Source organism: Phaseolus vulgaris, chromosome 9, assembly GCF_000499845.2.
Source record: "Phaseolus vulgaris cultivar G19833 chromosome 9, P. vulgaris v2.0, whole genome shotgun sequence".
Classification (NCBI taxonomy): domain Eukaryota; kingdom Viridiplantae; phylum Streptophyta; class Magnoliopsida; order Fabales; family Fabaceae; genus Phaseolus; species Phaseolus vulgaris.
Window position 1 is genome coordinate 32,235,938 of NC_023751.2, and position 144,179 is coordinate 32,380,116.

Sequence of the window (144,179 nt, forward strand, 5' to 3'; positions counted from 1 at the left end):
TTTTTTACATGAGGTTGATTTTTTTATATTTTCGCTCAAGCGAGTAAATTCTTGCTCAAGCAAGCAAAAATATCTTACTACTCAACCTTGCTCTCAACTCTGTTTTCATTCAAATGTGGAAGTTTTTGCTCAAATGAAAAACAACATTGAAAATCAGCCATTTCTACCAAATTTTAGCTCAAGCGAGACCATTCTCACTCAAGTTAAAAACAATTTTTCTTTTCTTTTCTTTTCTTTTCTTCTTGTCTCTACTATGGATTAATTGTACATGAATTTTTATTTTATTTTTGAAATGAATATTAAGTTCTATATTTAATTAATTTTGTGTTTTTCTTTAAATAAGTTATATTTTATGACGATGCTTATTGAGATTGATGGGATTTGCATAAATTTGTGCACATATCTAGGATGTTATGTGAACTATTGTTTGATTTGTGTATTAAGCAAGAATACCTATGTGGTAACAAATATCCCATTGCTTTATTGATGAACTAAGTCATATAGACTAAGATATCAAGTGGTGAGAAGTTGAGGAGGGAAAGTTCTTACACACTGTGATGTATTGTGTGAACCTACATTGCAATGAACATACTCTTATCCATGATTCTTGGGTTTGCTTGTAAATCCAAGTCTTAGATTGAATCAAATGTTAGTCTCTGGTAGGATACTTAATATGAGTCTTTCGGAAAGCATCAGTCAATATTTTACTTGTTAAATATCCTTGTATAGATCTATGTGTGGTTTATATTGTTGATGTATGTTTATATTTTATAAAGATTGAATGGTTGTAACATGTTGATTAAAATATCTTCTTTTATATACTTTTCTTATGTTGATTTTTTTTTCAATAATTTACCCTTGCATGTGTTGTTTGTCTTTTAAACTCTGATGATTGTACTATATACATGAACATACTGGAGCAACGTTTGAACAAGAATTAAAAAAATTATTTTTGACCATTTCCACATTTGTTGTTACAGGTATAAGCACTATAGTATAAATGTTTTTTACTAGTAAAAGATATAATGAAATTAGTTAAAATATATTTATATTTTGAACAACCATATATGGTTTTATGACATATATTTACACGAACAATTAGATGACCTATTTGAGACACTTAGTTAATGGATTAATAATGTGACAGTTAAATCACTACTGCAAAAAAGGGTTTTACAACATGCATAGACATCGATTTGAGTGAGAGTGTCATCAACAAAAATGTGGTGGTAATTTTTTAAAATAAAATCAACATATACACTATTATTTTAATTATAATCGTCGTCTATTTTGAAAATAGAGCATATAGACTATAGCTTTTTAGGCAATCGGTCGCCTATAATGATACAATCCAAGTAGACAATAAGATGACCAAAGACTCAAGATACCATTCACATTATGAGCAGTCATCTCAACAATCAAGTCAAGACCCCACCAAAGATCTGATGGACCTCACCAGAGAAAGAACTAGGCATAGACTAGAACATCAAATGTTCTTTCTTCTGGTTTTCTTAAAAATAAAACATGTTGTAAATAATTTAGGCTCACTTTGGGGGCCCAAATACCAAGATAGGCTATAGTAGGTTCATATAGCATAAAAGGGAGTGTTCTTAGTGAAATGGGCTTGTTCCAAACCCACTTTTTCAAGACAAGACATTTAGGTTTAGGAAAGTTGACCTAGCTTCCATAAGAACAAGCCTAGGATGCGGTTTTAACTTATTCAAACCCTAAAAACTGCCCCTCACTCTTTTACAATCATACCCTTGCTCATTTTGTTTTCCAAGACACACATTCCTATAAATAGAGTGCCTTACTCCATGTATTCTCAAATAGAATTTTGATATAGAAGGAAAACTCTACACAAATTGTGAGGCTTGTGTTCTCTTAGCTTAGGTCTTATCTTGTGAAAGTTGAGAGCTCTTCAAGTGGTAGCCCTCCACACTCATCTTGGAGAATCCACACTCCAAGTGGCGTGTTCTTCTCTTGTTCATCCCCATAAGCTTTCTTTCCTTCATCTCTTCTTCCATTGTTCCATTACGCCTTTGTTCTTTATAATCGTGTTCTTGTTTTTGCTTCCTTTTTCCATTTCGGTTTCCTCCATTACATTTGTTTCCTTTCATGAGTTTAATTCTGCAATATGCATCATCCTCACCATATAATGTGTTTTTCTTTTTGCCTTTGGAAGTGAACCTTCACACTTACTTAACCACTTGGTTAAGTTCGTGTCCAGTGGGGATCTTCCCTAGGTCTCATCTTATATTTGCTAAATTCAAATCATAAAAAAAGTGTCACCCTTAAAATGGAAATCTAAAATCAACTCACATCATATAATGACCACTATAGACTATGGTTTTCTAGACAACCATCGCCTATACTTGTGTTTACCATATAGACTACGGTTATTAGGTCATAATTATAGTCTATGTGCTTTTTTTATTTCTCACTCCAGGTCTTTTCGTCTATCGCACTTTCTTCTTTGTTGCTACCGTAAATGTCTTCTTTACGACCTCTTCTTGCTGTCATTACTCTCATTCCTTGTAATGTGCCTTCTTTATTATTTTTTATGTTGTTTTTCATATTTTTTGTGTTTTCTTGATGAGTTTTTCCTCATTTTCATTTTTTGAACGAGTGGGTTCCTAAGTTCGAAACTGTTGCTCGTTTTTTACTCGTCGTTGCTGTTGTGAATCACTGTTGAATCTCTTTAGCTCCTCCACAACCTATATTCCTGCACCATCTTGAGTTTCCATAACCCGAAGTCGTTTTCTTTAAAAAAATTCTCAACATCAAATTTGGTGACCATTTCTTTATCTTCTTGACTTTCTTTTTTTGTCCCCACAGACAATATCAATTGTTAGGTTATCAATAATAACAAAACAAGAAAAATAAAAACATAATTGAAAAAAACATTTTAAGATTACCTACGTTATGGGCGACGGTTCTATACATAACTCTCGTCTATAGTGATCTAATAGACTATGGTTGTGTTATTGTCGTCTATAAATTATAAACAACATTTGCATAAAATGCGGTTCTAAAATCGTCGTCTAAACCCTTGTCTAAAAATATTTTTAGACTAGTGAATCACTAGATTTGGTATATATCAATAAAATATACATTATAGTAAAGTAATAATATATGAAATAAAAAATAAAATTTCAAATAATCATAGTTTAAATTTCAAAACATTATTTATTCCATGTATGTATGTCTTGATAACTATTTTTGATATCATACGTATAATTTACCCTTTAATAAATAAATAAATTCTTTAATAAAATAAGTCATTAAATATCTTTTTCTCTCTTAAAAAATAATTAAATAATTTTTTATATAAAATAAATAAATATTAGTTTAAAAAGTTAACCCTTTAATAAATAAATAAAATTATTTAATAAAATAAGTCATTGAATAACTTCGTTTTCTCTTAAAAAATAATTTAATAATTTTTTATATAAAAATAATCACTATATTATTTTAATATAAGTTTTATAAAACTATATATATATATATATATAGTCTATCATTTTAATTTTTTATTATTATTCTTGAAAAATTATATATTTTAAAAATTATATTATTTTAATATAATAAAAAACAGGTACATATGCATTATGACGACTGTTTTTTTTACTAGTTAATAAAGTGACCAATATTCAAAACAAATTTCTAAATGACAGCAAAAGTCCATAAAAAAATGAATAATACAACTCCATAAATTAATTAATTTAAATGAATATATATATATATATATATATATATATATATATTATAAAAAAAATTAAAAAAAGGAAAAGAATGGATCAAGTCAAACGAATTTTCAATTGGCTCACTAAATCAATTTGAATCATACCAAGTCCTTTGTATATATGATCTAATTATCAACTTAGTTGATTCATTAACAGGGTCTTACTATAATTGATCAAACTAATCAGATCCAAGTTTCGTAGTTATGGTTTCATAGGTTCTTTTGACATCAAATTATAGTCTAACACAAGTTTTTATTTTATTTTATACTTTTTAAATAAAATAGAGTTGCTAAATAGAAAACTAGCAACAAGAAAAAAAAATTATTTAATTATTAAAGCATGAACAAGTAGAAACAAGTGATAAGAAACAACTCTAAAAATAATGATAATACATTTTTATATTAGTTATTAAGAAGTAAACTTTAAGTTTAACTCAACTTTATAAGACCTGAATTATAAGGTGAGATTTGCATTCATATATATTATGAAATATTTAATAACAACTAAATAACAAATGACTTAATAAATCAAACAAACTAAGAAGTAAATTTTAAGTCTATTTCAATCTTATTAAACCGACTCATAAGGTAATGTTTATATCTACTTATATATTATGAAATATTTTTATCTATACTCGGTGTAGGTGAAATATCTGATAGAGTCACTTTCAAAAACTATATAATACTCTTTAATTTTACACTTTCCAGATTTAGAAAAACATATAAAAAAGAGCCCAACATAGGTAATGAAAGCAAACTTAGGGTGTGTTTGCTTCCATGAGGGAGGAGGGAGAGGGAGGGGGAGGAGAGAGGAGAGAGGAGGTATTTTTTGTGTTTGTTTCAAGGGTTTTGAGTGTGGGGGAGTGGATGGGGGAGAGGGTGGATGGATTTTTTCATTCTTCACAAAATGAAGAGATTTGTGGGAATGGATGTAGGATTATTGTATTTTACAAAAATATCCTTGTGCATACATTTTATTATAATATACAAAATTAAATATTATATAAATTTATTTATTATTTATAATTTAAAAAATATTTAATTATACTATTAATAACAACATATAATTATAATTAATGAAAATAAAAAAAATAAAAAATAAAATTATAATATCAACAAAATATATATATATATATATATTTATATAAAGTAACAAATGAATATAATAATAAATATTGTTTTCATAAATTTTAATGTATTTAATAATTTATTTTAATTTAACACAAAAATATTTTCTATTATATTTTTTAATTTTTTATTAATCAATATAAATAATTATGAATATTATATATTAAAAACATTAAATTAATTTAAATCTAAAAAAATCATAATTCATTATTCAAATATTTTTTAATAACAAGGATAAATTTGTAAACTTACAATAAACCATCCTCACAAATCCACTCTATCATCCCTCAATCCAAACAACCTCACATATCCTCACACATCCTCTCTAATCCTCACAAATTCACTCCCTCCCCTCCTCACAAATCCTCTCCTCAATCCAAATAGAGCCTTAAGGCAAATTTAAACGAACCATAGACAAACACATGCATGAAAAATGAAAACTTGTGTTTTGTTCCATTAGAGAAAGTAGGTCAAAGCTCATGCAGTTTTGTGAGGTGACACTAATCATAGTATTGAGAGATCATTGATCAAGAACTCCACTCTCCACAAACAGAACCAAAATGAATATGATATTCCTCCCATTTTAAACCATAATCGTTTAGTTTATTATACACCCATAAAATAAAATATGAATTATTATATTAGTTAACTAAAATACTTCTATGCAATGTAACAATTGTGTAAAATTTAATGTTTTAATAAATATAAATAAAGGTATAACTGGAAAAACATTTCAAAATTCTAGTGAGGAATAATATGGATCGTGAAGTAGGCTAGGGATATTGTGTTAGCCCATTTCAAGTTTGGATGAGGTTGTACAAGGATGTATCAAGGACAATTGTTTTTTAGGTGTTTCATCCTGCACCACATCAAATTTCTCCCTGCACCCATCAATTTCAGAAAAGACTGTTTTACTCCTATTAAAAATTACTTCTATTTTTTTTTCAGAATTCATAAAATATATTTCCAAAAAACGTTTTTTATAACAAAATTTTTGAAATAAACTTTCCATAACATATTATAAATGTTTTGGAACGTGTTTTTCAGAATAAGTTTCCCATAATATACTCTGAAAAGAGCTTTTCAAAATGATGACGAATTAGATTGGACCTTTTAATCATTTTCCCTAATTGATGAATGTAGGGAGAAATTGGACGAGGTGTAGGAAAAAACACATTTATTTTCTAACGTAACTAAGTTCTTTGATTATTCATAGATTTAAACATTCTTATTTTGTCCAATTTTTATTAAATGACAATAAAGATTATTTCGGACATAGTTACTACTAGATTTATGGTTTGTGGTTGTTGTTCTTCATCAAGGAAGTGTTGAGAGATAAGATTTTGCCTTATTATTTAGTTGAAGGGAAGATCATTTCAATGTAAAGCTTAGAAGTTGGTAGTTTGAGTTTTAGAGTTTTCATTTTTGGTTTCAAATATCTTTGGATTTCTAGTTTGAGGTCTTTATGAATTGTCTAATATGAAAGCTTCTTGGATTGTGTAATACATAAAAGAAAAGTGATGTGTTTTGGATGGTGTAAGTTCTTCATGGAGGAAGTGTTGAGATGTAGATTTTGGTATACCAATTAGCTTAAGTGAAGATCATTATAATGTGAACCTTATAGGTATGTAGGTGTTTTAGAGTTTTTTGTTTTTTCATTTCAAACACTGAGTTTTTGGGTTTGGGTTCTTTTTGGATTGACTAATCTGGAAGTTTCTTGGATTGTGTAAAAGAAAGTGTTTTGTTCGAGATTGTGTAATCCAGAATTTCAAAATAGTATTTCAAATTACAATCTAGAACAATAATATAGCGTTCAAAATTGTATTCCAAAATCACACAATCTAAAGAAGGTGTCCACTTACAATGTGCATTTTGTAAATTGTTTTGAATCCCATACAACTGTTCCTTTAGTAATTTGAAGAAAAAATTGTGCATTGCTTTGGACCTTCTTGATGATGCAACATTGAGAACTTGTATTATCGCCAACTTAAACTCACGAAGGTCTAATTAGGTATGATGCTACTGAGATATTAACATATATCCATGTATGTCAAATAATATCTTATAAGTCTTCATTTCTTTTTAATAGAATATTTGAACAGTAACCTAAGTTTAGAAGATATACACACAAAAGTTTTGACACTTCTAAACCCACTTATTGCAAGGTCTTCCACAAATCAGAATTCCAATCACTTGAACCAAATACTTTACTTTAAAGAACTTATATAATGATTCACTATAATAAAAAGTTGAAATGGTTACAACCTAACCTACAAATTTTGCAACCATAGAAGAATGGCAATCCAACACAACTGTTTTTTCGATCAATTATTTCATAACATAACGAAAGTACTACAATACGGAGACATAAACAGGTCACAAAAATCAAATATCGATGTCCGATTTGAATGGTTAATCAAAAAATCATGTCCAAAACAAAACTAACGATGGTGTTACATAACAACATAATCTCTTCACTTAAGTGTACAATGTGAAGAACCATGAAACAACATTGAACTACTATTTGTCCAAATAAAATTTTTTGGCAAGGTAACACCTACAAAAATTATTCGTTACTTACAAGTCAATATCTACATCGACCAACACGACATAAAAAAAAAATATACGCATTCATTTTATTTCAATTATATTTATGTTCATCCAATTTCATGGAATTTCTTTTCATGCACATTCAACTTTCAAGGGAATAAAATTTTAATTACTCTTAAACTAAATTTAAAATATTTCTCTAATCAATATAATTTTATATATTATTTAAATAAATAATTTTAAATATTATTTCATAAAGTTATTATTATACTTCTGTAAATATATAAAACAAATTCTATGTGAAATAACTATTTTATATCTATTCTCAATGTTTCTTATTCGTACACTCTTAAAATTTATATTTCCCATTATATTCATTAGTGATCATTTTTACTTTTACCACCAAATTTATAACATAAATTTAATTATGACCATATTTTTTTTAATAAAATTTTCATCATTTCAAAAATTAATTATCATCACACATAATTAATAAAAAAGTTATATTCTAATTTTACTTACACAATCCAAATTAAGATTTATTTAATTTAAACGACTTTATTCTATTATTTATTTAACTGTTCTCAAATCTATAATTTAAATTATATTCAACATTTTCTTTTATATATTTTAAATTAAATATTTTCTTTCCTTTTTTTGAAATAAAAAAAAATCAATTCAGAATTAAGTTATATGAGAACTGAATTAAAAAGTCACTGCTAATAAACTGTAATATCTCAATAAATATTTGGCACAGTTTGCTGTTGGGAGAACCAAAAGAAGGAATGCTGGAAAAAAAATTCTCATTGATAAAGGAGTTTCTATGTGGTTTAGCTTAATTATAAGAATGACAACAAATGTTTTAAGTTACAAGAAAAAGTTTAAGGAAAAGTAGGCTCTTCCAACTCTAATGTCAGAAGTTTCAACAAAATGTGCTGGCAAGCTTATTGACTTTGATGAATGAATGAATGATTTGTCCCTATCATGTTATCTAATCCAACAACAACCCATAATCTAGCTTTTACTTTTCCAAGTATGTAGCATTACTCTTTGAACTGATTTATGTTATTAGAATCTTCAATGCAGAAAGCATTGTGTCTGTCATCCAGATATTGAGAAGTCCTGAAGAGTGCTTGACCTGGCCTTTTACACCAACTTTGCACTGGTCATTTACCTAGCCATTTAATTAGGGAAATGTCTAAACACTCCATAAATGAAGTGTTTTCCCTTTCAACTGGATGAGATGCTGATGCAGAGTTCATGAGACCTAGGCTTCCAGCCACAGCTTGCTACGCCATATAGGTTCTTCAATATCTGACCAGAGTTGCACAACATACACAACTCAGCGTATTGATAAAATCACTCTAATAAAAGGAAACCTATTCATGTAATTGTCTTGTGAGCAAGAAAGTTAGTACTGTACCTTCTAACCTGCTCAAAACCTCCATGGTTTTAAGTAATATCAAACAATGTAGACTTCGTGAATCAATCCATACAAGCATCCAAGTCGATCATATCTTCCAAATCCTCTGGATAAGCTGCGGGTTTCATTATTGTACGAAGAAAAACACTTTTCACTTTCCTTGATTACTGGAATAAAAACTTAATCACAAAGCATATCTTGCCTCCACGACAAAGAGAATGAAACTCCACAATTTGAAATATGATGCTTGTGTATGGAAAATTTGGTCGGAAATTGATGCATAAGGAACATGGCTGCAGGTGAGTAGTGATTGAGTCTTCAGCTAGCAGCTCAACTTTGCATTTAGCAAAATTTATGAGCAAGTATCAAGCAAATATGGCCTCATAATTTGATTAGAGCACTTTAATAAAGTCTTCCAAAAAGACCAGTAATCAAGGCAGAGTATGGGTTCAAGAAATCCCTTCTTCTATCATCTTCTCTCTCAAGTTAGAGGCTTCATTAAGGTTCCCAATCCTACAGTAACCACTGATCAGTATATTATAGGTAACAGCATTTGGGGCTAAGCCCTTTTGAGGAAGTTTACGAAAAAGTCTCTGTGCTCGTTCCATATTTCCCAATTTGCATAACCCATTTATTATAGCATTATATGTAGTAATATTTGGAATAAGACCTCTCTCCAGCATCTCATTCCTTAATTTGAAAGCACCATCCACATCACCAGCTGCTGAACAGGCATGAATTAAGGCACCATATGTGAAATTATCTGGAATAAAACCTCTAGATAACAAAATTGACAGAACAGTTCCTGCTTCATCAATCTTCCCAGACTTGCCAAGACCATAGATAGCTATGTTGTACACAATATTGTTGGGAAGAGAATTACATATAGCAATTTTATCAAGAGAATCAGCAATTCTCTGAGCTTCTAGACTTGTGAAATCATTTTTAACAGACTTATCAGTACATTTATGAACTGTAAGAAGATCAAAATCCACCATCTTGTCTAGAATCACAGTTGCTTCATTGATTCTATCATTCTTATAAAGACTGCTGACTATTTTGCTACAGATAACAAAATTAGGAGAGAACCCTCTTTCGATCATCTCAAAATATAAATTAAAAGCTTTATCCAGCTTCCCTTCATTGCACCAACCGTAAATAAGGGTACCATAGGTAACAGTATTTGGTGATAGTCCTCTCCTCCGCAACTCCACAAGAAGATCAGCAACATCACTTGACTTCCTAGACTTAAAAAGTCCATAAATAAGGGAATTGTACATTTCAATGGAAGGAGAAATTGTTTGTCTTTCCATCATATCCTTAATTCTAAAAGCTTCAACCACACTCCCAGTTTTACAATATCCAGCACTCAAAGCCCTATATGTTATTTCATCTGGAGAGCATCCAAGTTCATTCATCCTATCAAAAACAACCTTTGCCTCCACCACTTTCCCCATCTTACACAGCCCACCGATCATTGTATTGAATGCAACAGTGCTATTAGTAAAACCCCGACCTAAAATCTCTTTCCAAAACATTATAGCCCCGTCAGAATCTCCCATTTTGAAAAAACAATCAAGCAGAGTACAGCAGCTGACTTCATTCGGCACCACATCTCGTTCCACCATCGAACGCCAAAGGCTCAAAGCATCGCCGTAAGACCCCACATCGACCAACCCTTTGAGAACCGTATTATAGGTGACAACAGAAGGATCAATTCCCTCCCTTAACATCTCCTCACAAAGCATCAAAGCCTCCTTCATTCTCCCTTCCCTGCAGTACCCATCCAACAGCGTATTATAGCTATAACAATCCGGTCTCACATTCCAATCCAACATCCCCCTAAACACCTCTTCGGCCCTCCCAATCCCACCCTGCTTACAATATCCATTAACCAACGCATTACAAACAAACACATTCACCCTCAACCCCACACTTGCCATCTCATCTCTAATCCTAACCGCATCATCCATCTTCCCCACCTGACAATACCCATCCACCAGCAAGCCATACACGCGATCATCCACAAAATTCCCCTCACCCTCCTCCATTTTCCGAAGCAACCTCTCGGCCTCATCCACCCTTCCCTGCCTGCAGTAACTTTTCATCAACAAAGTCCAAGTGACCACATTTCTTTCAACCCCTTTCTTAGACATTAAACTCAGCACCCTCTCAGCTTCTCCCACATCACCCTTACAAGCATACCCTCCAACCAAAGCATTGTACACCACAACATTAACCTCAAACCCCATCCCCTCCATCTTCTCCACAAACCTCTCAGCACAATCCACCTTCCCTTCCCGACAATGCGCATTCACAACAATACTAATCATGAAAACGTCAGGCACAATCCCCATCTTCAAAACCTGCTCAAAAACAGCAAGCGCCGAGCCTCCTTCACCAGCACGAACCAGCCTAGCGAGCAGGCAATTGCAGGACCTGAGGCTGGGGGTCCTGCCAAGCCTGCACATTTCGTCGAACACGTGGAGTGCGTGGCGCGTCATGCCGCGTTCGGCGAAGGCCTTGAGGAGCATGTCGAGGAGGGTGGGGGAAAAGCCAAATTCCTTGTAGATGGAAAAAACGTCTTGGCAGACGGCGAAGGCGCGGTAGTTGTTGGTGCAGTGGAGGGAGAGGAGTTGGTGGAGGAGGGAGCGGGCTTCGGGGAAGAGTTTGGCGCGGGCGAGGATGTGGAGGAGGAGGCAGAAGGAGGTGGCGTGGGGGCGGTAGTTGGGTTGTTGGGCGGCGAGGTGGAAGAGGGCGAGGGCGGCGGCGGGGTGGAGGCGGAGGCGGCGTAGGAGGGCATCGGTGAGGGGGTCTGAGAGGGGGAAGCGGAGGCGGCTGAGAGCGGCGGGGCGGCCAAGGAGGAGGAGGCGGGAGATGCGGTCGAGGAGGTCGGGAGAGGGAGGTTTGGAATTGGAATGTTGAGGAATGTTCCGGAGAAGGATAGGAGAGAGGTGTAATGTTCTGCGTGAGGGAAAGGAAAGGGGAATGGGTTTACGGAGGAGAGGGAACATTTGAGCGGCGGCGACGTCCACGAAAGCATGAGTTGGTGCTAATGTTGGACGTTAAATTGTAGTTGTTGGGTGTGTGTGATGGCTGAGGAAGAAGGAAGAATGGAGAAGGAAGAAAGGGTGGAGGTGAAGGTTAAGTGAAGAGGTGAATGGTGATGATTGGTTGGAGGAAGAAGAAGAAGCAGTAGCAGCACCACCGCCGCCACCATTGAGCAGGGAAAATATAGCAGAGACTTTGTTGAAGAGAAACCACCAACGCGAAATTTTTTCAAATTTAAACCAACCAAAGTAACGCTCCTTCTCATTTATGTAATACATATTAAAGAAGAAATTTTGTGATATTTTTCTAAGATATTTTATAATCTTTATAATTATTAAATGTAGTTTTTTTTATTAAACATGTATTATACATACACAAATGTATTATCTCTCCGGTAAATAGTCAAGGTTGTGGATTGAGAATACTTGTTAGTAGAGTTAGAAAAAACTTTCCACATTTACTTTTTGTGTATTGAGGAGCATAATAGCAACAAAGCTTTTCTAAAAAAAAATGTAAAATTCAAGTGGGTGACAAGGAAGATATTAAATAATGTTAAACCAAAAAATACTATGAAATTGTAGCCTACATTAAATAAAAGTTCTTTATTGGAATTGCATATGGTCTTGTTTATAGAGCTATAAATAGTTGGCACTTAAAATGATTGAAGAGAATGGAGATACACAATATTCTGTACTATGGTCATATTGTGTTGAACTCAAAAGGTCTTGCAGGGAACACTTCAATTAGTTGTTGATAGAATTATATTGAATTTGGCTCCTAGATTTGGAAGATTTTATGTATGCTTAGATTGGTGCAACCAAGTTTTTTCAATAGACATACAAAGCTCTTATAGGGATAAATGGTTGTCGATAGAGTCTGGAGTTCAGTTACTTGTGACAGTTGATAGAGATGGAAATGATTATAAATTTCCAATAGCCTTTGTAATAGTGTATATAGAAAGTTTCCAATAGCTCAATCCCACATAACTAAATTCACAAATTAGATTTAATATAAATTGAATTAGAAAATCCAAATCAATATGATTTAGTTAAAATGGATTTAGATTTTAGATCAAATATATTTTATTGAATTGAATTACATTGGATTTTGAAAAATCCAATCATCATCACCTCTAGACATAAAATGAATGCCAATAAAAATCATAATTATAATTTAAATATAGCATATGCAATTAAAGAATGAAAAACACATGCCTTGTTCAGTTGAGACAATTTTCTTCTATTAATGAAACTTTTCATATTGTTTATTATATAAATAAAAAAGTTTCACCAGATTTTGTAAAGTATTAGTCATGAAGAATAAATAGCTAACATACATGTGTGTATGTAGAAAACGAGAAGAAACACAAGATTGAAGGACTAAAAATTATGTTTTAATAACTTTTTAAAAATTTTCATTAGTATCGTCTAATATTACTGAAAGAAATTATTGATTTATTTACAAAAAATTATCGACGAATTTTCATAATAATAGTAATAATTATAATAATTATTATTATAATTCTTTTGAAATTAGGATTTTCAAACGTAGGTTTGCTCTTCGTCACAGCGCAGCTTTTACTCCTCGGATACAGATCGGCGGCGAAACCTCCTTCTGCCTCCACCGCTTTATCCTCGTCGATCCTCGTCATCCCGACGCTGCTAGACTTCGGCAACACTTTCGAGACGTGGATTCGATTCGCCGACGTCGTTCTCGCTAACGCGGCTCTCACGAGCTCCGTGTAATCCTCGTCGCTAACCTCGGACCTCCTGGAGAACCTTCCAGCACCTTTCGCTGTAGTAGCCCACGTGCTGACCGCCACACGTTGTGGTCGAAGGGGGAGAGGAGATTGGCGTGGCTCTGGTTCGTCAGAATTGGGTTTTTGGTTTGCTTTCAAAGCCAAATTGCCTCACTTCATCAGCGGAATAGCTGGAGGTGCGGCGCGGAGTTCTTGGCGGCAACTTATTAGCCTTCTAAAATGACGGAGGGTTCTGTGGGTTTTCTCATACCATGGACTTGTTTGATGGATCGGGAAGTATGTCTTGATAAAAAAATATATTCTATATCCGGTCAAAGGAAGACTTTTGCTCAGGCTTTGGGAAATACATGTGACATTCCTTTGTCCCAGCTACCTACTCCTTGTATTAAGGGTGACATGATTGTTGTCCGGATTGATGAGGCAGATTACTTGGCTGGTCTTGAGGATTGCAAAACCCATCTCCATGGTCGGATTATTCTATCTAAGGGGGATAAACCTCTTACACACCTGAATTTAACTAAAAAGTTGCAGCCGGTGTGGAAAGCTCTTGGACCATGGAAAGCAATTCCTCTTGGAAAAGGTTTCTATGAGTTTGAGTTCGCTTCTATAGAAGACATGCGATGGGCCCTCGGGATGGGTTCGCTGAAGTTATCTCCTGGTTTATTGAGATTGTTTGCCTGGACGAAAGACTTTGTCCCAGCTACCATGAAGAATACCAAAGCTCATACATGGGTTAGAATCTACCATTTTCCTTTGGAGTATTGGAAACCAAATACAATATATTCCATCGTTAGAGGCCTTGGTACTCATTTGTCTTTGGATGAGCATACTATGAGAAAGAATAGGGGTATGTTTGCTAGAGTGTTGGTGGATATTGATCTTCTGTCCCCTCTCTCCGATCAACTTTTGGTTGAACGTCCAGACTTTGCTTTTGTAGCTGGTGTGGAATATGAATGGCTCCCTCCTTTTTGCTCTCATTGTAAGATGATTGGGCACGAGCTTGCTCAATGTCGGGCGATCCATGACTAGGGTCGTGTTCTTGGGCCTCAACATAAACCTTCTCAAAAGGCATCTTCTGATGAACGGGACCAAGGGAGGACCGTGATTCCTAAACAACGTAAAGAATATAGGAAAAAAGATCCGGAGACAAAACTCGTGGAAGGCCTCTTTGATAAGTTGAAAGTTGATGAAACAGGTGGAGGGGAGGATGATTTTGCAGATATGCCTCCTCTTGAGGATGCTTCAGATCATGATAGGTCCTCACCCAAGCAGGGGTTGTCCACTCCCACTTTGGATTCACTTGCTGTTATGCAAGCTAAGGACTCAGAGTCAAATTCAACAACTTTTATTGATGATCATCATGTGGAGGTATCTGTTCCTGTGATTGTACCATCTCCGTTGCGTACTACCTCTCCTCGGAGGGTTAAATCACATGCGGATACTAATGCATCAGTTCCTAATGTGGAGGTCTCTGCTATTGTGACTGTACCATCTCAATCGCCTCATACCTCCCCTCAGAAGGCTAAATATCTTGGGGATGTTAAAGCAATATCGTTGGTCCTTCAAAATCACTTTTCTTCTCTTGATGGTTTGGAAACTACAGATGTGGGAGGTGATTCTCATATTGGAGGGTCAACTATTCCGCCTACCATTGTTGGAATTAATTCTGATCATATTGAAAATCAGGTTGTTTCAAAATTTTGGGCTGACTCTAATGACATGGATGAGGATGATAGTGATAATGGGGAGGAAACAGTTCGCACTAAAAGAAAACCAGGGAGACCACCTAAGGGGACTGGTAAATCCAGGAAAACTGCTAAGGCAGTTCTCTCTACAACGTCGCAATGAAGGTCTCTTCATTTTTTTGGAATTTCAGAGGATTGGGGAACCACAAAACTGTGGAGATGTTGCTCAGTTTACTTAACCTACATAAACCTCTCCTGGTTTTTCTTGCTGAACCCATGATGTCGTACACTAATGCTTTCGACATCCTTTTCAAATCTGTTAATATGCATTTGGTGGCTACGTCTCCTATTGTTAATAAAGTTGCTAAGCTTTGGTGTTTGTCGGTTCCTAATCTTGTCCAAAATTTCTTGGTTAATGATCAATTTATCTCTGTAACTTGTCGTCTGCAGGATAAAAGTTTTAGCTTTGCAGGTGTTTATGGTGTTAACACATACTTGTCTAGACGATTTTTATGGAGGGATCTTAGTTTCTTCACAGGGCCTTGGTGTATTCTGGGAGATTTTAATGTTGTGCTCTCGGCGGATGACTATAAAGGGGGGTGGCTCCTAATCAGGTTTCTTGTAATGAATTCCTGGACTGGATTAATTCTAATGATCTTTCTTGTATGCCTTTTACTGGATCTTGTTATACTTGGTGTAACGGAAGGAGAGGGTTGCATAGAATTCACAGAAGACTGGATAGGGCTTTATGTAATGGAGTGTGTCTGGATGAATGGGAATCGTGTTCTTATTAGGTTCTTGTGAAAAATTGTTCTAATCATTCCCCTATTCTTGCTAGTCTTGCTAGTAATTCTTTGCGGAAGGTTAGCAATTTTCGTTCCTTTTCGATGTGGCTTCAGGACACTTGTGTCTAAAGCTTATTCATGATTCTTGGGCTAATCAGGTTGTTGGTTGTCCTATGTTTATCTTGCAACATAAGTTAAAAAGGTTGAAACTTGAGCTCCGAGACTGGAATAAAAATTCTTTTGGTAATGTTCATAATGGAGTTCTTCTTAAGCAGGGCATCCTTCTTGGTATTCAAAAAAGCTTAGAGAATGCTAGTTTGTCTGATAGTGATGGACTTCTCTGTCAAGAAAAGATTGCTAAGGAGGAGCTTGATCATGCTCTTCACTGTCAATATTTGTTTTGGAAAGAAAGGGCTAGGATGTTATGGTTCAAGGATAGAGATCGAAATACTGCTTTTTTCCATGCGGTGGTCAAAAGGAGAAATAATTCTAGTGGGATTCATCGTCTACGGATTGATAATGAGGTTACGGAGGATCCTAAAATCATTGAGGATCATATTTTGGACTTTTATAAAAATCTTTATGCTGAGTCTATTTCTAATGTTCTGGATACTGATAATATGGAAGATTTTATTGGTACTTATATTCTTGCGATGGTTTCCTTTTAGGAGAATATGATGTTGATTAAGTGTCCAGATTTTTCTGAAATTAAAAATGTTGTTTTTAATCTTAACGGTAATAGTGCTCCTGGTCCTGATGGTTTTGGTGGTGTTTTCTATCATTCTTGCTGGGAAATTATTGGGACAGATGTTTGCAATGTTGTTCAACAGTTTTTTAAACAAAACTGGGTTCTCCCTGGAATGAACAGTAATGTGGTATCTCTTATTCCAAAAGTTCAGGGTGTTGATTCCATTAAAGATTACAGGCTAATTGTTGTTGCTAATTTCAAGTTTAAGATTATTTCCAAGATGCTGGCAGATAGGCTTGCACTTGTGGCTGCTAGAATCATTTCTCCTAATCAATATGGATTTGTGCAGGGTAGACAGATTCAGGATTGCATTGGTATTGCTTCTGATGTTATTAACCTACTTTCTAAAAAGGTTAGAGGAGGTAATGTGGCTTACAAAGTTGATATTCATAAAGCTTTTGACACTCTGAGTTGGAAGTTCTTATTATTAGTTTTAAAACACTTTGGTTTTCACCCCTCATTTGTCGGTTGGATTAGTACAATTCTCCGTTCAGCTATGCTTTCTATAAGAATAAGTGGTAGTTTGGTGGATTTTTTTCCTTGCAGTCGAGGGGTAAGACAAGGTGATCCATTGTCTCCTTTACTTTTCTGTCTTGCAGAGGAAGTTCTTAGTAGAGGTCTCTCTAAGCTTGTGAATGATAAGAAGATTTTAAATATAGCCAGTCCGCACGGTTATCTCACTCCCTCTCATATTTTGTATGCTGATGACATATTTATTTTTTGTAGGGGGGATATTAAGTCTCTTAGAAATTTGAGTTCTTTTCTTAAAACATATGGTGATTTTTCTGGTCAATATATTAATAACTCTAAAAGTAGTTTCTTCACCATGGATAATTCTCCAAGATTTGTCACCAAAATTCAAAATATTCTTTCCTGTAGTCATGGTTGTTTGCCTTTCCATTATTTAGGAGTGTCTATCTTTGTTGGTGCTCCAAAGTGTCGGTTTCTTCAACCTTTGGCTGATAAAGTTAAATTGAAGCTAGCATCTTGGAAAGGTAAATCTCTTAACATGATGGGTCGAATTCAGCTGGTCAATACAGTGATTACTTGATCTCTAGCTTATAGTTTTAATATGTATAAGTGGCCTGTTTCACTTATTAAGCAAGTTGAGCAGTGGTGTCGGAATTTTATTTGGACTGGTGATATTCTAAAAAAAGGTATTGCTACCGTTAATTGGGGGAAAATTTGTTCACCTCTTGAGGATGGAGGCTTGAATATTATTAATCTTCATCATGAAAATAATGCATATCTTCTTAAGCTTGCTTGGAACTTTGCTTATAGCGACAAACCTTGGTCTTTACTCTTAAAAGCCAGGGTTCTTAAATCAAAATATGAATTTCGAACGGTTTATAGATCTTCCTCTCTCTGGCCTGGAATTAAGCAATTTTATTCTACCATACTTGACTATACTTCTTGGACTGTTGGTACAGGTTCTTTTATTAATTTCTGGAATGATAAATGGTGCTCTATTACTTCTTTAGCAAATATTGCAGGGTTATCTGATGGTGTTAGCATTCCGGATACAGTCTCTCAATTTTGGACAGGTTGTGATTGGAATATTCCCTTCTCTTTACAGCAGATGTCTCTTCTTTTTAATCATATCATGATTAGAGAGGAACAGGATATTCCTAATTGGATTCTAAATGAGTCTGGTCGTTTCACTCTTAAATCGGCTAGGACTTTTTTCTTGGAACCAGGAGTTCCAGGTGGTTGGGGTAAATTCATTTGGTCTTCATCTATTCCGCCTTCCAAAACTCTAGTACTCTGGAAAAATTTTCATGGGCGACTTCCTACAGATCAACATATTCAGAATAAGGGTTTGCATATATGTTCTATGTGTTCGCTTTGTGAAAAGCAAGAGGAATCTACTCAACATCTATTTTTTGAATGTTCTAACGCATTGCATATTTGGAGTTGGGTACGACAAATTTTTCTTACTTCTCATTTCTCTAATAAGGATGATCTACTTTCTTTTATTAAGAATGATGGTAGTCCTTTGGTTAAATTGATTAAGCTTGCGGTGATAACCTTTTCTATATGGATGATATGGCGTATGAGGAATTATGCTAGATTTCAGGATAAGATTGGGGTTTCTAAGGCTATTTCGATAATTAAAGATTTAACTTGTCTAGTGGGAAATTCGTCTAAAGCTTCAATGAAGAATGATATGTTGGACTTCAATGTGATTAAGTTTTTCGGTATTAAGACTCGTAGTGGTAAAGTTCTTCGTCCTCTTCCTATTAGATGGGAATTTCCTTCACCAGACTGGGTCAAAATTAATATTGATGGGGCTACTAGGGGGTATCCTGGTCTTGCTACTTGTGGAGGTATTTTTCGTGGGAGTATGGGAGAATTTATTGGTGCTTTTTCAGTGTTTCTTGAAGTCCAAACTGCTTTGGTTGCTGAGTTTTATGGAGTTATACATGATATGGAGGAAGCTCAAAAAATGGGACTTACTAATGTCTGGCTTGAATGTGATTTTGCCTTGGTTTGTGCTGCGTTTACTGCTAGGACTACTGTTCCGTGGATGCTTCAGAATCGATAAGTTGGCTGCTAGGACTACTGTTCCGTGTGATTTTGCCTTGAATGTTGATAAGTTGGCTAATTTAGGATTTATTTATAGAGAATCTTTTAATTGGTATAATAGACTCCCAGCTAATCTGTTCTTAGAATTCTTTATGAATAGGTATAATCTACCTATGTATCGTTTGTGTTAACATATGGATTTTGGTCTAGTCCCCCCATATTTTTGTATTTTCTTTCTTTTTTCTTTTTTTAATAATATTTTTTCATGTGATGGTAGATGATTGTTGTTACTTGAGGTATCAGCTTAACTGAGATGTCAAGTTGCATAGTGATGCCTAACACGAAAACTTTAAAAAAAATATATGAATAATATAATAATGTTAATGGTTTTAAAATATTAATAATAATTAATTTAATATTACTAATTACCGATATTTGTGTACGTAACGGAAAATTTGTTAGTGGTGGTGTTGTGTTTATTTGAACATTTGAAAACTTTATTTGTCTTTTGATGATCAGGGGTTACATGTTAGCATCATTTGATCTTTCTATTGTTGGTTGGTTGAGCTAGCGACACATATACTAAGTCCCATATGTCTGAAGTTTCTTTGAGAGTCTTATTCTTGTTGTGGTGGTGGTTGAGAAGGCTGAGTGTCTACCTTTTGATTTATAGAATGTAAGGACCTTTTGATTTCTAGAATGTAAGGTCATATATCACCTTTTGATTTCTAGAATGTAAGGTCATATATCACCTTTTGATTTCTAGAATGTTTGGGTGTAAATCTAGTTCAACCTCATCAAGATATATAGATAAGTCTATTGTTGGTTGAGCACCTTCAACCAATGCTTGTTTATAATATAGAGTAGATAAAAAGTATGGTCACTTAGGTTGGTACGGTGGAGGAATGTCGTTCACATTCCTTATTTTGATGCAACTTTCTTTTTATAAGGTGAGCTTTCTCAGCTTGTTGTTAAGCCCATAAACGTCAAATGACTTGAAGTAATTGAGTTTAGATGAGATGACTTCAAATTATTTTGTGGCAGTTGACATACTTGTTCAAACTAAACACCACTAGAATACCAAGAGGCTTAATGTCTAATCATGTTTGCATTAGATAAATGTTGATCTCACCCAAGATAGGTTGTTTCACCGCAATGACTCCTCAGTTGATAATCCTACCTTGAGCTTCAGGCAATTGCATAACTTTTTCATGATGTTTTGATTTCACATTAGCCTGGCCAACAACACTGAGTAGTTCACTTCAACAATAAATTTTGTCATTCCTCAAATGCTTGACCAAATTTTAATACAAAAAGTGTGGTAAATTGAAGGGGATTTCAAATAAAAGATGGTAGATGATAAACCTAGATAGTTAGACCCCACCCTAGACACTAAAACTTGTGTCTATCTTCACATCGTTAAAGGTTTCATTGTTTCCCAAAAAGTTTTGATACATAATTCAACTTTTACTCTTATGTATTTGACATGTTTTCACAATATTAATAAAATAGCAGGGACAATAATTTTTAATAGTTTTGTTATTTTGATTTAATTGATGGATTACTAAAACCTTAACATATAAATGATGAAACATAGTATTTTTAAATATATATATATATATAATATTTAACGAATTAAAACTATTATTCACAATTCATGTTTATATCATAACTAATTCATGTTTATATCATATATATTTTTTATTTATCGGTATATAGGTGTGGTTATACACGACATAATTAAATATATTTAAAAAATACTACCACATTCTAACTTAAAATTTGAGATTATACCATTAATAAATTACAAAAAATTAATAAAACTCACTTGTTAACTTTGTTTAATTAGCTTTTACAAAAAGACATGAGGTTATAAATTGATATTTAACTCACTCATTTTTCATAAACATTTATAATGGATAATCTTATTTTTATTTTTATAGTTTTAAGAATTTTTCTTCTTCTTTCAATCAGATGTACCTTATTACTAAAGGATTCGAATTTGATTAGTGAAAGATTATACAGACATAGCCACCGTATTTATATTATGGTAAGGCTTGTATAACAACAAATACATAGTCTATAGCCATCTAAATATACAAATACAAGTTTAAAATCTAGTAAGATTTTCATTTCTTCATTATAATATTTTGATATTGGAAAAATATTCTCCTATTTATTTTATTATATCACGGGAATAAAAAGTCCGTTCAAACAAGATTGGCCAAATTATATAATCTTATTTTATTATATCAGGGAATAAATTTATATGAATAACTTTGATGATTAAAAAAGTTTCTTAAAAATAATTTGTCATGGTGTTTTAAAACCAGTAGAAGTTATGTAAAAAAATACCTTTTAAAATCCGTGAGAAACTCATAGGAATGTTATATATAAACAGAGATAACTTTTTCTTGCGCAGTTCCTTTACCTGAATATGCTTTCAAAATTTTAGTTTTCAGTAGAAAAAACATTGTTTTAACTTTTTAAACTAACATTATAACACTCATATCTTGATTATAAAAAAGAAAAGCTTATGGTTTTCAGTAAAGAAAATTTTTTAGTGACACCCTTACCTAGCATTCTAGAATAGGGTTTGCAGCATTTAGCTGGGTTTTTTTTATTTGCATAAAAAAAATTCCTTAACTTTTTTTTTCTTCTGAATTTTATAAAGAACTCTATTAAAAATGGAAACACCATCTTCTTAGGCAAGAAGAAAATTTTCAAATTCTTCTTCCTATGTTTCTTCCAAAATGTCCAAAAAATATTTATGTTTTGCAACACCTCATTAATAGATATTGTTAAATGAAATGTTAATTTAAATTATAAGTATCCTTTTGATCATTACTTATTTTTGAAGAGTTCTAACAACCATCCCATGTAATCATTATACAGCCTATTTAAGTTTTATAATAATATTTATTTTATTATTTTATTTACTAATTCACTTATGTATAATATTTTATTAAATTTATTATGGATTGCTCATAAGAGGGTTGACTATTAATGTATAAGTTTTCATTTTAAAAATATTTGTATTAAATTTTATGAGTTGATGTTGGTATATTTCTTCGGCTTAACTTTTTTTTTCAACGATTTTGATTAGAAGAACTTCTAAGTATTTATAGTTTTTGCTTTCTTCACCCCATCATTACTACTGCACCCTCATACTAATAGCCCAAAGGACTAAAATAACCTTTCTTGTTACACCCTTCTCCGCAGCTGCTATTGCCATTGTTTTCACTGTACTCTATGAGAGGAAGAAAATATATAAAGAGAGAGTAAAATCTTGGATTTAGGAGAAAACTTATTATGGAAAGTTATTTTCAAAAAAATATTTCATAGGTTCCTGAAATCTTTTCTTAGAAATCATCTCATATATTATACACTCATTTAGAAAAAAAAAAAATATGTTCTAGAAAGTTAATTTTGAAAAGTTTATTCCAGAAAGTATCTCATATATTTTGAAAAACTTATTATGAAAAATTTGTTTAACAAAAATTCTATTTCAAAATGTATTTCATATGTCTGAAAAAGTGTTGAAAATCCTAAAGTTACCATTGAAATGTACATGAAGAATAGAATGATTATTTTTAAAATTTTATTTTGAAATTTTGGGATGCAGGTAGTAATTATGGTGGTGGATAAAGTAGCTTTGTAATTATATATATATATATATATATATATATATATATATTGTATCTATATGTTAGGTAGTTCCTGGTGAAGCTTTTTGACTTATAAAACAAAGAATATGGAAGTTATGTTAACAGGAAGAAAAATTCATCACAAGGACAAGGCATATGTGTTTCCATTCTTCTCCATCTCCATGCTTTAAATTATGGTTAGGGTCCATGCTATGTAAGTTATTTTAATATCAAGGGAATTTAAAATTTTCGTAAATTAAAATATATATATATATAAAAGAAAAGGACTATAAACTGAAATGAAATTATTTATGTCACTCATTCTCCTAAGAAATAATTTTTGTTTGTCTTTCTTATTTGATGGTTCAACTAAAGGATTTAATTACTGAAAGATTACACAAACTTAATCATCTGACTTACTTATATTGTCTTTTTTTATTTCATAGTTTTACTAAAGGATTTGATTACTTGAAAATTGCACAAACTTAATCATCTGACTTACTTATAGTGTATTTTTTATTTCATGGTTCTACTAAAGGATTTGATCATTTGATTATTGCACAAACTTAACCATCTGATTTATATTTATAATGCTTTTCTTATTCTATGGTTCTAATAAGAGATTTGATTACTCGAAGATCGCACAAACTTCACCATCTAATAAGAGATTTGATTATTCGAAGATTGCACAAACTTAACCATCTAACTATATGTTAGTATCTTTCTTATTTCATGATTCTAGTAAGAGATTTGATTACTCGAAGATTACATATTCTTGAGATTTGATTTCTCGTGTAACAACAAAAATAAAATCAATGATACTTATTTTATTTTGACACTTAAATAAATTATTATTTTATGATAATATAATATTTTATTTTAAAAAAATTACCTTTATATTATTAAATAGTTTTACTTGTGTACCAATTTCTTGAAGAAAAATAGATCATAATATTTGTAATTTGATGTATTCTTACTTTAAGCATGAGAGTTAAAACATTAAAGTGAGATGCTAAAACCTCAATTCTCAACCACCTAAATAAATCAGTCAAGTCAATTCAACTTTTTATTAGTGATTGTGTGAGGAAGATTTCAAATACTAGTTAAGACAAGCAATTAAAATATATTTAATAAAAAATATTTTAAAAAAATCGTTAAATATGCGAAACTGATTTTCATTCTTATTTCAAAACTTATAATATTGTAATTTTTTTACGTGACAAATTAACATTTTAATTCACGTAAAAAAATTGTAAACGTGATTTATTTGTATAGTTTCTTATTTGGATAAATTTGACATTATAGTATTAGAAAAAAAAAACATATTTAATTTTTTTATAAATAAATTAAGTAAAAGCATATATAATAATAAAACATGGTTTTTCTGAGTGAAAGCATGTGTGGTCATCTTGGACAAACCATGGAACAAAGACACAAGGACCGCATTCGCATTTCTTATCTCAGTTTGTGTGGTTCACGGTTCATCTTTTGTCCATTCAGTTTTTCACTTCACTATTTCATTGTCCTTCAAATCACCGACACAAAAACCTCAAAACAATTATTAAATTTAGTGCTTCATAATGTTTTTAACTTAATTGCATTTAGAGAATTTATCCATTCATGAGGCATATCAATGACAGGTCTTGTAGTTAGAATAAAAGAGAAAATAGTTTTAACTAATATTGATTACAAGCTGAAAATTGTTTCTTGAATTTGGATTTGACACCTTTGAATGGAGAAGAAGCAATGTTGTGAAGTGAGTAAACATTAAAAAATGATTTTGCTCCAAAATGAAACACAATATTGCAAGAGTAGGCCATGAGTCTGCCCTTTACTCCATCCTATGTTGTTTTCCTGGATTCGTGGAAAAAGAGGGAAAAGTAACAGTGAAATGAGAAGGTGGAATTATAGGGTCGTGTCTTTTAGACAAATAAACTAAGTGAAGGTTTCCAAGTTAACCAAGTTGTAAATGTTTTCCTAAAATTACTGCCAAAACTGGTTGGCTAAGGAAATTGATTATGTGTTTGGCAGTAAAAGTTAGAGAGGGTAGAAACTTGCATGGATTGGACCGAACGAAAACAACATGGGAGAGACATTAAGTGGGGTGAGTTGAGGTGCACATCATAGGGCAATTCATTGTCGGTTTAACGCAACAGAAGAACAATGCACTTTGAATAAAAACTATCTTCCCAAATTTTCGTGTTGAGGGTATCTACTATGTATATGTGTATATGTATATATCTCCTTCACAAACCACACAAGTAAAAAGCTAGAATCAAGCTGGCTTCATAGAAGGTGCAATACAAGGTAAGCAAATACATTTGGTTTTTTGTCGCAGAGCCTTGAAAATGAGCTTTGGAAGTAGAGGGAAGCTGAAAGACACGAGCTTGAGCACATCAGCTGAAAGCAACATGAACAGCAAGAGGGACAAGACACTGGCTCAATACAGTGCAGATGCTGAGATTCTGGCTGAGTTTGAGCAGTCTGGTGTGTCTGGCAAATCATTTGACTACTCCAGGATGGTCCTTGATCCTCCCAGGTTAGTGTCCGGGGAAAAAATGACTGCATATCTGTCCAAAATCCAAAGGGGTGGTCTTATCCAACCCTTTGGTTGTATGCTTGCAATTGAGGAAGCCACTTTTAGGATCATTGGGTACAGTGAGAATTGTTTTCAGTTGTTGGGTTTGGAGAGGCAAATTGACTCTAAGCAGTTCATAGATTTGATTGGGGTTAATGCAACAACCCTTTTCACTCCCCCTTCAGGGGCTTCCCTAGCAAAAGCTGTGGCTTCCAGGGAAATTTCTCTTCTGAACCCGATTTGGGTCTATGCGAGGACAACCCAGAAGCCATTTTATGCCATACTGCACAGGATTGATGTTGGGGTTGTGATTGATTTGGAGCATGCACGGTTGAGTGATCCAGCATTGTCACTTGCTGGGGCGGTTCAATCACAGAAGCTGGCTGTGAGGGCTATTTCTAGGCTGCAATCTCTTCCTGGGGAAGATATTGGCTTGTTGTGTGACACAGTTGTTCAGGAAGTGCAGAAGCTTACTGGATATGACAGGGTTATGGTTTATAAGTTTCACGAGGATGATCATGGTGAGGTTGTAGCTGAGATTAGGAGGTCAGATATGGAGCCTTACTTGGGTTTACATTATCCTGCCACAGATATCCCTCAAGCTTCTCGCTTCTTGTTCAAGCAAAACCGGGTCAGGATGATTTGTGATTGCCATGCAAAGCCAGTTAAGGTCATTCAGAGTGAAGAATTAAGGCAACCTCTTTGCTTGGTGAATTCAACCCTTAGGTTACCACATGGTTGTCACACTCAGTACATGGCCAACATGGGATCAATTGCCTCTCTGGTGATGGCAATTATAGTCAATGGAAAGGATGCAACAAGGCTTTGGGGTTTGCTAGTTTGTCATCACACTTCACCACGCTATGTGTCTTTCCCGGTTCGCTATGCTTGTGAGTTCCTAATGCAGGCTTTTGGACTGCAACTTTACATGGAGATTCAATTGGCATCACAAATGGCAGAAAAGAGAATTCTTAAAACTCAAACCTTACTGTGTGACATGCTCCTTCGTGATGCACCATTCGGCATTGTGACCCAGTCTCCAAGTATTATGGATCTTGTGAAGTGTGATGGGGCTGCCTTGTTTTATGATGGAAACTGCTGGTTGTTAGGCACATCCCCAACTGAAGCACAGGTAAAAGACATCGCAGAATGGCTACGTAGTAGTCATGGGGACTCAACAGGTTTGACAACGGATAGTTTAGCCGATGCTGGTTATCCAGGTGCTGCTTCACTGGGTGATGCGGTTTGTGGCATGGCCACGGCAAGAATCAATTCAGAACATTTCTTGTTCTGGTTCAGGTCTCACACTGCTATGGAAGTTAAATGGGGAGGAGCCAAGCACCATCCAGAGGATAGGGATGATGGAGGAAAAATGAACCCAAGATCATCATTTAAAGCTTTTCTTGAAGTAGTCAAAAGCAAAAGTTTGCCTTGGGAAGTGTCAGAGATCAATGCTATTCACTCATTACAACTAATAATGAGAGATTCATTCCGAGACGTGGAGATCACCAGCCCAAAGACTTTAAACTATGTACAGAAAACTGGCACTGCAACTGGAGCAATGGATGAACTCAGTTCAGTAGCTCTTGAAATGGTGAGATTGATCGAGACAGCAACAGTTCCAATTTTTGGGGTTGATTCAGGTGGCGTAATCAATGGATGGAATTCAAAGATTGCTGAATTGACAGGTCTACAAGGCAGTGAAGCTATGGGAAAATCCGTGGTAAATGAAATTATACATGCGGACTCATGTGACACTTTTAAAAATACTCTAAGCAGAGCCTTGCAAGGTAAATCAATTGTTGTAGAAAAGATAAAAGTAGATTTAGAGTTTTAACTTAATTAACTCTCTCAAATGATATTCACAAATCATTTGGGAAAAACTTGTACTGTAGTTGCTAGCAGCAGCAGGTCTTCTAGAATTCGATTCCACATGTTGGTCTTAAATATTCAATTCGTGAAACTTGTACTGATCCTTTCACAGGATCAGCTACTGAACCCAACATAGTTTCCTATACTATCCTATTATAAGACATTGGTGACCCTCTATTGCTGAAAGCTTCAGCATTTATTATCCAATTTCATATCCTTTACTTCCCCATGCTTCTAAAATTAAAATTTAATTTTGAGGTGGTTCACTTCTGAGCCACTGAACATGTCAAGTTGAATATTTCTGGTGTACTATATAAAGCTTTGGACAAACAAATAACTCGTGTCTTTTAGGTTGTTCTATTATTTTCACCAATTGGAATGTAAAATGTAATGACTAGTGTTATATAATTGAATATGTAAGTAAGATAATGTTTAAATTGCAATCTTATTTTGCTTCCTTGTCCCTAAAAGTTACGTACTCATAGTAATGTAACGATCACTAGTTTTTGCAGGCGAGGAGGACAAAAGTGTTGAGTTGAAAATAAAACACTTTGGGCTTCATCAACAAAAGCAAGTTGTATATCTCATGGTCAATGCTTGCACTAGTAGGGACTACACAGATTCTGTTGTTGGGGTATGCTTTGTAGGTCAAGACATCACTTATGAGAAAGTAGTTCAAGATAAATTCATCAAGTTGGAAGGTGATTACAAAGCAATCATACAGAGTCTCAGTCCACTGATTCCACCCATATTTTCTTCTGATCAGAATGCCTGCTGCTCTGAATGGAATGCAGCCATGGAAAGGCTAACTGGTTGGAAAAGAGATGAAGTCATTGGAAAATTGCTTCCTGGTGAAATTTTTGGAAGTTTTTGTCGACTAAAAGGTCAAGATACACTGACTAATTTTATGATTTTACTATACCGTGGAATAAGCGACCAAGATTCTGAGAAGTTACCATTTGGATTTTTTGATAGAAATGGAGAATTTGTGGAGACTTATATAACAGCAAACAAGAGAATTGATGCTGGTGGGAATATGCTTGGCTGTTTTTGCTTCTTGCAGGTTGTGACACCAGACCTGAATCAGTCCTCTGAAGAACACAAGCCAAGAGGCAGAGAAAACATTTCTGAATCTAAAGAGTTGGCTTATATACTACAAGAGATGAAGAAACCTTTAAATGGCATACGATTCACACACAAACTTTTCGAAAGTACAACTGTTTCAGAAAACCAAAAACAATTTCTTGACACCAGTGATGCATGTGAAAGACAAATCATGGCAATTATTGAGGATACCAATTTAGGAAGTATTAATGAAGGGTAGGAGTTTTTCTTTTGTTTTGATAGGCCTATATTCTCTCTTGGAGTAGTACTTTCCTTTTTCGTCTCTTAAAATTTATGCTTAAAATATCGCTTTCATTCCATGCATACTTATTTTCCTACATACAGTCATGTCTTCCGATTATACACTGATATTCAATAACACTGACTTTATGTTTCATATCTTATGCTAATACTAGCAGCACTTTGCAGCTAAACATGGAAGAATTTGTTCTGGGAAATATTTTAGATGCCATTGTCAGTCAAGTCATGATGTTGATAAGAGAAAAGAACTTGCAACTCTTTCACGAAATTCCTGATGAAATAAAAGTGCTTTCTCTATATGGTGACCAAATTAGGCTTCAAGTGGTCTTGTCTGACTTTTTGCTTAATGTAGTCAACCATACACCATCTCCAAATGGCTGGGTAGAAATCAAGATTTCACCTGGTTTAAAGATAATACAGGATGGCAATGAGTTTATCCATCTGAAGTTCAGGTACAAAAACCAAGAATTTATCCGTCCACATAGACATTTATAGCTGATTAATTTTGTTGCTAAGATTGTTTTCTTCTGGTGTTTTATCTACCATATTCTATACTTTCTTATGCCTGAGTAGCTGCGGTTTTATGTTTAACACCTTTTGACAAGTGTGAGATTAACTCCTCCATCTTGGACATACTACATGTTGCATTGCATGTATTTTCTAGTTATCAAATAGTCATGTGCAGCTTTTCTCTTGAATTGCTTACATTGGCTGCAGTTAGCCACTATGGAGATAGACATTTGATCACATAAGTTTGGGAATGTTATGTAAACATCTTTTGCGAATAAATATGCAAATCTAGAGTCACGAAAGTGACCTATAGAGCCCTACTATTTACACCTACTCTATTACTGCACTAGACAATAGAAGACCAGTAAGTAAGTATCTTTGGGAGTCATGAAATGGAGGCATGACAACCAAGGAAGCAAACCATTGGGTGTCAAGTAAATTGTGCTATCATTCTTTTAGACGATTTCTCTGACTCTTGAAATTATGATAAGCATGAGCTTCCTTGTTCATCAACTTCACCTAGAGTTTCCATGTGATATATTTGACCCATTTCTGAATTTCATGTTTGGGTTTTGTTATAATACTTCTAGAAGTGAATTTGTTCTGGGAAATATTTCATGCCTCTCTTACTCATTTTTTTTTTTTCTGTAAGTACTTGTTGAAATTTTTTCCAAACTGTCTCTTTGTTGCTTCTAGTCCTAGATAGATCATTTTTCTTCTTCTGTTTGAATAATTGATAACATTTTTTGTTACATGCTCACTGCCTTCACTCACTTTAGATTTGAAACATTACTCAAGATTAGCCTCAATCTAAAACTTAATAGCACAAACACAATATTCAGAATATCACCTGCCCATAAAAATGCAAATATGACTTAAATCGTGGTTGTATGACCATTTCATGGAATAATCCCTTAGTCTTACGTTTTAGAAATTGTCATAGTTTTAGGATACAATTGTGATGGTTACTTGAAGATGTCACCTATGTTGTTAGATTACTATAGACTAGAGGCTCATTTGATGATATTCTTCTTGCAGAATGACCCATTCTGGTCAAGGTATTCCTTCCAATGTTCTTCATGATATGTTTGAAGGAGGGAATCAATGGAATACACAGGAAGGTCTAGGACTATATATGTCCAGAAAAATCCTCAGTAGGATGAGTGGTCATGTCCACTACGTAAGAGAACAAAACAAGTGTTATTTTCTCATTGATCTTGAAATTAGAACAAGAAAAGAAAGGCAAAAGAATTTGCATGCAGAGAAAAGCATGTTAAGTTAGTTTATTCTCTTGATGCTTTTACTAGTGAAAGGGGTGTGAAAGGTCGTTTGCAAAGAGAGCTCTGTAATCTTGCTTTGAAGCTTGGCAACTGCTCATGTCAACACTGGTATTGATCTTATAATACTATACGGAACTTTATGCTTATATATACACACACACACGCACCTTTTTACTTTGGCTTAAAAATATTACAGTAACACAGTAGAATGCTAAGAGGAATTTTGAACATTGTTTGACCCTTCCTCCAAAGACAAGCATGGCTAATGATTGTGTGTAATACTAATATTTTACATACAAATAAGACTCAATCTTGCAGTTTTCCCTACAGAATTGGTTACTGCATGCAGATGCCCTTTTAATTTGTATTCGTTTTTGGAGCTTAGAAATTCATAGAAAAAGCAGAAGTCAATAGATTTAGTGGATAAATAGAGCAAGTATTGACAAAAAATTTACTTCTTCCTATACATTGATTTGGCACAAAGATTCCTGCAGTTCTTTCATGCTGTGATATAAACTCTAGCTCTGTAACTTCTGAATAATTTCTGCACACAGATGAGAACTTAATTTGCACATACCAGATGAAGATTGTGCATAATAACCTAGAGCTCTGCATTGATATTGGTGGTGGGATCCAGTAGCCATTGTCATGCCATAAGATGTATCATAATGTGTGACATCTAACTTTATGATGTAAAAGAGACCTACCTATTTCAACATGTCATTGATCCAGTAAAACTGGTTTGAATCCCTTAATCAATTTCTTGTTCTTTTGAGTCTTATGAATTGAGTTGATGAGAGAGATCTTGGTAAAAATGGATTTTCTAATGAAAATTGCTCATCAACAAAGTTGGATACACCATACCAATTTTGTATGGATCCAAAAGAGAACTATCTATCGTTTTCATATATTACACCAATATTAAGAATTTTCATTAAGTTCATTTAATTTTCTTGATTTGATATATATGCTTATGTAAAAATTTCATTTCCTAAATTACTTTAATCATATATATTGAAAATGGTACTCACATTTGAATTAATAATAATAATATTAGATTGAGTTGAAATAATTGAAATGTACTTATACTTCAATCCATCCAATTTAGCATTTCTACACTGCCATGAAACTTGATATTCTTGCCCAAAAGCATTTTCGATAAATAAATACCTAAACTCATCATTAAAAAAACACATGTTTACTCATCATTTTCTGGTGTGTATCACATTATAATTATAATTTCCAAAATATATTCTGAACCAACAAAATTAAAATTAAAAACAATGATAAACAATAGTTTAAAAGACTACGTCTAGTAAAAGAAATTTTAAAGGAATAAAATTAAATTTCATGAAAAATGAGGAATTAAAGACATTTTGTCCGCATAATTGTTAAGTGAAATTAGTAATGTATAATTTATAAATTTCTTGGCTTTAAATGGAATTCAAGGGAACGGAAGTGAAAACTTGCAAAAGAAAACATAGTGATTATGTGCATTTTGGGAACTAGTTTTTGAAATGAATGCATTGCTAAAATGATTAATTTTGTCTCATAACTTTTTAAATTAGTTTCAGAATTTAAATAAATTCAAATAAAGTTTGGTAAATTCTCCCTACACGATAATACATTCCTCATGAATCTACATATTTTTCTTTAATTTCAACAATACACTTTAAGTATGGTGGAGAGTGTAGTGTCTTTTTTCTCATTTTCAAGTGGTAGTGGTTGTTTATGATTGTATGTTGGTAATTGAAATAAGTTTTGTGGTCACAAAACATAAAAAAAAAAAACTTACAAAACTAAAAATAATTATTTTCACACTAGAAAACGTTGAATATAACGAATCTTTTCGTCAACTCTCACGCAGGTTCAAATGATGGAACTACTCTTTCAAACGTGACAGATGGAGAAAAATAGAAGTATTGTAGTTAGAAAGGAGAAGAATAGAAGTGTAGCGGTTAGAAAGGAGAAGAATAGAAGTGTTGAAGCTTGAAGGTATAGAAGTGCATGAGTATAGCTGAGATTATGTTTCATTTAGGATTATTTAAATTTTTTTTTAAATTAAAATCGATTTTTCACAATTAATATAAAGGTAGGTGGGAAGCAGATATGGAAGTGGAGGAAAAATTTGTCTAATAGGTAAAAACAAAGACTTCATAAAATAAAAGTCATATTGAGACTTTTTTTTAAAAGTCTATTTAAATAAATAAAACACAAGTTTGGTCCTTAAAATAAGTTTATTAGGCGGCTAGCCTATTTAAATACATCATTAAAAGTAAATTTTGGAAGAAAAAACCGAAAAATTATAAATTATAATGTTTTTCATTCTCAAATTGATAGTACATTATGATGTTTTTGCATTATCAAATAGTATGTTGCATTCTTTCTTATTGTTATTTTTTAATTACAGTTTTCAATTCTCCACTACCAAATAATCGCAAGTCTACAACAATCACGTGTTAAAATCAAAATCGAAATATTTTGTTGTGTGTGTGATTCTATTTTTGCTGGTTATGAATTTATATGAATGAAACCCCTCACCCATAATTACTTCTCTAAATACTTTATCAGAGGGTATTTGGTTTGTTCATTTATAAGTATGATCACACCATGTATGCAAGATTCATTGATGAGTGCATAACAATATAAATTAGAAATTCAGTGTTAAAGTTCCTTTATGCCATGCTTTTGTTTACTTTCTTATATTAATATAATGGGTTTAATCTATTTTAATATTGATTTTCTATATTGTAACAAACATATAATTAACCTTAATTTCTATTATTTCTAGTAATCACATTATGTTCTTAAATCTTATATTTCGTTGTTTCTATTATTTCTAGTAATCACATTATGTTCTTAAATCTTATATTTCGTTGTTGTATCGGTTGGGACCGGACGATCGGACAACCGACCACCCAAATCAAATAACATTTATAATGTAATAAATAGCAGTTACAAATAATGAATATTTCGAAACATCCAGGAAATATCCCAATATAAAGATAAAAACTTATGAAACTGAAAGATACACTTTCCTGATATTAGGGAACCACTACGCATGTTAGTTGTCAATTAAATATCGAGCCCATAGAGATAAAAGCCCATGAGTCAACATTATAAATAAAACTCTTGGTGAAAGAGTATGGTATATTTTTAATATTCTACCAGAACACACATAAATCATAGCACTGACTTGAGCGTCGGAGTGCAATCACAGGTACCCCGACCGACGAAGCACCAACAGCGAAGGAAGGAAGCTTGAAGAAACTCAAAGATCACTGACACGTCAGCAATTGTTAATTGTCAAAGGGCTATGTAGGCCCCTCATTCCCAGTACAAGTAGGTCGAAGTAGCAATTTGAATCTCCTACCACATCATATGTCGGACGAACAAGCAACCATGATTAGAGCCTTTCAAGCACAAATGGAGGAGTTACGTCAAAAGGGTATTGCGGACCAGCTACGTAATGAAAAAAACCAACGTCAATACAAAGAAGAAATGTCTCAGCTAAAAGAAAAAAGTATATGCTTGCAACAACGAATTGAACACCATGAACGAGAAGGACAATCCCAAGCATCGTCGAATAGTCAGACCAATCCAACTCACCGTACTCCACAGCCTCCACCTACTCTCCAGAATCATGAAACCCACCAAAGCTCCAGAATGTCTACCGCTGTAGATAATGAAGAAGACCCGAGGGGTCACCCTTTTATAGATGAAATAACTGATACGCCACTCCTAGCTAAGTGAAAAGGTCTAACTATTAAGCTCTATGATGGTTCGATTGATTCAAATGAACATTTGAATGTCTTCGATGATCCTATATACAACAGACAAGGCAGTCTAGTGCAAAGTCGGCTGGTTCACAGGATTACCTCCCACTCATTGACGAACTTTAGATTTTATCCTCAAAATTCATCAAATAATATGCAACCAGTCGACCCCATCGCATGTCCTCCTTATCCCTTCTAAATGTAAAGCAAGATAGAGGTGAATCACTGCAAGCATTCAAGGATAGATTCAACAAGGTATGTAGGAACATCAAAAGCTTAAACCCATAGATAATTATGCACGATTTGGTCGAGGCAATTCGACCAGGCCGATTCACTGAAAGCCTGATCAAAAGACCAGCCGAAAATATGGACGAACTGCGAAATTAAGCAACCAAATTCATGCAAATCGAAGAACATATCGATTATCATAGGAATCATCAAGCTGAAAACACTGACAAAGGAGAAGAAAAGGAAAAAAGCAACCGATCGGGCCGGACGAATCGTTTCATAGAAAACCAATAACCTCGGTTCAATAATTACACTCCTCTAACTGTTCCAAGAGGAAAGATTTTAGACGAAGCTCTACAAGCCGAATTGATTCCAGCATTAAGGCCATCACAGACTCCACGGAATGTCAACACGTCCAACCATTGTCAAAACCATCGTAACTACGGTCACACAATTGAAGGATGTCAGGAGTTACAAGACAAAGTAGAAGAACTCATCCAGGTTGGACATTTCCATCAGTTCATTAAAACTGATGTCTCTACACATTGTCGATCTCCCCAAGGGGAACAACTAATCCCAAAAGAACATTGCTATCAACCTGAACGAGGAGACTTGTGTCGTCGTGATGACAATCAACGACCCGTTACAAATAGAAGAAGTGAAAGTCCAGTCCGGAGGACTCGACCTCAGAGTGAAAGTCCCGAGAGAAGTAATCAGACTAAACGAAGAGTCCGAGAAGTTATTAACACCATAGTCGGCCTGGTGTCGCTTAGAAATCCCAAAGAAAAAGTTAATTACATTGTTGGAGGTTTTGCAGGAGGCGGATGTTCGAATTCAACTAGAAAGAAACATCTTAGAGCTATCCAGTCAATCCACTCCACGTCAACTCAAAAACGACCTTGAATGCCTCCAATAACATTCACTTATGATGATTTTACCACAATAGATCCAACACAGGACGATCCAATGGTAATTACGATAGAAATTGATAAATTTGCAATTAAGTACTAGTAGACCAAGGCAGCTTCGTAGATATATTTTACTAGAGAACCTTCGAAAAGATGAGAATTCCAGAGATAGACATTCAACCCTATGACAAACAGATTGTTGGATTTTCGGAAGAATGTGTAGATACCAAAGGCTACATCAACCTATATACCACATTCGGCGAAGAAGAGAGTCTTAATAAAATCATTAAAATCAGGTATTTATTGATTAATGTTAATACCTCATATAGCATATTACTTGGTTGTTCTTCCATCAACCATTTGAGAGCAATCGTCTCTACTCCACATTTGGCAATGCAATTTCCCTCTGCCACCAAAGATATTGCGACAGTCCACGTTGATCAAAAAACTGCTTGGGAATGTTATGTTGCAAGCTTAAGGGTAGAACCTACCAGACGGTTATACAAAACATCACCATGCGGTCGATCACTTAGAAGACGAGAGTGATCGTTAGGACAACACTCACAAGAGAGGCACTCTAGAAGGCACATGGTTGCACTCGTAGATTTGGATCCAAGACTTGATGATGCTCGCATGGAGGCCGGTTTCAAACTTTACCCCTCCACGATGATGCACACAAGACGTACATTAGATAATGTCGATCTTTTTGCTTAGACAGTAGTTGATCAAAAAAACTGCTTGGGAATGTTATGTTGCAAGCTTAAGGGTAGAACCTACCAGACGGTTATACAAAACATCACCATGCGGTCAATCACTCAGAAGACGAGAGCGATCGTTAGGACAACACTCATAAGAGAGGCACTCTAGAAGGCACATGGTTGCACTCGTAGATTTGGATCCTAGACTTGATGATGCTCGCATGGAGGCCGGTGAAGATCTTCAAACTTTACCCCTCCACGATGATGCACACAAGACGTACATTGGATAATGTCAATCTTTTTGCTTAGACCCCGGAGTAAGTCCAAAAATTATCACACATTGTTTATCTATTTATAAATAGGCAAGGTCGATAACCCAAAAGAAACGCAAGTTGAGAGAGGAAAGGTGCAAAGCCGCCCGCGATGAAACAAATAAATTAATGAAAGTTGGTTTTATTCAAAGAGCACATTATACTACCTGGTTTAGCTAATATGGTAATGGTTCAAAAATCCAATGACAAATGGTGGATGTGTGTGGATTACATTGATCTCAATAAAGCATGCCCCAAAGGCTCTTATCCTCTGCCAACTATTGATCGTTGATGGAGCAGCAAGTCATAATATTCTCAGTTTTCTCGACGCCTACTCGGGATACAACCAATTTCAGATGCATCCAAGATATAAAGAAAAAACGGTCTTCATGAATGATTTCGGCAATTTCTAATATGAAGTCATGGTGTTCGGCCTCAAGAATGACGGGGTCACCTATCAACGGTTGATGGATTACGTCTTTCAAGACATGATTGGAAGAAACGTTAAAGTTTATGTAGATAATGTTGTTGTCAAATATGATTCATGCGAACAACACATCAACGACTTAAGATAAGACTTCCAAGTGCTTCGAAAACATCGCATGCGCCTTAACCCAGATAAATGTGCATTCGGTGTGGGAGGAGGAAAATTTTTAGGCTTCATGCTCACACATCGCGGCATAGAAGCTAACCCCGAAAAATGTAGAGCCATAAGCGAGATGCGAAACCCCAAAAATGTCAAAGAAGTTCAAAGGTTAGTTGGACGACTTACTGCATTATCCATATTTGTGCCAAAATTAGCAAAAAAAATAAATCAATTGTTCAATTATTGCGAAAAGTGTCAAAGTTCCAAAGGACGGATGAGTGCGAGAGAATATTCCTCCAATTAAAAACCTTTTAAGCCTCCTCTCCAGTCCTCCAAAAGCCAATTGTTACCTTGTTGTTTCAGAAGAAGAAATTAGTGGGGCCTTAGTCAAAGAAGTGGAGACCGAGGAGTGCCGTATTTACTTTGTCATCCGAGTACTTCACGAGGCAGAAAATAGATATCAAATGATAGAAAAAGTCGCTCTGGCCCTGATTATTATTGCACGACACATGCGTATGCATTTTCAAAATCATTGAATCATATTGTCAAAGTCTTAAACCCTAAATCAGTTTCAAAATCGTTGGCGAAACTAGATCTGGCCGGACGAAGGAATAAGATGGTTTGTTGAACTATCAGAATTTCATATCCATTATCAATCCAGGGAAGCAATCAAGTCACAAGTCTTAGCTGAGTTCACAATTGAATTTAGCCCTCTTCAAAACCAAGAAGATAATTTTCCATGGATTTTGCACGTCGACAGTTCTTCCAATAGCCGGTCATGCGGCGTAGGACTGGTACTAGAAGGACCGGGTAACATTCTTATCGAACAAGCCCTGAAGTTTGAAATTACAACTTCAAATAATCAAGCTAGTGGTTTAATCTCACGATAGATTTGGAAGTAAAGAAATTGTTATGCAAAAGTGACTCACAACTAGTGGTCGGACAGTTGAAACGAGAGTTTGAAGTATGTGAAACACTTTTGCAACGATATTTTCATTTCGTGCAAGGATTAATCACAAAATTTGATTAAGTTACAATTCAACACACAGTCGAGAGTATAACGCCCGAGCCAATATGCTTCCCATCTTGTCACCGCCACGAAGAAAGGTCTTCACCGATCAGTCGTTTACGTAACGCTAGTTAAACCTAGCGTGGGTTCTGAAGAATGCCTGACGACCAACACCTTACTCAATTGGATGATACCCATCAAACAATTCTTGATAGATGAAACGCATAAAACACATTCAGAGAAAACAATAAAGCGGCAAGCGGCTCGTTTCCTCATAATAGATCAAGACCTTTATAGACAAGGCTATACTTGTCCGCTGTTGAAATATCTTTCCCCTGAAATGTCAACGAGCTAAAATAGCGGCTCAGCCTCATCAAAGGAAAATGGAATGAAGAACATCTCGAGGTCCTATGGGCCTACCGATGTACACCACAGCCTACAACTCAGAAAACAAAACATAATATAGCCTATTCTACGGTACAGAAGCCATGATACCTGTAAAAATAGGGGAACCTTCCCTACAACGACAAACATTGGATTTGGACTTGAACAAGGAAAGTTTGTTGGTTGGCCTCGACCTCATCAATGAACTTAGGAGAAGAAACATGCAAATTGAACAAATTGAGGGTGGCATGATGATATAATTTAAAGGTAAAGCCAAGAAACTTTAAGAAAGGAGATTTAGTGTTGCAAATGCGCAGCGACACCCGGAAGGCAGAAGGTAAATTCTCCATTGGGAAGGACCATTCTGAATTGCCAACACAGCAGCAGGAGGTGCTTATCACTTAGAATATTTATCAAGAAAAATTATACCGTGAATGTGGAATGTCACGCATCTCAAATTCTATTATAGCTGATAAACATTATTAGTGTACTCCTTCCTCACTCGATTAGGAGGGTTTTCGATCGAGAAGGTTTTAACAAGGCAATTTAAACATTCCAGTCTTTTATCTCGTTCTTTATCTACATAACATTCAGTCTATCGAAGCATAGCATCAATATAGTAATCCTCCTGCTGATTGAATTAAATCTCACTAATTGTGACCAGAAACCAAATATATTGAGAAATTAATCTCAACCTGTGCATTTTTTATCGGTTGAACCGATCAGTATTATTATCGCGTCAAGCGATCAGCACAACAATAGCATTGCATAATGTGACTAAAACGAACAAGATAAAACACTTCAGGCATTCAAACATAACTTGCTCAAAGTTATCTTCTGAAACTCATTATTAACTTGTTTAAGTTATTTATCATTTTATCGGTCTGAAACTCATTATTAACTTGTTTAAGTTATTTTACCATTCTATCAGTCTCAAACTCATTATTAACTTGTTCAAAAGTTATCTTATCGTTCCTTCACTCCAAAACTCATTCTAAAGTTGTTTATAAGTATTTTATTACAAAGTGAAGAAATACATAAAAACAAAAATAAAAGAGATATGATCGGTTATACACATTCAAAATAAATATGCAAAGGTAAAAATTGTTCATTGTCCACAACCTGGGTCCAAGTTAAAACTTAAGGTTCTATTATCTCATCAATCGACGGTGCAGTCATCTCGATACGTTGAGGTACACCCTCTTCTATAGCATCATCGGCATTCTCGCCAAGTGGCACGAGCTTGCCATTTACCACGTCTTTGTTTAAGTCATAACGAGGATCATCCATCGATGTACCATGATTAAACCCTACCTGCCGAATGCCCTGGTAAAAACTCTTTTCATTTATTCGCAGCATAAACTTATGACATTTCTCTATCTTGGCAGCGATGGATTTTTCCTTTATCTCAGCATCAACTTTCTCTTTTAAAAGTTTATCTCTCTCGACCTCCATCCTGGTAAGATCTGTCTTCAAAGCGTTTTGTAGTTCTTTGGCCACTAGTCCATCCTGTCACATCTTTTCTCTACAAGCCTCGACAGACTCCAAGGCCGCCTTCAATAAATTAGTCGACTCCTCCAACTCGGCTGTCAACTTAGGCACTACTATTGTACTAGTCTTATTAAATTCTTCACCATGTGTCTTGCCAACAATAGTAGCACGACTTTGCAACTCCACTAATTCTTCTATCAAGTTTCTGGTAGGTATGGCCGCCAAAACACCTTCATCTTCCGGAAGCAAGTCAAATTGCACAGCTTGTGCCAGTTGCATAGAAGGACTTAACATTGAAGGCTGCCTGATAAAAGACTACCCGACCTCAACACTAGCTTGGACCTTAAGCAGACGACCCCTCTTTCGACTAACAACCAACAGAATCGGAGCATTGATCGTAATTGCTTCAACTGGAGCAATCACTTTATACTTCCTGGCCACCTCTAAACTTCCAAGTTTTTGTGTGGCCACTTATCGCTTGAGACTGCTCATGAAATTACTCAAAGTCGAATCCATCCATAAGATGATAGTTGCAAGGTACATACAAAATTAAACCACATCAACATAACAAATACATAGTCAGATGCAAGAAACCTACGTACCATTGAAATTTGTCCACTTCTTGGACAACCCATGTAAAGCTATCAGCTCTCGGGTGGGCAGTTTATAGGGAAGTTAATCAAATACTACGAAAATCGATTTATCCAGCGGTGATGATTGACCACAACCAATTACCAAGCTGGGTCGGATTCTCTTTCCAGTGAAAAGGGAATTTTATTTGTCCCTCCACATTATGAAAAAGGTCTCAGCCATCCGACTCCACAAAAATTTTGAAATATTTTTTTTTAAGTTTTTGTATGATGTTGTAAAAGCAGCAAACCAAACATTCCTCGGTCGACTAGACAAGGATAACCAACTCACAGGGATACTCAGCGGGTGTTGTAGTAATATAAAAAAGCTTGAGGTGTGGTCAGAAGTTTAAAAAGATCACAGAGCACTCGGAACGCCAGAAGGGCCACCCATGAGTTTGGGTGTAATTGAGTAAGTGCCACATTGAGGATCTGAAGGACCTCCATGGTAAAATTATCAAAAGATAAAGTTATGTGCAAGTCAACGGAGAAAGTACTATACACGAAAAAAAAAATCTTGTGGTGTGTTTTCCCGACCGTGGCATATTCAATCGGTAAGACCACAAATATCGTTCATTATTGCATCGGACGGACAATCGAGCCTTACAAATGAATTTTTAGACAAAAACTGGTCTAAACTATCATAATCCCTCAACCTAGTGAGATTTTTTAAAACTGATGGATCAACCCAACCAACAACTAACTTGACCCACTACTCTCTCTCGCACTACCAGACACAGTCTGAGTCACAGAAGATTTGATATTCATAACATTATTAGAATAATCTACAGAAGAAGACATTACTGACCTGAAAACTTGACAACTTAAGAGCAATAGGGAAAGCGTAAAACCCTACAACGTTCTAATGAGGCCCTATTTATAGCAAGGCAAGTAAGAGAGAGAATATTCCATCATTCGTTCAGAATCGTTAAATCTAATATCATCCAATGATCAGCACCACTCGGCATACGAAACGACACAAAATCTCCACCATCGAATACACCTGATGAAACAGTGCATCTCGAAACGGTGGCTCTATCAAGCATCACATCTCTGTCACGCATTTAATGCTACCAGCAATCACATATAACCTAGAGAACTCCAACAATTCTATTTGTCTCTTCAGAGATGAATCTCTTTGAATCTAGGGGCAAGTGTACCGGTCAGGACCGGACAACCAACCACCCGAGTCAAATAACATTTACAATGTAATAAATAGCAGTTACAAATAATGTTGAATGGATCAAATCCACATTCTGAAATATCCCACTGTAACAATAAAAACTTATCAAACCGAAAGATACACTCTCCTGATATAAGGGAACCACTACGCATGTTAGTTGTCAACTAAATATCCAACCCGAGTCAACATTATAAATAGAACTCTTGGTGAAAGAGTAAGGTACGTTTTTCATATTCTACCAGAACATACATAAATCCTAACACTTGATAGTACAATTACAGGTACCCCGACCGACAAAACACCAACAACAAAGGAAGGAAGCCTGAAGATACTCAAAGATCACTGACACGTCAGAAATCTGTCAAAGGGCTATGTAGGACCCTCATTCCCAGTACAGGTACGGTTGTAATGAGGGCAATGAAGACAACAATGTCTAGGGCTACATGCTACATTGTAACTAAACAACAATGTCTTGATTGAGATAATGAGCAACTTGTACACCATCATATATAAATGTGTTTTACATTTGGGTTTCAATAGTGCTAATACATAATTAGAGGAAACATAGAAACAAGTCTTTATTTCTCTCTATACAATCTGTACCCCACGTGAACTTGCCAACTTTCAACTCCAACCAAACTTAACTCTACCCCCATATTAACATTTTTCAGAAAGGAAAAAAAAAATGCTCCATGACAAGACACCAAAATGCAAAAATGAGCAAAATCTGGAGAGAAACAAACCCCTTCTTTGCTCAACTCTTCAGCCTTTGCTCCCACCACCTTCACCTTGTGTACATTACATAATCAGATCAGCTACCTGTGCAGCAAATCAATCAAAATGCTCCAAGCTTCTAAAACTTGCTGGCAAAATACTTGGGAAAATAACTATGGTACAAAATCTACATCCTTCTGTTATCCTTCCTAAATATATGCAGCACCAGAGACATATTTGCAAATGTTAACATTTAACAACAACCGATTTGGACTGAGCAACTCAGCATCTAATATAAATTACGTCATTTTGCATCCAAGCTTGCAGAAGGACCTACGTTCGGAGGGCTCCCTGCAAAATCACTTGAATATAACTCACTTGACTTCAGTGCCTGAATGTTTAGATTGTTGGGGATGGAGGGAAGATGCTCTTGTACAATCTACAAGAAATTAGGAACAAAGTTGCAGCAGTTAGGCTATTTTCTGAAGCAGAAAAGAGAGAACAAAAGATTAATTAATAATGACCTCAGACATAATCCAAAGGATTAAAGATAATATTTTTTTTATTTCCTTTTATCTTCTATTATTAAGAAACCTGATTAATCTTCTTGTTTTTAAAATTATTTTGTAATTCTCTTGTGTCCTAACGTCCTTTTTGGTATTTCTGAAGTGAATGATAAATAAATGCAGCAGTCAATGTTTTTCCAATTTACCAGATCACCGGCTTCAGAGCCCTCTGAGTGGAAAAGAATAGGGCGACATCGCTTATCTTCATTCATCAAACTTGAATTTTGAAAGTGGCTCACAAGGGCAGACTTTCCTTGAATTCGAGCATATGCTAAAGAAGCAACTTTTTCACTATTAAATTTCTCCCATTTCTTCCCGTTGAATGTCTGTAAAATCAACCGTGTTGCCAACAATACCACATTTAACAAAGGGGAATCGAATAACTCTTTCTTAATTAAATAAATGCCAAGATATCGTTAACAGCTAAATTAATTTTAACAAAATAAAGAAAATAACAGAAACCGTGATAATATTTGTAGAAACTTTTCACCAAGTAAAATAATAGAAACATTAAAAAAATTGAGCAAAAAGATATTCCCATAAGAACCTCGTAGAATGGAATAATAAGAGAGGGTGACAGCATATTGATAAATGCATAGCCCACGTTGCATTTATTCTGCAGTTAGAAGAAGAAAAAATAATCAGCCTCACAAGTTTGAAAAAAAGTTATGGAGCAAACAACTTATAGGAATAATGAACAACTCCTGGAAGAGCAAATTATTTACCTTGAAGTCAATTGGCAGATAGAGAAAATCATAAGTACCCCTGTGATTTTCATCAATGGCAGCTAATAACATTTTTGAGGTGTATCTGCAGGTAATGAACAATTAATGTCATCTTAGCATCCAATGAAAAAATATGGTCAATAAAGACTTCAGAGTTAATCATACTTGTTTGGGATATTCTTTATCATTAATGTAGTCCTTGTATCTTCACCACTTCTAATTTTATCCAAGTCAAGCTGAAATTGCTTCTTGCTATCACCCTGGCTCACATTGTTCTCTATCCATCTACTCCGAGCACGCTCAGCCAAACCCTCCAAAGTGGTAGGTAAAAGTCCTGGATAAGGACCATTTCCCAAGTACACAGGGCTAAGCCTCGGAGATCTCATTCTGAAGTTTGATGAACCATTATCAGATATATTTCTTGGGATAGTGTTGCTAGGATTAACAGATCCACCCACATTAACCATGTAATTTCCATCGGTGTGCCCTAGACTCATGCCTCCATAACCAACATTATTCATGAATGAAGTTTCAGATGACTCGGGATGGAAACCAAAGTGCCTCTCAAAAGGCAAACCTGATGGGGCAGAGCCAACGTGATGATTGTGATGATGCTGGGATGAACCAACAAAAGAGCTATTCTGACTAGAAAATGGGAAGGCATGGCTCTTTCCACTCGATGCAAATAGATGCCCCACAGATGATCTTGGCCAAGCTGAAGGTTTGGTATGCTCCGAGTAGAGGGTTGGGCTTCCCCATAGAAACTGTGGCCCTGACAAAGTTTCCACTGAGGATCCATTTGATGTTGATGGACCAAATGAGGACAATGCTCCACGATACTGGCTGAATTTTGGCTCTGGAAGTGAATGTGATTGAAAACTAGCTCCTTGTGAAGAATTCAAACCGGTAAATATGTGCTCTCCTTGACTGCTCCTTCCCAAGTCATTGCCAATAGCAGCTGCCTTCACAGTGTTAGATATCTGTGGTTGCAAAATTGAAGCTAAACCAGGTAAATGATTGCCTGTTGTTGGACTCAGGATTCTAGAACCAGGAGAATGACTGATATTTTGCATTGAATTCTGCTCAACAGGGCTATTGAACTGTAACCAATTACCTGTTATGAAAAAATTATTAACTTAACACAGTTAGAGAGGACATATACAAGGGGAGCATGGTAATGTAGTGAGTAACAAAATGCTATGCTGCTTAAAGATGCTAATAACACAAGAAATATGTGGATATGTAGCATCTCAAAGAACCAACCTGGAGGAGAGTTAGCTACAGGTGAACCCACTTGATATCGGAAACTCCGAGATTCATCTTGGTCAAGCTCTTGGTTCAATTGGAGCATCAAACTAAAAGTTGCAAGGAATATGTTTAGTGTATGATGCCAGAAAGCAAGGGCGGCAGATATGGAAGTTATGTATGCACAGCTATCAATGGTAATTTTCCCACCCGCAACATAATGGGAATGAGAATCTCAGCTCTTATAAAAAAAACCTTTATCTTTTGGTTGATTTGGTGAAACTCATTTTATAGATGCCTACTACCAGTCAATAATAACAAATTTCAAAACAGTCTTGCCAGTATTTAAGCTGCCATACTTGGTAGCAAAGAGATATAGGCCAACCATATCATCTGTGCAACTATATTCAACAGTTATCTCAATGGTTGTCTTATATTTACACCATGCACAAAAATCATCCAGCAAGACATGATTATCATAAAGATAAAGAGAAAACAAAACAAAGACAACAAGAACAATATTAATGTACGCACTTTCTTCTAGCTCCTCCAGGCCGACTAGGTTCAAGCTTTATGCGTTTACCAGCTATGTCACTCCTGTTCAATGATTTAAGAGCTGCTTCTGCAGCTCTGACATCATAAAATTCAATAAACTTGTGATGCCTCTTGTGAGGAGTTTCCCTTATCTGCAGAAACATTGATAAGTAATCTTAAGTCTAAAAAATACAACAGATGCACACACGTCACAGGGATTCAAAGCAAGAAAAGGTAAAATAATCACCTCTTTGACCTCTCCATAAGCCCCAAATATTTGGCGGAGGTCTTCATTTGACACGGATGGATCCAGATTGAAAACTACCAATGTTCCTTGGTTTATATCCTTGTCTGATGGATTATCCTGGGAGGTGAAAGAAAAGAAAGCCAAGAGATTATAATGTCTAGGCATTCAATTAAGGAAACCAATAAACCAAAGCAACTATGAAAGGTGAAAATAACCTTTGGTATTGAGAAGTGAATATCTAGTTTCCTGCGCCGCAGAGGTTTGTTTTGTAATGCTCGCATAGCTGTTCGAGCGGCACGGATGTCATAATAGGATATCATTACAAAACCCCGATGTTTGCATGCAGTATATAGGGTTCTGATATCCCCATAAAGCTGAATAAAAATTGAAACGCAATTAATCATTTGTCTTGTTACAAATGGATTTCTTCTAAACAAACATCTGCAGATTATCCAGGCTATAGTGAAGAATTATGAGCACCTTAAGTTGTAATTATATTCAGGGAGCATATGTAGAATACTAAAATATCAAAGCAAAAAGTTTACACTGGCTTTCTAGTTTGCATTACCTCAAAAAGAGCTCTCAGCTCCGAGTCCTCCACATTACTGTTAATATTACGAACAAATAATGTTCGAGAAGGATGCTCTCCATATGGATGTTCTCCAGCAACAGTTCCCACACCATTAGGAAAAGAATAATGAGGCAATCCATTACCAACACTACCATCAGCAAAGCTTAACTTAGAAATACCCCCAGAGAGACTTTCCTGTGGATCAGTTTCGAGTTCCATACCTCCACCACTACCAAACAGATCATACTCTTCCAAGTCCTCAAGGGATCCAGGCAAACCACTAAGGTCGAAATCATCCATTATACCAGCTAAAAGCTCCTCCTCATCATCAGGAAGCACGGGTCCAATAGCATGAGTATCACCGTCTTCAAGTGAACCATCTCCCTCGGCATCTTGATGGAGCTTCTTAAATTCAGATGAGATGTCATCAACAGATTGATAACCATTTTCAGTTTCATTCAAGTTCACTGTAGATGAATAAAGCCAAATCAAGATTTAAGTACAAATGGAGTAAAAATGGAGCATACAAATGAAACAACAGTTGGGAAAAAATAATCATACATTTTTCATGCGGAAGTACAGGTAATGAGCTAGAAAAGAGGCTAGCATCAGATGAAGCATGGTAGGAATCAGATCCAGACAAAGCATCCCACGCACCATTCCCCAATTTTCCAGGTATTTTTATAGCTGGAATCTTGGAAGGGCCTATTGGTGATAAAAGGGTTATAGTTAATTCAAATTTCAATATAGTAACAAGTCAGTGAAGAAAAAGTAAAAATTTAAGAGAATTACCAAAAGAAGAAGGATCAAAAGCCTGCCTCATTGCATCACCCTTCTGCCTCATTTACAAAGACAGCAATAAATTGAGTTATTATCATTTTATAATAGGCAAATAAATTATTTAAAATATATACCAGCAATCGTAGAACTTAGAGAATGCAAATTACACAGGAATTAAGAACAATTTTGAAAAATGTACAACTTCAACATGTAGAAGATTTGGATGTCCACTAGATTTGGAAAAAACAAAAGGCAAGGTTTTGGTTAAACTTGAAACCTCTAATGCACCAATACTTTAATTTGTGTCTAATTCGTATCCATATCAGATACTCTAGGATACTTTAATTTGTGTCAGACTATAACTTGTAATTTTTTATTTTGACAATGCCTAAGAATGTAATTTTAATTTGGACCCGCACAATTGCAATTATACATTTATAATGTTTTAAGAAATTTTATACATTTTTAAACATGTATCTGTCATGTCTTGTATACTGTTATTTTCAAAATAAGAGTATCATCATATCCGATAGTATCCATGCATCATAGCTTGAAACCCATGACAAGATTTCAAAGAGAAAAAAACATTAAAGCATCCGATGCAGGAGACAGTAAAAGTGTCCCTGTTGCAAGTGCAGACAAATAAGTTAGTATCAAACAATAACACAAGTTACCGACAGAGCAAACCCATGTGCAAAAGCCAGTTCTTTCCAAGGGTTACACTCTTTTCAACAGATTCTATTCATTACCAGAGAAACATCACAATCGACTTCAAGCATGTCCAGACAAAAAGGAAACTTGTTATGGGACTCCATGAATATAAGGTACCAAGATAAAGATTAAGCTCCCCAGATATTCCCCAACCATAATCGGTAAAAAGAGACAAACTAAAAAAGAAAGACACCAACTTTCCCACAAATTCTCAGCATCCAAAGCAGAAGCAGCTTCAAGTTAATCCATCCAACGAAGAGCCAAGAAAGTGACTGTCACAAAGAGACCAAATTGAAAACCCCCTTTTAGTCCGAAGACCGTGATAACAACCCAAAGCAGAACGAAAAGAGCATAAAATACTAATGGTTACGATCGACCAAAGAAAGTTATCAACTTCTCATCATAGTTACAAAAACCAACCCCCGTTTCTCATGACCGATTGCCACAACCACCCTTCAACCCAAGACCACAAATTTGAAAGCACTTCAAGGTTTCAGCAACATCGCACTACAGAGAAATCATAACCGAAACCCCACAATCCCCATAACCGCCGCACTCAAAGCAAATTTCCACTCGAAAACTGGGGTCATCAATTCGATCAACCCCAGAAGGAAAAAGTTAAAGAATCAAATTTTAACATTAGAATATCCATAAACAGTGAATCAAGAGAAAACCCACAAAATACCTGAAAAGGGGCCAGAAAACCCTAGAGCTTGAAGGGAAGGAGAGAAAAGGGAGGGGCTTCAGGGACAGCAATTCGGTCCTTCGGCACCTAAAACCAAATGGGTACGCAACAAATTGAAGAGAAACGTGTTGCAATCAAACGAGTGAAGAAAACAAGAGTGTGTATGTGTGTGCAATGTCTGTGATGGATACAGAATGGGGAATCTTTAGAGAGAAGGAGAGAAGGGTGCAGAGCAAGAGCGTGGTGATGATTGGCCCAGACCCCAGAGAGTGAAAAGGAGCAGAAAATGATTGAGACAAAGAAGAGAGAGAAAATTGGCTTCAATGGTTTGGAACTTTGAGAAGGTGGAGGATTCAACTGTATTTAAAGGTCATTTGGTGTCCATAAAACAATGTCTTTTTTTTTTCTTTGCATTTATTAAACTAAAAACTTGCCTAAAACAAATGTTTAATAATTTATCAGAAGAGGATAATGATAGCTACAAGGTAGTTTAATGTAGCAATGAACCATTGAACCCTACTTTCAACTAATTTCACTTGTCCAAAAGATAAGAACCCTGTTAAGTACATCTTAATTTAATTTATTTTTCAAAAAAAAATATCCATTTTCTCTGATGCATGCACATAAGAATAAGTTAAATCATATTAAATTCATTTTATTAAATAACTTTAAATCCTTAGAAGCCAATATTAAATATTTTTTTTATTTTATGATGACTGTTTTTAGTTTCTTAACATATTCGCCTTAGTCAAAAATAAATACACTTTATGATAAATTAATCCAAGCATGTCTGTGAAATTATTTCTGCATGATTTCAGGTTCAGTTCTGTAGCACAAGTATTTTATAGGCATTTGACCATACTTCAATGCATTGAAAAACCACTATTAATAAAATAATTATGAGTAATTTGATTTATAAATTGTGTGTTAAAGGTGAATTTTCCACATCAATAATGATTTGAATGTTGACTACCAAGGAAAAAGGTTGTCTCTGAAGTTTAAGTTATTTAAAACAGTTATTCTAAAAAAGTTTAATATCAAATATGTTATGAAATTGATTGAATTTTAGAAATAAAAATCATTTAATAAACCTATCATCCCGTTGAGAGCTTGATTGATGGAAGAGAAAAAAAATTCTTTTTTTTTTCAATCAACTAATTGATTATTCGAATGTTCCTTTCAACAGAAGACATTTTGAGCCTATTGAAATTGGTTTTGTTCCACCATTTAAGGTCTTCTAACATCGAAGTACAAAAACATCTTCAAATAAGATAAAATAAAAATTAGCACCAAAATAGGAGTTAAATGAAATGAAATAAAAAAAAGTTAGGTTCTAGATGAGAAGTTAAATACAGTTTTTAAAATGTTTTGGGAATTTTTTTCAATGAGTTCTTAATTAAACGTTTTAAGAAGAATTTTTAATGATATGAAAATAGTTCATAATTTTTTTAAAACATATATGTATATGAACAATAGACTTAGTAGTGTAACATTTTGTATTTTATACCATTTCATTTCAATTCGATTACTTATATAGTTTTCATTTACAGGTTTTTTAATTAAACTAATTTAAAGCATTCTTATATCGTTATTTTTAGCTCACTAAAGTACAAAAGTTCTTTTTTTATTATTTTTGTATATCCTTTGGATAAAAAATAGTATTCTTTTAATAATTAAGTTTCGTGATTTGAGTACACAACATGATTTTTATTATAAACAAAAATTGTTTAAGAATATTATAAGAAAATTCTTATAAAGAGAATATAAATTATTTTAACACTTATTTTTCAAGAGAATAACTTTATACGATTAAATATTTATAAATAATGTTGATTTCTCCCAAAATGGTTTAGTAAATGATTTATTATTTTAGCACTTTAAAGTTTTTCAATCTTTTGCATATAGCATGTTCAAACAAATTTTTATAACATTTGTATTTTCCTAACAATTATAGGAAATGTCAAAATGAACAAGATAAATGTATTTATATAAATGGAAGGAATTTTATCTAAAAGAAAAATTGATTGATCAAATTTTATAATCTTTATGATTTAGACTGAAATGATGTGGGATCTCCAACACACCCCTCACGCCGAGAGTGATAGATAGAAGCTCGTGCGTGAGACTATATATTATGGGTGGTCCGATAGCGGCCCGATAGCGGGTGGCACAATAGGCCCAACAAATGCTCGCTAGGATAGGCTCGAAATGGCTCTGATACCATATTACGAAGTGGACTTTAAGCCTAACTCAACCCCATAAAACCGGCTCATAGGGTTGAGGTTTGCACCCACTTATATAATATGAAAGGCTCTCATCTCTAATCGATGTGGGATCTCCAACAATAGGTGTTGAAAGTCGCTTTCACATTACTTAATTGTGTAACTATTACTTGAGTGACATCTATTATTAAAATAGAAAGAAAAAAAATTACTAATTCTACCTCATTTAAGCCATTACTTTATCACTTTAGTGATACGCTATACTATTTGAGAATTACCCTAAAGTTAGAGAAATATACATTTGGAGAAGACAATTTATTAAGTTTCATACTCACTTGAAGTATAAGTAAAGTGGTTGGGTGATAATCTATATCTCTCAAGTGAGAGAGATAGCGGTAAGACTCTTTTCATCAATCCTAACATGTGTTTAACTACACCTTTTATACTAATTGAATGTAAAAACTACAATTATTTTTTCTCAATTTAACCATTAAAATAATTCACATTTCAACCATATTAAATAAAATACCAATCCACTAAATTATTATCTCAGTAATTTCAATTTCAATAGTAACAACAATTCAAATGTCTTTCAATACACACCTAAAATTATCAATAATTCAAAATAAGTTTCCTTATTTGATACTTGTTTGTTTCCAAACTAATAAAAAAAAATAACATATAAAAACTCTTAAAAACATAAGAAAATACCACAAAAACAGTCAAAACACTCAAAAGAAAAGAAGATAAATCAATCAAAAGAATGACTTTTTCAACTAATACAACTTACGAAACCTTGAAACACTTACATTTTTTTTTTTTTGCATGAAAAGAAAAAGTATATATAAAGTACTCTAACCCTTATATTGGCAAAAATTGTGTACAACAAAAATGAACATGTATTTATACTAAGATAATTGATAACCATCAAAGTGTTTTATTTAAAGGCAAACAAAATATATAACAGAAGTATTATTGCGTAACTAGTAACCGACATCCTCAAACACATGCACCTACTTCGTTTTGAATATCTTGTAAATCTCCAACCTTTGACAACTTTATTTTGCCATCATTAAATTCCTCACAACTATATAACTTCTTCTGAGGTTCCATGTGCAGTACTTGCGTCCCTTTACTTGCTTACTTAAAACACTTCTACATAAAATCAAAGGATAAAGTCAAAGGACTAAAGATGGAGAATTTAAAGTAAAACAAACACTTATTCTTTCAAATGTAATCACCCATCATTAATGTATGAAAAAATATGAGAAATCTTTCAAAAAAATAGAAATATTATAGAAAAAAAGATTCAAAGAGTAAAAAAGAAAAGAAAAGAAGATCATAAAAAAGAAAAAATACGACTACTTAAAAATGTAAATGTAATATTTGATAATGAACATAATATAAAATTAAATTATTATAAAATAAATAAATATATTACAACCAACTTTATTTTTTTTCTTACTTTCTTTATTTTTTTAAATTTTAATTTTATGATGTCATTATAAAGATAATAACTTCTAATGTATAAAATTGTTTTACTCTATATAATTCACAATTTTTATATGTTTTTTTAATGGTCAGAATAATATTTAATTTATGGTGTTAATTATTACTTTATTCTAATTATTACACATTGCTTTATATAATTCATATTAATATATATATATATATATATATCACTAAAAGAAAAACATGAAATAAAAATCAATTTTAGATAAAAAAATAATTAATTGCTATAATAACTAAATTAGAAATTAATGATTTCTAAATTAATATCTAAGATTGCAATACACTCCCTCGTGTCGAAGTTCTCAACTCGTGTATGAACTAATTCTAATTTCATATTAAAAAATTAACTTTAAATTTAACTTATAACTTAACTTTATAAAATTAATTAATAAAATATTATAAAATTGTATCTATTATTATAAAATATTTTTATCTCGATGTTAAATCTCTAATAAATTGAGTCGTTATTTTCTTAAGAAAATGTTTTTTCTAAGATAAAAAAAGGAGAAATATGAAATCGATACAAATGAATCATAACATTAACTTTACGATTTCTTTATATTTTATACAGTTCTAAGTAGATATATAGTATAAAGTTGCAAAAAGACAAACTACAAAGGGACACACATTTGTGTTTTGAGGCATCATGATTAGTTTGAAATGGTTTACGGTTGAACACAAAGAGAACAAAGACATGGAAATGTGGATTCACGTCTTTCCATAAAATATTTCAAGTGGGTTAACTTTCCACAATTAAGGGTGTGTGAATAGGAATTTATACTTAGAAATCCTTATAGAATACTTTTATAATCATGTTCTAAATGAAAAAAAAATTGTAAACAAAAATAATCGACTCATGTGAGAGGATTTTTTTTAAACAAGAACATGGAAGTTCATTCAAGAAAAAAAAATTAAGACAACAACCTTAACAAATTAATATTTACACTTATATAATATAATTTTAGTTTATATTTTTACAATTATATCTGACAATTTCTTTTATATTTAAAATAAATATAGTTAAAGATCTCACATATACTAGAAATAAATAACATTTAATAGTATGTAATTAGGTGTAAACTTCACCTTATAATTCAGAAGTTAATTTTATAAGATTGAGTTAAAGTTAAAAGTTCACTGTTTAGTGATTTAAAGTTTATTCAAATTATAAATTAATTTTTAAGTTAATATTTAATAAATTATCGACAATTATTTATTATATTATTTTCACTTAAATGGATATTATAATTCATATATATTATAATGTAGTTTAATGAAATTATTTTTTAACAACTTTGAAAGTGATTAGATGGAATATGATTAGCAAATTCAACTTATGATGCAATGGTGATTGTCACACAAACAGGATTTCATAGTATTGTGCATTCAGTTAGGAATAAAATATAAAAAGTTTGGAAAGATATTAAAGTAATATAAAATATTGAAGTAATATAAAATATTGAAGTAATCATAGTGCACCCAAGCCAAGGTGGGACATTTAAAAAAATAAATTAATTCAATAAATGTGTCACTACGTCTTCAAATTATTAGGGTGTATGATGATTGGATTAAAGCCGTTATCCATTCCAATCAAAATAATTTATTTAGGGAACAATCCACTTTGTGTATTTCTTTTATCAAATATGAACTAAATTAATTCAATTAATGAAGGAATGAATTGAAAGAGGCTAATGGGGTTAAAAAATACAACAATATTTATTATATACTTGTAATTTAAAATTATTACATCAAGTCAGGGTTCATAAATAAAAAGCTTATTACCAAATAAAAAACGAATAAGCTTAAACGAGTTTTTCTGGAAAAAAATTATGAGAAAAAAAAAGTGAAATTAACTTTTCATAAGATAAAAGTTAGTTTATATATAGTTACACAAATTGAAGAAATAATGATTGCATGAAGGAATCCTAAGGTAGTCAAATAACCTATGTTGACGGAATGAAATCTAAATGAAACACACACTACAATAATCATTTAAATAATATATGTTTGATTGATTTAAATAATATATGTTTAATTGATTTAAAGTATTTGAAGGGAATTACATCATGGTTTAAACAATTTAAATGGGTGTAAAAATCATTTTTTCTCACAAGATTTGTTTATCTAGATAAAAATAAAGTCAAAAGATTCTTTTAGTGTCAGTTACAGTTTAAGACATGTTAAATTAATTCAAAGGATAAATTTGACCAATATTATATTTTTCTATTTTATTAATAATTTTTAAAGTATAGTTAATTGAATTACGTTTCACTATTTGTAAAAGATTTATTCTTTTGTTATTATTAACAATTAAAATTTCAATCAACTTGAAACTAAATTATGAAAAATTAATGTTCAAATTGAGAGAAGTACAATTGTGACAAATTTTTTTATAAATATTTATGCAAGGGAATGATCTCCGTTTAAAAAAAATATTTAGGCAAATCGTGTCTAATTGGTACGACTTCATATGCAGAAGTCGTACCAATTAGGCACGACTTTTGCCATGTCATACTAAAGTCGTGCCAACTTGGCACGACTTCTGTCACTTCATAATTTTTTATTTTTTTTATTGTTTATATATTGGGTAGTAAGTTATGTAATTTTAAAAATTAATTTTATATATAATTTTTTAAGAGTGTTAGTTTTAAAGAACAAAAAATTGGATAATTGTGTATAGATTATGTTTGAATTGAATGAATAAATACATACATAAAGAAAATGAATGTTCTAAGAGTGTTATGAATGGGTTTATTGACCATGATGGAGTTATTTTTTTTTTGGTTTTTACCAAAATGGTGTCCGTTTAAAAAAAATTATAAATTTAGGTAAGTCGTGCCTAATTGGTACGACTTCAGTATGACAGGGCAGAAGTCGTGCCAAGTTGGCACGACTTTAGTATGACAGGGCAGAAGTCGTGCCAAGTTGGCACAACTTTAGTATGACATGACAGAAGTCGTGCCTAATTGGCACAACTTTAGTATGACATGACAGAAGTCGTGCCTAATTGGTACGACTCCTGCATATGAAGTCGTCCCAATTAGGCACGACTTGCCTAAATTTGTAATTTTTTTTTAAACGAACACCATTTTGGTAAAAACCAAACAAAATAACCCTATCATGGTCAATAAACCAAATAATTCAATACATATATACATGGATATTCAAGCAAAAATAAAATTATATATATATATATAATTATATGAGTACACGTCGATATATATTTTTATGTATAAAATTTTTATGTATTACATAAAAATATAACAAAAATATTATTTGTTTACACAATAATTTTTTACATTTGTTCAAGAAATGTAGAAAAAAATACTAAATAAACGTACTACTCAAATAAGATTTCATGGGTTACGTCTAATAAAAGACTATGAGAATTAATTAGTTTAAATCATTTAACAAGCAAAATGTTTTTATCATTTGTCTAAACCAAAGTCTATTAGACAGAGGATACACATGAACACACATAAAATTTATTAGATAAAACCATAACAACACATATATAATTGTATTTGATGAGAGTTGAAGCTAATAAACATTGATGTAATAAATTTATATAAAGTTTATAATAATTATGTTTTACAAAAATATTTTTTATCTTAAAATTTATGATAAAGAAACTCATTCTAACATATCTAATGGAATTAGTTTCTGTTCTCGAACGGGATTGAAACCAAAAGAACTATTGAACCTTTTTTTTTATCGGTCGATCGGCCTGCACTTCCCTCCTTCTTTTCGAACGAACCCTACAACTGTTGCTCTTTCACTCCTTGTCTCTGTGAACTTCGAATTCGGATAGTACTTGTAAAAAACACTCTGACGCTGAAGTTAAACTTTGGCACTCATTGTTTAGTACTAGATGATTGCGTATCTGATTTTTTAGGATATGTGTTTATTTATATAATTATTGTGAGCCCTTTATTATTTGGCCTAATTAAATATTTAATTTATAATTAAGAATGCACTATTTGATGTTTGACCTTTGATTAGTTTCTCAAATGGTCTCAATCGGTCTGAGTTGGACGCTGAACTTCAACTCGATCATACAGACCTACCGGTATAATTCAAATTCAATTAAAACATAAATTCAAACTAATATTAATTTTTTTATCAAGTTTTGGAGTTACCGAAATAATAATAATAACAATAATAATAATAATACAACATTTTAGTTTTTAATGATGGATTAATTAATGTACAAAATTGAAAATATGAATGATATTGGTTTTAAGTTTGAGGCATGAAGTTGAACGTTAGTGGTAAACGAAGGTAGTTGAAAAAGTAGAATGAAAGATTTGAAAGAAAGGGTTATAATTTAAAAAGGAGGAATATGCTAAGCATCGAGCACCACAAGATTACGTGGAATTCTGAAACTTTATTCAAACATTACAGTATCGTGATAACTACGTATGTATAATAATAATAATGGATAATGTATAATATTAATATCCATAAACACTATAAAATTAATTACATAAAAATGAAATGTGAAGAAGGGTCACAGTACATAACTTACGTTTCAACTCTGTACTCTTCGCGTACGTGTACATCCAATCCAAATCATTCAATTTGCATCAATCAATTCTTTATAACCAAGGTAACTCATCATTCAAAACTAAAATATTTAAATATACTTAAAATGTAATTATAAATTTAAATATTTTTAATTAAATTTTATTTTATATTGAAAATATTTTATTTTTATTTAAGTATTTTGTTGTTTTATTTTTATTATCAGGTATAATTTCTATTTTTATCTTTTTTGGAAAAATAGTTATTTCACAGTACTGAAATTTGATAATTTCTATTATTAAATTAACTTTTGTATAATATAAGAAAGCATTTGTCTTGTTATGATGAATAAAGTAAGATGACCCACTTATAAGAAGAAGATCCCTATAATGGTTCATGAAATTTTAAATTTCAAAATACAAAATAGCTGTTGATGTCTAAACCTTCCAAATTCCACTTCTTGCTTTCATGTGCAGAGGTTTGATGTGTAACATCACAACCTCTTTTGGAATTTTATATTTTTAATAGTAAATAGAATAGAATATGATCGCACCAACGTTTTCATAAGATTTTAAAGAAAAAAAAACATGAAAAATGTATGTAAAATTAACTTGTATAAAGCTCATTTTGTTATAAAAAATAACTTTTTTGAATATGTTATATAAAATATATGTTAATTTCAAGTTAGGAAGAGGTGAGTATTATTTTTTTTCTTCATATTTTGTTCTCTTAAAAATACATATAAAGAAATTTGCCTAAGTAAAACTTTATTAATTATTATTAAAAATAATTTATTTACTTAAATTCACAATTTTACTCCTGTTTTTATTACCCTAAAGTATTAGTTTTTTTAAATCATGAAATGATATCTTTAAAAAATGTAACAACAACTTTAAGTAGATTTATCATTCTAATTACTGTTTTAAGTACCTATTATTTGAATTCAATACTTTACTTAAAAGAAAATAACTTCAATTTAAATTTCAATGTTATTTATATATAAATAAAAGAACATCATTAAATAAAAACTAGATTTACATACCAAAATAATTAGTTACTAATTGATTAAACTATAAATATTTTATAAACTAAAAAAATTATTGGTATATAAGATAATTTCTATTATTCATAAAAATTTATAAATAAAATAATTTTTTAATTTTTATCTAACCATTAGTCATCAAAGTTTTAACTACTTACTATTTTATATTCTAAATAAGTCAGTCTCATTTACTAATTTATAGTATAAAATATTAGTAACTAAAATCTTAATATCTAATCTAAAAACTATTTTATAATTTTTTTATTAATAATAGAAATCACTTTATATGCGTGTACTGGTATGGGCCGAACGGTCAATATCATGGCTCGGCTCCCGCAGTTAGGCCAACCGAACTACCCACGTCGGTCCAGTGGGTCGATCGATACTTTCAGTCCAATTACGTTAAATCAAGGTCAGTGAAATTAAGTCATCATTAAGAACTAGGTAATACACCTCCAAGCACAATCCACCTCACTAATCTGCCCCAACAAGCTAGGCCCATTAAAATAACATTAATACCGCACATTTCAAGAAGTAGGTACGTCATTTATTACTATACTCTGACATCTGAATATTGAACCCCTTTGATGACTCAAGCGTCGTAGTGCCTTCTGTTGGTACCCCCATTTGGTATTCTCTAAAAGACCGAGTGATCGAGCAGCTGAGACCGAAGGAGTAGCGAGAAGTTTAGAAGAGGAAGCAGAAACATTGATCTACCGTCCGATAGGAAGGAGGAAGACGAAACTCATAAATAGTTCTCTAGGTCCCATCTCCATAGCAGGAACAATGCAAATAACTTTTTAGTCTCCAAAATAATATATAATTTAATTAATATAATGACTAATTAATTTTTATATATAAATTAAATTGTTATTTAATATTTTATATATATATGTGATTTTTTTTTTATGAAACAACCATGCAAATCAAAGTTTTTGAAAAAATTGTTGAAATTATTGAAAAACTTATGTCAAATGAAACCATACATGTTCTACATTATATATGTTTATAAATTTTAAATACTTTCTCAAAGTTCATCTTTTCCATGACAAAGTGAGAGTGTTATTCATAAATCATTCACAATTGTGAAGACTAGGTTATAAAAGCAAGGATGATTATCATTTTATATAATTTATGTTGAGAGTGAACTTCATATTCTAAATAATTTTTGTTGTAATATGAGGATGGAATTAACATATAACTTGATAAAACCTTATATATTTAGTTTAAAGTGACATCATATACTCAAATAATTATAAATTATTTTATATGTTTATTATAAAATAAAAGTGGGTAATATCTTTATCCGATAAAAAAATATTACCGAATGATAAAATCATTATTGAATGATAAAAATAAAAATTACTTCAATAAAAGAAAAAAATGATAAAAGAAATATACATATCTAGGTAACTTTTTTTATTTTGAAATTTTAAATAATGACAAGTTAAATGAGAAACTTTATCATATATCCTATTCATTTTTATATAATTACCCCATCTAATAAAAATTACATTGGTAAGTAAAATAAGAAATCATTAGAGAAACTTATTATATCCTTATAAACCAACCAACATTAAGTTAAAATAAAATAAGATACCTAGCCACCAACTAGATCTTAAAATTCTAGAAAAAAAATGATAACAAAGTTATTGTGAAAAACTTGAGGTGTAAATTAATTTCAGAAAATATTTATTTCACTATTAATTTTCTTTTCTTTTCATACAAATGCGTGTTAAAAATCTGATCTAAACTAACTCTTTCCCCATAAAATCTCAATAAAAGTGATTACTGAAATTGACATATTAGGAAATTTCTTCTTCGAAAGTACCAAATGAGTGAATTAAATTTAATCATCGGTTTCAACTATTTTTAGTCAACTTTTGTCTTGATAGTAGTGACCAAACTGATGATGTACATTAATGTGAAGAGCAAGTTTATTGATAATTTTGATTCTTAAACTTTAAATTTTCAGTAAACTCTTTTCGATGCAAATGGTTATTTATTGTTAATGTAATTATCAATTGTGTTTTGTATTAGCCTTCAACTTAGTTCTAGAAGATTTCAGAAAGAATATTCAGAAATTACTTTTAAAAAGAATAAACTAGTCATTTTGAAGAGTTTGGGGTGCGCCAAGAAAGTTTGGGGGTGTATAAAGAAAATTCCTAGAGGTATTGTTTGGTTTTGAGTGCTTTTATACATCAATAGTTCTCAAACAAGTGATGTAGTGACTGTTTCTTCTTGCACCTCCATATCTTCTTCTGCCACCTTCATACACAACATGAAAATACATTTTTATCCTTCTTGTGTCACCCCCATAGAATAGTTTCCAAATTATGTAATCCGCAAACTCATTTGTAAAAAGACTTCCAAATTACATAATCTGAAAGCTAAATAAGACTTTTGGATTATGTAATCTGAAAAGTAATCATGCATATGAAAAAAGGCTTCCGGATTATGTAATCCGGAAGCTAATTACAAATTTAAAAAATAATTTTCAGATTATGTAATTCAGAATATTATAGAAGGCATTTTTGAAAATTCGAAAATATATGGAGGTGAGAGAAGAAGGTATGGAGGTGCAGGAAAAAACATTCCATGGGCAATTGGGCTTCTTCTAATTTTTTATAATTGGTCTCTCCTGTGTGCAATAACTGAACTTTTTTAGACTTTTTATTTTTATCTGAATTAATTTAATTATTTTGGAAATTTTAATTTAATTTTAAATGTAAGATTATGTGAAATCTAATGTCTTTTGGTAAAGGTTAATATATTTAAACAATCATTATGTATTTTTTTTTAAATCATTAAAAAAATTGTTACATGGCTTCATCATAGATTTAGATATTTTCAATTGAGAATTTATTTTAAAAAAACTATTTTATTGAGTCTTTGAAATATTTTTTAGTTTTTATAAGTATTTTATTGTTTGATTTTGACATGAATAAGATAATATGTTACTTTCATCTTCCTATCTCCATCTCTCTAATTTGCATCTTTTCTCTTTGATATCTTTTAACCTATGTAGCATATACACTAACACGAAGATACATATCATCTATACAATATAGGACACAGGACACGAATCTATATATTATATAAATTGATAATAAAGATTTATTTGCACAAGTATGTTTCAACTTTTTCTTATAGCAGAAAGATGTTTCTCATAATTGGTTTAAAAGGATGTGTTCCTTATTTTTATAATCATATTAAAAATTTATACAATTAGTTTGAGTTTTTAGAAAATCAATGTATTACCCCTTTATAAAATTATGTTAGAACCGTACTAGAATTGTTAGAAATTCAACAAATATTTTTTGAATTTGACACTTCACCAATACGTGTCTTACGAGTGTCAGTATATGATACGTGTGTCCCCGACACAGACACATCATTTAAGAGATGTGTCAAGCTTTTAACTCATTGGTTAACTCTTCTTAAAAAGAAAATGAATGAGTTGACTAACAAATTAGAAGAGATTGAAGAGGAAGTAAAAGAGTTTATCGATGAGTTGGAGACAAATAAACATAAATAAATTCATGTTATCTCTTTGACAACAAAAATTAAACACTAAAATACTTAGATAAAAATAAAAAATATTTTAAATAATAAATAAAATATTTTTTTAATAAAGACTCAATTGAAAATATTCAAAACTCATAAAGTAGTTAAAAATTATATATATATATATATATATATATATATATATAAAATTCAACAATCTTGATTTCTATTAAGAAAGATTTCTTCGAAGACTTACATCTGACGAGAGAAGTGTTTTTTAATACAATACTATTATCCTGATGTTTCTTATAAGAGTTAATTTCAAAATGATACAAGTTATTACTATTATTATTATTATTATTATTATTATTATTATTAATAATAATATAATGATAATGCTTAAAATGACATTTTAGCTAGTCTAGTTTAACATCTTTTCATTTTTACCTTTTGTGATTTTTTCAATTTTAACTCTTAATTTTTTAAATTCTTTATTATGTTATGTTGACATCATCACTTATTAAACTAATGTCATATTAACAACAACAGTATTATCATCAAAGTCTAATATGATCTATAACATATTTTCTTGTCAGTGTCATATTTTCTCCTTGATATAAGACATAATTTCGAAGAAACTTGTGGTTTCTCTTTTAAAAGATTTTCTAAAGCATTTAATTTCTTTTCCTTATTTATCTCTATTAACCATTATAAATATTGGGTAAAGATAGATTCATCTGAAGTAGTCTTCTGAGTATAGCTGATATTAGTTTAATTGATTATCTGTGGAGAAGAAGTTGTGAATGGAAGTAGATAACCTAATACTTTATTCATCTCTACTAATATTGTAAAATATCTGTCTACAACCCTATCACTTTCTCATGCTTTATGATCTACCAGGGATACATTTTATGTAAGGTAGTACTAATTTTAATGGGGAGAATTCATATGACAAATATGCCATGTTGACTCTGCCACCTTGTATAGTCTTGCTAAAGCTGCTCAAGACTGAGTGATTTCTTCTGGTGTATCACAGAAAGAATGAATGACCCTTGTTCACCATCTAGATGTAGATTTCTACATGAAGTGAAGCCCACAAACCAAATAAGGTAAATAACAGCAGTTCAGAGTGTGAAACAGGTGTGGCTATATTGGGGCTTCCTGTTGGTCCCGTACCATACACCGATGCTCCACCAGGAATTGTTGTCATACCAGGTGCAGTTGGGGTCATAATACCTGGTGTAGTTGGGATCATAGTAGTTGGTGCAGTTGGGGTCATGGTACTTGGTGTAGTTGGAGTCATAGTACTTGGTGGAGTTGGGGGGCTTACATAAATTGGTGTTGGTGGACTCATGCTGCATCAACAATACATGTATTAGGAATTCAGAGTGTATAATGTTACATATGATGTTTTATTTATAATGGGGTGAATGAGATATAGTTTAAGAAATTCTCACCTTGGTGTTTTGGATGATGTATAGCGGCAGTTCCCATTACCTGAAATGATGTGGAGAAGAGCATGTTATTGTTAACAGACATGGTATAGTGGGATTTTCTAACACTATAATTTCAATAAAAAAAACTTAGATAGCTGAATGGAGTTCATAACCCACAAGAATTATGACATTGGTATGAAATAATTTTGGTGAGAGAGTTAGTAGCAAAGTATAGAGCCCATATTTCAGAATATTCATTAGTTACTGAGAAGGGGATTCAGGGAAAGATCTCTGTTTAACAATCTTGCTTCTCTGAATCTATCCATACTTGTGTGTGTGTGGGAGAGTGCCAGGATGAAAAGGTATATTTGATATGGGAACATGAGGATGCAAAATTTCTGGTTTATCTGAATGTTGTAGCTTTGAAAACATTGAATGCAAAGTTTCTCATGTCTATTTGGAAGACATAAAAATGTTAATCTAAAATTCTTTTTTATCATGTTGAGGTACCGAGGCTTAAATGTTTGATGAAAAGTCTTACTGGGATCCTTGGTTGTAAGTGTAGCAGTTCCTCCGAATGCACAGCTTGTAGGAGCTGGATTCTTCTGGTAGTAGTCATTGAATGCATAAGAAGCATGGTCTTTCAGAGTATTTGGGTTGTAACAACTTGCTCCAGGTTGAATTGAGGAACAGTCTGCACCATAGCCACAAGCATAGTCAAGGGCCACCTTCAGAGTGCTCTCTGCAGCTGATTGGCTCGCAACACACCACTGACCACCTGCTGATGCAGTTGGGGTTGTGGGAGTAGTAGTTGTGACAGGGCTAGGTGGGATCAGAGTTGGATTTGTAGTGGGACTTGTTTTTGGGGTTGTGGGGTTTGTGTATGGGTTTATGGGGGTCATGTATGGGGTTGTAGGAGTTGATGGGGTTTGTCCTATTGTGCCAGGTGCTTGAGGAGTTGTTGGGTTTAATGTAGGATATGGATTTGCTGTGCCTGGAGTTGTAGGGTTGACTACAGGAACTGCATCCAACTTGGTACCAAATTCATATGAGATTTCTTGATTTTCTTCCTCTCTTAATCTTATGGCTTTACCTAGACCTGTAAAAGAAACCAAGGATCTTTCAACTTTTCAACACCACAAATGGAAAGAAATAGCTGAAAATGAACTAGTAAACTTGAATAGATTAACCCAAAGTGCTTCTGTGATTGCTCCAAAGGTGGCAGAGTAATGTATGTACCTATGTATGCCTTTCTGCATCTACCCTTATTACTTTTGTTTCTTTAGATTCCAGTACAATTAGACTCGAGCCAAGTGAACCAATTTAAGGCGGCAAAACACTCTCAGTACATCAAACTTCTTGTTCAGGTTCATTGCTATTGAATCTTAAAACATATGTGGCTATGATGGTTGAATGAAAAATATCTTGGTTCATTCCATAATGCTAACAAAAGTGATTTTTGCTATTGATGAATTCTGTCTACAGCTTCTCATGCCTTCAATATTGTATTTTTCTAATTAAACATGAGTACTCTATTTAGATTCAGCTTCTTAGGCTTTTTGTAACTTAGTTCTGACAAGCAATAATACAATACATGATGCAAGTAAGAATACAACATACATGCACGTGCTGTGTTTTTGTTAAAACAATAAAAAAAGTTAAGTTACCTAAACTGAAGAGAAGACACAAAGAGAACAACACATGGCGCCAACTTCTAACTCCCATATCTGCAGGTTGGCTTGTATTGTCTTGATCCTGATTTTTCCTTCTGGGTTAGGAGCAATGCTTAAGAGGTGCAGATTGATGTGAGGTAGAATTTTTTCTCTTAGCCTCCATCTTCATATTTATATATATATAAAATAGAAACTTGAGAATCATTGCTTTCTTGGATCAAAGAGAGAAGGAAGAATAAAAGAAAACTTGGGAAATGAGGCATTGGATATTTGAATATGGCAAGCAAGAGAAGGTTCAAAAGGGAGAAAAAGGAGAATGATGGTAAAAGGCAAAAGGGAGATCTAGTATTAATGTGACACTTGGGAGCTGAAATATGTATAATTTAATTTGTGTGGTACAATGTCATATGCTTTTTTGTGGCACTGTTTATGGGACTGGACCAAAAGCTAAAGTTGATACACTAATTTTGCACTTGGTGCCTTTCAGGGTAGTAATGAACAATGTTGTCTCCATTCTATTATTCTTTATGTTTGAATAAATACAGAGTCCTGTGGAATACTTAGGAATCACGATTTCTTTTCTCAGAATTGTCTACTAGGTCATTACTACCTTCTCTCACAACAACTTCAATTCAATATGCTACCTTATCCCATGCTTCAGTCTTATCTCATACATTCTACATATGTTCAAGGGCTTTCCTTCCTATTTTTTAGAACAAGATCTCTCGGATCAAGAATATTAATATATATATATTTATATTTGATAGAAAAACCTTGGTTGTTAATTAAATACTTATTAAGAAAGAGTGGACTTTAAGCCTAACTCAACCCCATAAAACCGGCTCAATGGGGTGAGGTTTGCACCCACTTATATACAATGAAAGGACACCCCCTCACGCCGAGACTGCCAACTCGTGTGTGGGACTATATATTATGGGTGGTCCGATAGCGGCCCGATAGCAGGTGGCACGATAGTGCCCAACACAAACACTCGCTAGGATATGCTCGAAATGGCTCTGATACCATATTAAGAAATGGACTTTAAGCCTAACTCAACCCTATAAAACCGGCTCATGAGATGAGGTTTGCACCCACTTATATACAATGAAAAACTCTAATCTCTAGTCGATGTGGGATCTCCAACACACCCCCTCACGCCGAGAGTGATAGATAGAAGCTCGTGCGTGGGATTATATATTATGGGTGGTCCGATAGCGGCCCGATAGCGGGTGGCACGATAGGCCCAACACAAACACTCGCTAGGATAGGTTCGAAATGGCTCTGATACCATATTACGAAGTGGACTTTAAGCCTAACTCAACCCCATAAAACCGGCTCATAGGGGTGAGGTTTGCACCCACTTATATACAATGAAAGGCTCTAATCTCTAGTCGATGTCTGGTCGCAACAATACTAATTTAAAAACTATTTAACAATAATAGAAACTAATTTAGAAACCAAAATTGTTTTTAGTTTCTAAAATGATCTCTAATTTAGTTACTATCACAACTAATTATTTTAGTATCTAAAAATTGGTTTTTATTTCATGATTTTCTTGTAGTGTATATTAGATTTGACAAATTCTTCTTCCACTTTCATGTTAATTGTGAAAAGTCGGTTTTAATCTTTTTTTAAAAATTTAAATAACTCTACATGATGTGTAATATTACATTTTTATATAATCTGAGTTGCATTCTCTATCTCCTTTCTAGCACTTTCATTCTTCTCCAGCCACAATATATAAGAGAACAATTTCATCATTTGAATATGCGTGAGAGGATTAACAAGAATATTCGTTGTATTCGACATTCTAGTGTGAAGATAAATATAGTTGAGTTTTTCCATTTGTGCACTTTGTTGGTTTTTTTATTTTATTTTTGTGATTTTCAAAAAAATGAAAAAAATAAGCCGATGAAAATACCATCACCACCAACACAAACATCACAAAATTTATCTCAACCAGTAAAGTTCACCACAACCACCACAAGCAACCATCACCACCACCACCAATTGAAAATGAAAAATAAGACGTCACATTCTCCGCCATAAGGCTATTATTAGAATTAAAAGAAATATAGAAGTGTAAGGAGTTGTAGTAAGAATTTGACTTATATTTTGTAACTTTTAGATGTTTAGATTATTAGTTATTTTCACTTTAAAAATAGGAAAGTAAAAGTAAAATAGAAGTGAAGGTTTATTTTTGTGGCATTATATATTTTTTTTCTCTTCATGTTAACAAATCTGACAGAAAAAAATTGTAGGGTCGAAATTAAAGAAATAAAAATTAAATGGTAAAAAAGTTATGAGAATCAAAACAATAAAACTTACCTGGGATATGTTTGTTTAATTTTTTTTGAAAAAAGGTGCTTTTAATAAAAAAAAACCACTTATTATGATTTTTAATATGTTTGGGTAGAGTTATTTAAAAAAAGGAAAAGAAACATAAGAAAGCATTTTTGTAAGTAGCTGCGAGCTATTTGTCATAAGTGCACATACAGAATAACATAACTATTTTTTTTTAAAAAAACATAAAAATGTGTTTATACCTTTTGTTAGACAAAATTATTTTCGAAATTTCATAGGGTCTTATGGTATTCTTTTTAATCTCTCATTTTCAGTATGCACCTTCGTTCTTCTTCTTTGTAATGGTACAAAGTCTTTTCTTATTTATGCACTAAAAAATAACCACATTTTAACAATAATTTTTTTTAACATAAACAAGCATACTTAAAATTGCATGGAAGATCTTAATTTTTGTGTGTCTCATGCATGTCATATGATATTGTAGTTTCTACTCTTACTAATAAATCACTTACCATTTGTTTGGAATATTTTCTTAACAAAAGTTTCTCAAAAAAACCTGATTTATAGTATTATCTTGTTTGGATGTCGTGTTGTGAATGAATTGATTGTAATCCAACCGTGTTATTGTCAATTGTAAATATAAAATTTTAATTTTAATTATATAGGTATAAGGTGATTCTATATTTTTAAGTTAAAATTATTCAAAAATAGCAAAACTAAGTAAATTGTGAATGAATTCCTTGAATTTTTTTCTTGAAGAGATAATTGAGCTATCACCTAAGGGATAACTTAAATTCACTATAGACATTATTTTTATGCCTAGTCTAATATCTATTACTTCTTATCCGTATCACGAGTGGAATTAGCTAAAGTGAAGAGGCAAGTAGAAGAATGTTATATAAGCTATATGTGATATCAATTTTATCACCATGGATGCACTTGTCCTTTTATTAAAGAAGAAAGATGACAATATGAAGATGTGCATTAATTACTCATAACTTCATAAAGGACTATCAAAAACAAGTATTATTCTTAAGAATTAATGATCTCATGGATCAACAATATTCTCAAATATTGATCTACAAAGGTTGTTTTGTTCTGGCCATATGTTTTTATTTTGTGATCCAAAAACTCAAGCACAATATCAAGAGTTGATCTACACAAGGTTTGAACACTTAATATTTATGTTTAGAGTTTAATAATCAATACAATTCAAGAGTAATTTCAAGAAAAAAATAAACCAAAACTAAATCAAGTAATACTAGAAGTTATGTGCAAGAAAAATTAACTAATGTTAATGAACCTATGACTTTAGAGATCAACGAAGATGAATCAAACTAGTAACAATCAAAGATTAATGAATATATTATATTAAATACATCATATGCATCAATTAACAACACTTCATAGTCAAGATCAACCAAGAAAAGATGAACATAAAAATACCAATTGAAAATTTTGCTATAGACTTTAGAGACAAATATAGAAATAACAATAGAATTTGTCATGGAAAAATCAAGTAAAGGCTGAAATTTCAATAGTATTAGTATTAGAAATTATAGACCAAAATAAGCTTTTTATACATATGGTCACTCGTTTCAACTTGCAATAATTCAAAACTTATTAAATGATGTTGTATTTTAAGATTGAATCACATATATCATGTTTATGAATTAAATGCATCATGTTTGAAACCATATGCTATGATACAAAATGATAAGGTTCAACTTTGTAATTTATAAGTTGGGATATATCAAACATGAGTAGGATGGATGAAACTCATGTGCTTCTTATTTAGATTCAATTTCTATTTGGTTAAAAAAATAATATATACATGATATTAGACCAATTAGAATATTGTTTCCATGAATATTACTCAAAAGGAATCAAGAACAAGTCAATCCATGGATGGAAACGAATGAAATTAATGAACGCTACTAAAACAAATCTTGACAATTGTAAATAAATAAGAACAAATCAAGCTCTTAGACTCTTTCCATTGAACAAGTGATTATTAAAGTGTGAAGGTTTGATCCTAAGAACAAACAAAGAAAATCAATAGATGGGAGAAGTAAAAAGAGAATAACATGTCACTCTCACAAGGAAAGATAAGTGCAAAAGAAAAATCACCACTTGAATTTATAAAACTCAAGAAAAGATTCTATATGGAGGAACTAACCTCTTAAACTCATAAAGGGAGAGAAAAATATATGACCACTTTCATTCGATTGCAGGTTGTCATACAAATGTGAATTTTAGGCATGTATAGGCTAGCTTAAGAAGATGAAAGGGTTATGACTTGTTTGGTTGGTGCTTCTAATTTTCCAAACAAGATCCTAACATGAAATATGAAGAGACTAGTGTTTGCCTGACACACATGTTTATCCAATCAAGGCCCTTATTTTTAAGAGTGAATCTTATGCCCAAACTAAGTATCTTGATTTCTACTCCAAAGAAAGAAAATATATTTCTATATTTTTACTTACAAGGAAATTACAAGAAATATTAAGAAATTTTTTTTTCTAATTTCTTGTGTCTTTCTCTTGTAACTTTGTTTTCACATTATTTTGTAATTTTTTTTTTCTATTTATTTCTTTTCCTTTGAGGAGCTCTTGCAGTAACATCATCTTTTTCTGACACACGTTCTTCTTGAATTGAGACTGAGATCACATCAGATTGGAATATCATTAAGTCATGTAAGAAAAGAATATATTATGAAGATTGCCTTTAAGACTCATTATGGTCATTATAAGTATTTAATTATGCCTTTCGGGGTGATTAATGCTCTTGTAGTGTTCATAAATTATATGAATTAAGTTTTTCATAAATTGTTAGACACATTTGTATTAGTATTCATATACTATATCCTCATTTATTTTATAAGCTCGGAGAACATGTCAAACACTTAGAATTATATTACAAATTTAAAAGGAAATGCGAGTTTATGCCAAATTATGAAGGTGTGAATTTTGGCTTACTCAAGTTCAATTTTTAGGTCACATGTTTTCAAGTGAAAGACTAAAAGGTGGATCCAACAAATCTTAAAGCAGTAACACATTAGGAAAGACCTACAAGGCCCACATAAACTTATTGAAGAATTTTCTCAATTAGCCTTACCTTTTATTAAGATGACTTGGAAATGACAATAATTCAAATGAAATGAATATTATGAGTCAATTTTTTAAGAATTGAATAAACTATTAACTTCTACGCCAATTCCAATTTTACTTGATCCCGAAAAGAAATTTAAATTTTATTGTGATGCATTTGGATGAGGAGGTTGTGTGTTGATGCAAGATTGAAAAGTAGTTGTGTATGCTTTAGGAAATTGAAGCCGCATGAGGTAAATTATCAGCTCATGATTTAGAATTAGATGTAGTAATCTTTGCGTTGATGATTTGGAGATATTATCTTCACGAAACAAGATTTGAAGTGCTCAATGATCATAACAACTTAAAATATTTATTCGACTAGAAAGAGTTGAACATGCAATAGTGGAGGTAGATAGAATTTATGAAAGACTAAGACTTTGAATTATCTTACCACCTTGGAAAATCAAATGTCGTGATAGAAGCGTTGATCATAAAATTACTATCATTTCGACCATAATAGTCAAAAAGTGAAAATTATATTTAGGAACTTTTAAGATTAACAACAATTTTCTAAACCATGTTAGACAAGCGTAACAAACTAATCAATATCTAAAGGGTATGATTCAACAAAAGGAATAAGAAAAATATTTGGAATTTTATCACAAGGACAATGAACTTATCAAATTCAAATATATAGTTTGTATTTCATAAGTAGAAGAATTTAAGTATACAATATTGAATGAGGCATATAAAAGTAAATCTATTTTTCATCCAGGATCGTCACAATTCATAAAAAGACTTCTGGTGGCATGGAATGAAGAAGGATGTAGTTAAATATGTGTCAATGTTGAACTTGAAAAAAATATAAAGCAAAACATCAACATGCTATTGAAGAATTACAACCATTAAAGATTCCAAAATAAAAATGGGATAGTATTTTCACGGACTTCACCTTAGATTTACCGAGAACCAAACACAATTTTGATACAATTTAGGCGAATCTTCTAACAAAAATTGTACATGTTCTACCAATAAAGATGATGTCAAATTAGAGAAACTTATGGAGTTGTACATTAGGTAGAAAATAAGGTTGAGCCACCATCAGTTAATCCCATTGTTGAGCATCAGTTGGCCATATTTTTTTAGCATGTGTCATGATGATGTTCTTCTACCTTTTTGTTATTATAAAAATGGGAAAAATGTTTATATGTTTTTATATACCTTAGTTTCAGCTACTTTAGACACACTTTTTTTTTTGTATTAATGCATAAGACCCAAGAGGAGTTTTGTTGTTTATATACATATGTAATGCATGAGTGTCATATTCATATAACTTGCTTTATTTTTCCTTTTATTATGATTTGTATTTACATGTTTGCTTTGATAATTTATGTTAGATGTATATATGTGTATATATGCATCCATATATGTGTATATATTTATGTTTTGATCATTAGCGTTCTAATATATATCTTTACACTCAATAAACACTTCTTGTCGTGAACTTAAATTATACACTTTGATAGTTCATTGACTAAGTAGACAACATACTTGATTTTATGATGTTTTCAAAGACTCATGAAATATAATTTAACATGTTGATATAACGTGTTTTATCATCTTGCTTTGACATAATCAAGATAATCAAACATCATAATGTCTACGCAAGAGTTTTAGATCATGCAAACATAAAAAAAAACTCTTTAGACCACACAAACATAAAAAGACTCTTTAGATCAAGCAACAATGTACAAGCTGTTCTCTTTTACACGAGACATAAATTCTTTATTCGAATATGTCATATTGTTTGTATAACTTAAAAGTTGACTCATGAATATCAATAAAGATTTTGGTACAACAAACCAAAATTTTCTGAGATTGTATATTAAATATGATGTTTTCGATTAAAAAAATAAAATAAAAGTATAATTTGTTTTATTCACAACAAATTGAGTACACAGAAATTAGCTTAAAACTATCGACCACTGGACAAACTTTGACACTGCAATAAAAACAACTGACTGCAACAAAAGAACAATAGAACAATGTGAAACCAACAACAATTAATTTTTTAAGGTTTATAAATAGAAACATTTTTCTCATGTACACAAACAAACATATGCACATCATAATTCTTACATGTTGTCTTGTAATATCCAAGTGTTACCATTAGATCCTATGATAGAAATAAAATTGAGAGTGTTCCTATTTTTAAATCACCAGTTCTATGAAATTATCTCACCCAATGAGAGCTTATAATTCATATCCTATTGTAGAAAGTTTTTCTTGTATTTAAACAACATTCTCCTTTTCCTTTTGTTGTAGTTAAGTGTAACAATAATAAAATATTCGTGAAACAAGAGGTGACGGTAATAAAAAAAAACTTGTATTTTTTAATCTAAAAATAATAATAAATTGGATAATCAAAATTGATTTTATGTAGTAAGTCAAAAGTGATAGTAAGAGTATGTGTATCATCTTCTAATTATAGTGGAACTCCTTTAAATTTTGTTTAAAGAAAAACTACATTTTTTTAGTGAATAAGTATAAAAGCAAGTCTTTTAGTATTTCATCTACTACTCATTTACAAAGTGTTTTTCTATCTTTTCACAAACTTTATAAAAATATTTTAACTTTTTTTTCAACTAATAAACGCTTTCATCATATTTGACTATCCTTATTTGTTTCTTTAAGAGATTTGATAAAAAAAATATTAAAATTTTATTAATTTTTTCTTTTAAAGCTAATTTGTTCTTTCATATCTCTCAAGATACTATAAATGAGAGAGATTTACAAATAATTTTGTAAGACTTACTTGTACAAAGAGAATGCAGACTTAAACGTAAATAACTTAAATATGTTCTTTTTGTTAATATGTCATTATTGATTCATTAAAATGGTGGTAAACTTCTTTTCAATTCTCTCTTAAAATATAATTTTTCTTTCTTAATATTATGTACCATATATTTATGATAAAATAACTTCAATAGTTTATTATATTATATTATCTATTGTGAGATGTAACAGAAAATATAACTAATTATAACAAGAAGTAGTATAAAATATTAAAAATCCAAATCATCATTGATATCCACAGTTGTTGGTACCCACATTAACTTAATAAGTTTATATATATATATATATATATATATATATATATATATATATATATATATATATGACTTGAGAAAGTTGAACAACTCTGCAGAAGTGAGGATAAGGGACCAAACATATAGGAGGCGCGTGATTGAACGCGCTATATAGGGTGTGAGTGGGGAATTTTGTGCACTCCTGCCATCTAGGTCCTCTCTTTCTCTCTTTCCGCGAAACAGCACGTGTCAACGCGTCACGCTGAGCTGGTTCCGTTGTGCCATGTGGCATTCTCTTAGCGGTGGAAGGCACAGATCCCATCCCAGCCGTCAGAACGATCATCCAACAACACATATAGTACTTGAAGGTTCACACTGTCCATTCTCTTTCTCTCTCTTTTCTCACTCTGACCCAAATGGAACTTTAGAGAGAGAAACTAAGGGTTGGTTCGGTTACCACCACCACACAGGTAATAATCCCCTTTCCAATTTCACTCTCAATCACCTCTCGCATTTTTTTTTCTCTCAGGTAAATTATTTTTGTCTTTTTCTGTTCATAAAAAAAGATTTCAGAACTGTTTCTTGTTCTTGTAGTTGTTGTTAGTTATGCTGCTGTGTGAGTGGAAACTGAAAAACTTCGCTGTTGTGTTTTCAATTTGTGGTGAGAACGTTTTATGGGTTGGTTTTTCTGTATGCGTGTGTGTGACAATTGAGATTTGCTTGATTTTTGTTGGAAATATTTTTGGGTTGACTTCCGATTTGAGGCGTTAATTCGTGGGTTTATTGTGTGTTTTCAGACTTGGGGTTTTGGGTTTTGACTTTTCATCGGCCTTTGGTTTTGGAGTACTTGGATTGTATTAAGGGTGAATTCTTTTGATGATTGTTATCACTTGAAAATAACTGGAAACATGGAACAATAGAAAGTGGTCAAAGAGTTTTTTATTTAGTCTGTAGAAGTGATTTACTAATCATGTTTTAGAACTCTGGGAGATTATGTTTTTGATTTAAGTAATTTTAGTTTTTATAGTTTAGGTTATTGTGGTGTCAGTAATTATTATCCTATGAGCGAAAATGAGGATGGAGAAGAAATTTAGACTTCTTGATGGAGCCTGGAAAATTATGAATATAGGCTAGACTAATTAATTCAAACTTGTGTACGCAATTGAATACAGCTGCTGTATTCTTCCTTTAGGCTTGTTTGCTTCTTGGTGAAACGATGTTTTGGTGAGGGATTTTACTCTAAATTCTGATGTAAAAAGCTGCTTGCTTTTTGTGTAACTTTTTTTCCATTCCTTTTGTTAAAAATTATTTATGTATTTTTACTACTGCTTATTATATAATTGAAAATTTAGATTTTTGTTCTCTTTTTGTGCAACAGCCTCTGCTGCTTTGACTGTCTAGAGGGACCTCCCACAGATGTGCCCAGAGCAAGATTATTGCATCTACTGTAAGCACAAATCAAATGCCATCCCTAAAAATGAAGAGCAAAGTAAGCGTGAGCTGTTTAACAGAAACAAAAGATCTTCATGTGTGTCCGAAATCAAAAATTATCTCCAAAAGCCCATGTTCTAAAATCATGATCTCTACACAAAAGGCTGAAATAGACGCTACTTATCTAGATGGTAGGCGGCTGTTTCCAATCTGTCTGAGACTTCTTTCTTAGTATCTATCTATTTTCCTTTTTATTTTTCTAATCAGTGTCGTTATCAATGATTTGTGCATTTAACTTTGTTGTTTTTTTTTCAGCTTACCTTCTGCTATTTTTAGCATATATTATATAATATGTTAGTGATTTTAATCTTTCATGTGTGGACAACTTGGAGCATCACATGCATTATGATATTGGGATTTTCTTTATTATGAATAATTGATGACTTTGCATTGTTCATAATTTATGAAAATTAGCACGTTACAGAACAATTCATGCTGTTCTACCTGGCCAATAATTATCTTCATTTGTTTCTTAATTAAGAAAAAAAGTGATATGTGAAATACATCTCAATATTTCCTTGGGATGTGGATCCTCTTATGTTAGTTTTTCAAGTGACCATGTCATGTGAGAAAAGGGAAGACATTAAGGTCCTCCTTTTCTGGGTGCTACACCCCTCCCTACACTGGGTCTCAGAAATAGTCCTGTGTTATGTTAATCTCTTATCACATGGCATAGTCATGTGGAAAATTCAGGATGAGAAGATCTAAATCCTTGTTGTAAATGAAAGATGAGAAAAAGAAACACGTGACAACAGCAAAGAGATCCAAAAGTGAAGCTACTTTACTACCATAAGGGTAGTCTTATTACCTAGATAATATGGATTACCGGTCTTTTCCTTGTCATGTGAGTTGAGTTGATGCTTTTGAGCCACATAAACGAGGATGTAAGAAAGAATTGTTCTCTGTGATACCAATATGGATTTATGATCTGAGATTAATTTTAAATATGGTTTCTTATAAGCCCTTTGTGTATTTCTGAACAGTAATCTTTAGGATTCTTCATTGTCATAAACTTGTTCTATTTGTAATGTCTTGGAATCTTTGATCATAGTTTTCAAAGTGCAGCTTTGTGCTGGCATCATTAATGTACAGGTATTAAATCATTATTTGGGGGTTTTCTAAAAGTTTTTAATGTTGGATTATGGAACAGAAAAAATTGTTATGGTGAGATTCATTTGGTAACTGAACTAGTTCTTAATCTTTTGACTGAGTAGAGTGGGCCAACTATAAAATTTTGTACCCATTTCTTGCTGTTGTTTTTTACATAATCTGTTCCTGTGCTGCAATAATGGGTATTACTCTCTGAAATCTTCCTAATTTATTTGGTTTGTGCTTAAATTATTTCAATTCCTCACATTTGATAGTTCCTACTCTTTCTCTGTAGTTTCCTCAAGGACACAGCCCAAAGATGATGCTTGCGATCAATCTATTGACAGCAACGAATTTGTGGATAAAGAAAAGTCTGAATCCGAGCACCAATTTTCTGTTTGTTCTTCTGTCCTGGGAAAAATGGTAGAGTTTGATTTATTGGCTTTAGACAACTATTTGGAAGTTTACTTGTTTAATTTACTAATAGCTGGTGTTAATCACTACAGTGATCTAGACAACTGCCACAAATAGAGGGTGAATTGTTTGATATAATCCTTCATAAATATTGTCGTAAAATGAACTCATCCACAATTTGCTAGGCTGTGTCAAAACTGAACACTTTATTGGCCTTTAGAATTTTCTGTAAAAACTTAAAACTCTAAAAGGGCTAAGGATGTTGTCTTCCCCTATTTTATATTTTTATGCAATGTTTTCATTAGTGCTGTTTACAGGATGGATCTTGTGAGTTTGAATGCTCTTTTTAACCCCCTCTCTTTCTCAATGATTATTTTATTTTCCTGCATATATAGACTTGTGTTGCACTCAAAAAGAAAAACTATTATACTTATAGCCGTCCGGTACTTTATAAATAAATTAGGCCATTTCCTAACTAAAAGGATATTTCTAGAAACTTTAGCTTTGGTTATAGTGAGAGCATGGAGGAACTACTTCTAGAAGCTTTGAGTGTAACTTAGCGTTCCTGTTTAAAAGTTATGTTATGCCATATGATATCTGAACACATTGAGAGGAGAATCAAGGATGATTGCTCCGGGGTGTGATGCTTCAATTCAATATGGAAGCTAAATATTTTCCTTGGCATTTTAAAAATAATAACAGATTGTTTTGCTAATGTTCATATCTTGTCAACCATTACTCTATAATCCACGAAATTTGAACTTTTTTATAATGCACAACTGACAATTCTTTCTTTTTTCTAGGAACTAACCAACCCCTGTACAGCAAGCTTACAAACAATGTTTTCTCCTGCTTTTGAGCCCATTGAAGTCCATTCACAACATTATACTGAAAAGGATGCAGGTATGAGACATGAGAATAATGAAATATCCTTTATCATAAATTGTAAAACAAAGTCTGTGCACCTGACTAAAACAAAAAATTGAGACCCTAAAAAAAGTAGTGAAATACCCCTACGATTGAACATGTAATATTTTGGCTTGAAATTTCTGACTGTAATGATATTTACAGTCCTACCCAATTTCCTGGAGGACCAAAATTAGTTAGAGGTGTTTGATTCTCATGGTTTTCTTTTAGATTGAACTACCTGCATCACAATATATGGCTCTTACTTCCTGATTAGTTGATAATTATTTAATATATGCTAACTACTTTGGTTCTATTTTAGGGAGCATTGGTGATACAAACATAGTAGGACTGGGAGCTGATGAGGGAAGAAGCATTTGTGGTTATGAAACATGTGATGTATCTGACTTTTACATTTCTGACATGATCATTACAAGCTTACCCTTTGGTGGAAATTCCTTTGATGATGATATCAGTGAAAGCAACTGCCTATCTGATTATGGATCTGCTGAGCCTTCCATGTTTACTGCATCTGAACAGTACATGATCCTGCCTGCTCTTGAAGATGATATTAAAGTTGGTTGTACTTCTGATATCGTATCATTTGAAGAAACTGTGATGGTTCGAGAAAGTGCCAGTTTGTATTCGGCAATGGGTCAGATAAGATCCTGCAACCAGGAGTCAGATGTTAAAAGTGACTTGGATAAATCAGAGTGCTTTGATCCACAGTCATTTATCAAGAATCTACCAGAACTATCAGAAATAGAAGTGAATGGGCAGCCAACCCTAATTCCTAAGGAATCTCCAAGAAGAAAGTCAATAACTCTAGTGCTTGATTTAGATGGTAAGAAAATAAGTTAGCATGTCTCCCACAGAATATTAATAATCAATAATTATTTAATATAGCATTGACATAAATTACTATCGTTAAGTTAAATTATGCTTATGACCAATTCACCATTTCTTATTCATTATGATTATAAGTTGCTTTTGATTCATGACACCCTTTTTAAACCTTTTTATTGTTATTTATACTGATTGGTCTTTATCATGAAAATATGGCACTTCTCAACCAAACGGGCATAGTTTGACTGATTTCTTTAAGCATTTCTACTGGATGATATTTCTCTGTTTCATTCATATAAATCAGATTTATCATTTTTCTGAATGTTTTTGAAATATTTAATGTTGCAAATACTTTTTACCTAGCCATCTGCCATGTTTTCTTGTATCCAGAAACACTTGTTCATTCTACACTGGAACACTGCGATGATGCGGATTTCACTTTTACTGTTTTCTTCAATATGAAAGAATACACGGTATATGTAAAACAGAGGCCTTATCTCCACGCATTCTTGGAGAGAGTATCAGAGATGTTTGAAGTAGTTATTTTTACTGCCAGCCAGAGCATATATGCAAAGCAACTACTTGATATATTGGATCCTGAAGGAAGATTTATCTCTCGTCGCATGTATCGAGAGTCATGCCTTTTCTCAGATGGAAATTACACAAAAGATCTTACTATATTAGGTGTTGATCTTGCAAAAGTTGCTATAATTGATAATTCACCTCAGGTACGAAATCCATTGCCCACTTTTGTTGGTTCAAGTTATTGTCTTCAGTTCCCAAGTTGTTGGTTGCAATATCTGTTAAGTATTCAACTCTCACCACAATGTTATTGAGTCTGAGGGTAATTAAATATATTTCACTTTTCCAATTGTTGTATATATTAGAAGATTTTCCATAAGGCATAGGTATGTTGAAAGCTTCACAAGTTATCTTGTGGACTACTGCAGCAAGCATTAGATTTGCATTAGGCTCTAATATTTGCCAAGACAATAATACAATAGAAGAAATTTGAGATTGCTTACAACGAGTCAATGATAACTTTTGTTTGGATAAAAGGTAAAGGAAGGGACTTGGTTGGACCTTGTTTGGACGTTTTAGAGTAGGGAAGGAGGACAAAGTGTTTCTTCTTTCCCCCTCAAAATTGGGCTGGGGTTGAAGGCTTTATTTTAAAGAGGAAAATAGTCCTCATTCTATCCTTCACACCCTTAAACATCCATACAAGAGGAAATAACTCTCTTCCATCCCCTTCTCTCACCTCTCCATCTCTTTCCCCACTTAAAAACACCTAAAGGCTCCTGTCACCCTGGATGGGGGACGAGGAGATATTATTTTCTTTATTGAATATTCTTGAGTGTTTAATCCTTTTATTCTTATGTAATGCATTTCAGGTTTTCCGGTTGCAAGTAAATAATGGTATTCCTATAAAGAGTTGGTTTGATGATCCATTAGATTGCGCACTGATGTCACTACTTCCCTTTCTTGAGACTTTGGCTGATGCTGATGATGTCCGTCCTCTCATTGCAAAGAGATATGGTAACAAAGAATAAGGTTTCTCATTAGACCAAATTTAGCTGATCTTCTTTCTTCTAGGATTAAGAAAAAATTGGCCTCTAATTAGATGCTAAAGCCTCCTTTCTATTTGAGTTTGAGATGAATTAACCTATAAAATAAACTATTGGTTATCTTATTGTTGAGTCCAGAATTGGTTCCCCTTTCTTCTCAGTTGACAAATGTGGAGTTCTGTGTTTCTCTCAAAAGGTAGTTGTAGCATCCATCTCTTTGTCTTCACTTCCTCATGTTAGTCCTTGTACAGTAAAAGTTTGAATATTCCGTGGGGGTGTACATGAAATTTATCATATTAAGGAATATAGTTCTGAAAGTTACATATTTCACTGTTTTTCATTTGAAGGGCCAATCTATTTTCATGTGTGCTGATAGAAATGGAATCTTTTATTAAGTTTTACTTGGTCTGTGTTATTATGTTTTAAACATTTTATCGTCATATATTCCTTTAATGTTATGATTCAAGTATTATCTTATGAACGTTGATTGATGCAGTGTGTAATTTGTTGTTTAAAGAGACAAATTTAGTTTAATATATTAAGAAACAGTGACTATTTGTCCAGGAACAGTAAAAATACTAGGAAAAACTGAGAAAGTACAATAAATTGAAAAGGGGTAAATTTTAGAGCTGAAGTTATAACAATCAAGTTAACAGTTCTATGAATAATATTGAATAGTATTTGTTCATTAATGTTTCAAACAATAGTTATCATCCATTGCCAACAAATTTGAAACATTCAAATATATGGTCATAGATATGAAACATCAACAAGTTCGTGGGAATCGTGAGAATACTTGAATAGTATAGTTTTGAGGATAATTATGTATAATGATAATCTTGTTTCATTTAAGGTTTCGGTTGCATTTTTAAACTAAGTGCAGTATACGAATGCCAAATCAATCCCATTCATTATCTAAACATCCAGATAAATAAGTATTAAGTCATCCTACTGTTTATGATTAAGGAAAAATTATTCCTGCATCCACTTTTCCTTGCTGTTGAGACATTAAGTATACTACAACGATACATATTTGATTTAGGTTATATTTAGCCCGACTCTTTTATTTTCTCTTCTCCTTAAAAGAAGTTTAGAACATTTTTTCTGTAGAGCTCTTAGTAGTTATTTTATTTTTAAAAAGCTAGGTGAAGGAGTTTTACTCTCTCTCTCTCTCTGTTCTCTCTATTTCTTTGTATCCACTTTCTCTCTCTTCCTCTGCTCTTCTGCCATCTCTCTATTGAGTTCTCTTTTAAGCTTTAAAAAAATTGAAATTTTCCAAACTTCTTTATTTTTAAAGCTCTTATTTTGAGCTTAACTTTAAAGTAGTTAAGCTAAAGTATTAAGAAGAAAGATGGGCCAAAATAGCCTTATTTGACTTCGTTTCAATTTATATCATATTTAATTTAATTTTATGTAAATAAATTGCTTTCTTTTAGGAAATTTCCTGTACATGATGTAATCCGGACCATATCTGTAGATTCAGCTCCAATTTTTCCTTATGTTGTTTTCTCCTTGTATCTTTTTATCTATCTATCCATATATATATATATATATATATATATGCATGTATCCTGTGCAGTATAATAAGTCAGAAATGGACATATTCTTTAGTTCTTTCCTCTGGTCTGAAGGCTAGCTTTATACATATGACCCCAGTTACTGTGCTGAATGTATTCAAAATCAAATCATGGTTTGCGTTTCTGGATTTTTCAGTTCTCTCCTGGATTAAATTCCCATATTATGATATACATAGACATGTATTTGTTAAATGTGTCGGGCCCATCCTTTTATTGTTTCTGTTCAATTTTATAATGCCATCTGGCCGACTTGTGAAAATAATAAAAAGATAGATTAGGATGAGGAATGAGAAAATCCTGTCTTTGGGTTTTCACTTTAGGATAGAAGTTGGGACTATAAATTATATTCTTCAAAACTTTTTATCAAATGGTTCTTTGTTAGGTAACTACCTTAGCAGTATGATAGGTTAGTTACTCGCCAGTTAGTTAGTTAGTGAGGTTCAATAGTTTAAATAAGTCATGTTGCCTATAAATAAGAAGGGAGGGAGAGACATAGATCATCTTGTTGTCTGGGAGAGGAAATTGGGGCCTATTGGCATTGGGAAGTGAAGACCCTCAAAGTTCTGTAGTATGTGTGTGTTCTATTTTACAAATTGGATTCAGTTCTTTCCCCGTTCTTTCCAGTAAAGATACCTGATTTCTACGGACTGGTATCAGAACATTGTGTTGGAGCTGTGGGTATGAAGACTTTCAAAATGATTCCTACATTTGATGGAAAAGAGGCCTAAGGAGTTATCTTAGGCTGAAGTGCAATGGCAGTGCTGTTCTCAATCAGTAGAGACAGAGTAATTAAAAGGAAATGTGGTTGACCTTTCTGACGGCAACAGTCAAAAGATTTCATCCAGAGAGTAGTTTTGATTGATATGATCGAGTTTGGGATGAGAAGAACCATGGGAGCCAAGAAACGGATTCTAGAATGTGGATACAAGGGTCAAAAGAACGAACCTTTACATTCAAGAAGAGGCAAACTATGGTGAATTAGAACCAACAGTAAAATTAGAGTTCTAAAAACAAGGTTGTGGATAGAGCATCAATGGGGAGGAAGCAAAAGAAACACAGAACAAGAGTAATAATTTAGCAAATCAGTTGATTGAGAATAAGAGAAGCCTTGGTATGAGCATGGACAAAGAAGTTGTGAGAGATAATGAAACCCCAAGAGTTCTGGTCGACCTATCATCAGCTGTGTAGGAGCTCAGTCTCTAGTGCTTCAATCACTGCTTCAACCACCAGACTCAAAAGCTTCCACTTAGGATGATGGGTTGTCATTCTGTCACCCCAGATTCCATCATCAGAATTGCAAAGGACACTGAATTGTGACCCTTGTATGGTGACTGAAGTAGAGGCAGAGATTGGATTTGTCTTGCCTATCCAAAGCATTGATATGTGGGGTATGGTCAGTGTTACCTTGAAAAGGAAGAAGCCACTTGCCTTGGTGCAATTTGGAAAGGAGTCGGAGAATCTCAGTCCTGTGCAGGGCCATTGATACTTAGTTTCACAGTCAATAATATTACAAAAACAGATATTTGGAGAAGAATAGAGGTATTCAACTATTTGTATTGGACCAAGAATGGCTTGATGATATTTTTGGGGCTGCTGCAGGGGTGGGATTTGGCTTGGTTGTCATACTTAAAATAATTGGAACCCTGATTGGAACTTGCAGCAGTTAGCGATTTCATCTTGAAACAATGTGAGTGCTTTTTTATTTTTGGAGGGGGGAGTATTGTTAGATGACCCCCATTTGCAATTAGTTAAATAGGTTAGTTACAATAGTGAGTTAGTTAGATGGTCTGAATAAGGCGTGTTGTCTATTTATGATGGGATGGGTAGAAGTAGATTATCTTGTCATATATGAGAGGAAATTAGGGCCTTGGTCATTGGGAGGTGCTGACCCTTGAAGTTCGATAGTTTGTGTCTCTGATTCGGTTAATTGGGGGGAGTGGGGTGTTCTTCCTTATTCTTTCCATTAAAGATACCAGGACTCACGACCAAGATCATTCACTAAATAAAAAGGTTGACTGTGCAATAAATGGCTGAATATACATTTTGAGAGTTCAATGCTTGAAATATTTTGGTAATCAGATGGAAGAAAGATAGAGAATTGCTCTTAACCTGATAGTCTTAATACACTTGCAATAAGCTATTAAGTGGATGATAAAAAATTATTCATTTGGTTTATGGAAAAATTAATTGTCAAGAATGATATATTAAAATTTTGAATAAGGGATGCTTATACTGTCTTTAATTTTAAATGTTCATCATCATTGTAAACATAAAGTGTTTTGGCCACCATCAGGTCTGAGTTGGAAGTCATCATCCTTGATAATTTCAATTGAGTTGTCAAGATGTAAGAGGTAACAAACTAGCTTCCCCGCGTTTTCCATTATTTCTTTAAACTTCAAACTAACTTGTTATAAATTTCCTTTCAAGATTATCCTGTACTGAGTTCTGGTTCAACCATATTTTTATATATCAACTAAATTGTTTTCTAAGCTTCCAAGTGGTCTGTTGTAATGCTTATCTTGATGACTAAGACTATTTCCTTCATATGTATAAAGACATTTATTGTCAATGAGGAAACAGTTGGTACAGGTGGAAGGAGAATATTATAATTTTGTAAACATCCTTGAGTATCACCCACTTGGTTGTACTGCTATATACTTCACTAGAAATAAATTTACTTTTATCATCCTATATGATGGTACGCGGGTGATATAAGAACTGTCATTTATTAGGACTTCCATTGTTGTATCTTAGAAAAGAGACATACGTTAAGATTGAATTACCTGTGTGACAATGAGTTTGTTTCAGTGGTTTACAAATGGATAGGATATCCCTAATGCTTTGGCTGGCAGCTGGAGGATCTTGAATGTTGCCTGTAGTTTTGTATCTTCTGATAGAGTTTATTAATCTTAATGTCTTACGCAGCCGTATATTAGTGTAACCCTCTCCAGAATATCAACTTATAAGTCAACCTTAGTGGAGTGGACTTGTTTGAGGTAATCTAATATAACAACAACTACAACAGGAGGTGATATATTTTAAAAGGACTAATATATTATTATCATTAAATCGTCAGTATGCTACATGGACAATTCAACTATATGTGATCGAATGGAAATATTGGAAGTTAAGTATCTGTATTTGTGCATATGATATGATAAGTATGCTTATGTGGTTTATTCTAGAAGACAGGTGGTTTTATGATTTTTTTAATCTGCCCGACAGTCCTTTAGGTTTGAATTATAAGTTCATAGACTTGGCCTGTATTAAATAGCTGACTATCACTGCTTTAATGATTGCCTACTATTCCTTGCTATCTTCATATGCTTTCATGATTTTGCATCCATTGCCTGCAGGTCTGTGAAGAAAATTTTATTAGATTATCCCTCTAATGGCTGTTTGATAGGTATGTAAATTTTGATTACACAATAGTCCAGAAGATATATGTTAATTATCTTGTCATGAGATTTTAACCATTTTTCACCATCGTCACCTGAAGCAAGGTGGTGTGTAAAGTTGTAAAATCTAACTTGGAAATTTTGAGACATTGTTATTTTCTTTTTCTTTCCCGGGCCATTTTTTATTTTTGTCTTTACATTTGGCTGTAAACCTATGTAATTCTAGGTAGAAGGTTGTTGAAGTGTGTGTGTATTTTTTTTTTAATATTTTCATCTTTAGTTGAATTAGAATATGGTCATTTAATGTGATATTTGCAAACTACGTTAAAATGGTTTGTTTAGTTATTTGATGGGTACCTGATATGGTTTTTATATTTTAAACACTTGAAGAATTCCAACTTTGGGACCAACTTTCTCTATTCCAAAAAATTCAGCTAGAACTTCCTTTTTATTTCGTAAAGCATATTTGGGCGTTTGTTGATTTTTTTGGATCTATAATTTCTTTATTATGTCCTTTTGTTATGTTATCCTTGCTTTGAATTTTACCTTTTGTAAAAAGATTAATATTATTACTCATTACCCGACAGAAACAGAAATGAGATACAAATTTTATATCAACTTTTACTTTGAAAAGAGGGAGGAGTGTAATTAAATTTGCATATCCTTAAGAAAACATTGTTGTATTGCTTCCTCTTAGTTACAATGTGTTAGTTTAACTAAAGTTGAGAAGCCAAACTTTTAATTTCACCAAGTTGACTATAATACTGATCAAGTATTATACTCGTCAATCACAGGAACAAAGATAAATGTTAGCTTTTACTTTGAAAACAGTCATCAAATTTTCAATTTTATCAATTCAAAGAGTAATCAAGTAGATGACTAGTCACATCTACAGCCACATTAAGTTGATTAGAAGAATTTGCAAAAGTGTCAAATTTGTTTGCACAACCGGTCGCACAAAACCATCATTGATACTATCAATCACCCCTGTTCTCTGCCTTCAATTGCATTAGTTTTGAATCAAAGTTAAGCTTTTGAGATTGAAAACTAGAACCTTTTTCAAAATTGTGTAGGAAATATGCTACAAAGTTACCATTAAGTGGCTTCATTGGAGCAAGAAGAAGAAGTTGGTTTTGGAAGAAATCGTGCATGAAATTCAGTTGGCTTGCTTCTGTAGCAACACATTTTGGTTCAATCACACATTGCTTGAAATTGAATTTGGCTTCATTTTGTTTCTTTCATTTGGATATTTGATTACAAGCTTCAAGCTAAATATCCAATCTAACTAAGAATTCATCAATCCTTCACCACCAAGGTTGTTGAAGCATGGATGCTAGGTTGAATATTTGATCTTGGGGATCTCCTTTTGAACTTTGAAAAACTCTCACCGTTTTCTAATCTGAAAAAGGTTGAGATCAAAATTTTCATGAACTTTCTCATAACCTTTTGATGATGATGGAGTGCATCTCAGTGGGGTCTTTGTAGAATCACCGGTATCATCATAAATAATCAAGAAAGCTTTGACTCGACACATTTTAGGAAATCCAAAAATTGTCTTCATTAGTCATTTCTTTCCCTTTTGTATAAAGGAGTGTCAAAAGTGAGACATTGACTCACATGAATTGGTTTACAACTAAAAGCAAGTCAACTAAAGTATTTTGACACCTTATTTTGTATTAATTTTGGACAACTCATTTTTTTTAAGAATACATAAAAATTGACCAATAAAGCAAAACATGAAATAATAGGTCAGGAAGAAAGAGTAAGATTAAAGAGACAACTAAGAATTGAGTGTTCTTAGGTAACACGTTTCAATAATTCAAAAGAAAAATGAGTAAAAAAGTTTCAAAAATAAAATAAAATAATGGATAAGAAAACAGAAAAAAATAACATTAAAAATATAGTGGTTGATTATTTTTCTGATGATAGAAGAAAGTTCTTTACTTCTAATAACGATCTTGAAAACTACTAGCTCAAAACACAGACTATACAGTCATTCAATCAAAGATTATAAAACCTATATCCTCAAAGAGCAAAACCACAAATTATGACTGATATGATTTTTAAAGTAATTATTTTAATAATAAATAATATGTTTTGATCACCTTATTATTCCATAAATATAATTATATAATTTATTATTCCATAAATATAAAACATCAAACCTAACGATTTAAGAAATAAAATAAATCATTATTCTTTATTGATACTTTTACCTTGCATTGAGATAGGAATTTGTAATATATTTAAATATGTTAAATTTGAATGAATATTGTTTTCAGTGTAATAAGTATTGATATATTTTGATTTTAATACAATAAAAAAAAACAACCTTAGTACAAAACTAATCAAAATTAAAAAATTTGTATTAATTTTTTTATTCTTATTGTAATAAAAAGTATGCAATTAAATTTTAATATTCATTGAAGATTTTAAATTTATAAATAAAAAGTAAAAGGAATAAAGTTCTTTTTCAAGACTAATTGTATAGTAATCTTAATTTTTTCTTTTTCAAGACTAATTGTATAGTAATCTTAATTTTTTCTTTTTAAGGACTAATTGTATAGTAATCTTAATTTTTCATGTGATAATTATTAAAGACTAAAAACATACTAAATTATTAATTAAGTTCAAACAAAACTAAGGAAACTGAATTTTTTTTAATTAAAACTATTGTTTTTCATTTTTATTTTTATTATACTAAAAACAGAATCTATTAATACTTGTTGAATTAAACCAACTATTTACTCTATATACTTTTTTAAAATATTTTATTTAGATAAAATAATTCAAATTTATTAAGTTTTAATTCTTTTATTTAGATAAAGTGTAACATCCAAAAATATTTTTATATACAAATTTACAGTTTTTCAAAACATTTTTAATATAAGATTAGAACTTATAAATATATAAATATTTACAATTTATAGTTTATAACAAAACTCTAAAGTTTTTAAGACTCTCTTACACCTGTATGATTATCAGCTAGTTTACATAGTACAATTATCGCAATTCACACATAAATAAATATATACAAAGGTAAATTATCAAAATAAAGTTCTGACACACTAAAATATAAGTAAAACAACTAATGTAATTAGTAATTTATAATTAATTTAGTTTCCTTTTTACACAAATACAATCATACAAAATCTAAATATCAATCACAATAATTTGATTTGATTTCAATCTACGGTACTTTGATTTCATTTCAATCATCTTGACTTGACATAGATTTCATTTGCCCCACAGGTACCTTGATTTCTTTTAAACCCTCAACACCTTTGATTTTAGGCCAATCATAGTGATTGCATATGAATCTATTGTTTTTCGAAAGACTCATTAATCAAATTGTGACATAAATTCATTTATCTTACGGTACCTTGATTTCCTTAGAATCCCCAATACCCTTTTGATTTCATTTCAATCAATGATAACATATGGATTTATTCTCTTCCAGAAGACTCATTAAGTATGTCCATACCAGAGACTAACATCTAATCCACTCCAATCGGATCAGGGTAAGTCCAAACATCCATACCGTGTGACTACAAGCGGTCATGGTGTGTATGAACTCCCTCTCTAACTTCTCAACAACTAATAGCTTAGTCTATGCGACTTAAATTATTAGTGAAGCCAGAGGATCTTTGTTTGTAGACTTTTCATACTTAATGTACCAAAACACAACATCTTATACATTACCTCGAATGTAAGACATCAAATTTATGCAGCTTTCATCAATCACATACAACACATATCATTCACATACAACTCATATCAATCACTCATACATACATAATTTAAGATTTCTCAAACCAATTACATGTATATTTCAAATTTATACTCATATAAACTTATAATCAAATTCAGTTTAACTAACTTTATAACCTAACATGCATACAATTACTAGATTAACTTGTTATTTAAATAAAGTATATAAGGTTCTATTTTAAAAACATAGATAACTTCCCTTACCTGTAATTTCTTATTCCGAGGAGATTCGTGTTCAGGTAGAGGAACCACTCTAAAATCTAGGGACCTAAAACAAGTTATCCAAACATTACCAAATTTTAGTATGTAGTAAAACAAGTTGAGAGGAACATTTTTCTCAACTCTCTCCATCAAGATTGATGGTTAAATCCTAGAAAAAATAGAGAATAAAAAATGTTTAGAGTAAAAATAAACTTACTATTTGAAGATTTGATAGATAGAAATGTAGCCTAAGTTCCCAATTAGTGTAAGGTGTGATGAGATTTTGAAATAGATGAAGTATGAGAGAGAAATTGAAGAGAGAAGGACATAAAGTATTTTAATTATTATTAAATATAAAAAATTATTTAAATATTAAATAATTATTAATAATTTTAAAAATATCAATATTGATGAACTTTTTGTTAATAGTGTGGATGATGTTGATAAGATTTTTCAAGATTTTTATAACTGATATTAACAGTTTTTTCTTAATTAATATTAACTGAAATTATTTTTAGTTGATGCGATCATAATTATTTACACTAACATCATTCATCCTTATTTTTACAATATTATTGATTGATTTTTTTCCTCAACTTTTCGATTATCAACTAAAAATTTGTCTTAGTTGACATTGATAAAAAAAATCTAATTAAAATGAATGTGAATTTTTCTAGTTAGCATTAGAAAAAATTAATGAAGGCACCCATGATAAAAAACAAAAAAACGTAGAAAATATCTAATTCACAAAAAAAATCTTCAACATTGAGAGAAAAAATAATAATGATTTATAACAACTAAAATAATAAAATAATTCTAACAATTTAAATAAAAATAACTCTTATTCATATTAATAAAAAATAAAAAATCCTATTCAACATTAATTAAATGAAAATTAATATTTCAATAATATCTTTAGTCTTAGTTAAGAGATAATAGAAGGACACATGTGATAAATTTGAGAATACTAAGAATTTTAAATTTTTTTTATCACAATTTTAAGTAATCTAATTACTCTATTAAAGTTATCAAATTTCAATGTATAAATTTTCTTATTCAAACAATATAATTTTATATAATATTTTCAATTTTTTGTAAAAACAAATTATTTTTCTAAAATTTATTATTCAAAGGACTTTGGGAATATATTTTCTGGTGTGAAAAATATAATCATTTATTCTATTACATCTCAATTTTAAAATAAAGATATATTTTTTTAAGGTATGTATGATGTATCTCAATAAGTTATTGCAGAAATTTTATTTCCGACAATTCCGCTCCAAAATAGAAAATACATATTTTTCATTACTGCCATAAGATCTTACATTAATTTGTAAAAAAAATTAAAAATCTTAAAAAACCACTAAATAAAAATCAATTCTAAAAACAAAAAATAATTAGTTGTTATTGGGACTAAATTAAAGATTATTTTAGAAACTAAAAGAAATTATTGGTTTCTAAATTAGTTTATATTATTGATGAATAATTTCTAAATTGGTATCTAATTAGCAACCAATATTTTTGCTACCAAATTTAGAATTTAAATAATTGGTAGTTAATTAGATACCAATTTAAAAACTATTATACTAGAAACTAATTTAAAAACTAATAATTTTTTTAGTCTCTAGAATGGTCTCTAATTTAATCACTATAGTAACTAATATTTTTTATCTTTAAAATTAGTTTCTATTTAATGATTTTCTTGTAGTGATAAGTTTATTTTAAATAGTGATTCATAAAAAAAAAATAACACTTAATTAATCCAATGATTAGGACTGTGTAGAATATTCTTCTTAATAACAGAACTATTCAAATTATTGTCCATTATTTTACAATAAAAATAACAAAAAAATCAATCACTTATATGCATTATATAATTATATAAAGTAACTGTTGAATATATAGAATAATTTTACTGTTCCTATATATTCATCTTATAAAACAATATTAAATCATCATTACATTTTAAATAATACTAAATATAATTACATATCTTATATAGTTATGATATACCACGTTATTATAACATAAATATTGTTGGAGTTATCATATCAATTAAAAATTGAGACATTTTATTTTCATTAATAAATGATGTAAATCTCATCTTATAAACCGATTTTATAAAATTAAGTTAAACTTAAAATTCACTTATTATTAAATATAATTATATAATAAATATTATGATATAAATATATAATTAGAAATTATAAAATAAATATAAAATCTCAAATCAAATAATTTAAGAAACAAAATCCATACTTATTTTTCACGGATATTCCTATTCTAAGAGAATAGGTGTTGAAAAAAAATCTTAAATCTTCTTATGTGAAACAATTTCATCATTTATTCTTTTACATTTCAATTTTAAAGCAACCATATATCATGTTATAGAATATTTTTTGAGAGATTTGACATTAGCACAATAACTTTTTTTGAAGTTGAATTTTTTTGAAATCACACTATTGAATATGGGTGATTTTCATTTTACAATTGTAAAAGTAATTTTTTTTAAATAATGAATATTAATTTGAAACATTCAATACTGATATTATATAGAAGAAGCATTTTTTTATACAACTAAACTCTAATATATAAAATAAGTATGAACTACATAAGATACCAACCATGATTACTTAACATAATACAGTACAAATGAACCACAAAGATTATCTTTATCTAAATGATGTTCTTGGATTGATCTGTCTGATATTTATCTTCTGATGGTTGCTGCAGATTCTCTTATTGAAAACCAATATTCTGCCATGATGCATTATTGTTATAGGATTGCATAACTCCATTGTAATTGCAAAGAGAGAACTCTGGATTGTACTGATTTCCATGAAAATTTGTATCATAAGTAGTAACACCACCATTCATTGTTGTGGAACTTCCTCCAATCACATGTGCATCATGTTGATTATTCCCCCATTGTTGATTCAAACTTTGTATATCACCAAGTTGGTTAAAAAAATTCAAAGAGTCATCAAGAAGATCACAAGGCACATCAAATTGATTTGAAGGATTCTTAAACACATCAAATTGATTTGAAGGATTCCTAAACACATCAATTTGGCATGCATGTTCTTGTGGCACAGCAACTTCATTGGTTTTATTCACCAGCACTTCGTTCCCAGCCTTCATTTGCATAAGATTTGCATCAAAGTTAAGCTTTTGGGATAGAGAACTAGAACCTTTTTCAAGATTGTATTGGAGAAATGGTGCAAGGTCAGCATTTAGTGGCTTCATTGGGGCAAAAAGAAGCTGGTTTTGGAAGATATCCTGCATGGAAATCAGTTGGTTTGAGTTTGGAGCAACACTTCCTGGTTGAATCAGGCATTGCTTGAAATTGAATTGTGCTTCAGTTTGTTTCTTGCATTCGAACATTTTTGTTCGTTGATTGCAAGCTTCAAGCTTAATATCCAAACTAGCAATGAAATTCTTCAATTCTTCAGCACCAAGGGTGCTGAATAATGGATGCCAAGTTGGATATTTGGTCTCAAGGATATCTTTCTGAAGTTTGGAAATCTCACTGTCAACCATGTTCTTCCTAATCTCAAAAAAGTTATTGAGATCAAAGTTCTTAGGAATTTTCTCAGACATCATACTCTCGTACCTTTGGATGATGGATTGCATTTCAATGGGGTCTTGGGGCCAAGTCAATGGTGGAGAATCACCTTTGCCATCATATATAATCAAGCCAGCTTTCACTCCACACACACTACAAAATTCAGATATTGTCTTCATCAGTGCCTTCTTCCTCTTCATGAAAGCCAAATCACGATCTCTCGCATTTGTGATGGGTTTCAAGATCAATTTTGGACGACCCATATTCTGAAACAAACACACACAAAAATTCATCAACAAAGCAAAACTTAGAATCATAGATTAAGATCAAAGAACAAATATCAAACAGTTAACATGCAAGAATTGGACAAGAAAGTATCTAAAAAGATTCAATTCTAACCTCACCAAGATTTTTCTTGAAGAAAAAGTAAACTTTTGGATAACCAGAAAGAAAGAGTATAAAAGTATAGATAGATAACTATGAGAATTCACGAATCAACAACGAAGAACAAATAAGGGTAGAATATATAGTGAAATTTTAGTGAACCCATATTCATCTTCTAAAACAGTATTAAATCACCATTAAATCTCAAATAATTATTATAGACATGATTATATATATCTTATACCATTCTAATGACGTTATTATTGCATAAATATGTTTATATATTAACTATTATCATATAAATATATAATTTCCAATTATACCATAATTATAAAATATCAAATCTAATAATTTAAGAAACAAAAATGAAGAATCATGTAAAAGTCAAACAATCCTAATTAATTTTAGCTAAAAAATTTCTTAATCAACATTTAAAAAAATCTAAATAAACTATTTATAAGGAATAATATTCGTGTCAATAATGAAAAATAATAATTACTACAAACATTAAAAAAAAAATCGTAACATAGTTTGAAATTTTAAGAAAGAATTTCAAATTTTAATGAATTTGAATTTTTAATTTCAAGGTGGAATTTAAAATTCTTTATTTTTAAGTAATACAATTACTACAATAAAACTATAAAATTATAATTTTTTAATTTTTTTTATCAAACAACATATTTTATTATAAAATATTTCAAAATATACATACAAATGGATCACTGTATCAAAATTCCTCGTTCAAACATATTATAAATATTTTTAATTGAAACAATTCACCATTTATTCTTTTAGATTTCAAGTTTAAAAGAAATGAATGTCTTCCACAAAATTAGCTAATAAAATTAGCTAATAAGTTAGTTGGTAGGATATAAATTAGCTAGCTTTTAGTAAAAACATATATATAAAATAATTAAATTCTCAGTAAATTTTTTATTACTACTTATTTTGTAAAAGTTGTATATGCTTTTTTTTATTTTATTTTAGGAAGTAATTTTATTTAAATGAATGTATTTAATAATTGTGAATCAATTAATTTTAAAATTAAAAGTTTTGATTTTTTAATATAAATTTTTGCTACTTTGAATTTCTTTTCATAATTTTTATTGTGAGTAATTTTTACGTACATTAGAAAATGAAAAGAATAGCTACTCAATAATGACAAAATTTGAATGATGCACCCATTCATTAGTAGTTACCTAAATATTAGATTTCACAAAATAAAATTAGTTTTAAAAAAATCATTTAAAAAATTAATTTTAGTTCATTAAAATCAATACTTATGAATCATAATAGTGTTTTTAACTTCATGAAACTAAAAAAATCTTTTTTAAAACTAGAATTATCCTAAATTAGAAGGACTAAAAATATAATTACATTTATTAATTTTTTTAAAACAATCTGATGAGATATATTCATCATATTAATAAAATTTTATACAGTAAAAAAAATTCAAAGTACCCTTTTAAATACGAAATATTAATAGCAACTGACTTAATTGAAACTGCATAGTTAGATTGTAAACTTTTTAAAATTAATTTTAAAATTCAGATTCCTAATAAATTAGAGTTGGTTAGAAATTTATAACCACAGTCTAGGGATTTATTCCAGAAATTCAGATTTCAAATTCACGATCATATCTTTAGTAATTAGGAAAACAAATGTATTTTCTATTTTTTCAAAATTATCAATAAATTTTATGTTGTCATTTCTTTATTTATTCATATATATATTTTGGAATGATTGGATGCGGTGTCTCTTCCAATCATTCACTTTTTATTTTTTAATTTTTTAATGTATTTAAAAATTTCAAACCTTTATAGAAGAATACTTCAAGAAAGAAGAAATAAGTAATAAAAAATAAAGTAAAAATTGAATAACTGAATAAAAAAATTTCACTAAATACTACAAATTGTGTGTTTCAAAATGCATTCTCCACACTATGGTTTCTTTCTTAAAATTTATCATGTGTCGAAACCAATGTAACAAAACATCATAGATCGGACTATTACAATATAAAACTACTAAGAGAGCATCAGGTGGATACGAACATGACTTTTTGCACTCTATTACATCAACCTTTTGCACTCTATCACATCAACCTTTGTTGTTTTGCAATTTTGTACTAAGTATTTAAGAACCGTGTTTACTTCATCTTTAGATATCATATTGCTATTGAAACCCATAATTTTGAATGATTCCAATCTAGCAAAATAGGGAGGTTGAATATTGTCCCCCGACATAAATCCTATACGAATAGAGTCAAAATTAGAAAGTTTTAACATAAATGTTTTAAAATGTAGGATTGAAAATTGAAAAAAAGTAATACTAAAAACAAAATAAAGTATCTTACCTTTAGCAATATATAGAGGGTATGAGAAGACAATGTCAACATTCTTACGTTAGAGAACAATCCTAACAAATTTATGATGATGGAAGAATGTATATTCACACAGTTGTCAATTTTCACTTCTTTGAGGAAAGGAAGATGACAAGTACAGGAGAATTCATAATGCTTGGAAGTGTGAGTATGCTTAAATGTGAATGAGCTGAGATTTGGAACAGAAAGCACAATTTTAGGTATAAAAGTGTGGGAGTGGACCATGTTTTCTAGTTTCAAAGTGCACATGCTAGGGCTGGATATGCAAAGAGTTTGTGCTGATTGGTAATGCATAGAATGTTGAAGGACCAAAGTGGTCAACGAAGTACATGTTGAGAAGGGTTCAACACAGTCATTATCTGTTGTTGTGAAAGTGACATTGGAGAGATGCAAGGTTTTCAAAGATGGTAGCAAAATAGATGGTGGAAGTTTCATGGAAGAGTGAGAGGGACAAATGAAAATGTCAAGAAAGGTTAAAGATTGACAACTGAAAATGAGGGAAACAAAAGAATTAGGTATTTCTCTTATTATAGAGAGTGTCAACTTCTGGAGATGGTGCAATGCAGCATATTTGATGGCATCGTTGAGGAGTTTTGCTACAGTGGAATGGTAGGCTCTCAAATGAAGGTTGTGTAGGGGAACATAATGATCTCGATTAGAGAAAACGTGAGAGAGAGATTTGTTGTATTTGCGAATTCCATTGAAGGGTATCAAAGATAAAGTGGTGAGACTTTTCCAAAGGTTCTTCCATCTTTTAGATAACACACTACTTTTAACAACTTGTCTTGTTGGCAAAAACTCCATTATATGAAGAAGAACACCATCTGGTAAGCCACTTAGATTGTCTTCTTCATTTCTTCCTCCACTTTCTCTCATTCTCGTCCTCTCCATCTTCAACTTTCTTATGCCTTTTTTTCTTCTTCCACTCAAATGCAAAAGTGGTTCACAAAAGCTTTGAAATCATGCACTCTCCTAAATCTTTTTTCTCCTAAAGCTTTTTTCTGTTTCACGGTTGACACCTTTTAAGGGTTGAACACAAAAATCTCCACACTTTGTATTCTAGATTTGAATGTGCTGTGCATAGAAATTTATTTACCTATAGTTTTTTTTTGTGTGGAAGAAAACCACCTTGTGATGATAGAATAAGATAAAGAAAGTAATAAAGATAAAATGAGATATGGTATGAAAATGAAATAATGTATTTATATTATATTAAAATTTAAACACGTATCCGGTCGGTTGCTTGTTCTCTACATTTTCTGTTTTTAAACTTTCTTTGAATATCTTAAATTGGTTTTGAAAACATGTATATTTTATTTGTAAATTTAAATACATCTAACACTCATTTGATATATCTTATGTCTTTTTTGACAAAATATATCTTATGACTTTAATACTGAATAAATGGTTTGTTACCTTTTTTATCTTTTCCAACAGTTTTAAATAAAAAATTAATATTTTTTTAAATATCAATAATTAAAATATAAATGCATTTACATTTTTTTAACAAACTATTAGATAATTTATTTGACAAAAGTTTTTATTCATTACAAATTTAAACTATAATACTATAATCTATCTATTTATAAGTATTTATTATAGATTCTAATTAAATTAAATATATATTTATTGTATGTAATATACAAATTAAAATAATAGCGTCGGTACTCGATAAGCTATGTCACTCGGTCTCGATGACTGACCGACTGCAATAAATAAATGACAACAATGACAATTATGAAAACTCCCTACAAATCATGATCATGTCCTACTGAATCTGGGTGACATCCCTAGTAAATCAGCTAACACTGATTTAGTGAAAAATATTAATTTATTAAATACATTCTTCAAATATACCAATATACCTCTCTATAACTAATTATATAAATATTTTAAAAAATAACTATAACTAATAATATAGATTTTAATAATTTTCAAGAATCATAATCTTTATGATTCACTCTTCAAATCATAAGAACCATGATAACGTATTGCTTTTATCTAGTAAAATATACTATATATTTGTAAATAAGAATCAATCAATATTTTCAAATTCTTAAACTAAATTCATCAATTTAAAAATATAGAAACCAAAAATATTTTTACGCATAAATATGAATATTTCAATCATATTTTTTCTTTAATTTAAATGTTTTAAGGATATACAATATCTTAAAAAGTATTCTTATCAAATATAAATAACTTATGAACCAACTAATTAGATTATAAAGTTGATAACTAAGATTTATGGATCAATGATTATAAAGTTGGTAAATAAAATTTTAGTAACTAATTAAATATCAATTTAAAAACTATTTTTAATAATAAAAACAACTTTAGATACTATTAAATTTTTTTAGTGTCTAAAATTTTATTTTATTTAATTAATATAGTAACCAATTATTTTTTATTTCTAAAATTATTTTTTTTAATAATTTTTGATAGTGTAACAAGAGTAATCATAACAGTGGTTACAAGTTCAACCGTGTATTTAGTAAACATAAGTTTGATTTTCTCCTGCATCAAAATATTATTATTAAATTTAATAATTTATAATAAAAATATTATTAATTAACTTCGATAATTTTCACATCCTCTAAAGATCAAGGTGGAGACCAAACAATATAAAGATGGATGATGTCTCAAAAGTCATATTTTTTACTTCAAATATAAATGAGTTGATTCTAAATAATTTTTATTTGTTTATTAGAGTTATGGTTGATACCAAAATTATAAGTCAACAAGTGAAGACAAGATCATTGCATTACATTTTTTTTAAGGTTAATGATATTTTTAATATACACTAATTTTTTAATCGAAACTGCATAGTTAGAATGTAAATTTTTTAAAATTAATTTTAAAATTCAGATTCTAAATAACTTACACTTGATTAAAAGGAAAATTACTAGAAATTTGCAACCGGATTTATTCAGAAAATTCAGATTTCAAATTCACGATCATATATTTATTAATTAGGAAAAAAACTATTTTATTTTTTCCAAAACTATAACAATAAATTTTATGTTTTTATTCATTTAGTTATTCATATATGTTTCAGAATCATCGGATGCAATTTCTCTTCCAATCATTCACTTCCTGTTTTTCTTGTATTTCAAAATTTTAAACATATTTATACAAGAACGCTCCAAGAAAGAACAAAAAAAAGCTAATGAAAAAATAAAGTAAAAATTGAATATCTAAACAAAATAAATTCCACAAAATAAGGCAAATTGTGTGTTCCAAATGCATTCTCCACATTGATGGTTTCTTTCTTAATATTTATCATCTCTCAAAGCCAATGTAACAAAACACCACAAACCAAAAAGTTACAATATAAAACTACGAAGACACTATCACATTAACAATTGTTGTTTTACAATTCTGTACTAAGTATTCTAGTACCATCTTTACTTCGTCTCCAGACATCATATTGCTATTAAAACCCATTTTGATATTGAATGATTCCAATCTAGCAAAGTAGGGAGGTTGAATATCCATTTTCCCCATACATAAATCCTATACGATAAAAAAAAAAATACGATTAGAGTCAAAATTAGAAAGTTTTAATAGAAATATTTTAAAATGTAGGATTGAACATTGAAAAAACTAATACCGAAAACAAAATAAAGTATCTTACCTTTAGCAGTATATAGAGGGTATGAGAAGACAGTGTCAACGTTCTTACGTTAGAGAACAATCCTAACCAATTTATGATGATGGAAGAATGTATATGCACAGAATTGTCGATTTTCACTTCTTCGAGGAAAGGAAGATGGCAAGTGCAGGAGAGTTCATAACACATGGAAGTTGGACTATTCTCAAGTGCGAATGAACTCATATTTGGAACATAAAGCACAATTTTAGGTATTAAAGTGTGAGAGTGGACCAAATTTTCCAGTTTCAAAGTGGAAAGGCTAGGGCTAGATATGTAAAGAGTTTGTGCTGACTGTTGATGCATAGAATATCGAAGGACCAAAGTGGTCAACAAAATGCATGTTGAGAAGGGTTCAACACAATCATTATCTCTTGCTGTGAAAGTGACATTGGAGAGATGCAAGGTTTTCAAAGACGGTAGCAAAAGAGATGGTGGAAGTTTCAAGGAAGAGCGAGAGGAACAAATGAAAAGGTCAAGAAAGGTTAAAGATTGACAATTGAAAATGAGGGGAACAAAATAATTAGGTATTTCTTTGAACTTGGAGTCTATAGAGAGTGTCAACTTTTGGAGATGGTGCAATGCACCATATTTGATGAAATTGTTGAGGAGTTTTGGTTCAACAGAAACGAAGACTGTCAAATCAAGGTTGTGTAGGGGAACAGAATGATCTCGATTGGAGAGAACAAGAGAGATAAATTTGTTGTATTTGCGAATTCCTTTGAAGGGTTTCAGAGATAAAGTGGTGAGGCTTTTCCAAAGGTTCTTCCATCTTTTAGATAACACACTATTTTGAAAGACTTGTCTTGTTGGCAAATACTCCATTATATGGAGAAGAACACCATTTGGTAAATCACTCAGTCTGTCTTCTTCATTTCTTTCCCCACTCCTCCTCCTTCTCTTCTTCTCCATTCTCAACTTTCTTATGCCTTCTTTCTCTTCTTCCACGCAAATGCAAAAGTGGTTCACAAAAGATTTGAAATCGTACACTCTCCTCTTGAAGCTTTTCTCTCTTTCACTCCTAACACCTTCCTTGAAGCTTATGGCAAGGACTTCAAGAATGTTGTTATAGAATTGAATGTATTGTGCATAAGAATCTATTTACCTATATTTATAAAAAAAAATTTGGAAAAAAACAACGATGTGATGATAGAATAAGATAAAGAATCTAATATAAGATAAAATGAGATATGGTATGAAAATAAAATAATATATTTATATTAAATTAAAATTTAAACACGTATCCGGTCGGTTGCTTGTTTTCTACATTTTTTGGTTTTAAATTTTGTTTGAATATCTTAAATTGATTTTGGAAACATGTATTTTTTTAAAAAAAAATTAAATACATCTAACACTCATTTGATATATCTTATATTTTTTTTGACAAAATATATCTTATGACTTTAATACGGAATAAATGGTTTGTTAACTTTTTTATCTTTTCCAACCGTTTTAAATAAAAAAAATTAATATTTTTTAAAATATTCCTAATTAAAATATAAATGTATTTCACATTTTTTAACAAACTATTATATAATTTAGTTGTTAAAAGTTTTTATTCATTACAGATTTCAACTATAATACTATCATCTATCTATTCATAAATATTTATTATAGATTCTAAATACATAAAACATATATTTATTCCATGTAATATACAAACTAAAATAATAGTATCTATTTAAATTATAAGAGCTTGTTGAATCATATGTTTTTTCCCCTAATTTTATATCTAATAAATATGATAAGTAATTAAATTTTAGTGCGAACTATGACCTTATATTGTTCTATTTCCGACAATTTCATATAAACATTTTAAAAAATAATCCTTAATATAGATTTTAATAATTTTCAAGAATCATAATCTTTATGATTCACTTTTGAAATCTCATAAGAATCATGATAACGTATTGCTTTCATCTAGTAAAAGATACTATATATTTATAAATAAAGAGAAAGGAATCAATATTTTCAAAATATTAAACTAAATTCATCAATTTAAAGATATAGAAACCAAAATTAGTTTTACGCATAAATATGAATATTTCAATCATATTTTTTTCTTTAATTTAAATGTTTTTAAGGATATACAATATATTTAAAAGTAATCTTATCAAAATATAAATGATTTATAAACCAGTTAATTAGATTTTAAAGTTGATAACTAAAATTTATGAACCAACTAATTAGATATAATTTTTTTATTTAAAATTTTATTTAATTTAATTAATATAGTAACTAATTATTTTTTATCTTTAAAATTAGTTTTTTTTAATAATTTTTTGATAGTAATATAAGAGTAATCATAAAATAAGTCCTAAATTGTTTTAGTCAAGTGGATACAAGTTGATTTTCTCCTATATTTTGATATTAAATTTAATAATTTATAATACTAATATTATTAACTACCTTCGATAGTTTTCATATCCTCAAAACATCAAGGTGGAGACCAAACAATTTATATGTGTCTCTCAAAAATCATATTTTTTACTTCAAACATAAATGAGTTATTTCTAAATAATTTTTATTTTTTATTATACTTATATTAATGATTAGTTTTATTCATTGCATCCAAGTTCCATTGGTAGTTAATTATCATTGTACCGAAAGACTACATTGTTCTGTGATTTTATTCATTAAAGTATAAACGTAACAATGAAACGAAAAAGTTTATTATAATGATTATTTTCATTTTTTTCCGGTCACATTTAATTTTAAACTATATTATTTATTTATAATTATATTTCGATTTTACTAGAGTTATGGTTGATACAAAAATTATAAATCAACAAGTGAGTACAAGATCATAGCATTACATTTTTTCTAAGGTTAGTAATATTTTTAATGTACACTCATTTTTTTCTCAATCGATTGATTTATAATTAGAATATCATATTAACCAGTATAAAAATTTAAGAGTAAATTTTTATTTTTCTTATATTTATTTATTATTATGTTGTATTAATGAAAGAATGAAAGATTTACGAACCAATCTATAATTATTTTTTTACAAATCAACTATCGACTTAAAACTATCGTTTGACTGCTTAATATCAAACGATATATTACGAAATTTTAAAAAAAAATTAAAGCACAATTTCATCATTCCTTTTTTTTCTATACCTAATGTTTTGCATTATGTGCTTTGTTTCTTATTTTAGTGTAATAGTTTAGATGATTCATTTAGATGTGACTAATATATATAATTTAGTAAATGAATGTCATAATAACTATAATGAGTATTATTGATTGACTTTAGATGAAGGTAATATACAATATACATATCATAATAAAATAAAATTTATATTTATAATAATGAGTTAACACTCATTATTGGATATACAAGAAGAATATGTTGCAAATATAACAATAATGGCCACATATCTTCTTTAACATGTTTAAAAGTTAAATTTTAATTTTAATTGCTGTTTTCCTTATTATATAATTTAAGTTGAAATAAACAATTTAATTACTATATTTTTTTTTATTTACCTTATTGAAATTGTTAATTTTGTTTAAGATTTAGGTTTAGCGTGAAATAAATATTGTATTTAAAAAAAAAATTCTATATTTTAGATATTTCTATAATAGTTACTATCATATACAAATGAACATGGTTATTTTTTTCACTAATAACAAATTTTAAAATAAAATCTAATAAATTAAAGAATTAATTTTTTTAATTTAACATTATTTTTTTGTTTGTTTACTTCTTTTAGATGAGTTATTATTAGATCAATTCAAATCACTCAAATTTCAACCAAAATTGACAGGATTATAAGTGGATTAAATTCATAACAGAACGGTTGTCCCAAATTTATTTTTTACCTGGGATGAAACGATTTCTGTTTGTCTCGGTATCCGATAGTTACCGAACAACACAAGTTTAGGTATATTTACTAAAATATGTATTAACAGTAATGAAATTCTACAGAACTTAGGTAATGTGAGCATTAGTGATGACGCATGCTTTAATCAAGGTCCAACAATGTAAAGGGTCCATCAAATATTATAAATAGGCACTACAACCAAGACAAATGTACATCATTATTACAACATTTATTGCACCCTATTACCGAACACGTTGGATAACCTTTTGCAAGTACCTTCCCGACCGAGTCAAAACCTTCCCGACATAAGTAAGGTGGACGGAGAAACTGAATATCATTAACTTTTATTTTATTATATCATATTGAATTTCGTCATGAATTTCATTTATATATTGAATTTTAAATTGTCGTCCTTAACTTTTTTTATTCTGACCAGACATAGATTATGAAGAGACAAATTTAAAGATGACAATTATAGCACTCTATGACAGCAATACATATTGATTGACAATTGTGTACTAAATATCCCAATACCATGATTATTTCATCTATAGATTCATATTGCTACAACCCAATTCGATTTTGATTGACTCTAATCTAGCAAAGTAGGGAGGTTGAATTTCCATTGTACCCAAATATAAATCATGTACGATCAGAGTAAAAAACTATAATTTTTTAGCATAAATGTTTTAAATGTAAGATTGAGCATTGACAGAATTAATAGTGAAAACAAAATAAAGTATCTTATCTTTAGTATATAAAGAGTATGAGAAGACAATGTCAATGTTCTTACGTTACAGAATAGTCGTAACCAATTTATGATGTGAAAGAATGTATACAAACACAGTTATCAATTTTTACTTCTTTAAGGAAAGGAAGATGGCAAGTGTATGAGAGTTCACAATACATGAAAGAGTGACTATTCTCAAATTGGCATACTTAAAATTTTATTATAATATTATTTTCATTTATTTTTAAAAATTGAAAGTTAACTTTAAACATATTTTGATTTATTTCAGGCACCAGATGTTGGAAGTGGAGTTTCATTACCAAACCAAAACATTGTAGGATCAATTGGAGTGAGTAAGACAAATTAGGATGTGCTTGTAATGTGCCAAATATGAAATAATTATTATTTTAAAATTTGTAAGTTATTATTTTCATGAACTTTGTAGTTTTTGTACAATTTGATATATGACATATGAGCTTTGATATATCCATAAATGAATAAGTCTTTCTTTTCATTATAAATTTGTGTATATATTATTCCATTATTAGTATTTATAAAGTTTAATTATATTACGAGATTAATCTGTTATGAAATTACTATGTGAAAAAAGGATTAATTATATGAAAATATGTTTAATTATATCATAAAACATGTTTAGTTAAATTATAAAAATAAGTTTGATTAAATATTGAAAATTGTAATATTAAAAACTAAAATATTTAATATTTAAATTACGATAGTTTTAACTAATATATAATAATTCACAATTTAATATAATAATGACAATTACAAATGTCGTACTATTACATTATAAGTGGTGTTTAAAAGTGTTGTTATTTGCTCTAAAATTGTTTTACATAGTTAGAAAATTACGACATTTATAACAAATATAAATTATATGCTTAAAATCATCATTTTATACAAGGTATTATACAATGCGTGTTATGACAATTCACAATAGATCGTCACATTATACTTTGTGACGATCAAATCTATGACGGTATGCAAAACTATCATACATGTATATTGTGACGATTATAAACGCCATTTTATACAAAATTAACTGTCACTACATACACATTTTTTGTAATGACTTGGTTATGTTTTTTATCATTAAAACTTCAATTAAGAGATAGTCTAGTGCCTCTAAATTATATTAGATTTTTCAAGTCTTAACAATGTTTGTCAAATAAATTGTCATTATTGTTTTAGAAATATGGTGGATTTCAGGTATGGAAATGGAAATAGTAAACCAAGTAGATCTATCACTAAGTTCTCTAATTGATGTTTGATGTTGATCATCATTATGGCGGACAAGGAATCATGAATGAATACTAAGTTTATGAGGTATTTGGAAGTCATAACTCGATGTCATACTAATTTGTAATATTTGTATGTGTTGTTAAATTTACAAGAAAATTTTGAAATTTTGAATAAGAAATTTTTGAAAAAAAATATTTTATTTATCATTCTATTAGATGGAGAGACTTCTAATCTTTTTGTACACAAGAAGATCTGTTTGTAAAATTTGAAGATAAGTCTCTTTAAATACTTACCAGAGATTAGTGAGAAAATTGATTGTAATTAAGTTGAGATGTTAGTTTTATTTAGGGTTTAGGGTTTCATTTAGTCTCTTAATTTTACATAAGTTATGTAATAGTAGATTTTTAATATGTATCTTATTTGCATTAAATTAAAATAGTAAACTGCTCATTAATAACAAAAGTTGAATGATGCACCCATTCATCAATAATTATCTAAATATTAGATTTGACATACTAAAATTAGTTTTAAGAAATTCATTTTAGTTCATTAAAATCAATACTTATATGAATTATGATAGTCTTTTTAACTTAATGAAACTAAAAAAACCTTTTTTAAAATCAGACTTATCCTAAATTAGAAGGACTACAAATATAATTACATTATTAAAAAAAATTATAAATCATCTGATGAGCTATATTCATCATATTAATTAAATTTCATATAGTAAAAAAAAAAAAGGCATCCTTTTAAATACGAAATATTAGCAACTGTCTTAATCGAAATAAATTTCATATAGTAAAAAAAAAAAAGGCATCCTTTTAAATACGAAATATTAGCAACTGTCTTAATCGAAATTGCGCAGTTAGAATGTTAATTTTTTTTGAATTAATTTTAAAATTCAGATTCCAAATAACTTACAGTACAATCGGTTAAAAGGAAAATGACTAGAAATTTGCAAACAGTCTACGGGTTTATTCCAAAATTTCAGATTTCAAATTCAAGATCATATCTTTAGTAATTTGTAAAAAAAATATCTATTTTCTATTTTCCAAAATTATAAGGATAATTTTTATGTTTTAATTTCTTTAGTTATTTTGGAATCATCAGATGCATGTCTCTTTCAATCATTTTCCTTTTAAATTTTCAAACCTTTATACACGAACCCTCCAGGAAAGAAGAAAGAAGGTAACGAAAAAATAAGTAAAAATTGAATAACTGGAAAATAAGTAAAAATATGTTCCAAATACATTTTTTACACTGATGGTTTCTTTCTTAAAATTTATTATCTGTCAAAGCCAATATAACAAAACACCATAGACAGAAAAATTACGAAGAGAGCATGAGCTCGATATGAACATGACTTTTAGCACTCTATCACATCAATATTTGTTGTTCCACAATTCTGCACTAAGTATTCCAAAACCATGTTTACTTCATCTTCGGATATCATATTGCTATTAAAACCCATTTCGATTTTGAATGATTCCAATCTACTAAAGTAGGGAGGTTGAATATCCATTATACCCAGATAAAAATCCTACACAATCAGAGTCAAAATTAGAAACTTTTAGCATAAATGTTTTAAAATGTAGAATTGCACATTGACAAAAATAATACTAAAAACAAATAAAGTATCTTACCTTTAGAAATATATAGAGGGTATGAGAAGACAATGTCAACGTTCTTACATTAGAGAACAATGCTAACCAATTTATGATGATGGAAGAATGTACCCGAACACGATTGTCGATTTTCACTTCTTTGAGGAAAGGAAAATTGCAAGTGCTGGAGAGTTCATAACACATGGAAGAGTGACTATTCTCAAGTGTGAATGAACTGAGATTTGGAACAGAAAACACAATTTTAGGTACAAAAGTGTGCGAGTGCCCCATGTTTTCCAATTTCAAAGTGGAAATGCTAGGGTTAGATATGCAAAGAGTTTGTGTTGACTGGTGATGCATAGAATGGCGAAGGACCAAAGTGGTCAATGAAGTGCATGTTGAGAAGGGTTCAGCACAGGTATTCTCTATTGCTGTGAAAGTGACATTGAAGAGATGCAAGGTTTCCAGAGATGGTAGCAAAAGAGATGGTGGAAGTTTCAGGGAAGAGCGAGAGGAAGTGATGAAAAGGTCAAGAAAGGTTAAAGATTGACAGTTGAAAATGAGGGGGAAAAAAGTATTAGGTATTTCTTTGAACTTGAAGTCTATAGCTAGTGTCAACTTCTGGAGATGGTGCAATGCAGCATATTTCATGGCATTGTTGAGGAGTTTTGGTGCACTGGAATTGAAGACTGTCAAATGAAGGTTATGCAAGGAAACAGAATGATCTCGATTAGAGAGAACGCCAGATACAAATTTGTTGTATTTGCGAATTCCATTGAAGAGTTTGAAAGATAAACTGGTGAGACTTTTCCAAAGATTTTTCCATCTTTTGGATAACACGGTACTCTGAACAGCTTCTCTTGTGGGAAAAAACTCCATTATGTAGAGAAGAACACCTTCTGGTAAATTACTCAGTATGTCTTCTTCTTTTCTTTCACCATTTTTCCTTCTTCTCTTCTTCTCCCTTCTCAACTTTCTCATGCCTTCTTTTTCCTCTTCCACTCAAATGCAAATGTGGTTCAGAAAAGCTTTGAAATCCCACACTCTTCTTAAGCTTTTTTTTCTCTCTAATTGTAGACACACTCCTTCAAGGTTATGACAAGGACTTAGCACGAAAATCTCTACACTTTGTTATGAATTGAATGTGTTGTGCATATGAATCTATTTACCTATATTTAAAGATTTTTTTTGAAGAAAATCAAGATAGAATAAGATAAAGAAAGTAATATAAGATAAAATAAGATATGGGATGAAAATAAAATAATATATTTATGTTATATTGAAATTTAAACACGTATCCTATTGATTGTTTTTTACATTTTCTGTTTTAAAATTTTGTTTGAATATCTTAAATTGATTTTGAAAAAATGTATTTTTTTCTCTATATTTAAATACATTTAACACTCATTTGATATATCTTAATCTTATGTTTTTTTTATCAAATATATCATGTCTTTAGTACTGAATAAATGGTCTGTTAGCTTTTTATCTTTTCCAACAGTTTTAAATAAAAATTTAATATCTTTTAAATTATTAATAATTAAAATATAAATGTATTTCAGATTTTTGTAACAAACCTATTATATAATTTATTTGTTAAAATTATTTATTCGTTACAGATTTTATCTATCTATCTATCTATTAGCATTTATTATAGATTCTAATCGGATAAAACATATATTTATTCCGTGTAATATACAAACTAATTTGGTGCATGATACCCAAGAATATAGCAAATGAAGTTCATACCTTTAAACATTTAAAATATTTAAATGTATTAATAGGTTAAGTTTTTATATCATTATAAATTTATAATAATTAATCTATTTTTTTATTATATTAGTTTAGTTAATTGATAATATATAAAAAATAGTACTGCAATTAGAATTAGACTTGAAAGATTTTCGTAAGGATTAGTTTGTATATTAAAATTCAGAATAAAATGTAAAAAAATTATTTTTAAAAACATATTTCTGAAAAAGAAGGTCCGAAATATATTTTTATTTCTTTCCATTTTTATTTAAGGGTATGTTTAATATTTTCAAATTTGATGTTACAAAACCATTGCTCTCGAAGAAGGTCGTGAAGAAGCGTGTGAAGAGGTTCAAGCGGCCCAAAGCGATCACAAGATTTCCGTCAAGGTTAGTCAGTGGTACCTATCCTCGTTTTACGTTCTTTTTTGATTATGTGAACGTATCTTATTTTTGCCTCTTCTTTTGATTTTGAAGTGTTTGGGTGAAGTTCATTACATTTATGATTTTTTTAGTTTTGTTTGGATTGAAATGATGATGGTTATTGTCGCCCCCAGTCTTAATTTGCACCACACGGTGTAAGATGGTGAATGACATTCTTATCTGATCCCCTGTTTTGCAATTTTAGTTTTTTAGGTTTAGGTTTTTCCCGTTTTATGGTGAATGTCTTCGTTTAGATGTGATGGGGATTTGAGTGTGTTTTGCTGCCTAGTCTTGCTTCTGTTATGTTGATAAAGTGATGGTTTTGTTTTGTCTGAATCACTGTCTCTGTGCATTGTCTATTATTTAAGTTTAATTAGTATATTTTTAAATGCAATGAGATTTGATGATCTTGCGAAAGGGTAAACTTTGCATGCATTAAGTTGAGCAGTGCACAGTGAAAGACATACCTTGAAGGTTGGTAGTTGAAGGGTTGGTGTTAATTTCCGTTTCCTTTTTTCATTTTTTTTCTTGGCAGTTTTCCTCTTCTTAGCACCTTATGGCATGATTAAGGGTAGATACCAAAATAGGGGCAGCCTCAAATGGTGGGATGTTGTCCCCTCATTCACTAATTTATTTCAAACTTTCCCATCATCTTAAACTTGGATGGGAAGAGAGAATGATTACTTGGAGCTAGTTCCATAACAATAACCTAAAACAGCTTTCTTTTAGAACTTATAAAATTATCTATGAACTTGTTACATAACAAGTTACAAGAACAAAACTTGTGATTTCTAAGTGTATTCAGATGAATTAATCCTACTCTGACCTTTGTGCTGAACTTATGATGTTTTTAGGTTCAGCCAAATGCTCCACTCTCACCACCATTTGTTACATCTCTTTAACATTTCCAGAATCTTCCAAACAAGGTTTTCTAGCACTTCCTCTTCTATGATAGATCTCTGCACCAAACCCCAACACCTTCAACAACTCCATGCGAGGTTCTTCCTCCATGGCCTCCACCAAAACCAATCTCTTTCCTCCAAACTCATGGATTGCTACGCCAAATTTGGACTCCTGGACTTATCGCAGAAGCTTTTTTACTACACTCAAAACCCAGATATCGTTCTCTACAGAGCAATCTTAAGAAACGTGTACCAATTTGGTGAATATGACAATACCCTCATTTTGTACAAAGCGATGGTTGGGAAGTCCCCGTACCCAGATGAAGAAAGTTGCTCTTTTGTTTTGAGATCTTGCTATTGTTTGTCTCATGAACTAGGGAAGATGGTTCATGGGCAGATAGTGAGGCTGGGTTTGGATGCATTTCACTTGGTGGGAAGAACTTTGGTAGAGTTGTATGACATGAATGGTATTTTTAATGTGGATGAACCAGCTGAAGGAAAATATGTAATGGAATTGAATTATTGGAATACCTTGATTTCAAAGGCATCTGAAAATGGAAAAATGGAGGAAAGCTTTAAACTCTTTTGTAGGATGAGAAAGGAGAATATCCAACCTAATTCAATTACTGTGATTGGATTGTTAAGGTCCGTTGTTGAGTTGAACTTACTAAAGACGGGACAAGCCCTACACTCTTTTGTTGTGGTGAGCTGCCTGTGTGGAGAACTAACTGTGAATACTGCATTGTTGTCAATGTATGCAAAGTTGGGTAGTCTAGAAGATGCAAGAATATTGTTTGAGAAAATGCCTGACAAGGACCTTGTAGTCTGGAACATAATGATTTCAGCATATTCAGGGAATGGATTCCCCAAAGAATCCTTAGAACTTGTATATTGTATGGTTAGATCAGGTTTTAGACCTGACTTTTTCACGGCAATTCCTGCTATTTCTTCTATCACACAGTTAAAGTATAATGAATGGGGAAAGCAAATGCATGCGCATGTGATAAGAAATGGTTCAGATTATCAGGTATCCATTCACAATTCTCTTATTGACATGTATTCCGCATGTGATGACTTAAATTTGGCACAAAAGATTTTTGGCTTCATAATGAACAAGACTGTGGTTTCATGGAGTGCAATGATCAAAGGTTATACAATGCATGATCAGCCTCTTGAGGCTCTATCTCTTTTGTTGCAAATGAAGTTGAGTGGTACTAGACTTGACTTCATTATAGTCATTAACATCTTGCCAGCCTTTGCAAAGATAGGGGCATTGCATTATGTAAGTTACTTACACGGTTACTCGTTGAAAACCAGCCTTGATTCCCTCAAATCCCTTAAGACATCCTTTCTTAGTAGCTATGCAAAATGTGGTTGCATAAAAATGGCCAAAAAGCTTTTTGACGAAGAGAAAAGTATCCATAGAGATATAATTGCGTGGAACTCAATGATTAGTGCGTATTCTGAACATGGGGAGTGGTTTAGATGTTTTCATTTGTACAGCCAAATGAAACTATCGAACATTGTACCAGACCAAGTAACATTTCTTGGGCTGCTCACAACTTGTGTTAATTCAGGCCTTGTTAACAAAGGCAAGGAGATTTTCAAGGAAATGGTGGAAATATATGGTTACCAACCTTGTCAGGAGCATCATACTTGTATGGTTGATCTACTCGGACGTGCTGGCCAAATCCATGAAGCCAATGAAATAATAAAAACTATTCCATTGGAGTCAGATGCCAGGGTTTATGGCCCCTTGTTGAGTGCCTGTAAGATGCACTCAGATACCCGTTTAGCAGAACTTGCTGCTCAGAAGCTTATAAATATGGAACCTAAAAATGCTGGAAACTATGTATTGCTCTCCAATATATATGCTGCAGCAGGAAAGTGGGACAAAGTTGCTAGAATGAGGAGTTTTCTTAGAGATAGAGGACTAAAGAAAACACCAGGTTGTAGTTGGCTTGAATTAAATGGACAAGTGCATGACTTTCGTGTTGCAGATAAATCTCATCAAAGATGGGAGGATATATACTCAATATTAAATGTACTGGAGTTGGAAGCAGGGGATATGGAAGATGATCTTGAACTCTTTGACCCTTCTGTCATTAAGGAATGTGAATTGCACATGAATCAACCCAACCTAAGACATAAAACCTTATAAGTTAAGGTAATGTAGTTGTCATGTAAGCTCCACATTTTTTACCTTGGAGTTGAAGATTATAAATTACAAAATTTTACTCATCATAGTCATGCTTCACCTGACAAAAAGGTCATAAATGTGTATTGTTGGTTACTCCTTTTCACTGGTTAGGCTTTGCTTTAAGTTGTATTGATGGTATCATAAATGAAAAGAGAAGATAGTTATGCACATTTTGCCATTTATTTATTGAAATTGTAAAGTCAAAGGCAGATTTTTATATATTAGTGGTATTTTTTAAACTTATCAAAATGTGCAATTTTACAAAATTATCTAGTCTTTGCAGTTTTGATTCATTCGATAGATTAGTTTTTTTTTTGTTCTCAATCAAAATCACTTTCTCAACTTTCTTCTTTAGGATTGTTCACTGTTAGGTTTTATTTAAAGTGGCTTTTACTTAAATCGGAGTGTTCAGTTTTATTGATGCTTTGTTAGGTCATTTTCTCTATGGAAACATAGTTGTAGAAGGTTAACAAACTCAAACTTATTTCAAGTTTCGATATAATCAATTCTTTGTACTTCATTAAATGAGTGAACCTGTTAAATAGTAAGTTGAGCATAAAGTAAGATTGTTTAGTTTATGAAGTATACAAACATAGTTTTACAAATATATTGTAAAACCCTTTGGGTAGACCATTTTCATTCAATTTCACTTTTTTCTCTGTTCATTCTACTTTTCATTCTTTCTAAAAATTTGATTTCAATTCCACTTTTCATTCTTTCTAAAAATTTGATTTCAATTCCACTTTTCATTCTTTCTAAAAATTTGATTTCAATTCCTATCACTTTCAAGACGGGACACTAGTGAGATACGAAACACGGGTAGCTCCAGATTTTGAAAAAGAGTAAGTTTATTTTTGTTTTATAATTTTTTTTATTTTCATATTCTTTTTTACCCTGTAGTTGAGAACTTTGATTCTTCTCAACTAACCTTAGATTGTTTGCAATTTGTGTTTTGATTGTTTTGGAGTTAAAAGCTTCTAGGTGCTTCTTAAGTTTTTTAATTTTTAACTCTTTCCTAGATTTCGAGTTAATTTCAAATAAGAGGAGTTAATTTACTCAGGTTCATTTCAATTGGATTTGTATATGAATTGAACCGTTGGTTAGTAAATTCGTAATGAATCAATTTGTGAACTTGATTCTTAAACTTTGGAAAAAAATTAGATGTTGGATGACATTGTAAATAATGAAATGCTTTTATTTTAATTTGGACTCAATACTAGCATGTAGACTTAAAATGTTATGAGTTGAAAATGTGTAACTCTTTGTTGTTGCCTTTTCATTTGAGTTTAGGTTGTTATACTCAATTTAAATAATAATACTTAGTGTTTGAAATCTATGTCAAATTTTTTTTTTTTGTATAATCTACTCAACAGATCCCCCAATCACCCAACATATTTTAGGCAACGAGGAAGTGAGTTGAGATCCTCCAACCACCCAACATATTTCAGGCAAAGAGGAAGTGAGTTTTACTGTCATAAATTCACTCAGCGAATCCACCTGTCCAATGGATTTGAGGTCAAGATGAAGTAATTTTTACTTTGAAAAATTCGTTGAATGGATAAAAACATTTGTTCTACGAATTTAGACCGTAAGGGAATAAAAATCTTTTGCCAATTGTCATTGTTGTTTTAGAAATATGGTGGATTTCAGGTATGGAAATGGAAAAAGTATACCTAAGTAGATCTATCACTGAGTTCCCTCATTTGACACATATGTTGATGTTGAACACAAAAATTTCCACACTTTGTATTCTAGATTTGAAGGGTTGAACACAAAAATCTCCACACTTTGTATTCTAGATTTGAATGTGATGTGCATAGAAATTTATTTACCTATAGTTTTTTTTTTGGAAGAAAACCACCTTGTGATGATAGAATAAGATAAAGAAAGTAATAAAGATAAAATAAGATATGGTATGAAAATAAAATAATGTATTTATATTATATTAAAATTTAAACACGTATCCGGTCGGTTGCTTGTTCTCTACATTTTCTGTTTTTAAACTTTCTTTGAATATCTTAAATTGGTTTTGAAAACATGTATATTTTATTTGTAAATTTAAATACATCTAACACTCATTTGATATATCTTATGTCTTTTTTGACAAAATATATCTTATGACTTTAATACTGAATAAATGGTTTGTTACCTTTTTTATCTTTTCCAACAGTTTTAAATAAAAAATTAATATTTTTTTAAATATCAATAATTAAAATATAAATGCATTTACATTTTTTTAACAAACTATTAGATAATTTATTTGACAAAAGTTTTTATTCATTACAAATTTAAACTATAATACTATAATCTATCTATTTATAAGTATTTATTATAGATTCTAATTAAATTAAATATATATTTATTGTATGTAATATACAAATTAAAATAATAGCGTCGGTACTCGATAAGCTATGTCACTCGGTCTCGATGACTGACCGACTGCAATAAATAAATGACAACAATGACAATTATGAAAACTCCCTACAAATCATGATCATGTCCTACTGAATCTGGGTGACATCCCTAGTAAATCAGCTAACACTGATTTAGTGAAAAATATTAATTTATTAAATACATTCTTCAAATATACCAATATACCTCTCTATAACTAATTATATAAATATTTTAAAAAATAACTATAACTAATAATATAGATTTTAATAATTTTCAAGAATCATAATCTTTATGATTCACTCTTCAAATCATAAGAACCATGATAACGTATTGCTTTTATCTAGTAAAATATACTATATATTTGTAAATAAGAATCAATCAATATTTTCAAATTCTTAAACTAAATTCATCAATTTAAAAATATAGAAACCAAAAATATTTTTACGCATAAATATGAATATTTCAATCATATTTTTTTCTTTAATTTAAATGTTTTAAGGATATACAATATCTTAAAAAGTATTCTTATCAAATATAAATAACTTATGAACCAACTAATTAGATTATAAAGTTGATAACTAAGATTTATGGATCAATGATTATAAAGTTGGTAAATAAAATTTTAGTAACTAATTAAATATCAATTTAAAAACTATTTTTAATAATAAAAACAACTTTAGATACTATTAAATTTTTTAGTGTCTAAAATTTTATTTTATTTAATTAATATAGTAACCAATTATTTTTTATTTCTAAAATTATTTTTTTTAATAATTTTTGATAGTGTAACAAGAGTAATCATAACAGTGGTTACAAGTTCAACCGTGTATTTAGTAAACATAAGTTTGATTTTCTCCTGCATCAAAATATTATTATTAAATTTAATAATTTATAATAAAAATATTATTAATTAACTTCGATAATTTTCACATCCTCTAAAGATCAAGGTGGAGACCAAACAATATAAAGATGGATGATGTCTCAAAAGTCATATTTTTTACTTCAAATATAAATGAGTTGATTCTAAATAATTTTTATTTGTTTATTAGAGTTATGGTTGATACCAAAATTATAAGTCAACAAGTGAAGACAAGATCATTGCATTACATTTTTTTTAAGGTTAATGATATTTTTAATATACACTAATTTTTTAATCGAAACTGCATAGTTAGAATGTAAATTTTTTAAAATTAATTTTAAAATTCAGATTCTAAATAACTTACACTTGATTAAAAGGAAAATTACTAGAAATTTGCAACCGGATTTATTCAGAAAATTCAGATTTCAAATTCACGATCATATATTTATTAATTAGGAAAAAAACTATTTTATTTTTTCCAAAACTATAACAATAAATTTTATGTTTTTATTCATTTAGTTATTCATATATGTTTCAGAATCATCGGATGCAATTTCTCTTCCAATCATTCACTTCCTGTTTTTCTTGTATTTCAAAATTTTAAACATATTTATACAAGAACGCTCCAAGAAAGAACAAAAAAAAGCTAATGAAAAAATAAAGTAAAAATTGAATATCTAAACAAAATAAATTCCACAAAATAAGGCAAATTGTGTGTTCCAAATGCATTCTCCACATTGATGGTTTCTTTCTTAATATTTATCATCTCTCAAAGCCAATGTAACAAAACACCACAAACCAAAAAGTTACAATATAAAACTACGAAGACACTATCACATTAACAATTGTTGTTTTACAATTCTGTACTAAGTATTCTAGTACCATCTTTACTTCGTCTCCAGACATCATATTGCTATTAAAACCCATTTTGATATTGAATGATTCCAATCTAGCAAAGTAGGGAGGTTGAATATCCATTTTCCCCATACATAAATCCTATACGATAAAAAAAAAAATACGATTAGAGTCAAAATTAGAAAGTTTTAATAGAAATATTTTAAAATGTAGGATTGAACATTGAAAAAACTAATACCGAAAACAAAATAAAGTATCTTACCTTTAGCAGTATATAGAGGGTATGAGAAGACAGTGTCAACGTTCTTACGTTAGAGAACAATCCTAACCAATTTATGATGATGGAAGAATGTATATGCACAGAATTGTCGATTTTCACTTCTTCGAGGAAAGGAAGATGGCAAGTGCAGGAGAGTTCATAACACATGGAAGTTGGACTATTCTCAAGTGCGAATGAACTCATATTTGGAACATAAAGCACAATTTTAGGTATTAAAGTGTGAGAGTGGACCAAATTTTCCAGTTTCAAAGTGGAAAGGCTAGGGCTAGATATGTAAAGAGTTTGTGCTGACTGTTGATGCATAGAATATCGAAGGACCAAAGTGGTCAACAAAATGCATGTTGAGAAGGGTTCAACACAATCATTATCTCTTGCTGTGAAAGTGACATTGGAGAGATGCAAGGTTTTCAAAGACGGTAGCAAAAGAGATGGTGGAAGTTTCAAGGAAGAGCGAGAGGAACAAATGAAAAGGTCAAGAAAGGTTAAAGATTGACAATTGAAAATGAGGGGAACAAAATAATTAGGTATTTCTTTGAACTTGGAGTCTATAGAGAGTGTCAACTTTTGGAGATGGTGCAATGCACCATATTTGATGAAATTGTTGAGGAGTTTTGGTTCAACAGAAACGAAGACTGTCAAATCAAGGTTGTGTAGGGGAACAGAATGATCTCGATTGGAGAGAACAAGAGAGATAAATTTGTTGTATTTGCGAATTCCTTTGAAGGGTTTCAGAGATAAAGTGGTGAGGCTTTTCCAAAGGTTCTTCCATCTTTTAGATAACACACTATTTTGAAAGACTTGTCTTGTTGGCAAATACTCCATTATATGGAGAAGAACACCATTTGGTAAATCACTCAGTCTGTCTTCTTCATTTCTTTCCCCACTCCTCCTCCTTCTCTTCTTCTCCATTCTCAACTTTCTTATGCCTTCTTTCTCTTCTTCCACGCAAATGCAAAAGTGGTTCACAAAAGATTTGAAATCGTACACTCTCCTCTTGAAGCTTTTCTCTCTTTCACTCCTAACACCTTCCTTGAAGCTTATGGCAAGGACTTCAAGAATGTTGTTATAGAATTGAATGTATTGTGCATAAGAATCTATTTACCTATATTTATAAAAAAAAATTTGGAAAAAAACAACGATGTGATGATAGAATAAGATAAAGAATCTAATATAAGATAAAATGAGATATGGTATGAAAATAAAATAATATATTTATATTAAATTAAAATTTAAACACGTATCCGGTCGGTTGCTTGTTTTCTACATTTTTTGGTTTTAAATTTTGTTTGAATATCTTAAATTGATTTTGGAAACATGTATTTTTTTAAAAAAAAATTAAATACATCTAACACTCATTTGATATATCTTATATTTTTTTTGACAAAATATATCTTATGACTTTAATACGGAATAAATGGTTTGTTAACTTTTTTATCTTTTCCAACCGTTTTAAATAAAAAAAATTAATATTTTTTAAAATATTCCTAATTAAAATATAAATGTATTTCACATTTTTTAACAAACTATTATATAATTTAGTTGTTAAAAGTTTTTATTCATTACAGATTTCAACTATAATACTATCATCTATCTATTCATAAATATTTATTATAGATTCTAAATACATAAAACATATATTTATTCCATGTAATATACAAACTAAAATAATAGTATCTATTTAAATTATAAGAGCTTGTTGAATCATATGTTTTTCCCCCTAATTTTATATGTAATAAATATGATAAGTAATTAAATTTTAGTACGAACTAGGACATTATATTGTTCTGTTTCCGACAATTTCATATAAACATTTTAAAAAATAACTATAACTAATCATATAGATTTTAATAATTTTCAAGAATCATAATCTTTATGATTCACTTTTGAAATCTCATAAGAATCATGATAACGTATTGCTTTCATCTAGTAAAAGATACTATATATTTATAAATAAAGAGAAAGGAATCAATATTTTCAAAATATTAAACTAAATTCATCAATTTAAAGATATAGAAACCAAAATTAGTTTTACGCATAAATATGAATATTTCAATCATATTTTTTTATTTAATTTAAATGTTTTTAAGGATATACAATATATTTAAAAGTAATCTTATCAAAATATAAATGATTTATAAACCAACTAATTAGATTATAAAGTTGATAATTTTTTTTAATTAGATACCTAAAAATATTTTTTAATAATAAAAATTATTTTAAATATCAATAATTTTTTTTAATATCTAAAATTTTATTTTATTTATTAATATAATAACTAATTATTTTTTGGTCTAAAATTAGTTTTTTTAATAATTTTTTGACAGTGTACTGAGAGTAATCATAAAATAACCACTAAATTGTTTAAGTCAAGTGATACAAGTTCAACAATGTATTTAGTGACCATAAGTTTGACTTTCTCCTACATCAAAATATTAATATTAAATTTAATAAAATTTATAATAATAATATTATTAACTACCTTCGATAGTTTTAATATCCTCAAAAGATCAAGGTGGAGACCAAACAATATTCATAAACATGGATGTGTGTCTCAAAAATTATATTTTTTACTTCATTTATAGTTAGTTCTAAATAATTTTCATTTTTTATTATACTTATATTACTGATTAGTTTTATTCATTGTATCCAAGTTCCATTGGTAGTTAATTATCATTGTATCAAAAGACTACATTATGATTTTGTTCATTAAAATACAAACGTAACAATGAAACAAATTTTTATTATAATGATTATTTTCATTTTTTTTTTTGTGTGAGGACAAGATCATAGCATTACATTTTTTCTAAGGTTAATAATATTTTTAATGCACACTAATTTTTTTCTCAATCGATTGATTTATAACTAGAATATCATACGTATAATGATAATGAAATTCTACAAAACTTAGGTAATATGAGCGCTAGTGGCGACGCACGCTTTAATCAAGGTCCAACAATGTAAAGGGGTCCATCAAATATTATAAATAGGCACTACAATCAAGACAAATGTATATCATTATTACAACATTTATTGCACCCTATTATCGAACACGTCGGATAACCTTTTGCAAGTACCTTCCCAACCGAGTCAAAACCTTCCCGACATAAGTAAGGTGGACGAAGAGACCGAATATTATTAACTTTTATTTTATTATATCATATTGAATTTCATAATGAATTTCATCTTATATACTGAATTTTAAATTGTCGTCCTCAAATTTTTTTATTTTGATCAGACATAGATTATGAAGAGACAAGTTTACATATGACAATTATAGCATTCTATGAGAGCAATACATATTGATTAACAATTGTGTACTAAATATCTCAATACCATGATTATTTCATCTATAGATATCATATTGCTACAACCCAATTCGATTTTGATTGACTCCAATCTATCAAAGTAGGGAGGTTGAATTTCCATTGTACCCAAATATAAATCATGTAGTCAAAAACTATAAATTTTTAGCATAAATGTTTTAAATGTAAGATTGAGCATTGACAAAATTAATACTGAAAACAAAATAAAGTATCTTACCTTTAGTATATAGAGAGTATGAGAAGACAATGTCAATGTTCTTACGTTATAGAATAATCGTAATCAATTTATGATGTGAAAGAATGTATACAAACACGGTTGCCAATTTTACTTCTTTAAGGAAAGGAAGATGACAAGTGCAGGAGAGTTCACAACACATGAGAGAGTGACTATTCTCAAATTGACATACTTAAAATTTTATTATAATATTGTTTTCATTTATTTTAAAAAATTGAAAGTTAACTTTAAACATATTTTGATTTATTTCAGGCACCAGATGTTGGAAGTTAACCAAAACATTGTAGGATCAATTGGAATGAGTAAGACAAATTAGGATGTGCTTGTACTGTGCCAAATATAGAATAATTATTATTTTGAAATTTTTAAGTTATTATTTTCATGAACTTTGTAGTTTTGTACACTTTGATATGACATATGAGCTTTGATATATCCATGAATGAATCAAGTCTTCTTTTGATTATAAATTTGTGTATATATTATTCAATTATTAGTATTTATAAAGTTTAATTATATTATGAGATTAATCTGTTATGAAATTACTATGTGAAAAAAGGATTAATTATATGACAATATGTTTAATTATATCATGAAAACATGTTTAGTTAAATTATAAAAATAAGTTTGATTAAATATTGAAAATTGTAATATTAAAAAATAAAATATTTAATATTTAAATTATGATAGTTTTAAATAATAACTTGAATATTCATTGTAATAAAATATCTTACAGAAAAGTAGAGAGGTTGAATATTCATTGTACCCAAATATAAATCATATACCATTATTGTCAAAATTAGAAACTTTTAGCAAAAATGTTTTAAAATGTAGGATTGAACATTGAAAAAATTAATACGGAAAACAAAATAAAGTATCTTACCTTTAGTAGTTTATAGAGGGTATGAGAATGTCGAACAATCCTAACCAATTTATGATGATGGAAGAATTTATACGAACACGATTGTTAATTTTTACTTTTTTAATGTTTTGTTTGGATTGGAGAGTGGAAAGTTGAGGGTTAGGAGAAGTGAAAGTGTGAGGATTTGAAAAGAAAGTATGAAGAACGTTTAATGTGTTTGGATTGGGGTATGCCAAAATGAATATGTGAGAAAATTTTATTAAAGTTTGTGAGTGATGTGATGGTTGTAAGTAATTTTTTTTTAAATGTGTAAAATGTAACTTTACAAATTTACCATTATCTCTAAAATATTTAAATAATAAAATATGAAATATTTTATAATATTTAATTTAACTAAAATTTTATATAAAAAAAATACAAGTTCCTTATCATTTTTAGAACATAAAATTTTTTCATAAAAAAATTATAAGTAATATGATGAGTGTGATTGAAAAAAATAATCACAAATTCATTTAATATATACAAAATATTAATTAATTAATATATAATTAAAATTATTTATTATTAAATAAATTTATTTTTATATAAATAATCATATTTGTTATTATTATTATTATTAATAATATTTAATACAAATAAAATTAATAATAATATTATTATTTATTACAAGTATTTGATTTATATCTATTATCATTATTTTTAAAATTTATTTTAGTTAATATTATTATTTATAATTTTATTATTATTTTATAAATTAATTTTAAATATAATTATTATTTTAATATTTATATTATTAGTATTAATAATATTTTTTTATTATTATAAATATATAAATGTATCTATATTATTATTATTTATTTTATTATTATATTATAAAATTATATACCTAATCGATTATATATAACATATAATGGATTATGTATATAAATTTTATAACTTAGGTTAACATATATTAATATATATATATATATATATATATATATATATATAATCGATTATGCTATAGAATTTATATACATAATCGACTATGTATTATATATAATTGATTATATATATATATATATATATATACATTTTATAATTTAATTAATTATTTTTATTAATATATATAGACATTTTTATTTTATTATAAATATATTTAATATTTTTATTTTATTATAAATATTTAATATTTTTATTTTTAATATAAATATATTAAAAAAATTTGGGTATGTACAGTTTATTTGAAATTAAATTATTGTTGGAGATCCCACATCGACTAGAGATTAGAGCCTTTCATTGTATATAAGTGGGTGCAAACCTCAATCCTATGAGTCGGTTTTATGGGGTTGAGTTAGGCTTAAAGTCCACTTCGTAATATGGTATCAGAGCCATTTAAAGCCTATCCTAGCGAGTATTTGTGTTGGGCCTATCGTGCCACCCGCTATCGGGCCGCTATCGGACCAACCACTCTCGGCGTGAGGGGTGTGTTGGAGATCCCACATCGACTAGAGATTTAGAGTCTTTCATTGTATATAAGTGGGTGCAAACCTCACCCCATGAGCCGGTTTTATGGGGTTGAGTTAGGCTTAAAGTCCACTTCGTAATAATTATTTTTTTTAAATGATTTTAATTAATATTTAATATCATTATATTAAAAATTTATTAAATTAATATTATTTTATAAATTAATATTGAATATTATTATTATTTAAATTATTAATATAGTTATTTTTTTAATAATATATATAACTTTTTATTTTAATATAAATATATTTTATACTTTTATAATTATTTTTTACAACTTTAGTTATATTTTGTTATGTTTTATTATTTGTGGAGTGGATAGTTAAAAAAAATAGATACAGAGGTACTGTGTGATTAATTCATAGCAAATTTCATAAATAAAAGGGAGGGCACATAGGTCATTGAATGCATTCTTATGTGGCTTTCTCTCTTCTCCCTTTTATTTCTATGCAATTGTGAGAATAAACTTCCAGCGATCCACACCCCCACCCTCCTTTATATGTTGATCCAAATAGGGTGTGCCCCTCACTTCCGTCCACAGGAACCGTGCATCCCCTGATCCAAACAGTCCGTAAGGAAAAGAAGATGGCAAGTGCATGAGAGTTCATAACACATGGAAAAGTGACTATTCTCAAGTGTGAATGAATTGAGATTTGGAACATAAAGCACAACTTTAGGTATAAAAGTGTGGGAGTGGACCATGTTTTCCAGTTTCAAAGTGGAAATGTTAGGACTATATATGCAAAGAGTTTGTGTTGAACGATGATGCAGAGAATGTCGAAGGACCAAAGTGGTCAATGAAGTGCATGCTAAGAAGGGTTCAACATAATCATTATCTCTTGTTGTGAAAGTGACATTGGAGAGATTCTAAAGTTTTCAAAGATGGTAGCAAAAGACATGGTGGAAGTTTCAAGGAAGAGCGAGAGGAACTAATGAAAAAGTCAAGAAAGATTACAAATTGACAATTGAAAAGGAGGAGAACGAAAGAATTAGGTTTTTCATTGAACTTGAATTCTATAGAGAGTGTCAACTTCTGGAGATGGTGCAATGCAGCATATTTGATGACATCGTTGAGGAGTTTTGGTGCAGTGGAATTAAAGACTGTCAAATGAAGGTTCTGCAAGGAAACATAATAATCTCGGTTGGAGAAAACGTGAGAGAGAGATTTGTTGTATTTGCGAATTCCATTGAAGGGTCTGAAAGATAAAGTGGATAGGTTTTCCAAAGGTTCTTCCATCTTTTAGATAACACACTACTCTGAACAACTTGTTTTGTGTACAAAAACTCCATTACATAGAGAAAAACACCATTTGGTAAATTACTCAATCTGTCTTCTTCATTTTTTCCACCACTTTTCCTCCTTCACTTCTTCTCCATTCTCAACATTCTCATGCCTTCTTTTTCTTTTTCCACTCAAATGCAAAATTCATGCACTATTTTGAAGCTTTTTTTCTCTTAGTGTTGACACCTTCCTTCAAGGGCATAACAAGTAATAAACGAAAATCTCCACACTATGTGTTCTAGAATTGAATGTGTTGTGCATAGAAATCTATTTACATGTATTTTTAAAGTTTTTTATGGATAGAAAACCAGCCTATGATAGAATAAGATAAAGAAACTATATAATATAATACAAAATAAGATATAATATGAAAATAAACTAAACTAATATATTTATGTTATATTGAAATTTAAACACGTTTTTTTTTTATGTTTTCAGTTTTTAAACTTTGGGTTGAATGTCTTAAATTGGTTTTGAAGAATTGTATTTTTTTTATCTAAATTTAAATTGATCTAACACTCATTTGATATATCGTATGTCCTTTTTTGATAAAATGTATATCTTACGCCTACTGAATAAATGGTTTTTTAACTTTTTATCTTTTCCAACAGTTTTAAGTAAAAATTTAATATATTTTTTAAAATTATCAATAATTAAAAAAAAGTATTTCACATATTTTAGCAAACCTACTATAAAATTTATTTTTTAAAAGTATTTATTCATTACAGATTTTAAGTATTTATCATAGATTATAATTATATAAAACATATATTTATTCCATGTAATATACAAACTAAACTAACAGTATCTATCTAAATTATAAGAGCTTGTTGAATAATTTTTTTTCTCTTAATTTTGTATCTAATTAATGTGATAAGTTATTAAATTTTAGTACGAATTATGTCGTTATTATTTTATTTCTGACAATTTTATATAAACATTTTCAAAAATAACTATAACTAATCCAATAGATTTTAATCATATAATTATATGTGTGCATTGCACGTGATAACATACTGATCATAGAATAAAATTATGGTTAAATATATTTTTAATCTAAGTAAAATGAGAGAGTTTAATTTTGGTCTTTCTATAAAAAGTGTTTATTTTTTGTCATTATAAAATTAAAAATATTATTTTCTATCCTAAGTTTTATGTTTGTTAGCAACATTAAGCGAGAATCAAATTGACTGGTGTTTGCACTGTACACTTAAAAATTTTAGATCTTTAGAATCAGTTAAAGATTAAAAATAATTATTATTTATCTATTTTAAAAAATAATGTTAGGACTTGTTTGCTTCTGTGTTATTCACAGAAAAAAAAAAAGAGAATATAAGCTATTTGGATCCAAGATTTTGTGGGGGAAGTAAAGAACAAGATATACCTATGAACAGTAAATATCATCTTTCCTAAAAAAGAAGAGATGTAAAAGAAAAACTAACATATGTTATTTTCAAATTTACTCTCATTTATTCTACTGTTATAATATTTCTTATTTTTCATTACTATAAGATTTTTTAATATTAAAAACTAGTATTTTTATTTATTTATATAAGATGTGATTTATTTTCTAATTTTACCATATATGTTTAACATTTTAATAAATTACTTAAAGTTCGGTTTTTGTGTATAATTATTATGTTTATGAGTTATAATTTATTTGAATATAATTTTTTATGAAATTATTTTTTATTGTTAATTACATTATATTTTTGTTGTTGTAGTATTTTTTATTTTTCATTATTACAGAATTTTTAATATTAAAAATAATATTTTTTATTTATTTATATAAGATCTGATTTATTTTCTAATTTTACCGTACATGTTTAATATTTTAAGAAATTACTTAAAGTTTTATTTTTATTTTAATTTGTTGAATGTATATATTTTTTTCTAATTCTAATTTTGAAATTACACTTATTTACATTTAATATATATTTATTTTATAATTATAATTTTTTAATCTACTATGTGAAAGTTGTTTATTTTTAAACAAAAATAACTTTAATTTTATTATTAAATTTTTTTAATAGATAAGGGCAAATTTGTAAAGTAACATTTTATATATTTAAAAAAAAATCAAAATCTCCTAAGAGTCATCACAACACACACAAACTTTTCTCACACGTCCACTCTAACATACCTCAATCCAAGCAACAACTTGTTTTTCTCAGTTTTATGTAAAAAAGTCTTGTTTGAAGAAAAAATGTTAACTTAATGTTGGATCAAGTACTTACCATTAAGGTAAAAATATAATTAGTACTTAGAGTTTAATTTTCTTCTAGGTAAGAGCGTAGCAGTCCAAGTGTTGATGGTGACTCGAACCACCTAACCTCCGTCACAAAGCAATTAATATTAGAAGTGACAATGAAGTGAGAAAAAAGTGAGATTGGTAGCGTATGATTACAATTAGCAATAAGGCATCAACTTTACCACAAGTTTTGTTCTAGTTGCATGTCTTGAAGCAATAAAAATTTTATTTGTCTTTGTTGCTTTTAAAATATCAAACTTCAAATCAGTGTTAAAAGTGATTTCTTAAATGGTTTAATTGAAGAAGAAGTTTTTGTAAAACAATCCACAACATCAAAATTGAAACATGTGTTTAGTTAAAAAAAAAGGTTTTGTATGCCCTTAAATAAGCTAGACTTTGGTATGACATTCGAATAAGGAATTTGTGAGAAAAAAAGATTTTATTTGTCATTCTATTAGATGAAGAAACTCTTAAACTTTTTGTACATGCAGAATGGATTGGAATGTAATTAAGTTCACATGTTAGTTTTGTTTCATTTACTATCTTAATTTTACATAAGTTATGTAATTCTAGGTTTTTTTAATGTGTATCTTATTTACACTGAAAGAGAAAATAATATATAGCTCCTGAATGACAAAAAGTTGAATGATGCACCTATTCATTAACAGTTATCTAAATATTAGATTTGACAAACTAAAATTTGTTTTAAAAAAATCATGTAAAAAAATCATTTTAATTCATTAAAATCAATACTTATGAATTATAATAGTATTTTTAACTTAATGAAACTAAAAGAACCCTTTTTAAAATCAGAATTATCCTAAATTAGAAGGACTACAAATGTAATTATATTATTAAAAAAATTATAAACAACCGATGAGCTATATTCATCATATTAATTAAATTTCATATAAAGTAAAAAAAATAAAAATCAAAGCATCATTTAAATACGAAATATTAAATTTCATATAAAGTAAAAAAAAAATCAAAGCATCCTTTAAATACGAAATATCAGCAACTGCCTTAATCGAAACTGCATAGTTAGAATGTAATTTTTTTTAATTAACCTTAAATTCAGATTCCAAATTACTTACGGTACACTTGGTTAAAAGGAAAATGACTAGAAATTTGCAACCAGTCCAAAAATTCAGATTTCAAATTCACGATATGCAAAATCTAGTAATTTGGAAAAAAAAAGATCTATTTTCTATTTTCCAAAATTATAACGATAAATTTTATGTTTTAATTTCTTTAGTTATTCATATATGTTTTGGAATCATATATATGTTTTTGAATCATATATTTTTGGAATCATAAGATGGAGTGTCTCTTTCAATCATTCACTTTCTGTTTTTTTTTTATTTAAAATTTTCAAACCTTTATACAAGTAGAAAAAAAAAACCTTCATACAATAAGGCTTTAAGAAAGAAGGTAATGAAAAATTAAGTAAAAATTGAATAACTAGACAAAAAAGATTTCACTAAATACTGTAAATTGAGTGCTCCAAATTCTTTCTTTACACTGATGGTTTCTTTCTAAAAGTTTATCATATGTCAAAGCCAATGTAACAAAACACCATAGATAGGAAAATTACAATATAAAGCTACAACGAGAGCATGAACCGGATATGAACATGACTTTTAGCATTCTATCACATCAACATTTGTTGTTTCACAATTTTGCACTAAGTATTCCAAAACCGTGTTTACTTCATCTTCAGATATCATATAGCTATTAAAACCCATTTCGATTTTGAATGTTTTCAATCTACCAAAGTAGGGAGGTTGAATATCCATGGTACCCAGATAAAAATCCTACATGATAAAAGTCAAAACTAGAAACTTTTAGCATAAATGTTTTAAAATGTAGGATTGAACATTGACAAAAATAATACTAAAAACAAATAATGTATCTTACCTTTAGAAATATATAGAGGGTATGAGAAGATAGTGTCAAAGTTCTTACGTTACAGAACAATGCTAACCAATTTATGATGATGGAAGAATGTACCCGAACACGGTTGTCGATTTTCACTTCTTTGAGGAAAGGAAGATGGCAAGTGCTGGAGAGTTCATAGCACATGGAAGAGTGACTATTCTCAAGTGTGAATGAACTGAGATTTGGAACAGAAAGCACAATTTTAGGTATAAAAGTGTTGGAGTGGACCATGTTTTCCAACTTCAAAGTGGAAATAGTAGGGTTAGATATGCAAAGAGTTTGTGCTGAATGGTGATGCAGAGAATGTCGAAGGACCAAAGTGGTCAATGAAGTGCTTGTTGAGAAGGGTTCAACACAGTCATTATCTCTTGCTGTGAAAGTGATATTTGAGAGATTCAAGGTTTTCAAAGATGGTAGCAAAAGACACGGTGGAAGTTTCAAGGAAAAGCAAGAGGAACTGATGAAAAGGTCAAGAAAGGTTAAAGATTGACAGTTGAAAATAAGGGAAACGAAAGAATTAGGCATTTCTTTGAACTTGAAATCTATAGAGAGTGTCAACTTCTAGAGATGGTGCAATGAAGCATATTTGATGGCATCATTGAGGAGTTTTGGTGCAGTAGAATTAAAGACTGTCAAATGAAGGTTGTGCAGGGGAACAGAATGATCTCGATTGGAGAAAATGTGTGAGAGAGATTTGTTGTATTTGCGAATTCCATAGAAGGGTTTGAAAGATAAAGTGGATAGGCTTTTCCAAAGGTTCTTCCATCTTTTAGATAACACACTATTCTGAACAACTTGTCTTGTGGGCAAAAACTCCATTATGTAAAGAAGAACACCATCTGGTAAATCACTCAATCTGTCCTCTTCGTTTCTTCCACCACTTTTCCTCCTTCTCTTCTTCTCCATTCTCAATTTTCCAATGCCTTTCTTTTCTTTTTCCACTCAAATGCAAAAGTGGTTAGAAAAGCTTTGAAATCCTGCAATCTTCTGAAGCTTTTTTCTCTTTGACTATTGACACGTTCTTTCAAGATTATGGCAAAGGCTGAACATGGAAAAATCTCCACAATGTGTGTTTTGAATTGATGTGTTATGCATATGAATCTATTTATCTATATTTAAAGCTTGTTTTTTGGTAGAATTACATCCTTCATAAGATAAAGAAACTAATATAAGACAAAGTAAGATATAGTATGAAAATAAAATAAAATAATATATTTATGTTATATTAAAATTTAAACACGTATCCGGTTGCTTGTTTTTTTACACTTTCTGTTTTAAAACTTTGTTTGAATATCTTAAATTGATTTTGAAAACGTGTATTTTTTTTTCTAAATTTAAATACATCTAATGCTCATTTGATATATCTTATGTCTTTTTTTTTACCAAATATATCTCATTTCTTTAATACTGAATAAATGGTTTGTTAGCTTTTTACCTTTTCCAACAGTTTTAAATAAAATAATAATTTTTTTTTAAAATTATCAATAACTAAAATATAAATGTTTTTCAGATTTTTGTAACAAACCTATTATATAATTTATTTGTTAAAATTATTTATTCATTACAGTTTTTAACTATAATATGATCTATCTATTTATAGGTATTTATTATAGATTCTAATTACATAAAAAAAAATATTTATTCCATGTAATATACAAACTAAAATAAATATGATAAGTAATTAAATTTTTTACAAATTATGACATTATTATTCTATTTCTGACAATTTCATATAAACATTTTTTAAAATAACTATAACTAACCATATAAAATTTAATAATTTTCTGAATAACAAAGTGAACCTAAATAGTACCTGAAATTGAAACTGATTGTACAATTGTTAATGTGTCAGTTGTCTAATTGTTCCTTTCTTCAAGTCTCTTCATTTAATTGTTGGTGTTCAGTCGGGGTTGACCGAAAAAGGTACTCTGACGATCAAGTAAGTACTCTATATAAAGAGTGTATAGTAAAAGTCGATTAAAACGACCTTACACTTTTGTAAATGATTTATTTATAGTCTTTAGTCATAAGCCCTTGTTGTGATAGCCGAATCAATCAAATATCAGTTTGCTAACTAATTTATAGCATGATCCCTAATTTATAGGAAGATATATTGGTATATTGATATATTAATGTCACATGGATTTAGTAGGACATAATCATAATTTGTAGGGAGTTTACATAATTGTGATTGTTGTGCGGTATACAAAAACCAAAATTAAATTTACGCATAAATATGAATATTTCAATCATATTTTTTTCTTGAATTTAAATGTTTTCAGGATATACAATATAGTTAAAAGTAATCTTATCAAAATATAAACGACTTATTAACTAACTTATTATATTTTAAAATTGTTAATTAAAACTTTAATTTTGAAACTATTTATTAGTAATTGAAATTACTTTAAATACTAATTTTTTTTTCTAAAATTAGTAATTAAAATCTTAATTTTAAAACTATTTATTAATAATTGAAATTACTTTAAATACCAATTTTTTAATCTCTAATTTAATTTAGTTTATAGAGTGACTAATTATTTTTTTTTCTAAAATTAATATCTATTTAATAATTTTTTTAATACTATAATAATAATAATTATTATAACATGACCACTAAATTGTTTTACTCTAGTGGTTACAAGTTCAACAATATATTTATAAGATATTTATATATTCTCACTTATAACAAAATGTTAATATTAACTTTAATAATTTTAATAATTACCCTCGTTAATTTTCATATCCTCAAAATACCAAGATGAGATCAAACAATATTCATAAAGATGGATGTTTTACTCATTGCATCCAATTTCGATTGGCATTGGTAGTTAATTATCATTGCACGGAAAGGACTTGATTGTTGTGTGGTTTGTTCATTAAAGTAAAAACCTAACATTGAAGAAAAAGTTTATTACAATGGCCATTTTCATCTATATAATATAAGATAATAAACTATATAATATAAGATAAAATGAGATATGATATGAAAATAAAAGCTAAAATAATATATTTATGTTATATTAAAATTTAAACACGTATTTTTTTTTATGTTTTCAGTTTTTAAACTTTGGTTGAGTATCTTAAATGGATTTTGAAAAAATGTAATTTTTTTTCTAAATTTAAATTGATTTAACACTGAATTCATATATCTTCTGTCATTTTTTGACAAAATATATCTTATGCCTACTGAATAATGGTTTGTTAACTTGTTTATCTTTTCCAACAGTTTTAACTAAAAATTTAATATTTTTTTAAAATTATCAATAATTAAAAAAATAAAAGTATTTCACAGTTTTTAGCAAACCTATTTTATAATTTATTTCTTAAAAGTATTTATTCATTACATATTTTAACTATAATATGATCTATCTAAATTTATAAGTATTTATCATATATTCTAATTATATAAAACATATATTTATTCCACTGATTAGTATGATAAGTAATTGAATTTTAGTACGAATTATGTCGTTTTTTAATCTAAGTAAAATGTGAGAGTTTAATTTTGGTCTTTGTATAAAAAACCTTATTTTTGATCATTCAATAAAATTAAAAATATTATTTTATATTCTAAGTATTCTTGTGTGGGATAACATATAATGGGTGGTCCAATAACGAGTGGTTTGATAAGACCAACAAATACTCACTAGAAATGACTTTGATACTATATTATGAAGTAAATCTCTAATCGATGTGGGATCTCCAACATTCAGATTTTAAAAAATAAACATTATTTATCTATTTTGAAAATAATGTTAAAGGTAAAATTAATGATTTCAAATTTTGAAAAAAAATAAGGAAAAAATATTTGATAAGGAGGATTACAGCAAAAATTCTCCCATCTTATTAGCAAATAACATATTTTGTTAATGTGTTATATAAAAATCAAAATGGTAAAATTGCTTTATTAAAATAATATAATATTCTAAAAGAAAATTTAAACTCATTTACTTTATCTTTTTACTGATTATAAATTCTAACAAGATTATATCAATTCTAACAATCTTCTTTTTCTAGAATGTCAATTTGTTCTCGAATAGTGCAATGTAAGTTTGAGAAAATTAAACACTACTACTATATGATAGATATTTTACATTAAATAAAAATAATTATTTAATATTATTTTTAATTGAACAACTTTATCCTAATAAATAAAAAGTAGTTTATATATTTAATAAAATAAGTAATTTAACAAGTTCTCTTTATTTTAAAATAATTAAATATTTTTTTTCATTTTAGACCTACCTAATTTTTTAAATATCATGCTTGTAAAATTATACATTTTTTAAAACTGTAACCGCCCAAATGGTTCTTGTAACAATTTTTTTCTTTTCGATTTTATATATAAAAAAAAAGTTTTCTTTGGAAAAAAAAAGTTTTCTTTGAAAAAAAAAAGTGCTAACATATTGTTGGATCAAGTACTTGGCTTAAAAACTACAAGTAATAGTTAAAGTGTAATTTTTTTTCTAAGAGCATAATAGTCAGAGTGTCATGATTCAAATTACTTAACTTTTGTCATAGAGTAATTGATATTAGAAGTGTCAATGAAGTGAGAAATAAAAGCTAAATTTGTAGAGTAGGATTACAATTAGCAAGAAGACATCAATTTTACTAAGTTTTGCTCTATAGTTGCACGTCTTGAAGAAATAAGGATTTTATTTGTCTTTGTTGTTTTTAAAATATCAAACTTCAAATTGATGTTAAAAGTGATTTCTTAAATGGTTTCAACAAAGAAAAAAAAAATTGTAAAGAAAATTGAATTATGTGTTTAGTTTAAAAAAAAAAGGCTTTGTATGTCCTTAAACAAATTAGAGTTTGGTATGACAAACTAAGCAATTTTCTACTTGAAAATGATTTGTTAAAAGGAAAGGTTGATACAACCTTATTTTGAAAACAATGCAACAATAATTTCATTATTGTACAAATTTATGTAAATGATATCACTATTTGTGGTACTAATAAAAGCTTGTGCAGAGACTTTTCAAGTTAATGTAGTGAGAGTTTAAGATAAGTATAATGTGAAAACTCAAATTCTTCATAGGGCTTCGAATTTATAAGATAAGCAGGAAAAGAGCATTGTTATCCACCAGCAAAAGTGCATTAAAGTAATGTTGAAGAAGTTTAACATGTCAGATGCAAAGCCTATGAAGACTCTTATGCACACGTCTACTCCTTTAAAAGTGGTAAGAAAAGTATATTAGACGATCTATTGAGACATGATTAGTTCATTATTTTATCTTACTGCTAGTAGATCTTTCAATACCTTGTAGGGTCCATTAATTTGTGTTTGTGTTATAAGAAAAATGAAATCTTCATATTATTAGGATGTTATAACACAAGTGGAGCCTATTTGATTTCTTGGTCTAGCAAAAAATAAAATTTCATTCTATTCACCATAGAGACGAAGTACATGTTAGTTGTTGCTCATATCTCCTTTGGGTAAAATATCAAGTGGAAGATTACTCCAATTTTGAAAATAATATACTAGTATATTGTGACAACGGTAGTACAATCAACCTATCTAAGAACCATATCCAACATTCAAAGGTCAAGTATATTGAAGTAAGATATCATTCCATTCGTAATTATCTTTAAAAAAATGTTTTTGAACTCAAGTTTGTTAAGACAATCATTAATGGGTTAATATTTTCACAATGGTTTTCCCAATAAAACACTTTAATTTCATTAGAGAAAATTTATATATGAATATTTTACTGATGCCACCTAACTAAACAATGTGATTGTCTATGTAATACTAATATATTTGTTGACTCTATACAGTTAAAAATTATCATACGACAGTCATCAAACATAATAAATGAACTTCTATAAATAAGAAGACAATTGCTAAACCCATACGAAGAAGATAGTTTCAGCTTAAGGGAAGATTGCATTCTTCATCCTTTAATGTTAACTCATATTTTGATGGTCTTTAAGAGGGAGAAGATATGAAGTTTACAAAAAATTCTAGAAAGATAAAGTTTTGATGAAAAACACTTCAAGGGAAAGGAGAATAGAAGAAATTCAACAAAAATATTAAATAAGCTATAGGGAGCTTAGTTAAAGACTCATCAAAGTTAAAAAAAATGATGTTTGTTTAATGTTTTGTTTGGATTAGGGAGTGGAAAGAAAAGAGTGTATTTGAGATGAATTGAAGGAAAAATGTAAAGAAAGTTAAGGTGTTTGAATTAAGGTAAATAGAATGAAAATTATGGGGAAAATTTATAAAAATTTGTGAATGATGTGATGGGTGTGATTGAAATTATATATTTTTTAATTAATAAAAATGTAAGTTTACAAATTTATCCTTATATTTAAAAATGGTTGAATTTTTTGATATATTTATTTATAAATTATAATTATTTTTAATTAAAATATTATTTAAATATTTATAATTATAAATATTTGATAAAAACTTATTTTTATATTAAATAACATTATTATTTTATCTTTACTTTTTTTAATTAATATAATTATTATATAAATTTATTTTTTAATTATTAAACAATATTTTTTTTTATTATAATTATTATTTATAATTTATTATATATAATATGATTAATTATGTTTTTTATAATAATTATTTTTTATAATGTTTATATTTTTTATATTTAAATTATAATTATATTTTAAATAAAAATAAAAATAATTTAAGTTTAAAATAAAAAGGGTAAAAATGTAAATTAAAATTTATATATATATATATATATATATATATATATATAACTTTCTTTGCACAGTTGCGAAGAAAGTTTTACGTGAAAAAAAAAATCGATTTATGTGTTTTTTTTTTATTAACTGGATTTCTTCACTTTTCATTGCAAATAGTATTTCTCTGTCTTTCTTCGTCTGGAAACAAACGCAGTCTAAAGGAGAACAAACAAGAAGAAGACAAGGATGAATACTCTTATTTACTTTGTTTCTTCTACTCCTTGCTTCTTTTTATATTTCTTGAAAATTGGTTTATGAAAATTTGATATGATGAAACTATTTTTTTTTTTTTTTGGAAATTATATGTTTAAATTAGACTTTATTGTTTTAAGCATTATAAAAAATGGGGAGATTGTTAGATCAAAATTTAACATACCATTTTATTTGGTTTTGATTTTGTACTTAAATAACAAAGTGTGAAACATATATTTATGATTATAAAGTTCTCACAAACATAAGTGTCTTATTTATCCTGATAGACCCAAATAGTATGGTTGAACAAACACAAGTGATTTGATTAAGTTCTTTGTCCGATAAGTTTTTAATTGGACAAATTATAAGCATACTTCGTGATAAGCCTGAAATATTCATGGTACATATTAAAGACTTATAAATACTTATTCTTGTTGTTGAACGGATGTTCGACTTTTAATTTTTCTTAATATATCTACTTCAAAATCTATTGATTCTCACAAATAACTTTTAAAAAAAGGTGGAATGTGAAGGCAAGCGTATGAGGACATGCATGCGATGTTGAAGTTTGAAGGGCACTTCAAGGGGATGCTTTTTCATGGAGTATTAAGCACTATGTGATTCAGGAAGAGGATAACCATGGAGTTGGAGCTATATCACTAGTATGAAACATGAAGCATTTATGATGCGGACTTCCAAAGGCAAACACAAGGGATTTCATCTTTTCATTATAACTTTTCTTAAAAAGGATACTGCAATATCTAAAATAACATTTTTCAATTAATTATATATTAACATAAATATTTCTTATAAATTTTAATGATGTAAAAACTAACCCTTCTTATATATATAATTAAAAATACTGATATTACCGACAATGAAGATGAATATTCTTTGTTTGTGGTATACGTAATCACAATAGAGAAAGTGAGATTATGATAACTCTAATTATAAATGAAAAAAAAGATTCAAGCGTAAAAGAGAGAAAAACAGAAAAAGAAAAAATACAAAGAAAATTCTTATTCACTTCTATATTAGAGAATAAAATACATGGTGTATATATAAGAAAAAGACTAACACTTATCCAAAATAGAAAGGAAAAATTGAATCAAAGAAACAAAATTTAATAACTTAAAACAGAAAAACTAAATATTTAACTATTAAGTTGATGAAATTATAATATTTACATTTAGTGCATATACCCAAGAATATAGCAAATGAAGTTCATACTTTTAAACAATTAAAACATTTAAATGTATTAATAGCGTAAGTTTTTATATCATTATAAATTTATACTAATTAATTTAATTTTTTTATTATATTAATTTTAATTAATTGATAATATATAAAAAAATAGTACTGCAATTAGAATTAGCCTTGAAAGATTTTCCTAAGGATTCAAAGGAATTTCATAAGTAAAATTCTTCCTATACCCAATTTTTTAAACTTAATTTGCACCCTACACGTTTCTAAATTTACAAAAATATCCTTTATTTTAAAAATGAAAATTTAGAATTAGGAAAAATACAAAAAATTTAGAATAAATTATTGCGTTCTAGAAATTAAAAAAATGCAAAAAATATATTTTAAAAATAATAATTCGAAAACAAATTCTAAAAAGGAGGTCAAAAAATATATTTTTATTTCTATACATTTTTATTCAAGGGTATGTTTGACATTTAACTTGAAAATTGGATGCAGGTTCAAATGATAAGATACAAATTTGATAAGGTACAAAAGTAATTCTCATTCAGCCCAATATGTAATAAATATGAAGGAGGTCATGGCCCAAAACACAAACCAAAAACCCTAGCCCATCTTAATCTTAATGTTATATATAAACGTTGAGAAGCAGGTTTCGCTGGTAGGAAAACCCTAATTGAGGTAAGTGAAAATGGCGGTACCATTGCTCTCGAAGAAGGTCGTGAAGAAGCGCGTGAAGAGGTTCATACGCCCCCAAAGCGATCGCAAGATCTCCGTCAAGGTTAGTCAGTGGTACCTGTCCTCATTTTACGTTTTTTTTATTATGTGAATGTATCTTATTTTTGCCTCTTCTTTTGATTTTGAAGTGTGTGGGTGAAGTTCATTACATTTATGATTTTTTAGTTTTGTTTGGGTTGAAATGATGATGGTTATTGTCGCCCCAGTCTTAATTTGCACCACACGGTGTAAGATGGTGAATGACATTCTTATCTGATCCCCTGTTTTTCAAATTTAGTTTATTAGGTTTAGGTTTTTACCGATTTTCAAGTTCGCGAATGTCTTCGTTTAGATGTGATGGGGATTTGAGTATGTTTTGCTCCCTAGTCTTGCTTGAGTTATGTTGATAAAGTAATGATTTTGTTTTGTTTTGTCTGAAGCGCTGTCTCTGTGCAATGTCTCTTATTTAAGTTTAATTAGTATATTTTTAAATGCAATGAGATATGATGATATTTATCCATCAGTTCTGCAATATGAATGATGATCCTTAATCATGCACTACCATCTGATCTCTTGCATCTTTTGTTTATTATATCTCTGTTATTTTTCATTTTATTCATTTTAAGGATGCTTTTATACTTTTTCAGGCCAGGCTTACCTAAACCTGATAGTTTTTCCCCAAATGACTGTTGTATTTTTACTTTAGAGCCTATTATGTTCTGCAATCTGTGATGAATTTTTATTAATGCTCTGATTGATCAGTGATTATTATACTAAATCACCATCTTTCGGCTGAGATTGCAGTATGGTATTCTACTGTATGACTTTGTTCAGGTTTATATAACTATTTGTTTTTCTGTTCCCCTTTTCTTTTTTATTTTTGAATTTCCTATTTTGTTAGAAAACTAGAGTTTTTGTATAAATTTCATTCATGGGCATATCTAGCTACCTATTATAAGCCTTCACTTGCTTTTTCCTTGTAAATTTTTTTAAACAATGTTAGTTAGGGTTCAGTAAAACTTTCTTGATAAATTAATGAGAATTTTTCTTGTCCTGTTTTTCATTTTCTTGTGCTAGCATGCTCTGTGTAGGTTTAGGTAATCTTGTTGATACAGATGTTAAAATATTTGAAAATGGTTTGTTATGTTTAACAATGTTTCAAATTTTTTGTATTAACAGCCAAGCTGGCGTAGACCCAAGGGTATTGACTCTCGTGTCAGGAGGAAGTTCAAAGGATGTGCTTTGATGCCCAACATTGGTTATGCTTCAGACAAGAAAACTCGCCATTATCTTCCAAATGGTTTCAAGAAATTTGTTGTGCACAATGCGAAAGACCTTGAGCTTCTCATGATGCATAACAGGTCAGGAATTTAATTTTCATTTCTTTTCATTGGATGAATGCTTTCTTAAGGTGCGCATTGTACACATCGGCTGAATGTTCTGTTTTTTTTATGTTAACGTTATTTCAGGACTTACTGTGCTGAGATTGCTCACAATGTATCCACAAGGAAGAGGAAGGACATTGTTGAGAGAGCTGCCCAGCTTGATGTAGTTGTGACAAACAAAACTGCCAGACTACGCAGCCAGGAAGATGAATAGATCCCAATGTCGGGGAGACGATTTTATGTTTTGTAGTGAGCTTTGGTTGACACCCTTATTAGTAGATTTTGATTTATTTATGCTATTTCCATTGTCAAAACCATTAGTAGGTTTTGATTGCTTTTTGCTATTTTCATTGTCAAAACCTTGCTGCAATGTCATACGTTTGTTATGTCGCGTAATGTTTACTGTTAAAAATTATTTTACCCAATTGAGTTAATATTTGGTTCTAGTTAAAGTCAATTGTTTATTTTGAGGAAGCATTTTGTTGTGCCATAATCAACAAAGTGGAGTTTTCGTTGCCCACAATTGCTAAACTGATGGTATATTCATCAAAATATGATGATAGATGTCTGAATGAAGTGTTTTGCTAACCAGCAATATCAAAACTTTTATTTAGTGAAACTCCAGATTTTATCTTCTGTTTGATATTGATTGCTTGATGTTGTGGTTAAATAGTGACATGAATCAAGATTTATATTTACGTACATTTTGATTTAGTTCTATTGTAATTTAAATCCTTTGCTAGGTTATGACAATCAGAAATAACTGGTACAAAACGGTGGTATTTATCTCACGTGTATCTTCTGAGTCCTTCCTTTCAAGTGTTTAGAAACTCAAATTCTAATCATTTTTTCGACAATGATGAAGCAAAATGATAAGTTTTGTCATTAGATATTTTTTCTAAACAGTGGCAGCTGGAAAAAAAATTCCCTCATTCTTCATGATACCTGTGGCTTTCCAAACGTAGTATAGTTTGTTTGCTAATTTTCATGATAAATAAGTATGAAATAGTATGCAATTTTTTTAAAATTTTAATAAATCTCTTTTATTTTGTTTTAAAAGTAATTGCATATTAAGGAAGCGTATTTGTGTATAAAATAAATGGAGTTTATTTATGTATAAAATAAACAGTTGGATAAACACGTAAAAGATAAAAATATTTTCTTAAATAATAAATTATTTAAAGAAAATGAAGACAAGTAGTAAACCTACACACAAATTAATCTTATAAACCTTTGAAAGAAATGTACAATCTCTAGTAAACCTACACACAAATTAATCTTATATACCTTTAAAAGAAATGTACAATCTCAAATCTTTGTACTAGTGTATTTTACATGAATGTAAGATGATATATGATAAAGGGAAATATGTGAATGGATGTTATTGATTGTAAGTGTTTTGAAGAGGATAGGGACCAATGATTGCAATAATTTGCCAGTGAGAGGAGTCCTGAAAAGGCAAAGAATATGACTTGCCTAGGAAAAGGAACAACTAGGCCCTTTAACAAGGTACCAATACTAAAAATAAACTAAAAAATGAAGCAAGTAAGAATCAGGATGAGGCATATTTGCTCTTGCCTTGAATTTGAAGCATGAGGTCCTTTCTAAGTAGCAGCCTTAGCAAGTAAAGAACCAAACCTTTCATCTACTTCTCCCATATATAAGACCCTCCCTCACTTGCACATAACACATCCATCTCCTAAGTTTCAGGCTTTGAGAACCTTTTAGCCTTTCTGTTTGTTCCTTCCAAGCAGCTTTTTTACTTGTCTAAAATACCTTAGTACTTAGATGGCTAACGACCAATTGAAGCCCATTGCCACCCTCCTTTTGGGGCTCAACTTCTGCATGTATGTCATAGTTTTAGGCATTGGTGGATGGGCCATGAACAGAGCCATTGATCAGGGCTTTGAAATAGGTAAAATGTCCAATCTTTCCTTAGTAGAAGCCCTTCCATTCTGTGTAATCTTTGCATTGAACAAATAACTTCTCTTTTATGTAAACAGCATCGAATCATAAATTGCTATGTATGTATGGTTTTTGATAATATTCTCTTTATAACTCGTATCTGTCATGGTTTCTGACTAGTTGTCAGTATAAACTTTTCACGCAGGAAATGCACAGTAATAACTAGTATTTTTGTAGTAATGTGTTTGTGAATGGTTGTTGAGCCCTGTAATAATATTATTGTGTACTTGCATGCAGGTCCAGGATTAGATCTACCTGCTCATTTTTCACCCATAAGCTTCCCAATGGGAAATGCTGCAACTGGATTCTTTGTGACATTTGCTTTGATTGCTGGAGTTGCTGGTGTTGGATCATTAATTTCAGGTGTCAACCATGTCCGTTCATGGACTTCTGAGAGCTTACCATCTGCAGCTTCAGTGGCTTCCATTGCATGGGCTCTTACTGTTCTTGCCATGGGGTAATCCCTTTCTCCAACTTCACAATCTAACCAAAAATAACACCATATACCATTCGGATTTTGCAGTTAATACATTTCTCTAGCAGTATCAATATTATTTTAGTCTTGTATAAATCTGTTGATATTATCTAAATCTCTAAACAACTACACTAGTTGTTTAATTTTTTATTCATAGAGCTAAATTTGAAGACTAATTTATGTCTATTATTCTTTGACTGATATAGCCACCATCAAAAATAATTTTGCTTTGCATTCATAAATTAACTTTGTTTTGTATCATAGTTACTGATATCACTAACATATAATTTTGCAGTTTTGCCTGCAAAGAGATTCAACTTAACGTCAGAAATTCTCGCCTGGTAAGATTAAAAAAATTCCATTATTTACTGTCATTTTGTTATGCTGGATAGTTCAGATTTTAAATTTTACCATCTGCAAAAAGTAACTGAGTAATAAAATATGTTTATAATTTTTTATATAAGGCTAATTAATCTCTTTGGTCCATTATTCTAATTCTGTTAAATATTTTATAGTCTTATATTTTTATAGAGTAATTTCCTTCACTGAAAAAGCCTTGAAATGTCAAACATTTGCAGAAAACAATGGAGGCTTTTATGATTATCCTTTCGGCTACACAGCTTTTCTATATAGCTGCAATCCATGGTGCTGCTGCAAACAGTAGATAAATTTTATAGTATTTATGTGAAGTTGTTATGATTCTCATTGTTTATTTATTTATTTATTTATTTTTCTTCCTTCTTCTTTTTCTTAATTACCTCTGATTTTTTTTTCAACGTAGTTACAAACTGGTGTGATTTATTAATTACATGAATGGATTTGTATTGAGTAAGAATAAGTTGTGTTTAAAAGTATTAACAATAACACTTTCTGTACCATTTTTCTATTTGCTTTCTATTTTTCTTGAATGTTCCTAGTCACAAAGGATGAACCAACAAGGGTTAAAACTCTTCATTAACCAAAAATGTTTTTACTTAATGCATTTTCTTCCTCCATCTTCTCCCCATCTCAATAGCTATGATGAATTTTGTTTGATAATATATTATAAATGTATTGATTTTAGAATATTATAATTATTTCTTTAACAGTAATTTACATATTAATTAATCCAGTAGAACTTTTTAAAACTATATTTTGAATTTCAGCTTATAAACTTCACAATCTGAAATGTATTTTGTATACCGCTAGATTACATGCAGAATACAATTTTAAATTGATTAAGTTAATTAGAATATAGTTTGAAATTCACTATTAAAGAAATATAATTTCAAATTGATTATTAAGTATTAGGAGCACCAGTTTTTATAATTACCTAATAACTCAATTTATAATTAGACTTCGAGATTGACTGCATTACCTTCTAATTCGATTTACAATTAAGAGTTAATTGGAAGGAAATTTGATCGAATTATGAATATTCCATCTAAATGAATTTAGATGACGAAAATCGATATACCTAAACATATATCATAACATTAATTAATTTGGATAGGTATTATTTTTATTATTATTTGGGATGTAAATTTTTTTCATTATCAGTATATCAAAATCTTATAAATCTTTATTACTTACATGGTAGAAAAGAGGGAGATAAGTCTAAAAGAAGAATAATATGATTGCTGAGTTATAAAAATGTAGTTTGAAAAGTTTCAAGCACTTGGGTATATTGAGCTGGAACTGTTGCTAACACAATTACTTACTACTACAACAAACTTTTGATGATGATCTCATGAATTATTATGTAGTTGGGTCTCTGCCCATTATTCTTTGGAAAATCTTAACAACACATCTACATTCAAATATCACAAAAATTCTCAACCAAGTCCTAAGTTTTCACAAGTCTGATTCATCAGATGAGATCCCCGTGCTTGTATTTCTGCAAGAGAAGCAATTGCTCAATGTTGTCAACAAAAACTGTGTCTGATTTCAAAATGTGTGCTGATAAAAGTCCTTCAAAACAAATAGAGCACTCTCTTTAAACAGAATATATGCAAACAATTCTTCTAAGTGAATCCTACACTCTCAATTCTTTAAATTCACTCTACCAAGATTAATGAAAAATAAGTAACAGAAGGTTAAAATAATAAATCAATAAATAATCTTTTTTTTCCCAGTATGAGACTCCAAATTCACCTACTCAATCATGCTATAAATGCAAGTAAGGACTGAATTAGCAAAAAATTGTTGGATAAATTCCATAAATAAATGTTATGAATAAATTGCTTCTTTTATCAAAACACGTGAACAAAACCACTGGCCTCATGCCCAGAGAACTAGCAAGTCCATCATCAGCAAAAAGGGAATCTATGATTGCACCTAAAATATCCTAAAATTGTGAATCAGAAAAATTAGCTACAGCTAGTGAGAGTCAGAATTATATGTTCATGCTTGTGTTTCAAGAATCATATCATCCAAAAGACAAAACCATTACCAAGATTCTGGCTTCAGAATAGTAGACACGTTATTCTTTTCAGGAAGAATCATACCCTCCTTGTGCTACATTCTGATAGTAATCCAAATAATAACAAGGATTCTAGATTCAGAATAATCTGTCAAGCCTTCGAATGTAGTTTTGTACTTATTAGGCTCATACTCCAAAATTAATTTTCCAATGTAGCTAGGATCGTATATAGTTTTAAGTAGAATCCTAATTTTGTTAAATATTTGACAACAAATTGTCTTTTGATGTCACCACCTAACACTTATTTGAGTCCTTACTAGGGATGTCATGGAGTAGGTATGTGTTTAACTATATCCGTTCCTTCCCCAAAGTAAAAACTCATCCATACCCATCCGCCATACCTCACAAATATGGAATTTGTGAGTTTATGTCTCATCTTCGTCTCCGTTAGATAATGGATATACTTGTACCTATGCCCATACATACCTACCCAAATAATTATTTTTTGAGAAAAATAAAAATCAAAACAAAGGAAACATTATATCAAGAATTCAATACAAAAGGACACATTTTCTTCTTTCCAATGTCAAATAACAATGAAGAACTTATGATTGCATGAATTTTAAGATAGAGTACCAAATGAACTAAGGGTGGTTTAGAAATTGAAAACGGAGACGAAACGGATATGTACAAACTCATTTCCGTCTCCAATTTAAAAAGTCAGGTATTACTCATACTCGTCCGTATGGGTGGTCAATCAAGGTAGTTCCCATTAACATTAGGGTGGAATGGGTGGTTAATCCAGGTAGTTCCCATTAACATTGGGATGGACTTGGACATTTGAGTAGGGATTTATTTGTTATCCCTAGTCCTTATATTGCACAAGTTAAATAGACCAAAAAGAACTCACATTGGCTGAAAGTAAGAACAATATGCAGAACAATATGCCAATCTTGTAATCTTAAAAATATATCATAAAACCAATGTGTGTTATTTGCTAAGTTAAGCTTTTGGTATTGTTGGTTGAAGACAGAGTTAAAAAGGTTACCACCCCAAATTTCTAACAAAAAACTAATTCAGTGAGGAAAAAAAACTTTAACACAAGACAAGTGGTGGGTCTATATGCATTGTCCATGCTTCAAGCCCAAAGTGCTAGGCGAGACTGGGTATGTTAGAAATATAATATCAAATTGAATACTTTTTCACCTTGTAGCTTAAGCTTTTGAGATTGTTGGTTCATGACAGATAGCACGTAGAGAAAACCTACAGCAGGAATTAAAGCACAGTCTGGACAGAACAAAAAGTTCAAAATCATTATATTTTTTAAGAATCGAAAGCTGGAAAGGAAAAACAAAAAGGGAAGCTGCAGTGGAGTAAACAATTCCATTCATATTAGTGCGAGGCATGTGTACTTCCATCGAAAGAGATTTACACAAGTGTTCACAGCCCACACCAAAAACCTCTCGTTAAAAGCATTACAGGACAACACTAAAGACTGAATAATAGAGTGCAACAAGGTAACAACTATGTTTATTTCTGCGTTTGGAAATCAAGAGAAATCATAAAAAATTCCTAACACCAAGTATTGATTTCTTTTGACCAAACGCAGTTTAAGAGAGTGATAGCCTTCTGATATATCACAACTTCAATCTTCTAGTCGATTGAATTTGACAGGCACATCTTTACCTTCCCAAGGAATAAATAATGCCTTTGTCAATACAACTTAGACTCTAAGGTAGTGTTATTACAACTAGACCGGTTGTCAACCTGGTCATCGTACTGAGTCACTGATTGAACTGGTAGAGTCACTAATTGAACCGTAAAAACTGGTAAAAGATAAAAATTTATATGAATCATTAATCAGGTGTAGTAGTTACTTTTGTTTTAAGCACCCCTGAATCTGGGTTCAAATCCCTTAAGGCACAACATATTTGAATAGAGTTTGAATTTTCAAGTTTAAACTTTTCCAGGTGAAATTGCAATTTCCAAGTCACCGGTTATTTGCAGTTTGATCTAGCCGAGTCAATCAGGTGAATTGTAAATCAATCTGAAGAGCTGTCAAACTGGTCATGGATCGAGTTTCCAGTTAGACCAGTCAAATAGGCTGGTCCAATTTTAATAACACTATTCTGAGGTCAAAAAGTTCTTGGACAATTTCAAAATATCATTGATCAAGACGCGTAAAATTCGATCTTTACCAACCCAAACTTGAAATGGAATTTTATTACAAGACTGTGGTGAGTCTTGAGCAGATAGTTAGAGTCTTGAAATAACTTCTATTTAAGCAAATAATTTTGTCAGACTTCAAGCACAATTGGCCTTTCTGTGAGATATTAAATTACAAAATCTATTCTACAGCTTACTATAAC

The 144,179-nt window shown here is 30.3% G+C and overlaps 12 protein-coding genes and 4 non-coding genes across 38 annotated transcripts in view; 10 read left to right on the forward strand and 6 right to left on the reverse strand.

Annotated features, from left to right (window-relative positions):
• Nucleotides 1-8,209: 8,209 nt before the first annotated feature.
• LOC137822072 (putative pentatricopeptide repeat-containing protein At1g19290) lies at nucleotides 8,210-12,146 on the reverse strand. The gene is made up of 2 exons (XM_068626975.1): nucleotides 8,847-12,146; nucleotides 8,210-8,737 (listed from the first exon to the last, which is right to left on the reverse strand). Exon 1 carries the CDS (start codon nucleotides 11,858-11,860, stop codon nucleotides 9,296-9,298), a length of 2,565 nt encoding a protein of 854 aa, XP_068483076.1. The 5' UTR covers nucleotides 11,861-12,146; the 3' UTR covers nucleotides 8,210-8,737; nucleotides 8,847-9,295.
• Nucleotides 12,147-15,500: 3,354 nt separating this feature from the next.
• Nucleotides 15,501-19,971, forward strand: LOC137822401 (uncharacterized). The gene is made up of 8 exons (XM_068627287.1): nucleotides 15,501-16,091; nucleotides 16,136-16,204; nucleotides 16,402-16,650; nucleotides 16,957-17,236; nucleotides 17,474-17,570; nucleotides 19,089-19,201; nucleotides 19,386-19,512; nucleotides 19,920-19,971. The coding sequence occupies exons 1-8, from the start codon at nucleotides 15,501-15,503 to the stop codon at nucleotides 19,969-19,971; spliced, it is 1,578 nt and encodes a 525-aa protein (XP_068483388.1).
• Nucleotides 19,972-24,929: 4,958 nt separating this feature from the next.
• Nucleotides 24,930-31,431, forward strand: LOC137821105 (phytochrome E). 11 transcript variants are annotated; one of them, XR_011082745.1, is made up of 6 exons: nucleotides 25,005-27,415; nucleotides 28,010-28,381; nucleotides 28,473-28,817; nucleotides 29,021-29,314; nucleotides 30,411-30,760; nucleotides 31,207-31,431. XR_011082745.1 is itself a non-coding variant. In XM_068625535.1 (4 exons), exons 1-4 carry the CDS (start codon nucleotides 25,396-25,398, stop codon nucleotides 30,652-30,654), a joined length of 3,366 nt encoding a protein of 1,121 aa, XP_068481636.1. In that variant the 5' UTR covers nucleotides 24,930-25,395; the 3' UTR covers nucleotides 30,655-30,798. The 11 variants fall into 11 exon arrangements, 5 of the variants coding, with proteins under 5 accessions (XP_068481636.1, XP_068481635.1, XP_068481633.1 ...); XR_011082742.1 differs by having other exon boundaries at nucleotides 24,985-27,415; nucleotides 28,010-28,817; nucleotides 29,018-29,314; XR_011082740.1 differs by having other exon boundaries at nucleotides 28,001-28,817; nucleotides 29,018-29,314.
• A 10,900-nt stretch (nucleotides 31,432-42,331) lies between these two features.
• On the reverse strand, nucleotides 42,332-49,167 carry LOC137823175 (protein MEI2-like 5). 2 transcript variants are annotated; one of them, XM_068628333.1, is made up of 14 exons: nucleotides 48,634-49,167; nucleotides 48,146-48,220; nucleotides 47,250-47,292; nucleotides 47,019-47,162; nucleotides 46,455-46,924; nucleotides 46,102-46,260; nucleotides 45,887-46,003; nucleotides 45,640-45,791; nucleotides 45,124-45,215; nucleotides 44,026-44,974; nucleotides 43,861-43,945; nucleotides 43,683-43,751; nucleotides 43,282-43,461; nucleotides 42,332-43,008 (listed from the first exon to the last, which is right to left on the reverse strand). In XM_068628333.1, exons 2-14 carry the CDS (start codon nucleotides 48,164-48,166, stop codon nucleotides 42,874-42,876), a joined length of 2,616 nt encoding a protein of 871 aa, XP_068484434.1. In that variant the 5' UTR covers nucleotides 48,167-48,220; nucleotides 48,634-49,167; the 3' UTR covers nucleotides 42,332-42,873. The 2 variants fall into 2 exon arrangements, with proteins under 2 accessions (XP_068484434.1, XP_068484435.1); XM_068628334.1 differs by lacking the exon at nucleotides 48,146-48,220.
• A 13,070-nt stretch (nucleotides 49,168-62,237) lies between these two features.
• LOC137822653 (PLASMODESMATA CALLOSE-BINDING PROTEIN 3-like) lies at nucleotides 62,238-64,795 on the reverse strand. Its single transcript, XM_068627597.1, has 4 exons — nucleotides 64,544-64,795; nucleotides 63,418-63,975; nucleotides 62,898-62,937; nucleotides 62,238-62,795 (listed from the first exon to the last, which is right to left on the reverse strand). Exons 1-4 carry the CDS (start codon nucleotides 64,599-64,601, stop codon nucleotides 62,504-62,506), a joined length of 948 nt encoding a protein of 315 aa, XP_068483698.1. The 5' UTR covers nucleotides 64,602-64,795; the 3' UTR covers nucleotides 62,238-62,503.
• An 8,583-nt stretch (nucleotides 64,796-73,378) lies between these two features.
• Nucleotides 73,379-85,871, forward strand: LOC137822891 (uncharacterized). Of its 4 annotated transcripts, none has more exons than XM_068627908.1 (10): nucleotides 73,379-73,504; nucleotides 74,413-74,656; nucleotides 75,910-76,037; nucleotides 76,832-76,931; nucleotides 77,257-77,778; nucleotides 78,171-78,508; nucleotides 79,172-79,316; nucleotides 83,216-83,273; nucleotides 84,279-84,328; nucleotides 85,394-85,871. In XM_068627908.1, the coding sequence occupies exons 2-10, from the start codon at nucleotides 74,497-74,499 to the stop codon at nucleotides 85,417-85,419; spliced, it is 1,527 nt and encodes a 508-aa protein (XP_068484009.1). In that variant the 5' UTR covers nucleotides 73,379-73,504; nucleotides 74,413-74,496; the 3' UTR covers nucleotides 85,420-85,871. The 4 variants fall into 4 exon arrangements, with proteins under 4 accessions (XP_068484009.1, XP_068484012.1, XP_068484013.1 ...); XM_068627910.1 differs by lacking the exon at nucleotides 73,379-73,504 and adding an exon at nucleotides 73,637-73,695; XM_068627911.1 differs by lacking the exon at nucleotides 83,216-83,273.
• A 4,985-nt stretch (nucleotides 85,872-90,856) lies between these two features.
• On the reverse strand, nucleotides 90,857-92,392 carry LOC137821549 (uncharacterized). The gene is made up of 2 exons (XM_068626191.1): nucleotides 92,257-92,392; nucleotides 90,857-92,123 (listed from the first exon to the last, which is right to left on the reverse strand). Exon 2 carries the CDS (start codon nucleotides 92,118-92,120, stop codon nucleotides 91,032-91,034), a length of 1,089 nt encoding a protein of 362 aa, XP_068482292.1. The 5' UTR covers nucleotides 92,121-92,123; nucleotides 92,257-92,392; the 3' UTR covers nucleotides 90,857-91,031.
• A 13,070-nt stretch (nucleotides 92,393-105,462) lies between these two features.
• LOC137822402 (putative F-box/FBD/LRR-repeat protein At1g78760) lies at nucleotides 105,463-106,681 on the reverse strand. Its single transcript, XM_068627289.1, has 2 exons — nucleotides 105,740-106,681; nucleotides 105,463-105,636 (listed from the first exon to the last, which is right to left on the reverse strand). The coding sequence occupies exons 1-2, from the start codon at nucleotides 106,679-106,681 to the stop codon at nucleotides 105,463-105,465; spliced, it is 1,116 nt and encodes a 371-aa protein (XP_068483390.1).
• A 1,041-nt stretch (nucleotides 106,682-107,722) lies between these two features.
• On the forward strand, nucleotides 107,723-112,807 carry LOC137822892 (pentatricopeptide repeat-containing protein At1g11290, chloroplastic-like). Of its 6 annotated transcripts, none has more exons than XR_011083016.1 (2): nucleotides 107,723-107,841; nucleotides 112,350-112,807. XR_011083016.1 is itself a non-coding variant. In XM_068627913.1 (2 exons), exon 2 carries the CDS (start codon nucleotides 108,739-108,741, stop codon nucleotides 110,935-110,937), a length of 2,199 nt encoding a protein of 732 aa, XP_068484014.1. In that variant the 5' UTR covers nucleotides 107,730-107,841; nucleotides 108,729-108,738; the 3' UTR covers nucleotides 110,938-112,338. The 6 variants fall into 6 exon arrangements, 2 of the variants coding, with proteins under 2 accessions (XP_068484014.1, XP_068484015.1); XR_011083018.1 differs by having other exon boundaries at nucleotides 107,730-107,841; nucleotides 112,377-112,807; XM_068627913.1 differs by lacking the exon at nucleotides 112,350-112,807 and adding an exon at nucleotides 108,729-112,338 and having other exon boundaries at nucleotides 107,730-107,841.
• On the forward strand, nucleotides 107,979-108,061 carry LOC137823254 (small nucleolar RNA U31b). The gene has a single exon (XR_011083107.1). It is a non-coding gene; the product is annotated as a small nucleolar RNA U31b (small nucleolar RNA).
• A 22,681-nt stretch (nucleotides 112,808-135,488) lies between the features above and the next one.
• Nucleotides 135,489-137,421, forward strand: LOC137822896 (large ribosomal subunit protein eL32z). The gene is made up of 3 exons (XM_068627918.1): nucleotides 135,489-135,648; nucleotides 136,764-136,945; nucleotides 137,054-137,421. Exons 1-3 carry the CDS (start codon nucleotides 135,559-135,561, stop codon nucleotides 137,181-137,183), a joined length of 402 nt encoding a protein of 133 aa, XP_068484019.1. The 5' UTR covers nucleotides 135,489-135,558; the 3' UTR covers nucleotides 137,184-137,421.
• Nucleotides 135,783-135,864, forward strand: LOC137823253 (small nucleolar RNA U31b). Its single transcript, XR_011083106.1, has one exon. It is a non-coding gene; the product is annotated as a small nucleolar RNA U31b (small nucleolar RNA).
• On the forward strand, nucleotides 136,081-136,159 carry LOC137823236 (small nucleolar RNA Z195/SNORD33/SNORD32 family). The gene has a single exon (XR_011083089.1). It is a non-coding gene; the product is annotated as a small nucleolar RNA Z195/SNORD33/SNORD32 family (small nucleolar RNA).
• LOC137823237 (small nucleolar RNA Z196/R39/R59 family) lies at nucleotides 136,305-136,387 on the forward strand. Its single transcript, XR_011083090.1, has one exon. It is a non-coding gene; the product is annotated as a small nucleolar RNA Z196/R39/R59 family (small nucleolar RNA).
• Nucleotides 137,422-138,650: 1,229 nt separating the features above from the next.
• On the forward strand, nucleotides 138,651-140,295 carry LOC137822895 (membrane protein PM19L-like). The gene is made up of 4 exons (XM_068627917.1): nucleotides 138,651-138,884; nucleotides 139,172-139,391; nucleotides 139,705-139,750; nucleotides 139,988-140,295. Exons 1-4 carry the CDS (start codon nucleotides 138,758-138,760, stop codon nucleotides 140,075-140,077), a joined length of 483 nt encoding a protein of 160 aa, XP_068484018.1. The 5' UTR covers nucleotides 138,651-138,757; the 3' UTR covers nucleotides 140,078-140,295.
• Nucleotides 140,296-141,044: 749 nt separating this feature from the next.
• The window catches only part of LOC137822893 (uncharacterized), a 5,492-nt gene continuing 2,357 nt past the window's right edge, over nucleotides 141,045-144,179 (reverse strand). Inside the window, exons 4-5 of one of the 4 annotated variants that reach the window (XR_011083020.1) lie at nucleotides 143,017-143,097; nucleotides 141,045-141,285 (exon numbers count right to left, since the gene is read on the reverse strand). The gene's annotated coding sequence lies outside the window, so the exon portion shown is untranslated. Of the gene's footprint in view, nucleotides 141,360-143,016; nucleotides 143,098-144,179 lie in introns of all 4 variants that reach the window. The other 3 variants (XR_011083021.1, XM_068627915.1, XM_068627916.1) reach the window with 3 other exon arrangements.

Bases quoted from the DNA above. Each gene is read 5' to 3' on its own strand.
- LOC137821549 (XM_068626191.1), bottom strand. From the start codon at position 92,120: ATGGGTCGTCCAAAATTGATCTTGAAACCCATCACAAATGCGAGAGAT.
- LOC137821105 (XM_068625532.1), top strand. From the start codon at position 25,396: ATGAGCTTTGGAAGTAGAGGGAAGCTGAAAGACACGAGCTTGAGCACA. The intron at 28,818-29,017 runs GTAGGAGTTTTT...TGCTAATACTAG, and splicing joins TTAGGAAGTATTAATGAAGG to CAGCACTTTGCAGCTAAACA. The intron at 29,315-30,410 runs GTACAAAAACCA...TTCTTCTTGCAG, and splicing joins TTTATCCATCTGAAGTTCAG to AATGACCCATTCTGGTCAAG.
- LOC137822896 (XM_068627918.1), top strand. From the start codon at position 135,559: ATGGCGGTACCATTGCTCTCGAAGAAGGTCGTGAAGAAGCGCGTGAAG. The intron at 135,649-136,763 runs GTTAGTCAGTGG...TTGTATTAACAG, and splicing joins ATCGCAAGATCTCCGTCAAG to CCAAGCTGGCGTAGACCCAA. The intron at 136,946-137,053 runs GTCAGGAATTTA...ACGTTATTTCAG, and splicing joins CTTCTCATGATGCATAACAG to GACTTACTGTGCTGAGATTG.
- LOC137822653 (XM_068627597.1), bottom strand. From the start codon at position 64,601: ATGGGAGTTAGAAGTTGGCGCCATGTGTTGTTCTCTTTGTGTCTTCTC. The intron at 63,976-64,543 runs GTAACTTAACTT...TTTCTTTTACAG, and splicing joins GTGTCTTCTCTTCAGTTTAG to GTCTAGGTAAAGCCATAAGA. The intron at 62,796-62,897 runs GTGAGAATTTCT...TTGTTGATGCAG, and splicing joins ACATCATCCAAAACACCAAG to CATGAGTCCACCAACACCAA.
- LOC137822402 (XM_068627289.1), bottom strand. From the start codon at position 106,681: ATGAGAAAGTTGAGAAGGGAGAAGAAGAGAAGAAGGAAAAATGGTGAA. The intron at 105,637-105,739 runs GTAAGATACTTT...CTGATTGTGTAG, and splicing joins CCCTCTATATATTTCTAAAG to GATTTTTATCTGGGTATAAT.
- LOC137823175 (XM_068628333.1), bottom strand. From the start codon at position 48,166: ATGCTGAGAATTTGTGGGAAA. The intron at 47,163-47,249 runs GTAATTCTCTTA...TATCACCAATAG, and splicing joins TTTTGATCCTTCTTCTTTTG to GCCCTTCCAAGATTCCAGCT. The intron at 46,925-47,018 runs GTATGATTATTT...ATTCATCTACAG, and splicing joins TGTACTTCCGCATGAAAAAT to TGAACTTGAATGAAACTGAA.
- LOC137822401 (XM_068627287.1), top strand. From the start codon at position 15,501: ATGAAGGTCTCTTCATTTTTTTGGAATTTCAGAGGATTGGGGAACCAC. The intron at 17,237-17,473 runs GTAATGTGGCTT...TCTGTCTTGCAG, and splicing joins TTCTAAAAAGGTTAGAGGAG to AGGAAGTTCTTAGTAGAGGT. The intron at 17,571-19,088 runs GTATGCTGATGA...TAAGACTCGTAG, and splicing joins CTCACTCCCTCTCATATTTT to TGGTAAAGTTCTTCGTCCTC.
- LOC137822892 (XM_068627913.1), top strand. From the start codon at position 108,739: ATGCTCCACTCTCACCACCATTTGTTACATCTCTTTAACATTTCCAGA.
- LOC137822891 (XM_068627908.1), top strand. From the start codon at position 74,497: ATGCCATCCCTAAAAATGAAGAGCAAAGTAAGCGTGAGCTGTTTAACA. The intron at 74,657-75,909 runs GTAGGCGGCTGT...CTTTCTCTGTAG, and splicing joins AGACGCTACTTATCTAGATG to TTTCCTCAAGGACACAGCCC. The intron at 79,317-83,215 runs GTAACAAAGAAT...GGCCACCATCAG, and splicing joins TCTCATTGCAAAGAGATATG to GTCTGAGTTGGAAGTCATCA.
- LOC137822072 (XM_068626975.1), bottom strand. From the start codon at position 11,860: ATGTTCCCTCTCCTCCGTAAACCCATTCCCCTTTCCTTTCCCTCACGC.
- LOC137822895 (XM_068627917.1), top strand. From the start codon at position 138,758: ATGGCTAACGACCAATTGAAGCCCATTGCCACCCTCCTTTTGGGGCTC. The intron at 138,885-139,171 runs GTAAAATGTCCA...ACTTGCATGCAG, and splicing joins TGATCAGGGCTTTGAAATAG to GTCCAGGATTAGATCTACCT. The intron at 139,392-139,704 runs GTAATCCCTTTC...ATAATTTTGCAG, and splicing joins CTTACTGTTCTTGCCATGGG to TTTTGCCTGCAAAGAGATTC.